At 36.3% G+C, this 137,295-nt stretch overlaps 6 protein-coding genes across 8 annotated transcripts; 3 read left to right on the top strand and 3 right to left on the bottom strand.

The window, feature by feature from the left end:
• Window positions 1–49,730: 49,730 nt before the first annotated feature.
• LOC128207309 (uncharacterized) lies at window positions 49,731–51,942 on the bottom strand. Its single transcript, XM_052910153.1, has 2 exons — window positions 51,269–51,942; window positions 49,731–50,471 (listed from the first exon to the last, which is right to left on the bottom strand). Exon 2 carries the CDS (start codon window positions 50,466–50,468, stop codon window positions 49,833–49,835), a length of 636 nt encoding a protein of 211 aa, XP_052766113.1. The 5' UTR covers window positions 50,469–50,471; window positions 51,269–51,942; the 3' UTR covers window positions 49,731–49,832.
• A 2,806-nt stretch (window positions 51,943–54,748) lies between these two features.
• LOC128208428 (serine/arginine repetitive matrix protein 2-like) lies at window positions 54,749–57,834 on the bottom strand. Its single transcript, XM_052911991.1, has 3 exons — window positions 56,972–57,834; window positions 55,651–56,379; window positions 54,749–55,553 (listed from the first exon to the last, which is right to left on the bottom strand). Exons 1-3 carry the CDS (start codon window positions 57,832–57,834, stop codon window positions 54,749–54,751), a joined length of 2,397 nt encoding a protein of 798 aa, XP_052767951.1.
• A 14,989-nt stretch (window positions 57,835–72,823) lies between these two features.
• On the top strand, window positions 72,824–95,670 carry LOC128209052 (protein turtle-like). Of its 2 annotated transcripts, XM_052912872.1 has the most exons (15): window positions 72,824–72,992; window positions 82,379–82,612; window positions 82,960–83,223; window positions 84,439–84,723; window positions 84,959–85,243; window positions 85,521–85,832; window positions 86,683–86,985; window positions 87,944–88,039; window positions 89,013–89,025; window positions 89,952–90,007; window positions 90,783–90,801; window positions 91,307–91,393; window positions 92,248–92,538; window positions 93,129–93,211; window positions 93,538–95,670. In XM_052912872.1, the coding sequence occupies exons 1-15, from the start codon at window positions 72,929–72,931 to the stop codon at window positions 93,630–93,632; spliced, it is 2,487 nt and encodes an 828-aa protein (XP_052768832.1). In that variant the 5' UTR covers window positions 72,824–72,928; the 3' UTR covers window positions 93,633–95,670. The 2 variants fall into 2 exon arrangements, with proteins under 2 accessions (XP_052768832.1, XP_052768833.1); XM_052912873.1 differs by lacking the exon at window positions 84,439–84,723 and having other exon boundaries at window positions 72,825–72,992; window positions 93,538–95,669.
• A 3,152-nt stretch (window positions 95,671–98,822) lies between these two features.
• On the bottom strand, window positions 98,823–105,161 carry LOC128209190 (EF-hand calcium-binding domain-containing protein 11-like). Of its 2 annotated transcripts, XM_052913110.1 has the most exons (6): window positions 105,005–105,161; window positions 103,252–103,347; window positions 101,735–101,792; window positions 100,838–100,939; window positions 100,071–100,161; window positions 98,823–99,668 (listed from the first exon to the last, which is right to left on the bottom strand). In XM_052913110.1, exons 1-6 carry the CDS (start codon window positions 105,095–105,097, stop codon window positions 99,584–99,586), a joined length of 525 nt encoding a protein of 174 aa, XP_052769070.1. In that variant the 5' UTR covers window positions 105,098–105,161; the 3' UTR covers window positions 98,823–99,583. The 2 variants fall into 2 exon arrangements, with proteins under 2 accessions (XP_052769070.1, XP_052769071.1); XM_052913111.1 differs by lacking the exon at window positions 103,252–103,347.
• Window positions 105,162–105,257: 96 nt separating this feature from the next.
• Window positions 105,258–125,337, top strand: LOC128208290 (F-box only protein 11-like). Its single transcript, XM_052911826.1, has 18 exons — window positions 105,258–105,414; window positions 106,545–106,709; window positions 107,689–107,836; window positions 108,358–108,487; window positions 108,878–108,958; window positions 111,624–111,759; window positions 112,315–112,421; window positions 112,914–113,025; window positions 113,181–113,284; window positions 114,088–114,225; window positions 114,398–114,701; window positions 115,268–115,362; window positions 116,136–116,258; window positions 117,180–117,265; window positions 117,724–117,944; window positions 118,225–118,443; window positions 119,213–119,321; window positions 119,738–125,337. Exons 1-18 carry the CDS (start codon window positions 105,318–105,320, stop codon window positions 119,964–119,966), a joined length of 2,604 nt encoding a protein of 867 aa, XP_052767786.1. The 5' UTR covers window positions 105,258–105,317; the 3' UTR covers window positions 119,967–125,337.
• A 1,044-nt stretch (window positions 125,338–126,381) lies between these two features.
• LOC128207296 (putative 28S ribosomal protein S5, mitochondrial) lies at window positions 126,382–137,076 on the top strand. Its single transcript, XM_052910137.1, has 10 exons — window positions 126,382–126,473; window positions 129,361–129,459; window positions 129,619–129,741; window positions 130,153–130,374; window positions 130,932–131,057; window positions 132,287–132,333; window positions 133,096–133,153; window positions 134,935–134,997; window positions 135,545–135,684; window positions 135,883–137,076. Exons 1-10 carry the CDS (start codon window positions 126,416–126,418, stop codon window positions 136,240–136,242), a joined length of 1,296 nt encoding a protein of 431 aa, XP_052766097.1. The 5' UTR covers window positions 126,382–126,415; the 3' UTR covers window positions 136,243–137,076.
• Window positions 137,077–137,295: the final 219 nt, after the last annotated feature.

Below are 137,295 nucleotides of genomic sequence, written 5' to 3'. Positions count from 1 at the left end.
CAGATGTACCGGCATACATCCGAGGTTGTTTTTGAAAAAAATGGCCGAGGAGCTCCGAATGCACTACATTACTACAAATTTTCATTCGGAACTCCTCGGCCATTTTACTGTATCGATAAAATTAAATCCGTAAATGTTTCGAACTGAAGTACATTGTTGTTAAACATAATTAATTCAATACTTTGAACTATCGAAATATTTTAAAATATATATCATACTGTAGACTCTTTTAGTAGAATCATCAAAATATGATGTGTTAATGGCATGACCCAAAATGACCCGGTTTATCCAAGATGGCGGATGAATCAACACATGTCCGTGGAATTTCCGATGTCAAATCGGATTTAAGGCATCACACTCGAGTTTTACAATGGATTGTTAGTGCTAAAAAGGAGAATTAAAAATAATTAATTGAATAAGCTGTGCGCTGGTGTAAGATCATTACACAGGACTAGCCAATTGCATGTAATTGCCCATATACCGTTGTATACAATCATGGACAGGTGCGATAGCGGTAACGATCGCCGTCACTTGTGCGAGCTAGAGCCGATGACAGTATCTCCATGTACAGAGGTCAAAGTCCCGGTCTCCTCACGATCACAGATCGATACATCGATTGCTGATACTCATCAAGAGACTACAAACCCCTTTCAGTGGTCCAATATCGCTCCACCCTTCGCAGACCCCGACAACACTTTGTATGACTCTTTGTTAGTTGGATGTGGAGCGGCAGAAGATCTCGCGGAAATCTCCCGTCTTCAGCAAATGCTGAGGGACTTTCCATCAGATATGTTTATAAATCAAGTGCTAATAGAATACTCTAACTCGGAGCCATACATAGAAACACTCCGCAAAATGCTCTATGAAATTGTAAAGGAACTCGATGGTTATCCTTTTGACCGAGAAAGTGACTTGAAAAGACGCGTTGCCACTAGAAATGGCGACACAGTTAATGTGAAGCTGGCGAGGGACATCAAAATTCTACTTTCTGTTATGGAAGGGGAGGATTTCTCGCCAGTTAAGGAACTAATAAGCACCACCCGTCGCTCTCAGCGGCGTAAATCAATACGGATCCTTCCTTCTACTCCCAACACAGCGGATCATTCCAAGTGCCAAGCCGAGTTCAACCAACTGAAGGCGTCCATCGCAGCACTACAGGCCGACGTCCTCCTGATGAAACAGAGCTTAGCGCTATCAGAATCGACTACAAAAAATGCTTTGAAAAGTGTCAATGACTCATTGGAGTGTATCGATAATAAAGTGAACGATGCTCAAATATCATCAAAGGGCATACTTTCACGCGTGACTGACGTGGAATCGAATGTAAAAAAGGACATACTAACATGTAAGTCATATTGCTGTCAAAATCAAGGATCACTTCAATACGTTCAAGAGTCTTTGATTGGTCTGTCATTTAAATGTGCTCATTTAGAATCATGTGTGAACCATAGCGGCATTATATCAAAGACGTGCCCTCCTGACACAGAGACTGATCCTACCATCATCCCCGCACCTGTCCATCCCATGCGGAAGGATACTGTCTCTGCCTCGGAAAGGGCCGCCTTATACCACTCGCCCGCCCCACCTCAACCAACAAATGTTTCCCCATCTCGCACTAGGAAAGACACCAAACAGCAACATAATCGCATCCCAATCATAATCACTACCCGCGATAAGCCAGTTTTAAAACGGCAAAAGCAGTGGAACTCTCGCCCGAACGAGATCGCCCCTCGGTTTGCTGCACAAAATATGAACTTCTATCATGATCATGTAGAGCACCCCTTTCAAAATGAATCTCATCATGATCCACTTGACGAAACTCATGATGATTTTAGTCAATATGTACGCAAGCGTACAAAACGCTTTTACGTCGGAGGATTTAGGCCCAATATTACCGAAAACAAAATTGCATCTTTCGTAAGAACGAAGGGCCCCAAACCCACAAAGGTTACAATATTCCGAAATAAACAAAGGCGAACCACTGTGGTTCGAGTTAACGTCGAGGACGACGGAAATGCCAATATGCTGATAGAGGATCCATATTTTTGGCCCCGCGGTATATCCTGCCGTCCATGGATGTCTAATGGTAGCTTTAGAAACCGTAAAGCAGACCATAATTTAAACTCACAGGACAAACCATCTGAAACGGACACACGTCCGATCAGACGGTTAAGGTCCGATCCTGGGTATAGTAATTATGGTAATCAAAGCGGTTACGATAATGACGAGGACTATAATCCGTTTACCGTCCTCGACTCCGAAGTTGACTAGGTCAACACGCTCATGAACAATCATTCACGGTCATTCCTAGAGTATTGAATTTAGCCACTTGGAATGCCAGTGGAATCATGTCAAGCGCAAGTTATTTAAGCCACTTGCTGGAAACGAATAACATTCAAGTGTGTGGCCTTTCAGAGCACTGGCTATACAGAGCAAATTTGTCATTTCTCGATTCTATAAATAACAAGTATATGAGTTATGCCTTTTCCGATCCCGACCTAGATATTATGTCCCGAAGGAAGGTGGGAAAAGGCGGTCTTGCTTTTCTCTGGAAAAAAGACATAAACCACATAATATCGCCTTTGGAACTTAATTCGGAAAGGATTATTGGTATACAAATTATGACAGCCCCAGATGCATATATCTTTGTCATACAGGTCTATGTACCATGTAAAAACCATCCAATGTCTGTGTATAATGGCTATCTTGAAGAGCTAGAAAACATTGCATGTAAATATAATGATAAGGGAACACTGATTATTTTAGGAGACTTTAACACTGAACTCCCTTCAGAGAGATGTATAAACACAATATTAGGATCAAGGGGAGCACAACTGTTAGATATAGCAAACCGACATAATCTTAAATCTTTAAATACAATGTCATTTTGTCAGGGTTCGAAGTTTAGCAATGTACCTTTTAATACTAACAGAGAAACGCTTATTGACCATATTTTTGTATCAAAAATGGCACTAGATTGTTTTACATATTGTGAAATTTTAGAGGATCATACAACAAATGTTTCTACCCATAGGCCAATAATTTGTAAACTTAGCATTCCAAGTAACGAGGGCTCTCTTCCTACTAAACTTGGGGGCGTTATCAACTGGCACAACGTCAAACCAAACAATATAGATAACAAGTACAAAAGTTGCTGCAAGATGCAGCAATTGGATGTTAGCGCGGGCAAACTATTTATTATGCATGTATATATGTAGGGTCGAACGAAATAAATAAAGTAAGGGCTAACATTGATTGTAGATGTCAGTGAAATGAAGCTACTTAAAACATGACAGTATCGGGCTGTTGTTTTGAAAAGAAAAAAAAAACAATTGTACAACTGATGGTATAACTATGACAGAATCCATAATTGTATCAAATAACTTTATTCATGTATTCAAAAAACACACATTTATAAAATACAACATGGCCACAGTGGTGGTTTTCTTTTGGAGTGGCTGATATGATAGCTGAAATGTTAAATATGCCAAAATGATCTGTGGCGCAGATGATTTATAGGCATGCATGATGGAACAAGAAAGCTGCTTTAAGAAATGTGCGAAGTGTACATGGTACACAGGTATAAAAATCTGTGATTTGATGTTTTGTCAGTAATCTTAAATCATTTGTTTGCGGATATTTACACAAAATTTGCGCTTTCCAAGACAAACAATAAAAACAGTTGTAAAAATGGTAAATCTGTGAGAGTGCAGCTTTAAGCAAAATAGGTAGTAAAGAAGGGTGACATGGCAAAATGACACAGTTATATAAATACAAGTATTTCTTGTAAATTAACATTTTGTAACTGTTTAAGTAAGATGTTGAATAACAGAACATTGTTAAATATATGTACATATAAGAAATTAATTTAAACATTATTTGGAATGTCAACATCAGTGTTCAGATGGACAAAACCTTGAGTGAGAAGTCTTATAATACTGTCAAATGTCTCTGATTTTAGGAACATGTTTTGGAAATAATTATTGAAATTGCAGAACATTAAAACAATAGGAAGATAAGTAATCATTATGATGAGGTTATTAAATAATGTAACGATTCTGTAAAGTCATATATGGTGACTGTAAAATATTGGCAAAACTGTAACTGAACATATTGACATAATGGTAAAACACAACAATGGCAAAAATGGAAGTACACTGTTTTATAAATATCAAATCCCCCGCCACAGAGTAGAGAGGGGATTATTGGCGGATTATAGAAACACTTGGTCAGTCTGTCTGTCTGTCTGGCTGTAACATTTCATGTCCGTGCTATAACTTACTTATGCATTGATGGATTACCATAATACTTGGTCCTCATACTCGTGTCCGCGCTATAAACTCTTCCTACATATTTCAAGTTTGGTCACAGTATGTCAGCCTTAACTGTTAGCCTTAACTGAAAGAGTAATATATTTTTAGTAACAGTGACCTCGACCCTAAAAAGCATCCATTAAAGCTCTGCATAAACTTGTCCCATAAACCAAGTTACCATGTCAACCCTTACTTGAGTTATTCAGTACTTACCATATTTCTATTTTGACCTTGACCATAACTCTCGGGGTCAAAAACACAATCTCAGGAAAGGTCTCTATAAACTCTTCCTATATACCAAATTTGGTATCAGTATGAAGAACCTTACCTAAGTTATTCAAAACCAACCCTTTTTCTATTAATAGCAACCTTGACCTTGATCATAGGGGCCTCAAACGCATTCCCCAAAAAAGGTCTCCTTAAACTCTTTGCATATATACCAAGTTTTGTCTCTTTATGTCAAACCTAGCTAAATTATTCGATACATAAGGTGACTTTGACACGCTGCCCTAACACCAGCCCGCCCGAACAATAACACAGGTCATTCAAATAACTTGTTTTCCCTTTATGAAAATGTGGTTAGGAATATAAGAATGTGCCTTTGAAAAGGGATTAAAAGAAGAGTTAAAAAGAAAAAAAACACATTCAAGGTCAATGATTTGTATTTAGGGCTAACATGAAGTTATGTTCCTTGTTGTAAGATGGTTGCCAATAATTCTGCGAAGTATTAAGTGCATTGAATGAAGATATAGAAGTGTTTATTAAAATCCCAACTTGCCCTTTAACTTGCCCTAAAACGTTGACCTAAGTCAATCAGGGGCCATAAGTTGTATTAAGGATAATATGGAGTTATGTAACCTCATTGTGTGATGGTCCTGAACAATTGTGTGAAGTATTAAGTTAATTCAATGAAGGGTATAGATGTTATCAATAAATATCCCAACCTGCCCTAAAACTTTAACCTAAGTTCCAAAGTCAAACAGGGGCCATTATTTGTATAAAATATGATATGGAAATATCTTACCTCATTATGTGATGGAACTGAACAACTGTGTAAAGTATTAAGTCAATTGAATGAAGGGTATTGAACTTATAAGTGAAAATCCCAACTTGTTCTAAAACTTTAACTTGAACTAAACCGTTAACCTAAGGCAATCAGGGGCTATCACTTGTATTAAAGATAATACAGAGTTATGTAACCTCATTGTGAGATGGGCCTGAACAAATGTGTTAAGTATTAAGTTAAATGAACGAATGGTATAGAAGTTATTAATAAATATCCCAACCTGCCCTAAAACGTTTACCTAAGTTTGATAGTCAATCAGGGGCCATAACTTGTATAAAAGAGTTATCTATTCCCATTATATGATTGCCCTGAACAACTGTGTGACGTATTAAGTCAATAGAATGAAGGGTATTGGACTGATAAGTGAAAATCCCAACTTGCCCTAAAACTTTAACCGGACGCCGATGCCAGGGCGAATAGTATAGCCCACCTCATTCTTCAAATAGTTGAGCTAAAAAAAACAAATGTGATAATAAATTTATAACATGTGTTTTCTCTTCAAAAACAGTAAAACAATGTTATGACATCACCACAAAATATATGTATCACTTTATCGCAAATACTTAAGGCTTGCTATTTCATCGATGTTATGAATCAAGAGTCATTTTCCTTCTTTTTTTTAGCCAAAATAACCTTGACATTGATCTCACCTACATACACTACACACAATATGAATAGCTTTAACAAATACCCTTTTATTATATGTTCAAATATTCAAGAATATTTTAGGTAACTGATCAAACAACTTGTATTTCTATATTCCCACTCTTGACCAGTGGTTGTGTACAATTTTGATCAGATTCAACATACCGGTCAGGTTGCGAGAAAAACAAATTGCCTTGTGTTGATTTGATGTAGTGTCAGCAAAAGCATTGAGGCAGGTTGTTTCGTTAAGAACCAATTGGTCTTTTCACGCTTGCAATGACAAGTTTTCCATTTTCAAACTTTCCTCTAGCGTTTACAGGGAGGAGCTCTGTGAGGTAGAAGTGAAGCGCAGGATCGTCACCGATTGTTTTCAGTTCAGGAATTGTGATGAGTAGTAACTCAACTGTTGAAGATCAAGTTGGAACAGTTTCCGCATTTCATACCTACAGCTGCGTTTGATAACAACCTCAGCTGTGCAATAGTAGGCCACTTGTGTAAGGGACTGGCTCTAACATAGAGGACAATTGTCAAGGTCCATTTACTTGTTGCCTCACTCTAAAAAGATATGAAAGGAATTTGTTATGATATCATGATAAGTGAATGTAGCACTGAAGACCTGATAACATGAAACATAAGAAATACAATAACTCTAAACATTAAACTGAGGTGAAGTTGTTAGGTTTCAAGGTTGATTTCATAAGGTTGATTTCATAAGCTTCATAAGCTTTATTCGAAATGTGAATTGACAGGTAATTTGCAATTTGATGTCAATTCTGAATCAGATTATACAAATCAAAGATTGATGCATGAATTGCAGAATAATAATAAAGATTAAGTATTTATATACAAGTAATGATTTTATTCATTTATTCAGCCAGCCATTGAGTTAAGCAATTTTGTTAGAAAAAGTGAAAAAAATGTTATTAATTTTTAGGAAGGCTTGTTTATAGGTCATGTTTTTTGTCAAAAAATATCAAAATGATGTCTAAAAAAAAAATTATATTGTGAAATAATGTAAGCCTGTAGAGTTAATTTATTTTAAACATTATATTAAATTGTGAATAATTGTAAATACATTCCATTATTTATTGAAATGCATCGAAACATCCATGTTTTCGTTTAATTAAAGGTTGAATGTTAATACCAAAAGCAATGCTATTTAAAGTTGCAGTTAAAAACTTAGCAAAAGATTTGCCTAGCTTTAGTTGTGTTACATAACAACACAAAATGCAGAATGTTTTGGATTTCATGTTCAATATGAATGCTGGCTATTGTTCGGAAACCATAAAGTTAACAGGAAACTAAGAAAGAGAACAAACCTGGTTTTGGGCAGCGGGGCAGCACCGATATTTGTGGGCTGAAGAATACTCATTTCTTGGAACTCCTCAGTCCTGGCCCATCATTGTTGGTGCTGTTTTTTGTCATCTTGAAGATGAAGCCCTATCTGTTCAATATATAACAACTCTTGTGGTAGAAACTTGAATGTAGGATGATAAATATAAATATACATTGTATTTAGACAGAATCCCGTAAAACATGTTTATTATTTTAAACTAATGCACCAGTCAATTGTAACCACGGCCCCCAAGGTCCGGGGGAATACCGGGGAAAGCCAGGGAAATGGACCATGTTTTTAACTTTCAGGTGGCCCTGCAGTGCCAGGTGAATGGGATGGTTATGTCTTCGATCTAAATATACCGGGGAATGGGCCTAACCTAGAGTCCCTGGGATGCGGGGGCATTTGGCGAGATTTAACCATCTGTTCATCCCCGCAGGACGGGATTTTAGCCAGGGTTGGCTGGACCTATGGTCAGGGTCCTCGCTAATCCCCGGACCGGGGGGTCGTGGTTTCAATTGACTGATGCATTAGTCTAAAATAATATCTGGTGCATAATTAAAACGATGCAAAAGTTTAATGACTACGAACAAATCACCTTAAACTCGTTACATACAGACTGACATGCAAACTTTGCGCATGCATTACAAAGAAGAGCTTGAAATATCATCCCTACCATTGTGACTCATTGAGTTAGACGCGTAATTTACGCCGTAAATGTCCAAATCGAACGTTTTTTGTTGCGGTATTTCACTTCAAATTACCCTCCCGCAATTTTGACCTTGACCGCACACTCGCCAATGTCTGAAATGCAAGAAGCGTTTTCATTGGACGGCTATCATCCCTGGGGTTTTAATGACGCAATCTGGAAAAGCCTTCAAATATTGTCCAAAATGAAAGTAGAAATACCGGAAAAAAACGTGCTACTGTTTAAATCGAAAGACACGAAACCTGCTTGTAAAATGATAATTATAAAAAACAATGGTTTTTCAGTTCACTATGAAAAAAAAGAAAATAATAATACCTTTCTCAAACCGCCAGCGTGTTGACCTCGATATCCTTAGTCTACTGGACGCTTGCATCTGACCCGTGTCATAACCGGGTAATCAGATAATAGACTGGTTCACCGATTTTCTAAGATTATTGTAAGATACATTCTGCCCATTCGTGGTTTGTTCTTTTATATAAAAATATTTTTAAAAAAAAGAGAAGTTTTCTCAACAACCGTGCATTTATGATATTTTTTCTCTAAAACAGTTATTTAAAAAATTCTCTGGTTTTAATTTCCATTTATTTTCAAAGCTTCACATATTAGAAGATTACCAATCTTTATCTTCTATTGCAAACTCGAACAGGAACTAGTCTAATGGCGAACTGCTTCGGAATTATCCGAGAGCGGACTGTAAGAAACGGCGCATGCGCGATCAAAACAATTAAAACGCCGCATGCGCAAGCCCATTGCACCAGAGACACTTCTAAAACCATCAATATATGCGCCGGGCGCCGATGCGCCCGCGCAATTATAGGAATTTTTTAGAAAACAGCGAGGTCCTACGTCTTGCGCTAGAACTACCCATCGTTTCCACATCAGATATTGACAATCTCTATTCGGGTATCGCTGTGATAATAAATCTAGCCACCGACTTGTTTATCCCTAGAGTAAAATTTAAACCGCATATAAAACCATATTGGAATGTAAGTCTAAAAACACTTCACAAAAAGATGGAAGTTGCGCGGGCAGCTTGGGTTACCGATGGACAGCCCCGCGACGTCACTTCCGGAAGCTACATACATTACAAACAATTAAAAGCAATATTTCGTCGAACTCACCGCCATGAAGTTCTCGCATTTATTGAAAAAGAAGAAAACCGGTTTGATAGTGCCGCTGATCTTGATAACAATGAATTCTGGAAATTAGTTAACAAACACAAAACAAAAAAGAACTTTACACCCGGCTTTGAAATGAATTTTGATGGCAATAAAGTCTCAGACCCCGAACGTATTAACCATGGCTGGAAAACATATTTTTCAAAGTTATACTCAGTGAACGGAGACAAATCTTTTGACACCGAATACAAAACGTATGTTGAAAGGGAACTGAACGACTTAACAAATAATACACGTCAAGGGTGCATACAGTTTCCAAGAATATCTATCGATATGGTTACAACAGCGCTAAAATCATGCAAAAAAAGAAAAGCTTGTGGATACGACAATTTGTTTTATGAAAACTACATCCACGGCGGAAATCACTTAATTAAATGCATAACGAAATTGTTTAATCATATGATACAATTATCGCACACTCCAACAGAGATGAAGAAGGGCGTGATTACAGTTCTGTTCAAGGGAGGCAACAAAATAAGATCTGACCCGTCAAGTTATAGAGCTATCTCCCTTTGTTCTACTATGTTAAAACTTTTCGAAAAGATAGTTTTAAACCTTCTTGAAAAAGACGGTTCTATAGAGTTAAACCCCTCTCAAGGTGGCTTTCAAAAGAACGTAAATTGTACTATGACGTCATTTATGTTACGTGAATGCATTTACTATGCCAAAGAAAATAACTCGAAACTATATACATGTTTTCTTGACGCCAAACAGGCCTTCGATCATACTTGGCTATCTTCGCTTCTTCTGAAGTTGTACAGAACCGGAGTTGATATTTCTCTATTTAGTATATTAAAATCGTTCTTTGAAAATAGTTTCAGTTGTGTCAAAACCAACGGATTTTCGTCTGAATTTTTCCCGATCCTACAAGGCACTCGCCAAGGCCAATGCTGTAGCCCGCAATTTTATATCCTCTTTATTGATGAATTACTACATAAGATTGACGCCTGCAACAGCAGCTTTAAGATACATAACATGGTCTGCGCATGTCCTACATCAGCAGACGATATGGTCATTATCTCTAATGTAAAAAGGGGTCTCGACGATCTCCTAGATGTCTGCTTTCACCATGCCGGAAAGGAAAGGTATTACTATAATCCATCAAAATGTAAAGTTTTAGTATTTAATGAAAATAAAAAGAGCCCTAGGATATGGAAACTTGGTGATTATTTAATTGATGAATCCGATTCATATAACCACCTTGGAATACTTTGTAATAAACAATTAAATATCAATGAAAACATATCAGAAAGCTGCCATAAGCTTCGAAAAACGTTTTTCAGTGTGACAAACTGTGGAATCGGTAAAAACGGGCTAAACCCAATCACTTCAATACGCATCTACGAAACGAAAGTTCTCTCAGCCGCTCTATACGGGAGCGAACTCTGGAGCGGTGTCACTTCGAACCAGTTGCTCCCCTTGGAAAGAATCCACCGGCAATGCATTAAGTGGATCCAAGGGGTCCCAAAAGAATCACGCACAGACATTGCACTCAGTTGTCTTGGAATCCAACCAATTCAAAATTTCATTGATTCGAAAAAATTAGCATTCTTATGTTAATTATGTCACGCTGATCCAAATATGAAAATTAAAAAAGTCTTTGTCAACAGACTTTTATCGTTTATATCACAACCTATAAAAGCTCAGGGATTTATCCCTGATATATATAGTATTCTAGGTAAATACGAACTCACATCATACTTAACAGAATTTTCTAAGTCTTCCGTGTTTCCAAACAAATTCGTTTGGAAAAGAATTTGCAAATCAGCCATTGATGAACATGTGACAAAATCGTGGAAAAGTAGAGTACACGATGACGAAAACCTCAAACTATTCTCCCTTTTTCACTCCAATTATGAATTTTGTCTGATATGGCGATTTCTAAAAAGCTTCCCAGTCTATAAAAAGCAATGTTTCTCAATGTTCGGTTTATTATGTAAATTTTTTGCACGGAAGTATTTCATTACATGCTATCATTGTAATGCAGTAACAAATGAAATTGTTCTGCATAAGGTGTTCTTTTGTCCATATTTTGAAAATGAACGATGCCGGCTATGGTCCAAACTTATAAACCTCTTAGGTGAAGAACAATTTAGACGCTTGATTTTATTAAATCTGAACCATCAACTTGTTGAGATGTTAAGAGGATTCACCAATCTTGACATTACTGATGAATGTCGAATCCAGTGCTTTATTGTAGTGTCAAATTTTGCAAAAAATATAAATTGACAATAAATGCCATTGTAACCACAACACAATTGTAAACGGACTTTATTTCAATCAAACGATAAGCGTCAGTTCCTGTCAAATGACATAGGCAATGTATTATTTGTATATATTGTAAATAACCTTATGCTTTATATGTGTCCATAACGTTTGTGTGTTTGTTTGTTTTTTGTTGTTATTTTTCTATGTCCATACTTTGTATTGTATTGTATATATTTGTGTATGTGTATATAAACTATACTTCTCTTCACATTTGGAGGATAAACAGAATAAACTAAACTAAACTAAACTAATCATCACCTTGTGGTCAAATTGGCTGAATTTAACGCAATACAATTAATGACTGAAATACATCTGGTGAAAGGTCACCCACCACTAAAAGTAAGTTGCAGTAAAACACGGAAATACAAACTAAGTGAAAATCCAAAAAACAATGACGTCGTTTTGCTTCGTGCCATTACTAGCATTAGTAGATGTTAATAATTGTTGCAAATATTGATGTGAAAAATAATGATTATATAAATAACTCGAAACAATTTGCATCTGCGTCACAGTTGTCATCTTTCTGCATAGTTCAGTAGGGTATTTCAGATTTTCTTTAAAATTGTGATATTAATGCACCAGTCAATTGTAACCACGGCCACCCCAGGTCCGGGGATATACGGGGAATAGCCGGTGAAATGGGTCGTGTTTATGCTTTTCAGGTGGCCCCACATTGCCGGGTAAATGCGGTGGTTTTGTCTGTTTTAAATACAGCGGGTAATTGGCCTTGCCTAGAGTCCCCGGGGTGCAGGGACTTTGGTGGGGATTTTACCAACTGTTCGTCTCCGCATGGTATGGAATTTAGCCGGTTTTGGCTGTACTGAAAGTCCAAGTCCCTGCTATTCCCAAGATCTGTGGGTGGGGGGGGGGGGCGTGGTTACAATTGACTGACCAGTGCATAATTTGGTTGCCTTTATGCCATGTTGATCTGATTCATACCATAGTAAAATATTTTCTTCAACTGTAACAACACTTCAATATTAAAGATTGCATTGCAAAACAGGAACATGAAAGTTTCACATAATTTATCTTGAGCCAATATCATTGTTTAATCACACAAGTGTGTATAATTACACAAGTGTTTCATTAAACATTTAAATTCCGATCAGCTTCTGTCAACATAGCATTGCCATTTTGGACCTATCTGGCTGATGCGTGTCATCTTGAAGCTCAATATGCATCAAGTCGAAAATTATAGATGTGTTCACTATGTGATGTGCCATATCAAAAATGGTAAAAAATCATTCAATGTACAATTATTTGAACTAAATAAACTTAGTGCTTGAAATGTCATTCTTGGCTAGGAGAAAAAGTTGGATGTGGACATGAAGACTCGCCAAAACAAAACTTGTCCAAGACTCTGAAGTTGCTGTTTATTTGGACTAGTCAAGTATTAAACTTTTCAACAAGATAAAGTTACTATAAATGATCCTGGCATTAGGACACGGAGCTAGCCTGTCTGTATTATCTGGATGGTGCTAAGCCCCTGGTGAGCCTTAAATGCCTTGATTTGAAATCTGCCACTTATTATTCTCTATCATTTACTACACTTTTTTCAGGTAAGTGTAAATTACAGTATTTTCTTGTATGTTAAAATTAACAATGGTAAAAGATAATGCATAACTTAATTGTGCATGCTGGGGATATCAATATTGTATACATGCATATAGCTTTACGGATATTTACAGTGTTTAAATAGCTCAAAAGGGTCTTACTCAATGAAAAAAATAAAATCAAAATACTAGAATGTAGACAGGATTTTGACATTTTTTGGCAATTAATTAAATTCAAGGGCGTAGCCAGGCTGTACTAAATGTGAGAGGCTATGGGATGGGGAATTCCTGTAACCGTAGGAGGTTAAGGGGGGGGGGGGGGGGCTGCTCCCCACGGAAAAAAATTAAGTGATTTTTAAGGCTGTGTTAGATATCTAGCACAGAGGAACAATGCTTTCTATAGCTGATCTTCCCTTTAAGGTTTTATTATGATGTCAAAACATAACCCTCGACTTTGATGCCATGTTTGGCCATTTTTTCGTTTTTCAAATTGATGTTACGCATGTGCGTAAGTGTGTAACGCTGGCTATGCCCTTGAAATTGTTCTGTTGCAATTTTGGGCAAATCATTCTCATTGGTATGCCTATCAAGCATCAAACATGTATGTCTAAAAAAGATCAATAAAAACAAGCCATATTACTGAAATGTTCAAGGCCAACAGATCCCTTCAGAAATCATGCATAACCCTTGTATATACATATACATGTATTCTTCCTCCAAACAGAGACCTGGTATGTTAATTTGCATATTTAATCCAGGACATCCACATACTATGAATGCACTTCCCCCTTTGGCAGAATGTTACATTACCCTTATTCGTTATTTCAATTTATTTCTGAAGACAGCATGAACTTTTATAGAAAAGGAGTGTCAGTTATTTAGTCTGACAGCCTGTGATTTTTTTTCAATCAGAAGGAAATTTTGCAATTTTAACATGGCCATGTTTTGACATGCTTGCACATTGTTTGAATTGTGATCAAAATTGTGCTTGGTTTATTTTGTGCTAATGCGTATATCTTGGACTTGACATATTTCTTAGTTACCACATGGCTTGTTCCAAAGGGTAAAGCATTTGGAAATATCAGTTCAAACCTGATAAATATGAAATTCTTTTCCTTAATTCAATTTTGATATTTTCAAAACACCCTCTTTTTTAAAAACTTGTTTTAATAGATGTTTATGGGTAAGAAGACTCTTAATTTGAACATCAACTTGTTTAGACTAAGAAATAATGAGCCCTTAAAGCTGCACTCCCACAGATTGACTATTTTAACAGCTTCTTTTATTTTTTGTTTTGGAAAGAGCAAATTATTGCGTAAATATATATGTGCAAACCAATAATAAGATATCTGACAAAATATCAGATCTTAGATTTTCATATATATGTTCAAAAATCGATGCTTAATGGCTTAAACTGATACTAACGGTTAAAGAAAAAATGCATAAAACATCAATTTTTGAACTTAAGTATAAGAATCTATGATCTGATTTTTGTCAGCAGTCTTATATTACTGGTTTCCATGGATTTTCGCAAAAAAATGGCTCGTTCGAAGACAAAAAATAAAGAAGTTGTCAATACTTTCAATCTGTGTGAGTGCAGCTTTAACAACAAAAATAGAATAAACCTACAATTAAGCAAATGAAATTTCAGATAGGCATAAATGAAGTGCTATCCTTAATCATTAACAATTTCATTCTTCAAGTTTGGTTTTTCCTCAGCCTACTGTCACTCACCTGATGCACAATCCCTGCATAAGATTTTACGTCGACAATGAATTAGACAATGAGGTTGTTTTCTAAGTCAATTGAATGACCTAAAGTAACTAGCTTAATGATTAAGAAGGGCTCATTATCATCGATCACTCCACCCATTCTGAATAATGTTTATTCATAAAGATTTTTTTTTCGTGTTTTTTTTATTTACTTTATCTATTTCAATTGGTCAAAAAAATATAACAACTCCAATATTTATGAAACACCGCTGTTGGTCAAGGACAGGTCACGCGGTGACACCACATTTTTCCATTTTCCAAATTTAAATTACACCAAAATGGCATCTTTATTCGGATTTGATGAATATTTCAATGAATAAATAAAACATTTAAACAGGGTAAGAGGTTGTCAACGTTATACTTACATTACAGGGTTAGTAGGTGACATAGTATTGGAAATATGGGGGGCAAGAATCCATATTTAGGTTCGAGCTTCACTCCACCGCAATATGGTTTCCTTTACATTGAATATCCCATATCGCGGGCTACCTACTGACCATGGAACTTATAGTATCCTTCCACATGTTTTTAAACAAATTCATAGACAAGAATGTTTTTTTCAAATGACAATTTGTCATTTTGTATTCATTGTGATGAAAAAATGTCAAATTAAATTTCCAATCAATTCTTAAGAGGAAAATGTGATATTTATCTTATCTCATGATAAAAACTTTCAATCACGTTGGGTACTGAATGGGGTACTATATTGGTTTAAATAGGAAATGACGTCATGAACACATAGTAATCTATGACTTCATCTTACCGGTGACCATTATGATGTCACAATTAAAAAAAGTTTAGTTTTTTGTTTTTATTCCTTTCTGCTGTACTTGATATCACCTTTATATGTATTCTTCTTACAAACAGTGTGAGAATGATCGCATGATTTTTTGGTTTGAAATTTTTACTAATACAAATTTTTGCAATGCATGCTTGTAGTGCAGAGAATAGCATCGCTTTAATGGTACATGTATCCTGTTTTTAGCTCGACTATTCGAAGAATATGGAGAGCTATACTACTCACCCAAGCGTCGACGTCACACCTTGGTTAAGGTTTTGCATGTAAGCACCTTTAATTATCATTGTCATTATCTCAGCAAATACATCATGTATTGCATTGAAACTTTAGATATGTATTCCCAACTATCTAACCTACTAAATTAATGAAGTTAGATAACACTTATTTGAATTTAATGCAAAAAATGGGCCTTTATTATTTGACTTTGAAATTCTGGTTAAGGTTTTGCATGTAAGCACACATAGGTTGATATCTCAGCAACTACTTGATGTAATGTATTAAGATTTTATACAATGGTACTCAACCATCCAACCTTCCTAATTAACCAAGTAAGATAACTCTAGTTTGCATTTAATGCAAATAATGACCCTTTCAAAAATTTAAGTGTTCCGACGGAATACCGGACTTCGAAGTTCAGGTGTCCCTCCTGAAAAATTGGTGTCCTCGGGATCCCGGGACCCCGTTAGTGTCGAACACTGCTTTATTATTCGACTTAAAAATTCTGGTTAAGGTTTTGCTTTATTATTTGACATATAAATTCAAATACATCATGTATTGCATTGAAACTTTATACACAGGGTCCCAACTATTCAACCTTCTTAAATAATCAGGAAAGATAACTCTATCTTTTATATTTTATCATTTTTGCCCCTTTATTATGCAACTTAGAAATACTGGTTAAAGTTTCAAGCATTGGACTTAAAATTTTCCATGTAACCACATTCATGTTAATATCTCAACAAATACATAATGTATTGCATTGAAATTTAATCTAATTTTACAGTGATCCATGTTTCGACAAAACTTTTTAATCCTTACACTGAACAGCGGCGTAATAGTCGAGCACGCAGTCTCTGTGACAGCTCTTGTTTACTAAAGAAGTAAAACAGGTAAGTTGTTTTTGCTGTTTTTACTTAAAGAATATTTTGATAAAAAGATACTAAGACTCGTCATCATATAATAGACTGTATTGTACAACTCGTCAAGGAAATATGTTAGTATGATCGACAAAGGCTAGGTTATTTACACATTTCCTGAAGTTGTTGAATATGTTTTTTAAAGCTTCATCAATGAAAACTTGACATTTGTACTGTTTTGAAAACAAACATATATTTATATATGTCGTTCTCGGATGACCCTGACTGGGACCTTTTTGACCTAATTATTTTTTAGAGCTATAGCATTTTAGACAGTTTTGAAAACAATATTTAATGTTGTCTTTTGATGACCTAGATTATGGCCTTTTGACACACATTAAAATTTGAAGCTTCAGCCATGAAATTAAGACCATTGATTCGAAATCAAAAATCAAAATTGTGCTTTGATAACGTTGTCCTTTCGACATACTTTCCTATTTTTAAGCTACTTCAATGAAAGTTTTTAGTACAGTTTTCAAAACAAAAAGCAATGTTGTGCTTTGATGACATAGAATATGATTTTTGACATACATTCTATTTTTGAAGCAACAGCAAAGAAATTTAGTCCATGTGTATAACTTTTAAAACAAATAGCAATATTATTGTACTTGGATAACCTTTATAATTACCGTTTGACCATCTTTTCTATTCTAAGGTACTGCAACGAAAGTTCAGTAAGTTTTGCAAAACAATTATCAATATTGTCCTCAGATCTTCTTTACTGTGACCTTTTGACCCTCTTTCATAAAATGTACTGCTTTAAGAATAATACCATGATTGTGACATTTTCACTTACTTTTTTATTTTTGTGGCCTCTGCAATAAAATGTTGCTATGTTTGGAAAACAATTCATCATTGTTGTTCTCGTGTTACTTTAAAGGGACTGTACACCAGATTGGCACCAATTTTTTTTTCCTGTAACGCAACTCAGGACAATTATTTAATAGAATGTGTTATGCTTTGAATCATAATTATAGAGAAAGGACCAAAATGTAAAAAAATAGCAGTCCAGTGTTGTATCCACTGTGCTACAAAGGCTTACTCCAAACTGGTGGTATATTTAAGCTATATACCTTCGTAGACATACTCAGAATTATTTTTAATGGAAAAATACAAAATCACTGCTTAGCTAAAATAAATTGTAAACTATGTGGTACTTCAGTTAGTAAGATTCAATGCATTCTACACATTAATACCAAGTTTATGTCAGTTTTCGACAATTGTTTTTCTTGCAAATTGATCATCTTGTGCACAGTTGCTTCAGCTAAGGCCTACGTTTTTAATTTTGAGTACAACATTGAACTTTGGACCATGTATACTGTTTTAAAAAACATGTTAATGTTATGCTTCAGTTATCTTGATTGTGTCCTTTTGGCGTATTTGTTATGCAACTGGAATGAAATTTTGACTATGAAGTAGTTCTGCAAACAAACATTAACGATGATATTGCCAGCTGACATTTTCATCAACTTTTCAAAGCTACAGCATTAAGATGAATAATTATGTTTGGAAAATAAATATCAAGCTCAGATATTTGGTTTGAAGCATTGTCTAATTGTCCTCACTTAAAAGTGTTCAAATTATGCTTCTTTATTCAAGATAAGGTTCCGATGATTTTCTGTGTTTATAAGAGGAAGGACTTAGTTCTGCAAACCGAACAATGTCACCGTCCATCAGCACTTTCAGTGCTTTGATTTGTTTTGTTTTTGTCTATGTTTCTTTTAAGAGTATGCGGTTAGTTTAAGATCTTATCTAAACATTCTGCAATGACTTCATTGCGTGATATATCGCTTATTCGCATTGAAGACTTTACTCATGTTCTTGTTTATGATCGTTCATTTACATCTCATTCTCGTTCACTAGAGTGATGCTGCTATGCGTAATACAGATTAGATTTATCGTTATAAAAACCTCCGAAGACTGAGAATGTTTCATTCTAAGGTACAGTCGAACCCCGTTCGCTCAAACTCCCAGGGACCGGTGAAAATACACGGAGTCCGGAAATTTCGAGCCAAGCTGGTATGCTTACCTTTAGTGTAAAGAAATTGGTCCTTTACATCCACTTCGAGCAAACGAGAAATTCGTCATATGTCTAAATTACAACCGCAAGGTCTGATTCAATAAAGGCCTTCGTCGTAAAGATCTTAGTTCTAAAGATCTGAGTCGTAAAGATCTTAATTGTAAAGATCTTAGTCGCAAAGATCTTTGTCATAAAGATCTTATTTGTAAATAATTTAGTCGTAAACATCTTACTTGTAAAGATTTTAGTTGTAAAGATCTTAGTTGTAAATAATTTAGTCGTAAACATCTTAGTTATAAAGATTTCAGTTGTAAAGATCTTAGTTGTAAATAATTTAGTCGTAAACATCTTAGTTGTAAATAATTTAGTCGTAAACATCTTAGTTGTAAAGATTTTAGTCGTTAAGATCTTAGTTGTAAATAATTTAGTCGTAAACATCTTAGTTGTAAAGATTTTAGTTGTAAAGATCTTAGTTGTAAATAATTTAGTCGTAAACATCTTAGTTGTAAATAATTTAGTCGTAAACATCTTAGTTGTAAATAATTTAGTCGTAAACATCTTAATTGTAAATAATTTAGTCGTAAACATCTTAGTTGTAAAGATTTTTGTCGTAAAGATCTTAGTTGTAAAGATTTTAGTCGTAAACATCTTATTTGTAAATAATTTAGTCGTAAACATCTTAGTTGTAAAGATTTTAGTCGTAAAGATCTTAGTTGTAAATAATTTAGTCGTAAACATCTTAGTTGTAAAGATTTTAGTCGTAAAGATCTTACTTGTAAATAATTTAGTCGTAAACATCTTAGTTGTAAATAATTTAGTCGTAAACATCTTAGTTGTAAAGATTTTAGTTGTAAAGATCTGAGTTGTAAATAATTTAGTCGTAAACATCTGAGTTGTAAAGATTTCAGTTGTTAAGATCTTAGTTGTAAATAATTTAGTCGTAAACATCTTAGTTGTAAAGATTTTAGTTGTAAAGATCTTAGTTGTAAATAATTTAGTCGTAAACATCTTAGTTGTAAAGATTTTAGTTGTAAAGATCTTACTTGTAAATAATTTAGTCGTAAACATCTTAGTTGTAAATAATTTAGTCGTAAACATCTTAGTTGTAAAGATTTTAGTTGTAAAGATCTTACTTGTAAATAATTTAGTCGTAAACATCTTAGTTGTAAATAATTTAGTCGTAAACATCTTAGTTGTAAAGATTTTAGTTGTAAAGATCTTAGTTGTAAATAATTTAGTCGTAAACATCTTAGTTGTAAATAATTTCGTCGTAAACATCTTAGTTGTAAAGATTTTAGTTGTAAAGATCTTACTTGTAAATAATTTAGTCGTAAACATCTTAGTTGTAAATAATTTAGTCGTAAACATCTTAGTTGTAAATAATTTAGTCGTAAACATCTTAGTTGTAAAGATTTTTGTCGTAAAGATCTTAGTTGTAAAGATTTTAGTCGTAAACATCTTATTTGTAAATAATTTAGTCGTAAACATCTTAGTTGTAAAGATTTTAGTCGTAAAGATCTTAGTTGTAAATAATTTAGTCGTAAACATCTTAGTTGTAAAGATTTTAGTCGTAAAGATCTTACTTGTAAATAATTTAGTCGTAAACATCTTAGTTGTAAATAATTTAGTCGTAAACATCTTAGTTGTAAAGATTTTAGTTGTAAAGATCTGAGTTGTAAATAATTTAGTCGTAAACATCTGAGTTGTAAAGATTTCAGTTGTAAAGATCTTAGTTGTAAATAATTTAGTCGTAAACATCTTAGTTGTAAAGATTTTAGTTGTAAAGATCTTAGTTGTAAATAATTTAGTCGTAAACATCTTAGTTGTAAAGATTTTAGTTGTAAAGATCTTACTTGTAAATAATTTAGTCGTAAACATCTTAGTTGTAAAGATTTTAGTTGTAAAGATCTTACTTGTAAATAATTTAGTCGTAAACATCTTAGTTGTAAATAATTTAGTCGTAAAGATCTTAGTTGTAAAGATTTTGGTTGTAAAGATCTGAGTTGTAAATAATTTAGTCGTAAACATCTGAGTTGTAAAGATTTCAGTTGTAAAGATCTTAGTTGTAAATAATTTAGTCGTAAACATCTTAGTTGTAAAGATTTTAGTTGTAAAGATCTTAGTTGTAAATAATTTAGTCGTAAACATCTTAGTTGTAAAGATTTTAGTTGTAAAGATCTTACTTGTAAATAATTTAGTAGTAAACATCTTAGTTGTAAATAATTTAGTCGTAAACATCTTAGTTGTAAAGATTTTAGTTGTAAAGATCTTACTTGTAAATAATTTAGTCGTAAACATCTTAGTTGTAAATAATTTAGTCGTAAAGATCTTAGTTGTAAAGATTTTAGTTGTAAAGATCTTAGTTGTAAATAATTTAGTCGTAAACATCTTAGTTGTAAAGATTTTAGTTGTAAAGATCTTAGTTGTAAATAATTTAGTCGTAAACATCTTAGTTGTAAAGATTTTAGTTGTAAAGATCTTAGTTGTAAATAATTTAGTCGTAAACTAAACATCTTAGTTGTAAATAATTTAGTCGTAAACATCTTAGTTGTAAAGATTTTAGTTGTAAAGATCTTAGTTGTAAATAATTTAGTCGTAAACATCTTAGTTCTAAATAATTTAGTCGTAAAGATCTTACTTGTAAATAATTTAGTCGTAAACATCTTAGTTCTAAATAATTTAGTCGTAAACATCTTAGTTCTAAATAATTTAGTCGTAAACATCTTAGTTCTAAATAATTTAGTCGTAAAGATTTTAGTTGTAAAGCAAAACTTTCGAAACAGGTTTCCAAACCGCGGAAACCCTTGAAACCAAAACTGAAACTAGTTTGGTATCAACAATAACGCCCTAAATTATGTATACAGTACAGGTAAACCGGCCATAATGTATTTTATTGTTTAAGAATACTCGCTGCATTGGGTGAAGCGTCTTATTATACTATCTAGTAGAAATTCGGTATGAATCAATTGTCAATAAAAGAAATAATAAGGAAAAAAATGTTCTGAAATTATGAGATTCAATGCATTAAAATGGATTTAAAGTTGTGCAGGGAAGATTGATTTACCTTATTGAAATGTTCAAAACTATATCAAGACTTGGTAAATATCGTTCAGTTCAGGAAATAAGAAAACTGCAACTTACATGAAGAATTTACGACAAAAAATAATTTTTGAAGGTGTATCAATATATGAAGAAATTTTACATATCTTTTAAATTACCTTTTAGCAGTGTTTTTCAACAACTGTTTATATAATGTTATATCATACATTAAAACATACCATAAATAGAAGCATTTACAATCAATTAGAAAAACACGATTATCTCGTGCAATTTCATCAAACGACAGATAACTTCAGCAGACGACTTAATCCTCATTTTTGAAACAGAAATAATTAAAAACATATGAAATGTAATGTCATAAAAACATTTTATCATGCAACCAGCAAAAACAGTTCTTTGCAGTCAGATATACCAATTGTCCCATGGCCTTATTTTCTGTCTTGGCTTTTTATTTTAAGCTTATGTCTCCGCCAATGCGATCGCCGGAGCGCTTTACAATTAATCATTTAGTTTAGTTTGTGAAGAAATTATGCTAACTAATACTAAGTCACTCTTGTTGGCAGGATTTTGCGCGAGGGTGTGGTCTTGTCTTGTGGGGAAAAACCGGAGTACCCGGAGAAAACCCACTTGTCCGGCTTGGCGACCACTAACCAAACGCACATACGCCCAGGCCGGGAATCGAACCCGGGTCCGCTTGGTGAGAAGCGAGTGCGTTAACCACTGCGCTAACCGGACAAATTTAATCATTAATAAAAGCTCTGAAAACCAGAAACCCATTAAGCACTTTACAACCGCCAAATATCCATTTAGTAACGAAAACAACCGCCAAATTTCTGTATAGTCATTAATTGGTATATTTAATAAATTACTTACAAGCTCGCGCGTTGGCATATAAAGAGGCTTCGTGATCACTTTAACATATTATATTTTGGTATTCCTAACGTGTACTTTGTTTTCAACATTTTTAAATCTTAACGATTGTATATCTTATAAAATCTAAAAAAATATTTTTGACTTTAAAAACAGCTTCTTCATTTTGGTAACACTTTCAGAAAGGAAGACAAAAGTAAATTATCACAACTATCATCATAAACGATACACTCGCAAATTGTTATAGTTAAAATATAAATAACAAAAAAATCTTACCTGTAAAGCTAACTAAACATGATATGACAATTACGGCCGACTTCATCGCTTTTCTGAATGCGTTTGACATGACAATTCCTGTTTATGTTTAAATCGTAACGATTTAGAAAACAATTTACCCGATACAGTTTCTGTTTTTACTGAATGCGCATAGACGAAGGGAATGACGTATTTAATCGGGTGTGTAAGTCACGTCATGTGACCGACGAGACTTAACGATAGTTTGCACTTCCGGAAAAAACAATGTTTTAGAAACTGTCAATATGGCACTGTCAATTATATTCTTGGCCGACTATGTCGATAAACTCACAGAACTAAATCGCAAAAGCAAAGCTAAAAATTCAGTGGAGTGGCAGGGTACTATGTTTTATGTTAGACGAACTGTGCAGGCACCAATGAAAGACACCTCGGGCACGTCCTTGTTCAGGTAAATTTCACATTTATATCCGTCATTTAGAATTTTATTGAAAAGAAAGTGGTTTATTTATCAAACATTCTATTTAATAATTCCCGTTACTGCAAGTCGTCACTTTATCATATAAACATGCTACTTGTAAAGTGTCACCGTTGTTTTCTTTAAAGATGTGTAGTCACAATTATTTCGGACAAGACTCATTTCGGACAAAACATGTGAAACCGTGATACTGAAATGTATTCAACACTGTTGGCAATTCATATATAAATAGTGTTGTGTATTTACTTTTTGCATAAATAAAATTAAAATAATGTCTGATGGAACTTATTTGATCGCAATATTACTTTAAAGAGTATCATATACACTAGTGTATGCAGCTTGAGAACTGAGTTAGAGATTTAGACAGTTAGCCATGCTTATTAGCTCTGTAACAGTAACATATGTCAATTGTTTTAAGTTTATTTCTTGAGGTATTCCTTAAGTTAGAAGACAATGATCAGGTGAAGTCTCTTTTTGTCAGTGTCATATGAGTTAATATAAATGTCACCATGTAGCAGCTTCATTGTTGTTTGGGTAATTTTGGAAACGTATATTTTTATTTAATAGTAGTAATTGACATCATTAAAATCCTCAGTCAAACAATACATTTAGCAATTTTTATGCACTTTGGTTGGCAGCATTTTGCAATACATCATGTGATAAAGACTTGAAGCAATAAAAATAAATCGACCATAGTTGGAACGTTCTCAATACTCATTTTGATTTGTTTTCTTTTATTATTTTTATTATACCGCTAGTGCTTATACAAAAACATTAAAAAATGTTATAAGTTCACAGTATAACAATCTTTAGTTTAATGACAAATATATGTATGAATTTGACAAGTAGTCTGTTATTAAGAAATATTTGGTTTGTATCAATTCAGGTACAAAAGAGCAAGAAACACTGATGTAAAGTATAGCTGGCTAAAACATCCTAAATCTGCACCACCAACGACCACAGTGACGGTGGGGGTAATTATATCCCCTAAACAACATGAATACTGGTTTGACTGCCAAAATGTGATTCAAGATCTTGAATTTATTAAAGCGGTTTGCAAATAGTAACTATATAGTTCTTTGTCTGAAGCTATTACACTTGGATTTTTTTTTCAACAAGAACCTTTTTAATAGCCATGTGCAAATAAAAGCACTAACATATTTTGCTAACAAATTAACTGATTTATTTATAACTTTTCACAAATCAATATCAAAAAGAGTTAGTTTTATTTTCTAGAAGATAAATTAGAGGCCAACCTTACATATTAACTTTCAAATAAAGTAAGTTTTCTATCTATCAAATTTACAAAGATCACAGGAGTAACAGTACAGAGTTCAGTGATTAAAAAGTGACTCTAAATTTTAAGAGCAAATATTTTTCAAATATTCAGCGTATGTGATTATATGACAAATTTAAATTATAATGCTGTAATCTAGCAGTGCTCAATTAACCCTAAACTTTTGATTAAATAAAATTTTGCACAGAAGTATTTCCTTCGTGTGTGTGTGTGTGCGTGCGTGCGTGCGTGCGTGCGTGTGTGTGTGTCAATATTTTATTTAAATAAAACATAAACACAAATCATCCATTAAAGTATAAAGGTAATGATACTGTTGTTATTTTTTCAGCAGTGTCTACAGACTGAAGGGATCACATGATTACTGGCACCAGGATCAGGGACATCTAGACCTTAAAGGAACTCAGTGTTTTGATCTAGTTGTTTGGTCAACACGAGACTTACAGGTTATTAGGATACTGAAAGATAACTTCAACTTCAAACCACAGTTTAACAATGCTTGATATTGACTTCACATAGTGTTTTACCACACTAAAGTGTAAGAATTGAAAACAGTGAAGTGACAACTATACAGAGCTCGGAAGCCAAATTTAACTTCAAAAACACTGGTCAAAATAGATTTATGAAATAAAATATAGAAGCCTGTCATTTCAATGGTTTTAATATTTAGGAATGCTAATCAAATCATAGCTACATGTATCCTCATATATTCACATGACAAGACACGTTCTACAGCATAATTGTAAACAATAACTGTATTATTATAAACAATACAAATACAATACTTCGTTTCTCTCAAATGATGATCGAACCATCACATCCACCTGTTTTATTGAATAATACACCGCTCAAGGAAGTTAACTAGCATACGTACTGTGGTGTCACAGTGTCACAGTTTCAAGTTCCTGCTTCTGAATACGTTCAGTCTGTCAAACAAAAGACCTGGAAGATAATACATATAATGAGGTCTCACAAATTCCTCTTCGATCAAACACCATTAGAAATATTCATACAACCTTTATCAGACCCTTAATCGAGTACGTTGATGACGCCTGGGACAATATCTCGAAGTGGAAGAAGAACTGGAGAAAATTCAACACGAGGCCGCTATAATTATTTCCGGTGTAACACGTCTTGTTTCCCTAAACAATAATTACATTGAAACTGCCCTAGAACCATTCAAAGACAAAAGACTCAAACACAAGCTCACCCTATTTTACAACACGTTTAATTAAATGACTGCCCCTTGATAGTTTATTACTTTCACGTGTTGCAGATACAACCACTTAGGTACCATCTTCGTAACTAGTGAACGCAATCTGAACAAAACCAACAAAACTCTTCATCAGTTTTATAACGATGGAGATCGGAAGTCGAATGTACACCACGCAAGGCTACGCATGCATTGCAGCTCTCTTAACGAACACTTGTATTCTAAAACATTGTAAATAGTCCATGTTGCCAATGCGGGAATATTAAAGACACATACCACTTTTTTTCTCTGCCCACTTGACCGAGATTCAAGAGCAAGCTTACTTGAAAAATAACATACCGCCAGGCCGATCACATCTCAACTCCTTCTCTTCGACTATAAAGAGGCTAATGACCAAACAAACTCGACTATCTTCAAATGATTCCAAAGATTTATCAAACAGACCAACAGATATCATCCAAATAATTTGAACAGACCTGACACATACCACCTTCTTCTTGGCATGCCATTTTTCTACATTCCCAATCACTCGTACTTTTCTAATATGCTTTATTTCACACCCTGTTACACGTTTTTTCTATGTTTTTTACTCATATCCATACCTCATACGATTCTTAATAATTTATCAAAAATTGTAACTACTAAACACTGCAATAAACGTAAATTACATCTATCATTTTTTTTTTAGAAGCAGCTTGTTAGAACTACAGAAACGAGACATTGTAAAAGCGTTAAGCTTTCTTCTCAATTCTGCCTCTACTTTTGACCAACGGTATGCATTCTTCATGTACGTTAGCGTATACTTAGTTTATTTTGCTTAACGTTTGTATAATTTGTCTTGTGTTGTTTATTTAGAAAATACTGTTTAAACCAAACAATGCAAATGTTCAAATGTTCCATACGCTTCTTAGCAGAACTTTGGTATTTTCATTATAAAACAAAGCAAAAAAACATGTTTATTTTGAACAAATTGCTATTTATTTGCAATTTCCTTTAACAATGGTGCCTGAGGATTGACAAAACAACAAGACAACTGATTTTTGTAGTCTGTACTGGGCTGGTATGTGATTTAGTAATCTCTTCTTTTCTTTTCCTCTCTCAACATGAATTCTGCTTCTTCCAAACATAAAATAAAGTTTTGCCTCCATTTTGTAAACTCTCTTTTGCTGGATAGCAAAGATTGTCAGTGTTTCAAATTTTATAGTTTCTAAAAAACTATATAAAGTCCGAAGGAACATCTTGAACAACGTCTGTAGCATTTGTAACAGAACTTAAGTGTAATTTTTTGGGGGCAAAAATGCCTTTTTGATGGCTAGGAATTCCAACAACTTTAAACACTCCTTCACACACAATTTCATGCAGCACAGACACAATGGTGTTCCATTACATTTGACATCTGCACGTATTGAATCTTACAGCTAAATTCAAGTTCTTGCGGTTTAAGCGTAGCTTCATACGAGTCATTAGCAGTTGATCCTCAGTGCTAAACAGGTGACTGTCCAACCAGAATATTAGTTATAGGGTGACATCCTCTGAAGCATGCTGGCAAGTATTTGTAATACATCTTCTGTCAATTATGTGTACAACAGCATCTGTAATAAAACATAATATATAAATGAGGGTTTCAGGAAATATGTTAGTTACTTTCAGGTTGAAAAAAAAGACTGAAATATGACAGGTTATGACATTTTAACGGAGATGATGTCAAGTCAAGGTATTGGGAATACATGGATTGTAACAAAGGCGTGTAATTTGGAACCGTGCTGTACTTTTTACAGATAATTTATTCTCCCACCTCAGATAAGTAGATCCATAAATTTAACCATGCTAGAAATTCTTATCTTGCCCACGGGCGAAGATAAAATGCCCGTATGGAACTTCTTTTAATGGTCACCACATTGTAATTACCTCCCTTGTTGAAGACTGTCGTCTGTCGCGCATCATGGAAACCTTGTCTGGTGGCAATATTTAGAAGGCTAGTTAATTATTTCTCGCTTCAAATGTCACCAGAAAACCTCGTTTCCGCAAAACACCCTACGCTCAGGTCGGAATGGACCTATCTTACACTTTCGGCCATGGAAGATACTTATATTCTTATCATTGACACTTGTGATGGACCTCAAATTCACCAGACATCCCCACAGACCCAAAGGAAAGGAAAGCATGTGTCAAAAGCTGCAGATATGCCGATAATCTGATATGAATAAATGTCAGAATGTCACCGTTTTTTCAAAGTTGCTCCACTTTCGGTCATCTTTCAACATTAGACACTGCAAGAATAACCATAATCCTATCAGATTACTTAATTATTAATATATAATTGTCGAAAATGGAATGTACGTGAAGTTAGCGGCCTATCGGCGTGAAGTTAGCGGCCTAGCGGCGTGAAGTTAGCGGCCTAGCGGCGTGAAGTTAGTGGCCTAGCGGCGTGAAGTTAGCGGCCTAGCGGCGTGAAGTAAGCGGCCTGGCGGCCTAGCGGCGTGATGTTGGCGGCCTAATTATTTTTTTTCTATTTCCAAGCAATTGTTAATGCGGTTTTTTTAAAACAATGATAAATCGAAGTTTTTTATTTTAAATAATCATTTAGTATATTAGCATATTCTTCAGCATATAAATCTTGTATCAAACCTTTGAATGTAAAAGCGTTAACGAAATTGTGGGTTACGATGCAATGTGTTATACTAAACATGCTGATTTTGTCTACAATTGTACGCATGTTCTCGGCAAATATGGCATTTATGTGCACGTTGTGCAGAAAAAATACCCTTATTTTGCTTACTTAACATTTAAATTGTAATTTATGTTAAGGCGGTCGCACAAAGAGCTAGTAGAGCCCTTAGTTTGCTTATTGCTAGATCATAAGTATCTTCCATGGGCGAGAGTGTAAGATAGGTTCATTCCGACCCTGCGCGAGGGTCGGGATGAACCTATCTTACACGAGCGGCTATGGTAGATGCTTTTTCTCCCACCTCAGTTGAACAAAATTAAGTAAAAATGTATTTTTTTGTTGGAACTCTTTTGTTCTTAGTGAAAATAATTGCGAATGGATATGCGACAATTCGTGGTTGTCAAGGATATGCGCGCAGTGATTCAGATTATGTTATTAGTCAAATCGGTCTTTAAATAGTTCTGAGGAGAGTGAAACATTATTTCTGCGTAGTTTTCTGGTGACAGTTGAAGCGAGAAATAATTAATAAGGGTTCTAAATATTGCCACAAGACAAGGTTTCCATGATGCTACACGACAGGCTTCAATAAGGGAGGTAATTACAATGTGGTGGCCATTCAAAAGGAGTTCCATACGGGAATTTATCTTCGCCCGTGGGCAAGATAAGAATTTATAGCACGGTTAAATTATTGGATCTACTTATCTGAGGTTGGAGAAAAAAGAGTATGAGTTGTATGTCCTTATCTGTGTTAAGTAAAATGTAACTCTACGGTGTGGCCACACATTTCTTGCGTCTGTCTGGGGCGTCAAGTCTTAAGCTTGTATACATGCAGTAGAGAGTAGAGATCTTCGCTTCTTTTAGGGTGTTAGAAAAGCTGCAAGACATATTGGAACTATCAGATTAATAATATATTATCAGTTTAAATATGAATATTGAAAAATGATTTTGCCACACAAACCGTCTTTTGCATAATTAAGATGTGGGGTTGCTCCTTTTAAAGTTGAAATTGGGTGGTACTCAATTTTGCCAGTTGAGAACCAAGTCTGTCCGTATTGGACCGACTGTGTTGAAACTGAAACTCATGACATTCTTTAGTGCTCATAGCAATAAGATGTCAGGTCCACACTACACGAAAAATGCCAAAGTATTTAGTATTTTTTACACAATGTCAGATGACCAGAAAATGGTTGTTTTGTTCTTTAACAGCTCGCTAGATAATAGTTCTACCAAACCCTGCTACAATATGTTGTTCAGTAGAAACGTTTGTATAAAAAAGATGAGGCAATGTACAGGTTCACAAGATCCGAAAAATGCACGAGATTCGAAATCGACATTCTAGATCAAAACACAGAATTAACTATTTTATTACATACATTATTGTCAATTCGCTCTTTGATCAACGTTAAAGTATTTATACTATGCATGTGGTTTTAAACAAAAGTAAATAGTATGAAGGATTGGTGGTAAACAAACGTCACGAAGTTTACAATCTGCCAGCATGCACATGATTTATAAATGTAATATATTTAAAAGTCATGAAATGCATTTGAAACATTTTAGCGTTTACAACCGTTCATTTATCTTTAAAGGTGCACTCTTACTCCCAAATAAGATTTACCACAATTACTAATATTGTTTTAATATTCCATAAAGGATGAATAAATGTCGATAACAATGGTTCTTATGAAGGATAAGTTTAATTTGAAAGAAATGAGCATAAAACACGGTATTTCTAACTTATGGGAATATACTAGACAACAGTAGATCTTTTAGCATTTACCAATCATTTAATAGTTTCGTGCTTTCTGCTTTTAAATACACGGTCTCTTTATCAGGATTTGATATTTTCCAAAAAATACATTATTTAGTAAGTAGTTAAAGTTTTATCAGTCAAAATTGATGTGTGTTATACATGTGTATGTATTGATTTTGAATAAGAGTGTCACTTTAAGGTTACCAGAATGTAAAAGTTTCGCTTCACGATCACGAACACCGAAGCACGGAGTTTGGCAAATCAATGTAGAGTCATTTATCTTCTATTCATAAATTTCTTGAACCGGCACTCCTTCACCCTTTAATAAATATTTACTACTTAACGCAATTTAGCAGGAGAAAATGTGTTGTTGTTTTTGGTAATAATAACGTGGTATTTTAAGCAGGCTAAACAAGCATAAACTTGCTTATATTTTCATCAGCAGTGTACGCATCAATAATTGTTGAATGACGTTGTTTTCATGTGAATCCGCATAAAAAAGTTTATGTTTACAAATTATAAAATGTCGAAAACTTATTTTATGTAATGATGTTCGATTTTTAAACAATTAGACAAATAAGACACCCTTTGTTGCTAAAATGACATGTACACGACCGATATTGAAGTTTCCCAAATACATGTATTTTGATCGTGTTGCGGACGACTATATTTTCGAAAATAGAATCATGGTACCTGCATGTCTATTGTAAACACGTGACGTCAACTGTATCATATACTATATTCAGACATCGGCCGAAATTCAACAGCAGCCATGTTGGATATAACGGACAAGCATTTAACAAAAAAATGACTACAAGCCCAGAAGAATAAATAAAAATTTAAATATAAATCGATTAAATAATGCAATATAACAACGGTCAATTAAGTGTTCAATTAAAAAATATGAACAGTAAGTGCAATAACCAAAGCTTTTAAAAATTGGGCCAAAACATGAAGTCTATACAAGTTCAAGAATGAAGTGAAGTTATTCAGCAATATCACTTACAAGAACAATCGGTCAAAAAACGCGGACACTGACATGGTATTGATAATTATTGTTCTACAAACGAGACCAAGCGGCCGAAATACGCGGACACTGATATGGTAGTGATAAGATATGTTCTGCCAACCAGACCAAGCGGTCACGATACGTGGACACTGACATGGTATTAATAATAAGTGTTCTACCAACGAGACCAAGCGGTCAAGATACGTGGACAGACATGATATTGATAATAAGTGTTCTACCAACGAGACCAAGCGGTCAAGATACGTGGCACAGACATGATATTGATAATAAGTGTTCTACCAACGAGACAAAGCGGTCAAGATACGTGGACACAAACATGATATTGATAATAAGTGTTCTACCAACGAGACCAAGCGGTCAAGTTACGTGGACACTGACATGGCAGTGATAAGAAGAGTTCTACCAACGAGACCAAGCGATCATGTTACGCGGACACTGACATTGCAGTGATAAGAAGATTTCTTTCAACGAGACCAAGCGGTCAAGATACGTGGACACTGACAAGGTAGTGATAAGCTTGAAGCCGTTTTGTAAATATTTACATCAATGCCATAATGTTTTAGTAATTGAACAACTGAGTTGCGACTCAATACCACGATTTAGACATTTACGCTCATAGCTTTGTCTTGGATTTTATTGATATATTCCGGGATATGTGTTCGCCCTTGGACGTGTGTGAGGTTCGACCTTGGACATGTGTGAGGTTCGCCCTCGGACATGTGTGAGGTTCGCCCTTGGACATGTGTGAGGTTCGCTCTCGGACATGTGTGAGGTTCGCCCTTGGACATGTGTGAGGTTCGCCCTCGGACATGTGTGAGGTTCACCCTTGGATGTGTGTGAGGTTCGCCCTTAGACATGTGTGAGGTTCGCCATTGGATATGTGTGAGGTTCGCCCTCGGACATGTGTGAGGTTCGCCCTTGGACGTGAGGTTCGCCCTCGGACATGTGTGAGGTTCGCCCTTGGACGTGTGTGAGGTTCGCCCTCGGACATGTGTGAGGTTCGCCCTTGGACATGTGTGAGGTTCGCCCTTGGACATGTGTGAGGTTCGCCCTTGGACATGTATGATGTTTGCCCTTGGACATGTGTGAGGTTCGCCCTTACACATGTATGAGGTTCGCCCTTGGACATGTGTGAGGTTCGCCCTTGGAGATTTGTGAGGATCGCTCTTGGACAAGTGTGAGGTTCGCCCTTGACCGTGTGGGAGTAATGCCCCCGGACGTGTGTGAGGTTCGTCCTCGGACATGTGTGAGGTTCGCCCCTTGGACTGTGTGAGGTTCGCCCATGGACATATGTGAGATTCAAGGGCAAACCTAGTTCATGTGTGAGGTTTTGAGGTTAGCCATTGGACATGTGTTAGGTTCGCTCTCGGACATGTGCTAGGTTCGCTTTCGACATGTGTGAGGTTCGCCCTTGGACAAGTATAAGGCTAGCTCTCGACATGTGTGAGGTTCGCCCTTGGGCACGTGCTAGGTTATTTCTCGACATGTGTAAGATTCGCCCTTGGACAAGTGTTAGGCTAGCTCTCGACATGTGTGAAGTTCCCCCTTGGACATGTGCTAGGTTATTTCTCGACACGTGTGAGGTTCGCCCTTGGACATGTATTAGGTTGGCTCTCGACATGTGTGAAGTTCCCCCTTCCGCAAGTGTGAGAATCGTCCTTGGAAAAGAGCGTCATTTAACGTTAAGATCTACGTCGCTGTTTGTCTTCTGACCTGTCCTGTCCTCGAAGTTTCTGTTGAACCATTTAAAAGTGAACTTTATATTGTGCATTACAAGCTTGTACATAAACGTTCCATGCGTCATCAATTTCACTTAAAAAATTGCATTATTATGCCCCCTTCGAAGAAGAGGGGTATATTGCTTTGCACAGGCATGTCGGTATGTCGGTCGGTCGGTCGGTCGGTCCGTCGGTAGACCAAAGCTTATCCGAGTGATAACTAAACAATTCCTGGACGTATGGTCATCAAACTTCACATGAAGGTTGGGCCTGATCAATAGATGACCCTTATTGATTTAAGGGCTCATCGGGTCAAAGGTCAAGGTCATAGTGACCTTGAACGAAAAAAGCTTGTCTGTGTGATAACTTGTCAATGCCTGCACCCATGGCCCTCAAACTTGACATTTAGATTTTTGGTGACCAGTTGATGATAAAATAATTTTAAAGCTTGTCCGAGTGATAACTCAACAATGCCTGCACCCATGGCCCTCAAACTTGACTTGGAGGTTGGGCCTGACCAGTAGATGACCCCTATTGATTTTAGGGGTCAAGGTCACAGTGACCTTGAAAGCAAACTTGACACTTCCTGGACCTATTGTCATCAAACTTGACATGAAGGGTTGGGCCTGACCAGTAGATGACCCCTCTTGACTTTGGGGGTCATAGGGTCAAGGTCACAGTAACCTTTAACACAAAAAAGTTAGCAAATCTTCTACTAGTAATATCTCAACAATGCCTGAACCTATGATCATCAACCTAGACATGGAAGTTGGGTCTGACCAGGAGATGACACTTAATGATTTTAGGAGTCATTGGGTCAAAGGTCAAGTTCACAGTGACCTTGAATGGGAAAATGTTTCAAGTGATAATTCGACAATGCCTGCACCCATGTCCCTCAAACTTGACTTGGTGATATGTCTGACCTGTAGATGACCCCTTATGATTTTAGTGGTCATCGGGTCAAAGGTCAAGGTTACAGTGACCTTGAACGAAAAAAGCTTGTCTGTGTGATAACTTGTCAATGCCTGCACCCATGGCCCTCAAACTTGACATTTAGATTTTTGGTGACCAGTTGATGACTCCTATGGATTTTGAGGTCATAGAGTCAAAGGTCATGGTCACAACACACTCTATCCTCAAACTTTGAATGGTCATAAACTTAAAACTGCCTCAACTGCATCCAATGTCAGTGACAAATCAGCTGTCATTTCGGTCCATGCATATTTCATTCAATTGTCTATATAATCCTGACATGGCACTCAGGGGGGGGGGGGGGGGGGGGGGGGGCAGGGGGCATTATGTTTGACAAACATCTCTTGTTCTCTTTTCTTTTTGAGACCTCACTGAAATACCTTTCATTTAAACACAAAACATTAATGATTGCATACATACACACTGACTTAGAGCGCACAATGATAATACTTCTAGCCACAGCAAGAAAAAAAGTTTAGGCATATTGCGATACATAGAGATAAGTTGAGAAAATTGGTATTATTTACCCTAATCAAAACAAATATCGCATTTATGGTACATGACCACGTTCCTCCGAAATATATGAATGTCGGCCGGTATGAATCGTCAATGACTGTATTTTAACGAGGTGTATTTTTTTTTTAATCCCGTTGTTTGATGATTTACAGCGCCACCTAGCGGACACGTGCTATTTGGCGCAAACGTTGATAAAGCCGTAAAAATATAATTTTACGGCTTTTTATAAAAAAAAATCGGAATATAGTTTATTGTATGCTGAATAAATAATCCTATGATTTTAGTACTAGTATTTATGACGAAAAGCCTTTTATAAGGAATCGCCAAAAACAGTTTCCCATCGGTGAATGTGACATAATTATTTCGAAAACGAACTTGGGTAGGGTATGTTTTTTATTATTTTATTACCCGGATGTACATTGAGCATGCATTTTGGTGCATTGAAATGTTGATATTGATACGATCCTGAACGTGATCCTTAGTTGTTGTGCATTGCATCAATTTTGCCTGTTTAACTTTTAAGATATAACGGAGTATCTTCGGGAAGGTTTCGAACTTAATGAAGAAATCTACAACTACCAGGAGTTCATGCCCAGATGCAAGACAGCTGATATTAAAAGGGATCACATCCTAGAACTCTTGGATAAATTACTGCTTAAGGACAATGTCGCCTTTGACATCGGATACATAATTTGATGAGGTTGCCCTCAGTGTTTAATCTGTTCCTTTTACAATTACAGTCTTTATACATTGTAAATGCAAGTCGCAGAATACAGTACACTGCTGTTAATTATTGTTTCTTTATAAATTATGTTCTATTGTAATTATCATGTTCTTTGCCTCCAATAAATGATGGCTGCCATCACAATAAAGTAATGGTCAATGTCACAAGTGTGGTCAGTGGTCTGGATTTCTTGTATTTCGGCTTGTCGGATTGGGATCATGTAATAAAAAACTTCTAATAAAGGATGTTGTTTAAAAAGCTCTAGATTTTTTTTATCAAAGATCATGAAGTGTGAACTTGACATTCACCCTAAATAGTGGGACATGGTTCCTTCACTCGAACGCCTACTTTTCTCATGTTGAACATTTGTTCCAGGTTATTTCAAAATAAAACAATACATCTGAATGAACAGACGCTTGGAAGCACATACACTGAACCGCTACTGATAAATATTGCAATCTGTTAATCACATACGAAGCTAGAGCAATTGTGTCTTTATATGGAACTTCTCACCGATAAAAAATATCTATATATATATGTGAAGTCAATACATCCAAGATTTTTGTAGTTTGCCAGGAACAAAAATAAGTAAGAAAATTAACAAATGGAATTAACTCTAAACAGTTCAACCAAAGTCTTAGTTCCTGTAGTTAGAAAAACTCATATACGCTTTTAACCTATATATGAAGATTAAGGTGTATTTTGGTGGAGTAACCGTTATGGTATAATAAGCAGTCTCTTGACATCGTTATACTAGAGCTATCACTGAATGTGATTGATATCCCCACCACAACACCGTCTTGTAATAAGAAGTATCGATGGGAGTGATAAACATGCATTTTTTTAAATGACTGCAGCGAACTATTTGAGCATTCAAATAAAGGTGTTTTATTTAACGGCAAGATAATAAGTCACCTATTTTATGCGGATGATTTAGTGTTAATTGCCGAAAATGAAAATGAACTTCAATATTTGCTAGACATACTATCGCGATGGTGTTGCACAAACGACGTGACCGTTAATATTGAGAAGAGGAAGGTTATGCACTTAATAAATCCGTCTAGACAGAAAACACAGTTTAAGTTCAATTGTAGTAATAATGAATTCGAATGCGTAGAAATATATCGTTACCTAGGACTATTACTAAACGACAGTCTCGATTATAACATCACTGCAAAATACGTTGCCCAGTCAGCAACACGAGCCCTTGGACTTATTATATCAAAATTTAAAGCCATGGGAGGCATGCCATTTAACGTATTTACGAAACTTTACGACACAGTAGTCTGGCCAACCATCAGCTTCGGTGCTGCGATATGGAGAACACGGGAATACGCCTGCATTAATGCCGTCCAGCACAGAGCCTGTCGCTTCTTCCTTGGAGTAGGAAAATATACACCAAACGCCGCTGTGAATGGTGACATTGGATGGACCCCACCTCTTGTTAAACAAGTTGTCATTTCCCATTGGGTCCGATTAGCTAATATGGACAGTAATCGACTGAATAACTTTGTATTTAAGCAATATCTGGTTATAAGAAGTGTTGGACTCGTACTGTAATGAATAAAGTGAAACATATAGCTGACTATAACTTGGATATACACGATAAAATTCGTAGATCTGAACACTTTAGATTAATAGATAAGTGCCATACAACTATGCTTGACCAAATTCACCATCAATGGCGTAATGTTATAAATGTAAATATAAGCATTCGACAGATTAATGGAGGCAACAAACTGCGGCTATACAGAACTTTTAAGCAAACATAAAAGAGAATACTATGTTCAGAGCCCATCTATTACCCGCCTTTACAGAAGTGCGTTAGCTAAATTTAGATGTGGAGTGGCGCCATTAAAACTCTTAACGGGCCGCTATGAATCACTCAATGTTGAACTAAGAACCTGTTTTAACTGTCTTAACATAGTAGAAGATGAATGTCATGTTTTCAGTCCCAAGTATTTGCCCCCAAAACTGCTCAATTTGATAAAGGCTATCCAGGGGTCAGTGTTTATCAACACCTCACTGATAATGATCTAAGGAAAGCCACAAAGTCATAAATACTGCTTCTCCGTATCAAATTCCCAACACTTGTTTCTGAGAACAGATTTTTAGCAACAAAATCAGGCTGTACTTGCATTTATTCTTGTCTTTACTGTTCACAGCATTTCATCTGATTTTGTATACTCTTGAAAATTCAAGTTGAATAATTAATTCCATTATATTTCAAAATAGTTTTATAAACTAAGTTAAGAATAAAATTCTTTTTGTGAGATTTATAAAATAATCATAATAACTAACAAAGTTTTGTGTATCTATAACATAAACATATCATTGTTTGCATTGGATTACAAAGAATATAAACATTAACAGAAGCTTTTGAACACTCATAGCGAATACAGATTCTTTAATTATGTTATGATACTGTCATATATATGTATATTCCATCCTTAGCCAAAAACAGAACAGAAACAAAACAGAACACAATTTATTTCGTTTTAAACAATTCATACACATATAGTCAATGAAATAGGTAAAAAATGAACAAGTATAACAAAACATTTGCTCTAACTGTGTATTTCTTTTTCTTAATTCAAAAGCCTTATACACAAAAATAGTTGTATTTTGTAACTGAAAACAAGAAAGAATATAAAAAAACATTGTGATTTCATACAATAAAATATCACAAATTATGCAATCATGCAGACCATAAGCAAATTATCACTTTATGAACAATAGTGTTGTGCAAATTTCGAGATACACAATTTAATTAAAATGAATAATAACAATATTTACAAGGAAAGATAAAGGGTTATTTTACACACTTAATCAATACGAATGGTTTTCAACAGAATGCGTACAAATACTGACACTATTTGTTTTTTTACACGAGATGGCTACTTTTGAATACATACAGTTTGAAGTTAAAATCCAAACCAAACTTCGTTATCTACGCATTCAATATGAAAGATTGTCTTGTCAGTGAGGACACTTGCTGCATCTTTTTAGGTCTTCTTAAATATGGACCTTCTGAAATAAGTGAAAGTTTCATTTCAGTACAAAATGGTTAAAATACAAAAATGTTTGATTCAAGAGCAAACATTTTATAGTCTTTTTGTTCTTGTAGCACATTATTTCGGGTTATTACCAAAAGCTAAACTTGCCGATTTCAATTTTTGATCAATATGACATTAGGTTTAAAAAATGTGTAAGATTTTTGTTCATACATAATAAAAGATTAAACATTTAATTTAATTATATTGACCGTACCGTGGTGATGACGTAGCTTTAGGTTTGAGCTTTCGCCGTGCACCCTTCTGTGGTGTCGTCTCAATTGCTTCCGTTTTCTAATTTGCCGAACTCTTTTGAGCAGCTCCTCATGGTTTATAGCGAAAGCATCCCTTATATCTGATACATATGGGTTTGGCCTAAGATCGTACTCTATATTTCCATCAGGTAATCTTTTCAAGCAGCCATTTGCTTGGAAATCTGGCAAGCGAGCCTCATGTTGCCCTGCTGTTGAATAGTAGTCAATCAGACATTGTACATTTTTACCACGTTGTTCGATGGCCGTTTCGGGTGGCATCCAGCTTTGAGGACTTCTGTATTCGTAAACAGAAGCGGCGCCATTTGGTAGAATGGAAAGTTGTCTGATTTCATCAAATTAAAACTTCCCTATATCAACATTCTTCGGTGTGTACAATGTCTTGATCATCTCCTTGTATATGCTCACATTGATTGTAACTGAAAGGTCAAATGTAAATAGGTTTTCTCTGAAATTTTTCTGGTTTAGGAATGTTTCAACTGTTTTCATGTGAGAGATACCATGGAATTTGGGTAAGAAGTCATTTCCACCCATTCTCAGGACCAGTGCTAACTTTTGTCCCATAAAGTGATCATGATAAGACATTTCAATAAATGACAAAACTTGATGCGTGATGGCAGTGCCATGAACAATCAACACAATGTACATGTTCAATGACAGATTTATCAAAGAATGAGTCGGCAATGTCTAGTTCTATGAAAAGTGAACTGTGTCTGCCCACCACACAAATCTGATCATCGAAACCTGCTACCTCTTTGCGTTTCAGTCTTTTTGTAATTTCAATTTTTGACTGCTTAAGAAGCTCGCAGGCAACAGTTTGGATTTGTTTCAAGTTTTCATAATATAATGCGTTTTTAGCAATTAAACTTTCGTACGCTTCTGTTCCCACATCTATATCATTTACACGCATGAAATGATGTTCACAAAAAACACACTTTTGCCCAGTCTTCCTCACTAAATTGTCCCTTATAATGTGTGTACAGCGTTTCCAAATCATTTTCATTAATTTCTAATGTTTTCATGTCATTCCTATCAAAAACGTTTTCAGATGCCACTTGCTTGTATATCTGAAACACAGATGTCACTCCACATTGAACTTTGCTTGTGATGCGTTGACTGTAGAGTTCCTTTGACAATTGTCTACATACTTCAGACTGTGTTGAATGGGCAAAGAAGAAATGCACAACATTTTGAGCTTTAAACACAGCTTTTCATGTATTTCTTTCACAATGTGTTCCTTTCCTTTCAGCCACCGAAAAACATTGCCCTTTACAAAATGAGTCTCGTTGGGAAGTTTTCTTCTTTTCAAAAAATCTATGAGTTGTTGGAAAGCAACATATTATATTCCAGTATCATCAGTTACAATGGAAAGTTCTTTCAACCCTAGGGTTTTAAATTCCACCATTTCGATGCAAAATTGTACCTGAAATAAATAGGTTTCAATGATTTTGATGATATAATTGCCTATTCTTTTCGAATGCTAAAGACAAAGGCAATTCATACTGATATTCATATTGATATTGTATATGTAAATCTTAGTAAAGAATTGTCCTTTAATTGCGAATAACATTTAAACCATCTCTTGTTATTTTAATAGTGCTCTACTTTTTAACAAAAGAAAACACAAAAACAGTAAATTAAAAATACTTAACGCAAACATATGTTTATGTATAAAACATAATTCAACATTATATGTCATAAATGTGAAATGGGCATCAAAGTATTAAAAGACAACATACCTTTTCTGTATTGGTAGATATTCATTTTTAACCTAAACACAAGACACACTCAATTCCAGAATATTTAGTTCACATACTGCAATAACGGTCAAGGAACATCTGTTGGATACACACAGTAAACAGCCAAACAGGGTGGCACGCTAAGTGGTGATTAACTGACTGGTTCAATTTCATGGTGATTTCATGGACTGATAAGCCCTTTTCTCAAATTGAGGAGTTTTGGAGGCAACTTCCCTACGACATTTACTGTTGTTAAAAGTTATTGATATTAATGATAATTTCAATTCATTATCGGATAACGAAAAACTTTCATTCCTTCTCTCAAATGAAACTATTGTTAAACACAGTGCCAAAACCTGTCATGATATCCTAAAACTCCGACGTCAGTATCTGTATAACAAGTAATTAGTGTTTATATGTTTTATTGCATGTTTTGTTCAATAATGATTATTCTCACCTTATCTTTATTACTGAATATTTTAAGTTATATTGCATATTTTAAAGTTGATATATTTTATTGTTTTTTATTGAGCAAATAGTCTCTCATAACGCCATAAGGAGTGGTTTTATACATTATTATTGCATGTCTTATCTGTCTTTTTCCCATGAATGTATAAAAGTAAGACTTGAATAAATTTTATGTCTGTCTGTCTGTCTGTCTGTCTGTCTGTATGTTCGTTCAATGTCGGGGAGAAGGCACCAATTATTAAGTTAATGATCTACTGCATGCACTACGCTTTCCGAATTGCTCATGTACGTTACAGCCTTTGGTCGGTTCTAAATCAGGTGAACAACACTTTTTTAAGTTGATTTCATTTATTGAAAAAAAACAATAGAACTGGATGCGTCAAAATTACTAATCTGTGAGAGTATGGTGTCAAGGTTAAACTCGTTTTAGTACCTTGTAAACCAAACGTAAAGCCTCTACCACAGCATAATGTATTGTAACATAAAGCAGAATTGTTGTACAACACCGAGCTACATTTTTAAACCACTGTATATTAAATATAAGCTCGACAGAAATAATTGTATCTTAAATATCTGATTTAATTATTATGAGAAGCATCAAGTCAATTCATAATACGTCAATCAAGAGCCAAAAATTGCACAATTACGTAGATTGATCAAAATTTCATGTTTAAAGGTTGCAGAAAATAAGAGTAATGAATATATTATTTTTTTCTAAACGTATATCAAGTGTTGTATCTTCATAACACTCAATCAAGAGCCAAAAGTTGTAATATACAATTTAAATACATAGATATATCAAAATGAACTGTGTGAGGTAACAAATAGTATTTTACAACAGTTAAAGTCCCAACTTGCCGTAAACAGTCTGTGTAAACCACGTGATAAATAACGTTCATATATGCTACGTCGAAAGGCATGATTTTGCATAAAATATAGACTTGAATCAAAGATAACTTTTCTTTTACTACACCAAATTAAATAAAACAAAGGGCAGTCTATGCCACTTAAAGAGCCCCGCCTTCGTTTTATTACCGAAGTTTGATTAGGTGATTAGTTTCCTCAAACACTTCAACAAACCTGTTTCAAATATAATGTTTTGACAGTGCTCCGTCAGACGGCCGTATTGTAAAAAGGGTTTTCGAAGTGTTTTAAGAAACTTAACTCTCAATCAAACTATGGTGAAAGACCAAAGGCGTAGACTGCGCTATGTTTCATTTAAAATGATGAAGAAAAAGTAAAGTTATCTTTGTTTAAAGTCTTCATTCGAAGTAAAATATTGCCTTCCGACGTAGCATTTATGACGCAATTAATCACGTGATACACACTCTGATTAGAGGAAAGATAACACATAGGAGAAAATATCACTTTGTTCTGGAATGAGGCCAATACTCTGAAATAGTTCGTATATACTAATATTCTTGACGTAAACCAAACATATGAAAGTGTTCCCAATTAATAACATCTGATAACGAAAATCAATTTAAATTTTTTAGTATAAATGTTTATAATGCAGATCAGTATGCGTCGTAGTTATTGCATGTGTAGTATGGTATATGCGTTTATCATGTAACGTTTGTATTGTAAATTTAGTTACGAATATAAAATTGACTTGTTTTACAAACATGTATGATGAACCTTTCACATAAAACTACTGTTACATAAGAATGTGTCCAGCTTTAATCATTATGTAAAACTAATTCGGAATGATAGTTTCTTAATAGTGTATGCAAATACTTCTGGTGTAGTAACTCTTACCTGAATCAAAACAAGTACGCTTTTAAAAGAATGGATGGTTGCTTAAATCTATAAGTAAGTATCAAATCTAACATTTCACTTCGACACATACATCCTGTCTGTATTGTTACCAGACTTAATATTTACACAAAGTTTTCATGTACAATGCTTTTCTGTAGTATGTTGCCTTAACAGGTTTAAACTTATCTTACCTTAATCAGATAAGTCGATAACAAAAGTATATTGTAAAGTTTTGGTGATTTCCCTAAGGGTCCCTGTAGTTCCGTTTTGTATAAGGCGTACGATATAGGGAGTTACAGATATTTGTATAAGGTGTACGATATAGGGAGTTACAGATATTTGCATACATAACTCTCATCATGTATGTGTTTATTCTTTATTACCACTCATCAGTGATTATACATAAAAAAAGTAATTGACATGTTAATTTAATTAATAGATTACATTATGAAATAGTTTAATTCACTAAACTTATGAAGTTGATGTATAAGCTTATTCCATATATAATTTTATTTTGAATTTTGAATCTATTTTGTCATTTCCATTTCAAATAGGTTTGCCATATTTAGTTTTTGCTTTAACATACTATTATGTAAACGGTTTATATAACTTAATGGAGACTTGTAGATTGGAAATTGGTTAAGTATGAGATGTTAACAAACTTGAGCTTTACTCCATTCGTGAGAGATTATAAGTTTTATTTCTAAGTGTGTATACTTGATGTTAACCTAAGACTTAAGATAAAGTGACTCCTTATTACACACTTAACATTTATTTTAATGTTGAAATCTCAACGTCTACAATACTCGAGACCAACCATTATTCACCAACGTATCAACGTCTACAATACTCGAGACCAACCATTATTCACCAACGTATCAACGTCTACAATACTCGAGACCAACCATTATTCACCAACGTATCAACGTCTACAATACTCGAGACCAACCATTATTCACCAACGTATCAACGTCTACAATACTCGAGACCAACCATTATTCACCAACGTATCAACGTCTACAATACTCGAGACCAACCATTATTCACCAACGTATCAACGTCTACAATACTCGAGACCAACCATTATTCACCAACGTATCAACGTCTACAATACTCGAGACCAACCATTATTCACCAACGTATCAACGTCTACAATACTCGAGACCAACCATTATTCACCAACGTATCAACGTCTACACTACTCGAGACCAACCATTATTCACCAACGTATCAACGTCTACAATACTCGAGACCAACCATTATTCACCAACTTATCAACGTCTACACTACTCGAGACCAACCATTATTCACCAACGTATCAACGTCTACAATACTCGAGACCAACCATTATTCACCAACGTATCAACGTTGAAGAATGGCTATCAACCTTCAGCCTGCTGGATCATTTATAAAATTATTAATATCGACCCGGTTGGCTCAGTTTCTTACACAGTCAAAAATGGAGCTATTATCGAAATTTTGAACTCCTGGTGTGGCCATTTGATCCAATGCCATGCAATAGGTATCAAGATTTTTTTGTTTCAAGACAATTTTTTATTTTATTAATTTTCGCCCACAAACCATCGATATAATCAAGGCATTGAAGCCTTCAGCACTCTCAGTGCATATCTGCTCTCAAACCACAAAGCCAAGGCTTTTTAATATTGGTAAGTAGCTTCATGTAGTACTTCGTAGCTTACTACATCCATAGCAACCAATGACTTTCTAAGCAACCAGTGACTTCCTTAGTGATTGATGATTTCCTTATCAATCACTTACTTAAAAAACATCATATGGTTTATTTAGTAAACAATGATTTCCCTAGAAACCACTTGTTTCTTCAGAAACCAGCGACAATCCTTAGGCATAGAAGTCTTCAGCACTCTCAGTGCTTTGAATGATATTGTTGGTTAAAAAAGACTCGAATATTTTAATAATTTATGTAACAAAATCTTGAGGTGTCTTTAAAAACTATCCATAATATACACACACGCGATTCAATTTCCAAGAGAACACACAAAAAATACACATAAACAAAACCAAGATAATAACAAACTGCAAAAGTTGACGTTGAGCGGATTGAATCGAACACAATCAAGGGTAAAACTGAGATCCAACTTTAAATTATTTATTCACAAACCCGTCTAAAAGTACTCGCACGTCTTTGTTATCAATAGTTTGAATGTCGTCTTCCGTGATCCACGAAAAGTCATGCCAGTCAAAGCCAGGCCCCATGGCCTCCCCTAGGAGACTGTAGTCACAAGTATCACTAGTCAGCATTTGTCCACACTTCCACCAGCCCCCTGGACAAACCACTTGTAGCCTCTGTCCAGCGCCGAAATCCGGACCCAATGTTTCACGACGAAGGGTGTGCGTGGTTGGGTCGTAAAGGTTAAACTGAAAGGCATTTCCGCAATGGTAATAGCTGACATTATCTGACAGGTTCTTTGCCAATTTCATATATCGGTGACTGTCGGTTTGCATCCAAATGATCGAAGTTATGCAGTTCCGTCGAGCGTCGCCATCAGGATGGCGCTCCTGGCGGCCTGGTACTATCGTCAACGACTCATACGACTCACTTCCGGTTGTGTTGAGATCGACCCTTCCTGTGACCGGCAGTTTTAACGACGACTGCACATTGACGTCTGTGTATCCGGATGTCTCAGCTGAACTGCCAGAACGGTGAGTCTCCAGGATGAAACCACCCTCGGGATGTTCCCGTAGACCTAGTTCCCTTATGATAGATTCTGCACTTGACATTTTCCATACAACAAATATCAGTTTGAGTAAAACAGCCAAGTTTACTTCAGTTGCTAGAACTTATGAAAGCAATTACAGCTATTGATCCTTTCTTTAAATAATAAAATTAACCATCATGCTTGAGCAGTTTTTGTGCGTAGGATTATCTAAGCACAACTGACGCAGAATAAAATACTCACTTCCACGATGCACGATAAGATAGTTTTTATGTAATGAATCATGAATAGTTCAAATTCTTAGCTGCTACTAAATTAACAGCAATTGCTTAAATGGACTTGCTAATCGTTTGTAAACTGCACTTTTAAATTACAAAATAAAAGTATGGCAAATCATAGAAGTGTTTAAACAAAGCTGTAACTTCAGCAAATGTTTATATTTACTCTAATATCGTCTTTGAAGACCACGATGTTCATTACCGTTAGTAATTAATTACTGATGTATAGTTGCGTGATTTGTTGATTGACATTATCACGAGCTGTTATCAATGTATCCTTAACAGGTCAACATGTCCATCACTTTTGTTAAAATCCCAGTGGCCGCGGGGACTAACCGGTTCTTTTCTAATTTTTTCTTGACTTTATCGACGGGGGTTCGAACACCACCAAAACAAAAATTCTTTTTGATGCTTGAACTGTATTTCTTTCTGCAATTTCTATATCATAGAGTAAAATAATGATAAATAAGATGCATTACCGGGAAAAATAAATTTTGGTCTAAAAACATGAGCGAGTCACTTTATCCGATACTATCAAAGTTAGTTTGCGTCTCTAAAGCATCGTTAACAAACTATTTAATGTAAAATTTGAATGAAAACTCGTTAAAAACTGTCGTGTTATGGGTTTAACCTGTATTTTATAAGTTCAGGCTGTTTCAATAAAGACCTTAGTATATATTAGTCGTAGATAAAAAATAAATTTGTCATATTTCTTCATTTTTGTAATTATTGTTCTTTATAATTATGTATTTAAATTGAACTTCGAACAGTAAATTGTTGAAATGAGAAAAGTAAATAATTAATGGTTGGGTTACTGATTTACTTAAAGTAGATGAAAAGTTTTCTGATATGCATGAGCCAAGTAAATGAAAATTGTACTGAAATATAGTAGTCTGATATTAATGAGCTTTGGAAATCTTATCAAACTCCTTACATGATTTCATGGAATAACAATGTTTTGGTATCGGGACTAGTCACTGTTAATTTTAAAATATTGCAATAATTTTAAAAAGAAATATTTGTAAAATAGTCAATGACAACCGTTGATAAACAAAAATTGAGGATTTGTCGAAATTTATTTTTGCGGATAAGGGTTGTAACAATCAGTTTCAAACGTTTTGCACGTAAATTGCCGTTATTTCAAAATTCATATTTGCGGGAAAATGGTTAAAACTGATTTTTTCAGTGACTACCTTAGGAACCAGATACTTCCCTAGCATCCACTAACTTCCGTTGTAACCAACGACTTCGTTGACCACGCAAGACTTCCTTAACAACCTAAGACGTCGTTAGCAACAAATGATTAACTTAGCACCAATGACTTAGCATCCCCTTACTTTCTTTGTAATCAATGACTTCCTTAGCAAGTAATGAATTTCTTGAAAATCAATGATCTATACGCATCCAATAACTTCTTATCAACAAAATACGTTCATAGCAACCAAATACTTCCTTAGCAACATGTTTCTTCCTCAGTGACCAAAAGTTTTTTCAGCAACCAGTAACCTATTTAGCAACCATGAACTTCCTTGGCAACCAATGACTTTATTGCTAACTACCGTCATGCATAGCAACCAATGGCAACCTAAGTAACTATTTCATCTACATCAACCAATGACTTCCTTTTCTTCTTAAGCAACCAATTTCGTTTTTAGCAACTACCTACATCAGGTCTTGACTTCCCTCGAAATACCAATACCAACCATGAAGTTTTCGGCAACCACTTACTTGCTAGGCAAGCAAGCAAGCAACACCCTTAAACACCAATGACTAGTTGGTCATGTTAATTAGATGTGTGATATAGGGCCATTTTGTCGCTCTTGTTATTTTTAGTATGAAAGTTGAGGTGGCACGACAGACAACATTTCAAAATTAAAATCGAGTTTTGTAGCGATATCGAACGTTGAAACAACGTTGAAAATACTATATTTAAATACAGTTTATGTATTAATGACAAAACTGAATCAACGTGACATCACGTCTTTGTATATTTTGTATACATAGGGGATATTTTGATAGGACGCTTTTCTGGTGACCTGTATCACGTTGAATTCGGATACAAGTTTACTCAACGAACGAGACATGATGCAGGTCACCAGAAAAGCGTTTTTTCGTAATATTCCATTTATCATATACCTGCTTATTTAATTATTTCTTTTCATTTTTCGGTTTCAACTTGATTTGAATTTACCGCCATCTGTCAAATGCGCGTAAACATTTGAATGTGTTACGTAGTTTTGTGTAATGAAGTTAAGGGAGGCTACTACAGCCAAACGATGTCAGAAGTTACAGATTACACTTTATTGGGCAAAATAAGAACAAAATATTTTATTTTTTAGCAAAATTAACAATTTGCTAATACGCAAACACGCGGCCATTTTTAACAAAGTAAATATTCGTTGAATTTTTTGACGATCATAATATGCAGAATTGAGGGAAGTTCGTGAGTCAATCGTTATTTCTATCGATGACGCGAATTCGCCTTCTTCTTTGTATTGGCGAGCTGCTCATATTCAAGATAACACACATGGAAAACGCAACAATTTATGAACCTCGAAATGGCAAACAACTAGTTCACTGAAGTAGCTGTCTAGATAGTTTGGAAGTTTTTCTCTGCTTAGTGCTTATACTCATGGTTCTTTGAAGAACATGAGAACCATGTCCCTGAATATTAACATGCTTCTAAAGCGTGAGTAGATAATAGTAGTTAATTTTATTTTTTTTAAAGTTGACAGGTTTTACCAGTTTTTTTTTGTTCGTTCTAGTTTAAGCAACGCGAAAGTAGTTCCGAGATTACACGCGGTACTCGCATGATACGGAGTCATGAAACGACAGTATCATGATACGGATTTTTTAATACGGCGTGCTATGTTTTCACTGTTGGATATGGGAAAGGAATCTGAAACGCATATAATAAAACGTGATATAGCGAAGTTGTATATTTTGTATCAAACGTGACATCGCGACGTTGTACGCACATTTTGTTTTTTTCCCTTTAGATAAGTTAACAATATTCGACAAAATTTACTTAAAGCTGCACTCACACAGAACAATATTTGACAAAATTACCTCAAAGCTGCACCATCACAGATTTTTACAACTTTTTTTATTTATTGTCTTGGAATGAACAAATTTTGCGTAAATATCTGCAAACCAGTGGTAAAAGACTGCTGACAAAATATTAGATCGCAGATTTTCATATTTCAGTTAGAAAACTAATGATTTATGGCTTAAAGTGTTACTAACGGTTTAAGAAAAATAACATAAAACATCAATTGTTGGACTTATATAGAAATATCTATGACTATTTTTGTCAGCTGTCTTATATGAATGATTTTCATGCATTTTTCGCATAATTTGGATCGTTCCAAGACAAAAAATAAAAAAAGTTGTCAAAACGTTCAATCTGTGAGAGTGCAGCTTTAACAAATTTGTTTTATATTTTGACATATTCATTTCAAATGAGTTTGCAATAGTTTGTTTTTGTTTTTAACATTCTATAATAAAAAGTTAATGTAAATATATTCATAGCACTACATAATGGTTTAGTATGAGATGTTCTAAACCTTGAACTTTACTCAATTTGTGAGAGTTTATAAGTCTTATTTGCAAGTTTTCATACTTGATGTAAGCCTAAGACTAAGCCCGGTTAGGAAACTTTGAATTGCTCACTTTACAGTTGTTTTAACATTGATATCTTTACATCTACAACACTTTAGAGACCAACCATTATTCATCAAGGTTTCAGCGTTGAAAGCCATTCTTGTTGTACCTGCTGAATCATTTACAAACGTATAAAAATCGACTCAGGCTCAGTTTCCTTTCCAGTCAAAATTTCACTTTTATCGCAAATTTGAAATTCTGATGTTGCCATTTGTACTAAGGGTATTCAGGTTTAAAGCTTCAAGACAATATTATTTTTCGCTTTAAGTTAAAAAAACAACATCGAAATAATCAAGGCAATTCCACTTTTGAGCACTCTCTGCGCTTTGATGTATATTGCTGTTAATAAAATATTCGCAAATATTTTCAATCTTTTATTTTACAAAGCAAAGCTAAAAATGACCAGTGTTTTAAAATTGTCAATTAAGTACATACATGCGTTGTAATATCCAAGGGAACACGAAAATATACACACAAAGGATTCCAAGATAATAATAATAAACTACATTTGTTAGTTGAGCGGATTTACAATCAAGGGTTAAACTGAGATCCAACTGTAAAATTATATATTCACAAACCCGTCTAAAAGTACTCGCACGTCTTTGTTATCAATAGTTTGAATGTCGTCTTCCGTGATCCACGAAAAGTCATGCCAGTCAAAGCCAGGCCCCATGGCCTCCACTAGGAGACTGTAGTCACAAGTATCACTAGTCAGCATTTGTCCACACTTCCACCACCCCCTTGGACAAACCACTTGTAGCCTCTGTCCAGCGTCGAAATCCGGACCCAATGTTTCACGATGAAGGGTGTGCGTGGTTGGGTCGTAAAGGTTAAACTGAAAGGCATTTCCGCAATGATAATAGCTGACATTATCTGACAGGTTCTTTGCCAATTTCATATATCGGTGTCTGTCGGTTTGCATCCAAATGATCGAAGTAATGCAGTTCCGTCGAGCGTCGCCATCAGGATGGCGCTCCTGGCGGCCTGGTACTATCGTCAACGACTCATATGACTCACTTCCGGTTGTGTTGAGATCGATCCATCCTGTGACCAGCAGTTTTAACGACGACTGCACATTGACGTCTGTGTATCCAGATGTCACAGCTGAACTGCCAGAACGGTGAGTCTCCAGGATATAACCACCCTCGGGGTGATCCCGTAGACCTAGCTTTCTTATGATAGAGTCTGCAGTTGACATTTTCTAGACAAAAGATCAATTTGAATTAGCATAAGTAAAACGTCCAAGTCTATTTGAGTTGCTGGAATGATGACAGCGGTTTCAGCTATATATATATATATATACCACGTGATAAATTACGTCGTATATGCTACGTCAGAAGGCAAGATTTTGCTTATATTGAAGACTTAAAACAAAGATAACTTTTCTTTTACTTCACCATTTTAAATGAAACAAAGGGCAGTCTAAACCGCTTAAAGAGCCCCGCCTTCGTGTCTTTCCCGGGGTTTGATTAGTTAATCAGTTTCTTCAAACACTTCGACAAACCTATTTCAAAAATAATGTTTTGACAGTGCTCCGTGGTTTTGTGAAAAGGTTGGTCGAAGAGTTTAAAGAAACTAAACTCCCAATCAAACTTTGGTAAAAGACTGAAGGCGAGGCTCTGTAAGCGGTGTAGATTGTGCTAAGTTTCAACAGATAGTAATCTTTTTGAAAGTTTTCATTCGAAGCAAAATATTGCCATCCGCCATATCATTTATGACGTAATTTATCACGTTTTGTACACACACTGTAAAAAGTTATGTCGAAGACACTAGTTGAGTTGATTCCATGAAGACGTAAATCAACGGATCATTATAATTTCTTTATATAGGTTAGGAAAACTATTGTTCTTTAAGATAATGTTTTTGTTATGATTCTGTGTATATTCACATTTTGATATTTTTCAGTTATTTTGTTTGTCACTCAAATTTCAATGCAACAAGAAGGAGCTAAAATAGTATTTGCTTTTTTTAGTTATGTGAAAACTTCTGATCACTTACCTTCCATCAGTTCTGGATACACGACTGCTCCTTCTGCCTTGGAACCGGCAGGGATTCATTAGTGTTCTGCCTTTAAACATGCAGGGAATCAATAGTGTGCCGCCTTGGAACAGACAAGGATTCATTAGTGTGCCGCCATGGAACATAAAGGTTTCATTAGTGTGCCGCCTTGGAACAGAAAGGTTTCATTAGTGTGCAACCTTGGAACAGAAAGGTTTCATTAGTGTGCCGCCATGGAACAGAAAGGTTTCATTAGTGTGCCGCCTTGGAACAGACAGGGATTCATTAGTGTACCGCCTTAGAACAGGCAGGGAATCATTAGTGTACCGTCTTGGAACAGGCAGGGATTAATTAGAGTGCCTCCTTGGAACAGGCAGGGATTCATTAGTGTGCCTCCTTGGAACAGACAGGGATTCATTAGAGTGCCTCCTTGGAACAGACAGGGATTCATTAGTGTGCCGCCTTGGAACAGACAGGGATTCATTAGTGTGCCACCTTGGAACAGACAGGGATTCGTTAGTGTTCTGCCTTTAAACATGCAGGTAATCAGTAGTGTACCGCCTTGGAACAGACAAGAATTCATTAGTGTGCCACCTTGGAACAGACAGGGATTCGTTAGTGTTCTGCCTTTAAACATGCAGGTAATCAATAGTGTACCGCCTTGGAACAGACAAGGATTCATTAGTGTGCCACCTTGGAACAGACAGGGATTCGTTAGTGTGCCGCCTTGGAACAGGTAAGGGATTCGTGAGTGTTCTGCCTTTAAACATGCAGGTAATCAGTAGTGTACCGCCTTGGAACAGACAAGGATTCATTAGTGTGCCGCCTTGGAACAGGCAGGGATCCATTAGGGTACCGCCTTGGAACAGGCAGGGATCCATTAGTGTTCAGCCTTTAAACATGCAGGGAATCAATAGTGTACCGCCTTGGAACAGACAATGATTCATTAGTGTGCCGCCTTGGATTAGAACAGGGATTCATTAGTGTATTGCCTTTAAACATGCAGGGAATCAATAGTGTGCCGGCTTGGAACAAAAAGGATTCATTAGTGTGCCGCCTTGGAATAGACAGGGATTCATTAGTGTGCCGCCTTGGAACAGGCAGGGATTCATTAGTGTACTGCCTTTCAACATACAGGGAATCAATAGTGTACCGCCTTGGAACAGGCAAGGATCCATTAGTGTACCGCCTTGGAACAGGCAAGGATTCATTAGTGGACCGCCTTGAACAGGCAGCGATTAATTAGTGTACCGCCTTCGAACAGGCAGAGATTTATTAGTGTGACGCATTGGAACAGGTAGGGAATCATAAGTGTACAGTCTGGAACAGGCAGGGATTTATTAGTGTGACGCATTGGAACAGGTACGGAATCATTAGTGTACCGCCTTGGAACAGGCAGTGAATCATTAGTGTGACGCATTGGAACAGGTTGGGAATCATAATGTACCGTCTGGAACAGGCAGAGATTCATTAGTGTACCGCCTTGGAACAGGCAGAGATTCATTAGTGTACCGCCTTGGAAGAGGCAGAGTTTCATTAGTGTGACGCCTTAGAACAGGTAGGGAATCATACTTGTACCGTCTGACACAGGCAGGGATTTATTTGTATGACGCATTGGAAAAGGCAGGGATTTATTAGTGTGACGCATTGGAACAGGTAGGGAATCATTAGTGTACCGCCTTGGAACAGGCAGGGATTTATTAGTGTGACACATTGGAACAGGTAGGGAATCATTAGTGTACCGCCTTGGAACAGGCAGGGATTCATTAGTGTGACGCGTTGGAACAGGTAGGGAATCATAAGTGTACCGTCTGGAACAGACAGGGATTCATTAGTGTGACGCATTGGAACAGGCAGGGATTCATTAGTGTGACGCATTGAACCAGGTAGGGAATCATAAGTGTACCGTCTGGAACAGGTAGGGATTCATTAGTGTGACGCATTGGAACAGAGAAGGAATCATAAGTGTACCGCCTTGAAACAGGCAGGGAATCATTAGTGTGACACGTTGGAAAAGGTAGGGAATCATAAGTGTACCGCCTTGGAACAGGCAGGGATTCATTAGTGTGACTCATTGGAACAGGTAGGGAATCATAAGTATACCGTCTAGAACAGGCAGGGATTCATTAGTGTGACGCATTGGAACAGGCAGGGATTCATTAGTGTGACTCATTGGAACAGGTAGCGAATCATAAGTGTACCGTCTGGAACTGGCAGGGATTCATTAATGTGACGCAATGGAACAGGTAGGGAATCATTAGTGTACCGCCTTAGAACAGGCAGGGATTCATTAGTGTACCACATTGGAACATGCAGGGATTCAGAAGTGTACCGCCTTTAAACATGTAGGGAATCATAAGTGTACCGCCTTGGAACAGGCAGGGATTCATTAGTGTGACTCATTGGAACAGGTAGGGAATCATAAGTATACCGTCTAGAACAGGCAGGGATTCATTAGTGTGACGCATTGGAACAGGCAGGGATTCATTAGTGTGACTCATTGGAACAGGTAGCGAATCATAAGTGTACCGTCTGGAACTGGCAGGGATTCATTAATGTGACGCAATGGAACAGGTAGGGAATCATTAGTGTACCGCCTTAGAACAGGCAGGGATTCATTAGTGTACCACATTGGAACATGCAGGGATTCAGAAGTGTACCGCCTTTAAAAATGCAGGGATTCATTAGTGTGACGCATTGGGACAGGCAGGGATTCATTAGTGAACCGCCTTGGAACAGGCAGGGATTCATTAGTGTACCGCCATTGAACATACAGGGGCTAATTAGTGTACCGCCGTTGGAACAGGCAGGGATTTATAAGTGTGACGCATTTGAACAGGTAGGGATTCATTAGAGTGCCTCATTGGAACAGGCAGGGATTCATTAGTGTACCGCCTTGGAACAGGCAGAGATTCATTAGTGTACCGCCTTGGAACAGGCAGGGAATTATTAGTGTGATGCATTTAAACAGGCAGGGAATCATTAGTGTGACGCCTTGAAACAGACAGGGATTCATTAGTGTACTGCCTTGAAACAGGCAGGGTATCAATAGTGTACCGCCTTGGAACAGCAGGGAATCATTGGTATGACGCCTTGAAACAGGCAGGGTATCAATAATGTTCCGTCTTTGAACAGGCAGGGAATCATTAGTGTGATGCCTTGAAAGAGGCAGGCAGAGTATCATTAGTGTACCGCCTTGAAACAGGCAGGGTATCAATAGTGTACCGCCTTGGAACAGGCAGGGAATCATTGGTGTGACGCCTTGAAACAGGCAGAGTATCATTAGTGTATCGCCTTGAAACAGGCAGGGAATCATTGGTGTGACGCCATGGAACATGCAGGGATTCATTAGTGAACCCCCTTGGAACAGGCAGTGATTCATTAGTGTACTGCCTTGAAACAGGCAGGGTATCAATAGTGTACCGCCTTGAAAAAGGCAAGGAATCAACGGTGTGACGCCTTGAAACAGGCAGGGAATCATTATGTGTACTGCCTTGAAACAGGCAGGAAAGCATTGGTGTGACGCCTTGAAACAGGCAGGGAATCATTAGTGTACCGCCTTGGAACAGGCAAGGAATCATTGGTGTGACGCCTTGAAACAGGCAGGGATTCATTAGTGTACCGCCTTGAAACAGGCAGGGTATCAATAGTGAACCGCCTTGAAGCAGGCAAGGAATCATCGGTGCGACGCCTTGAAACAGGCAGAGTATCATTAGTGTACTGCCTTGAAACAGGCAAGGAATCATCGGTGTGACGCCTTGAAACGGGCAGAGTATCATTAGTGTACTGCCTTGAAACAGTCAGGGTATCAATAGTGTACCGCCTTGGAACAGGCAGGGAATCATTGGTGTGACGCCTTGAAACAGGCAGGGTATCAATAGTGTTCCGCCTTGGAAATGGCATGGAATCATTGGTGTGAAGCCTTGAAACAGGCAGAGTATCATTAGTGTACTGCCTTGAAACAGTCAAGGTATCAATAGTGTACCGCCTTGGAACAGGCAGGGAATCATTGGTGTGACGCCTTGGAACAGGCAGGATATCAATAGTGTTCCGCCTTGGAACAGGCAGGGAATCATTGATGTGACGCCTTGAAACAGGCAGAGTATCATTAGTGTACCGCCTTGAAACAGGCAGTGAATCATTGGTGTGACGCCATGGAACATGCAGGGATTCATTAGTGAACCCCCTTGGAACAGGCAGGGATTCATTAGTGTACTGCCTTGAAACAGGCAGGGTATCAATAGTGTACCGCCTTGAAACAGGCAAGGAATCATCGGTGTGACGCCTTGAAACAGGCAGGGAATCATTATGTGTACTGCCTTGAAACAGGCAGGAAAGCATTGGTGTGACGCCTTGAAACAGGTAGGGAATCATTAGTGTACCGCCTTGAAACAGGCAGGGTATCAATAGTGAACCGCCTTGAAGCAGGCAAGGAATCATCGGTGTGACGCCTTGAAACAGGCAGAGTATCATTAGTGTACTGCCTTGAAACAGGCAGGGTATCAATAGTGTACCGCCTTGAAACAGGCAAGGAATCATCGGTGTGACGCCTTGAAACAGGCAGAGTATCATTAGTGTACTGCCTTGAAACAGTCAGGGTATCAACAGTGTACCGCCTTGGAACAGGCAGTGAATCATTGGTGTGACGCCTTGAAACAGGCAGAGTATCATTAGTGTACTGCCTTGAAACAGGCAGGGTATCAATAGTGTTCCGCCTTGGAACAGGCAGGGAATCATTGGTGTGACGCCTTGAAACAGGCAGGGAATCAATAGTGTTCCTCCTTGGAACAGGCAGGGAATCATTGGTGTGACGCCTTGAAACAGGCAGAGTATCATTAGTGAACCGCCTTGAAACAGACAGGGTATCAATAGTGTACCGCCTTGGAACAGGCAGGGAATCATTGGTGTGACGCCTTGAAACAGGCAGAGTATCATTAGTGTACCGCCTTGAGACAGGCAGGGAATCATTGAAGTGACGCCATGGAACATGCAGGGATTCATTAGTGAACCGCCTTGGAACAGGCAGGGATTCATTAGTGTACCGCCTTGAAACTGGCAGGGTATCATTGGTGTGACGCATTGGAACAGGTAGGGAATCATTAGTGTACCGCCTTGGAACAGGCAGGGATTTATTAGTGTGACACATTGGAACAGGTAGGGAATCATTAGTGTACCGCCTTGGAACAGGCAGGGATTCATTAGTGTGACGCGTTGGAACAGGTAGGGAATCATTAGTGTACAGCCTTGGAACAGGCAGGGATTCATTAGTGTGACGCATTGGAACATACAAGGATTCATAATTGAACCGCCTTGGAACAGGCAGTCAATCATTAGTGAACCGCCTTGGAACAGGCAGGGATTCATTAGTGAACCGCCTTGGAACAAGCAGGGATTCATTCGTGAACCGCCTTGGAACAGGCATGGCATTCATTAGTATACCGCCTTGAAACAGACAGGGAATCTTTAGTGTGACGCCTTGAAACAGGCAGGGAATCATTAGTGTGACGCCTTGAAACAGGCAGGGATTCATTAGTGTACTGCCTTGAAACAGGCAGGGTATCAATAGTGTACCGCCTTGGAACAGGCAGGGAATCATTGGTGTGACGCCTTGAAACAGGCAGGGTATCAATAATGTTCCGCCTTGGAACAGGCAGGTAATCATTGGTGTGACGCCTTTAAACAGGCAGAGTATCATTAGTGTACCGCCTTGAAACAGGCAGGGTATCAATAGTGTACCGCCTTGAAACAGGCAAGGAATCATCGGTGTGACGCCTTGAAACAGGCAGGGTATCAATAGTGTTCCGCCTTGAAACAGGCAAGGAATTATCGATGTGACGCCTTGAAACAGGCAGAGTATCATTAGTGTACTGCCTTGAAACAGGCAGAGTATCAATAGTGTACCGCCTTGAAACAGGCAAGGAATCATCGGTGTGACGCCTTGAAACAGGCAGGGTATCAATAGTGTTCCGTCTTGGAACAGGCAGGGAATCATTGGTGTGATGCCTTGAAACAGGCAGAGTATCATTAGAGTACTGCCTTGAAACAGGCAGGGTATCAATAGTGTTCCGCCTTGGAACAGGCAGGGAATCATTGGTGTGACGCCTTGAAACAGGCAGGGTATCAATAGTGTTCCGCCTTTGAACAGGCAGGGAATCATTGGTGTGACGCCTTGAAACAGGCAGAGTATCATTAGTGTACCGCCTTGAAACAGGCAGGGTATCAATAGTGTTCCGCCTTGAAACAGGCAGGGAATCATTGGTGTGACGCCTTGAAACAGGCAGAGTATCATTTGTGTACCGCCTTGAGACAGGCAGGGAATCATTGATGTGACGCCATGGAACATGCAGGGATTCATTAGTGAACCGCCTTGGAACAGGCAGGGATTCATTAGTGTACCGCCTTGAAACAGGCAGGGTATCATTGGTGTGACGCATTGGAACAGGCAGGGAATCATTGGTGTGACGCATTGAAACAGACAGGGTATCATTAGTGTACCGCCTTGAAACAGGCAGGGAATCATTGGTGTGACGCTTTTGAAAAGGCAGGGAATCATTAGTGTATCGCATGATAAGTTTAGTCTTGAAACAAGCAGTGAATATATTGGGATACCGCCTTGAAATTGGCAGTGAAAACATATGTTAAACTCATCTTTTATTACTTATTATTTATTTCGCGACCTCATCATTTTATGTTAGTACCAATCAATTATTTTGAGTACTGATCATTTTCTTCGAGTTATTATGATTTATTTCGAGTACTCCTGATTACTTTGTTCAGCACTTATCTTTATGAATAATTTTTTATTTTCGAACACTCATCATTTATTTGGAATGCTCATAATTTATTTTGACATCTGCAAATAAAGGCATACATCAACTGATAAGCCTGATCGATTGAGTGGAGTGTACATCAGGCTTCGATCATTCTGCGTTTAAACGGAACTTTCACTGCTCGGCTCGCTCCTCTATTTTCAATGGATTATTTATAAATATTTTTTTTGTTTAAACTCAATTTCCTTAACTGAAAAAATGAATCAATCTAAAGCTGCACTCTCACAGACTTACCGTTTTTACAACTTGATTAGTTTTTGTCTTGGAATGAGCACTTTATTACGTAAATATCTGCAAATCAGTGATAAAAGACTGCTGACAAAATATAAGATCGCAGATTTTCATATTTCAGTTCGATGGCTTAAAGCGTTACTAACGGTTTAAAGCTGCACTCTCACATATTTACCGATGTTCATATTTCAATTTCAAATATAATGTTTTATGTCTTAAACCGTTACTTACGGTTTAAGAAAAAATGCATAAAACATCAATTTTGGGACGGAAATATGTAAAGCTGCGATCTGATATTTTGTCAGCAGTCTTTTATCACTTGTTTGCAGATATTTACGCAAAACATTTGCTCGTTCCAAGACAAATAAAAAAGTTGTCAAAACGTTCAATCTGTGAGAGTGCAGCTTTAAGAAAAATGCATAAAACATCAATTTTTGAACTTAACTGGAAAAATATGTTGTTGTTTTCCGTCAGCAGTCCTATATGAATGGTTTATATGCAATATCGCACAAATTGGCTTGTTCCAAGACAAAAAATAAAAACAGTTGTCAAAACGTTCAATCTAAGAGAGTGCAGATTTAAAGCCAACGGCTATTGTATGTCTCAAGCACGTTTGCAAACAAGTAAGGGGATGTCAACATCCAAATAAAAAAGAGTATTAAAACGCGTAAAGAAATATATTGCTTTTAACTCCATACTTGTAGTACACTCCAAATTCAGCCAGTTTCGTTGTTTGCATGCCATAAATCTCTGTTGTCAATAGTTTTGGTAAATCAGAAGTACCTTTCGATGATGTCACTTTGACTCATTTACTCTCTTTTTTTCTTTTATTAACAATGGAACAGGAATATTGTGACCGAAAGCGAAACACCAAATGTGCAAAATATTTGGGAATGTCCATAAAGTATCTCAAAATAGACTCATGTTTTATGGATTCAAGGCCGAACGACAAGGCGTTTTCAGTATGCAAATTACTATACAAATACGAGGCAATTATATTTTGTGGTTTCAATCTCAAGTCAGTCTTCAAACTACCTCCATGGTATGTAGCTTTACTTTAGAGTAAACACGCCTTTTATACACTGCTGTCATCAACCAACAAACGTACGACAGCTTTTCGAAAGACCTTAATATGGTAAAGTAAGGGTCACAAATGAAATTGAACATTAAAATTTAATAAACAATGATCAAAAGGAAGAACTGCATTTTCGATATAAATATAATCACTGCTCGGAAAAAGTCATTCAAATATAATTTATACATCGAACGCTATGTGCTTTCCAAAGACGGCCACAATTTAGTGTTGTAACAGCATAGGCAGGTGCCTTGAGGTACTTCATTCCATCTAATAATTGAAATTACATTGTTTTTAAATAAATCATGATAACCACTGTGGTATGCGCATTTATATGACACTGAACTTTGTGTCATGAAAGAATAAATTGACAAGTTACGTCACTTTCATTATGTGGGTAACCACACTGCTAGGTGAATGCTAGGTGGACATGTAACGCCATTTTCATTATGTATGGGTAACCACACTGCTAGGATGACATGTAACGCCACTTTCATTATGTACGGATACCACACTGCTAGGTGAACATGTTACGCCACTTTCATTATGTATGGGTAACCACACTGCTAGGTAGACATGTAACGCCACTTTCATTATGTATAGGTAACCAAACCGCTAGGTGGTTGCTAGGTGGACATGTTACGTCACTTTTATTATGTATTGGTAACCACACTGCAAGGTGGATGCTAGGTGGACATGTTACGTCACTTTTATTATGTATTGGTTACCACACTGCTAGGTGGATGCTAGGTGGACATGTTACGTTACTTTTATTATGTATTGGTTACCACACTGCAAGGTGGATGCTAGGTGGACATGTTACGTCACTTTTATTATGTATTGGTTACCACACTGCAAGGTGGATGCTAGGTGGACATGTTACGTCACTTTTATTATGTATTGGTTACCACACTGCAAGGTGGATGCTAGGTGGACATGTTACGTCACTTTTATTATGTATTGGTTACCACACTGCAAGGTGGATGCTAGGTGGACATGTTACGTCACTTTTATTATGTATGGGTAACCACACTGCTAGGTGGACATGATACGCCACTTTCATTATGTATGGGTAACCACACTGCTAGGTGGACATGATACGCCACTTTCATTATGTATGGGTAACCACACTGCTAGGTGGACATGATACGCCACTTTCATTATGTATAGGTAACCACACAGCTAGGAGGACATGATAAGCCACTTTCATTATGTATGGGTAACCACACTGCCAGGAGGACATGATATGTCACTTTCATTATGTATGGGTAACCACACTGCCAGGAGGACATGATACGCCACTTTCATTATGTTTGGGTAACCACACAGCTAGGAGGACATGATACGCCACTTTCATTATGTATGGGTAACCACACTGCTAGGAGGACATGATACGCCACTTTCATTATGTATGGGTAACCACACTGCTAGGAGGACATGATACGCCACTTTCATTATGTATGGGTAACCACACAGCTAAGAGGACATGATACGCCACTTTCATTATGTATGGGTAACCACACAGCTAGGAGGACATGATACGCCACTTTCATTATGTATGGGTAACCACACTGCTAGGAGGACATGATACGCCACTTTCATTAAGTATGGGTAACCACACTGCCAGGAGGACATGATATGTCACTTTCATTATTAATGGGTAACCACACTGCTCGGAGGACATGATAAATCACTTTCATTATGTATGGGTAACAGTACTGCTATGAGGACATGATACGCCACTTTCATTAAGTAATGGTACCACACAGGTAATTGGGCATGATACGTCACTTTCAGTATGTATAGGTAACCACACTGGTATGAGGACATGATACGCCACTTTCATTAAGTATGGGTAACCACACTGCTATGAGGATATGATACGCCACTTTCATTATGTATGGGTAACCACACTGCTAGGAGGACATGATACGCCACTTTCATTATGTATGGGTGACCATACTGCTATGAGGACATGATACGTCACTTTCATTAAGTATGGGTAACCACACTGCTATGATGACATGATACGCCACTTTCATTAAGTAATGGTACCCCACAGGTAGGAGGACATGATACGCCACTTTCATTAAGTAATGGTACCACACAGGTAGGAGGACATGATACGTCACTTTCATTATGTATTGGTAACCACACTGCTAGGAGGACATGATATGTCACTTTCATTATGTATGGGTGACCATACTGCTATGAGGACATGATACGTCACTTTTATTAAGTATGGGTAACCACACTGCTATGATGACATGATACGCCACTTTCATTAAGTAATGGTACCCCACAGGTAGGAGGACATGATACGCCACTTTCATTAGGTAATGTTACCACACAGGTAGGAGGACATGATACGCCACTTTCATTAAGTAATGGTACCACACAGGTAGGAGGACATGATACGTCACTTTCATTATGTATTGGTAACCACACTGCTAGGAGGACATGATACGTCACTTTCATTATGTATGGGTGACCATACTGCTATGAGGACATGATACGTCACTTTCATTAAGTATGGGTAACCACACTGCTATGATGACATGATACGCCACTTTCATTAAGTAATGGTACCCCACAGGTAGGAGGACATGATACGCCACTTTCATTAAGTAATGGTACCCCACAGGTAGGAGGACATGATACGCCACTTTCATTAAGTAATGGTACCACACAGGAAGGAGGACATGATACGTCACTTTCAGTATGTATAGGTAACCACACTGCTAGGAGGACATGATACGTCACTTTCATTATGTATGGGTGACCATACTGCTATGAGGACATGATACGTCACTTTCATTAAGTATGGGTAACCACACTGCTATGATGACATGATACGCCACTTTCATTAAGTAATGGTACCCCACAGGTAGGAGGACATGATACGCCACTTTCATTAAGTAATGGTACCCCACAGGTAGGAGGACATGATACGCCACTTTCATTAAGTAATGGTACCACACAGGTAGGAGGACATGTTACGTCACTTTCAGTATGTATGGGTAACCACACTGCTAGGAGGACATGATACGTCACTTTCATTATGTATGGGTAACCACACTGCTATGATGACATGATGAGCCACTTTCATTAAGTAATGGTACCACACAGGTAGGAGGACATGTTACGTCACTTTCATTATGTATGGGTAACCACACTGCTATGATGACATGATGCGCCACTTTCATTAAGTAATGGTACCCCACAGGTAGGAGGACATGATACGCCACTTTCATTAAGTAATGGTACCACACAGGTAGGAGGACATGATACGTCACTTTCATTATGTATTGGTAACCACACTGCTAGGAGGACATGATATGTCACTTTCATTATGTATGGGTGACCATACTGCTATGAGGACATGATACGTCACTTTCATTAAGTATGGGTAACCACACTGCTATGATGACATGATACGCCACTTTCATTAAGTAATGGTACCCCACAGGTAGGAGGACATGATACGCCACTTTCATTAAGTAATGGTACCCCACAGGTAGGAGGACATGATACGCCACTTTCATTAAGTAATGGTACCACACAGGTAGGAGGACATGATACGTCACTTTCAGTATGTATAGGTAACCACACTGCTAGGAGGACATGATACGTCACTTTCATTATGTATGGGTGACCATACTGCTATGAGGACATGATACGTCACTTTCATTAAGTATGGGTAACCACACTGCTATGATGACATGATACGCCACTTTCATTAAGTAATGGTACCCCACAGGTAGGAGGACATGATACGCCACTTTCATTAAGTAATGGTACCCCACAGGTAGGAGGACATGATACGCCACTTTCATTAAGTAATGGTACCACACAGGTAGGAGGACATGATACGTCACTTTCAGTATGTATAGGTAACCACACTGCTAGGAGGACATGATACGTCACTTTCATTATGTATGGGTGACCATACTGCTATGAGGACATGATACGTCACTTCCATTAAGTATGGGTAACCACACTGCTATGATGACATGATACGCCACTTTCATTAAGTAATGGTACCCCACAGGTAGGAGGACATGATACGCCACTTTCATTAAGTAATGGTACCCCACAGGTAGGAGGACATGATACGCCACTTTCATTAAGTAATGGTACCACACAGGTAGGAGGACATGTTACGTCACTTTCATTATGCATGGGTAACCACACTGCTAGGAGGACATGATACGTCACTTTCATTATGTATGGGTAACCACACTGCTATGATGACATGATGGGCCACTTTCATTAAGTAATGGGACCACACAGGTAGGAGGACATGTTACGTCACTTTCATTATGTATGGGTAACCACACTGCTATGATGACATGATGCGCCACTTTCATTAAGTAATGGTAACACACAGGTAGGAGGACATGATACGTCACGTTCATTATGTATGGGTAACCACACTGCTATGATGACATGATGGGCCACTTTCATTAAGTAATGGTACCACACAGGTAGGAGGACATGTTACGTCACTTTCATTATGTATGGGTAACCACACTGCTAGGAGGACATGGTACGCCACTTTCATTAAGTATGGGTAACCACACTGCTATGAGGACATGATACGCCACTTTCATTAAGTAATGGTACCACACATCTAGGAGGACAAGATACGTCACTTTCAATATGCATGTGCAACCACACTGGTAGGAGGACATGATACGTCACTTTCATTAAGTATGGGTAACCACACTGCTATGAGGACATGATACGCCCCTTTCTTTAAGTAATGGTACCACACAGGTAGGAGGACATGTTACGTCACTTTCATTATGTATGGTTAACCACACTGCTAGGAGGACATGATACGCCACTTTCATTTTGTATGGGTAACCACACTGCTAGGAGGACATGATACGCTACTTTCATTATGTATGGGTAACCACACTGCTAGGAGGACATGATACGCCACTTTCATTAAGTAATGGTACCACACAGGTAGGAGGACATGTTACGTCACTTTCATTATGTATGGTTAACCACACTGCTAGGAGGACATGATACGCCACTTTCATTTTGTATGGGTAACCACACTGCTAGGAGGACATGATACGCCACTTTCATTATGTATGGGTAACCACACTGCTAGGAGGACATGATACGCCACTTTCATTATGTATGGGTAACCACACTGCTAGGAGAACATGATACGCCACTTTCATTATGTATGGGTAACCACACTGCTAGGATGACATGATACGCCACTTTCATTATGTATGGGTAACCACACTGCTAGGAGGACATGATACGCCACTTTCATTATGTATGGGTAACCACACTGCTAAGAGGACATGATACGCCACTTTCATTATGTTTGGGTAACCACACTGCTAGGAGGACATGACACGCCACTTTCATTATGTATGGGTAACCACACTGCTAGGAGGACATGATACGCTACTTTCATTATGTATGGGTAACCACACTGCTAGGAGGACATGATACGCCACTTTCATTATGTATGGGTAACCACACAGCTAAGAGGACATGATACGCCACTTTCATTATGTATGGGTAACCACACTGCTAAGAGGACATGATACGCTACTTTCATTATGTATGGGTAACCACACAGCTAAGAGGACATGATACGCCACTTTCATTATGTATGGGTAACCACACAGCTAAGAGGACATGATACGCTACTTTCATTATGTATGGGTAACCACACAGCTAAGAGGACATGATACGCCACTTTCATTATGTATGGGTAACCACACAGCTAAGAGGACATGATACGCCACTTTCATTAAGTATGGGTAACCACACTGCTAGGAGGACATGATATGTCACTTTCATTAAGTATGGGTAACCACACTGCCAGGAGGACATGATACGCCACTTTCATTAAGTATGGGTAACCACACTGCTAGGAGGACATGATACGCCACTTTCATTAAGTATGGGTAACCACACTGCTAAGAGGACATGATACGCCACTTTCATTAAGTATGGGTAACCACACTGCTAGGAGGACATGCTATGTCACTTTCATTAAGTATGGGTAACCACACTGCCAGGAGGACATGATACGCCACTTTCATTAAGTATGGGTAACCACACTGCCAGGAGGACATGATACGCCACTTTCATTATGTATGGGTAACCACACTGCTAGGAGGACATGATACGCCACTTTCATTATGTATGGGTAACCACACTGCTAAGAGGACATGATACGCCACTTTCATTATGTATGGGTAACCACACTGCTAAGAGGACATGATACACCACTTTCATTATGTAAGGGTAACCACACTGCTAGGAGGACATGATACGTCACTTTCATTATGTATGGGTAACCACACAGCTAAGAGGACATGATACGCTACTTTCATTATGTATGGGTAACCACACTGCTAGGAGGACATGATACGCCACTTTCATTATGTATGGGTAACCACACAGCTAGGAGGACATGATACGCCACTTTCATTATGTATGGGTAACCACACTGCTAGGAGGACATGATACGCCACTTTCATTAAGTATGGGTAACCACACTGCCAGGAGGACATGATATGTCACTTTCATTATTAATGGGTAACCACACTGCTCGGAGGACATGATAAATCACTTTCATTATGTATGGGTAACAGTACTGCTATGAGGACATGATACGCCACTTTCATTAAGTAATGGTACCACACAGGTAATTGGGCATGATACGTCACTTTCAGTATGTATAGGTAACCACACTGCTATGAGGACATGATACGCCACTTTCATTAAGTATGGGTAACCACACTGCTATGAGGATATGATACGCCACTTTCATTAAGTATGGGTAACCACACTGCTAGGAGGACATGATACGCCACTTTCATTATGTATGGGTGACCATACTGCTATGAGGACATGATACGTCACTTTCATTAAGTATGGGTAACCACACTGCTATGATGACATGATACGCCACTTTCATTAAGTAATGGTACCCCACAGGTAGGAGGACATGATACGCCACTTTCATTAAGTAATGGTACCACACAGGTAGGAGGACATGATACGTCACTTTCATTATGTATTGGTAACCACACTGCTAGGAGGACATGATATGTCACTTTCATTATGTATGGGTGACCATACTGCTATGAGGACATGATACGTCACTTTTATTAAGTATGGGTAACCACACTGCTATGATGACATGATACGCCACTTTCATTAAGTAATGGTACCCCACAGGTAGGAGGACATGATACGCCACTTTCATTAGGTAATGGTACCACACAGGTAGGAGGACATGATACGCCACTTTCATTAAGTAATGGTACCACACAGGTAGGAGGACATGATACGTCACTTTCAGTATGTATAGGTAACCACACTGCTAGGAGGACATGATACGTCACTTTCATTATGTATGGGTGACCATACTGCTATGAGGACATGATACGTCACTTTCATTAAGTATGGGTAACCACACTGCTATGATGACATGATACGCCACTTTCATTAAGTAATGGTACCCCACAGGTAGGAGGACATGATACGCCACTTTCATTAAGTAATGGTACCCCACAGGTAGGAGGACATGATACGCCACTTTCATTAAGTAATGGTACCACACAGGAAGGAGGACATGATACGTCACTTTCAGTATGTATAGGTAACCACACTGCTAGGAGGACATGATACGTCACTTTCATTATGTATGGGTGACCATACTGCTATGAGGACATGATACGTCACTTTCATTAAGTATGGGTAACCACACTGCTATGATGACATGATACGCCACTTTCATTAAGTAATGGTACCCCACAGGTAGGAGGACATGATACGCCACTTTCATTAAGTAATGGTACCCCACAGGTAGGAGGACATGATACGCCACTTTCATTAAGTAATGGTACCACACAGGTAGGAGGACATGTTACGTCACTTTCAGTATGTATGGGTAACCACACTGCTAGGAGGACATGATACGTCACTTTCATTATGTATGGGTAACCACACTGCTATGATGACATGAGTGGCCACTTTCATTAAGTAATGGTACCACACAGGTAGGAGGACATGTTACGTCACTTTCATTATGTATGGGTAACCACACTGCTATGATGACATGATGCGCCACTTTCATTAAGTAATGGTACCCCACAGGTAGGAGGACATGATACGCCACTTTCATTAAGTAATGGTACCACACAGGTAGGAGGACATGATACGTCACTTTCATTATGTATTGGTAACCACACTGCTAGGAGGACATGATATGTCACTTTCATTATGTATGGGTGACCATACTGCTATGAGGACATGATACGTCACTTTCATTAAGTATGGGTAACCACACTGCTATGATGACATGATACGCCACTTTCATTAAGTAATGGTACCCCACAGGTAGGAGGACATGATACGCCACTTTCATTAAGTAATGGTACCCCACAGGTAGGAGGACATGATACGCCACTTTCATTAAGTAATGGTACCACACAGGTAGGAGGACATGATACGTCACTTTCAGTATGTATAGGTAACCACACTGCTAGGAGGACATGATACGTCACTTTCATTATGTATGGGTGACCATACTGCTATGAGGACATGATACGTCACTTTCATTAAGTATGGGTAACCACACTGCTATGATGACATGATACGCCACTTTCATTAAGTAATGGTACCCCACAGGTAGGAGGACATGATACGCCACTTTCATTAAGTAATGGTACCCCACAGGTAGGAGGATATGATACGCCACTTTCATTAAGTAATGGTACCACAGGTAGGAGGACATGTTACGTCACTTTCAGTATGTATGGGTAACCACACTGCTAGGAGGACATGATACGTCATTTTCATTATGTATGGGTGACCATACTGCTATGAGGACATGATACGTCACTTCCATTAAGTATGGGTAACCACACTGCTATGATGACATGATACGCCACTTTCATTAAGTAATGGTACCCCACAGGTAGGAGGACATGATACGCCACTTTCATTAAATAATGGTACCCCACAGGTAGGAGGACATGATACGCCACTTTCATTAAGTAATGGTACCACACAGGTAGGAGGACATGATACGCTACTTTCATTATGTATGGGTAACCACACTGCTAGGAGGACATGATACGTCACTTTCATTATGTATGGGTAACCACACTGCTATGATGACATGATGGGCCACTTTCATTAAGTAATGGTACCACACAGGTAGGAGGACATGTTACGTCACTTTCATTATGTATGGGTAACCACACTGCTATGATGACATGATGCGCCACTTTCATTAAGTAATGGTAACACACAGGTAGGAGGACATGATACGTCACGTTCATTATGTATGGGTAACCACACTGCTATGATGACATGATGGGCCACTTTCATTAAGTAATGGTACCACACAGGTAGGAGGACATGTTACGTCACTTTCATTATGTATGGGTAACCACACTGCTAGGAGGACATGATACGCCACTTTCATTAAGTATGGGTAACCACACTGCTATGAGGACATGATACGCCACTTTCATTAAGTAATGGTACCACACATCTAGGAGGACAAGATACGTCACTTTCAATATGCATGTGCAACCACACTGCTAGGAGGACATGATACGTCACTTTCATTAAGTATGGGTAACCACACTGCTATGAGGACATGATACGCCCCTTTCTTTAAGTAATGGTACCACACAGGTAGGAGGACATGTTACGTCATTTTCATTATGTATGGTTAACCACACTGCTAGGAGGACATGATACGCCACTTTCATTATGTATGGGTAACCACACTGCTAGGAGGACATGATACGCTACTTTCATTATGTATGGGTAACCACACTGCTAGGAGGACATGATACGCCACTTTCATTAAGTAATGGTACCACACAGGTAGGAGGACATGTTACGTCACTTTCATTATGTATGGTTAACCACACTGCTAGGAGGACATGATACGCCACTTTCATTTTGTATGGGTAACCACACTGCTAGGAGGACATGATACGTCACTTTCATTATGTATGGGTAACCACACTGCTAGGAGGACATGATACGCCACTTTCATTATGTATGGGTAACCACACTGCTAGGAGAACATGATACGCCACTTTCATTATGTATGGGTAACCACACTGCTAGGATGACATGATACGCAACTTTCATTATGTATGGGTAACCACACTGCTAGGAGGACATGATACGCCACTTTCATTATGTATGGGTAACCACACTGCTAAGAGGACATGATACGCCACTTTCATTATGTTTGGGTAACCACACTGCTAGGAGGACATGACACGCCACTTTCATTATGTATGGGTAACCACACTGCTAGGAGGACATGATACGCCACTTTCATTATGTATGGGTAACCACACTGCTAGGAGGACATGATACGCCACTTTCATTATGTATGGGTAACCACACAGCTAAGAGGACATGATACGCCACTTTCATTATGTATGGGTAACCACACTGCTAAGAGGACATGATACGCTACTTTCATTATGTATGGGTAACCACACAGCTAAGAGGACATGATACGCCACTTTCATTATGTATGGGTAACCACACAGCTAAGAGGACATGATACGCTACTTTCATTATGTATGGGTAACCACACTGCTAAGAGGACATGATACGCCACTTTCATTATGTATGGGTAACCACACAGCTAAGAGGACATGATACGCCACTTTCATTAAGTATGGTAACCACACTGCTAGGAGGACATGATATGTCACTTTCATTAAGTATGGGTAACCACACTGCCAGGAGGACATGATACGCCACTTTCATTAAGTATGGGTAACCACACTGCTAGGAGGACATGATATGTCACGTTCATTAAGTATGGGTAACCACACTGCCAGGAGGACAAGATACGCCACTTTCATTAAGTATGGGTAACCACACTGCTAAGAGGACATGATACGCCACTTTCATTAAGTATGGGTAACCACACTGCTAGGAGGACATGCTATGTCACTTTCATTAAGTATGGGTAACCACACTGCCAGGAGGACATGATACGCCACTTTCATTAAGTATGGGTAACCACACTGCCAGGAGGACATGATACGCCACTTTCATTATGTATGGGTAACCACACTGCTAGGAGGACATGATACGCCACTTTCATTATGTATGGGTAACCACACTGCTAAGAGGACATGATACGCCACTTTCATTATGTATGGGTAACCACACTGCTAAGAGGACATGATACGCCACTTTCATTATGTAAGGGTAACCACACTGCTAGGACGACATGATACGTCACTTTCATTATGTATGGGTAACCACACAGCTAAGAGGACATGATACGCTACTTTCATTATGTATGGGTAACCACACTGCTAGGAGGACATGATACGTCACTTTCATTATGTATGGGTAACCACACAGCTAAGAGGACATGATACGCTACTTTCATTATGTATGGGTAACCACACTGCTAGGAGGACATGATACGCTACTTTCATTATGTATGGGTAACCACACTGCTAGGAGGACATGATACGTCACTTTCATTATGTATGGGTAACCACACAGCTAAGAGGACATGATACGTCACTTTCATTATGTATGGGTAACCACACTGCTAGGAGGACATGATACGCCACTTTCATTATGTATGGGTAACCACACTGCTAGGAGGACATGATACGCCACTTTCATTATGTATGGGTAACCACACTGCTAAGAGGACATGATACGCCACTTTCATTATGTATGGGTAACCACACTGCTAGGAGCACATGATACGCCACTTTCATTATGTATGGGTAACCACACTGTTATGAGGACATGATACGCCACTTTCATTATGTATGGGTAACCACACTGCTAGGAGGACATGATACGCCACTTTCATTATGTATGGGTGACCACACTGCTAGGAGGACATGATACGCCACTTTCATTATGTATGGGTAACCACACTGCTAGGAGGACATGATGCACCACTTTAATTATGTATGGGTAACCACACTTCTAGGAGGACACTCTCATTAACGTTCTTTTTTTTCAAAATGTCAACTTCCTGCGACTACATGTAGATAATTATGAAGAAGAATAGAAGCATACAGTTTATTTGACGTAAAAATAAAAATCATAATTCATCAACATGATTTCAAATTGAAATATTTTCAATAGTCAATATCAAATTTAATCTGAAATGACGGAATACTTCTTCTGCAAACCGAGTATGTACATCCGGAGTAATCAGGGAAAAATACTCGAAAATATCGCATTTGATCAACAATTAATTGAAGTCAATACATCAATTTCCGTACATTGTTTGTTGCTGACGATGTAATTAAGAAGTGGGGCACTTGTTTTAAAGCAATCAGTCTAGGATTGGTAATGACAGGTCGACATGTGAGGTAACAATTCATATGGTAAATACTTTGTATATGAATGCATGTAAACAAACAACATTCAATATGTCTATATCAAGACATGTCAATGTAAACTACATGGCCCAGCAGCCAAACATTTAACGACGGCCCTGTTTAAAGGAACAATGACAATTACGTGTATGGCGCAGGCGTGGTATTCATTTAAACATACTCAAAAAATATAAACAGCTCTTGAATGAAGTCTCAAACGATTGATACGGTCAAACGTCAAAATATGTTTATGATAAAATTGTCATCAGACTTTCAAAAAGAACACGTTTAAAATTCGCAGGATTTCAAAGGGATTATTTCACATGAAATAGGGTCAGTAGTCGAAATTATCAATTACGTCTGAAATGTGACCGAATTGCTTGTAACAATTATAAAACGCCGTCACAAGTTCAAATGCGAGCTCTAGTGTTATGGAATATTGTTAGTAATATTAACCCTATTAGAAACGGAATGACTTTAGGCTAGAAATTACAAAACTTTGTGCAGCTGAGAATCTGCCAGGTGCTCTTTATTGTTTGTTCATAAAAAGAATGTAAAAAAAATCAATTATAACATGGTTAAAATGCAAATAATTAAAGTGAAAGTTCTTGATTAATGTTTAATTAAATAAACCAATTAACCAATCTGATCATAAATTGAACAAAAAGAAATAATATCGCGATTAAGATACATGTTATGGTGTCCCTTTAAGTGGAGCTTTAACTGTGGTTTGAGAATAATGGGTCATTAGAGCCAGATATCTATCTCTAACTTAATTCGTAAGACTGGGTGTTGCCGGGAGATACAAACATGTGCGTAACGGTCCAGGAGTACTACTTTCATTTATGACTTCCTTATGACCCTTGTTATAACTTCTAGAGCAACCTTCAGAGATCCGGCTACAGCCCATTGAAATAGTCACTTAAGTCACAGGACTTGTTTACATCATGTACATCTGACTTTTAACTTAGGTAAAGTGTTTACTCTTATGATCGCGAAGACACTGCTGTAGTCATCGAAATAAGAGGCCACTGAAAACACGAGTAGTGTACATTCATGCTACTTCCCGTTTGTAAACCAAGCTTTAATCATTTCAAAATCGATCCCATTCAATGGGTATCATTTAAAAATGTTCCTACAAATTCAACTTGGATTATATATTATTGTTTCGTTTTATTGTAAAGAGACATCAGGTAAAATCATTAATTAATTAGAATTTTATTTGAGTATTGGTTATGCTATATTTATATGTCGCTAATTCACTGTTTATTTTGTAAAATATATTAGTTTTGCTACGGTTAAATGCACTTACTGAATATAGCATTGCATTGAATAGAGCAGGTTATGCTTTGGTTTCAGTCGTTGTGTTTAACCAAAATTGCACGCCTCTGCCTACTCATATTGTAGGTGAATTAAATGACGATTTAAAGCAGCACTCTCACAGATTGAACGTTTTAACAACCTTTTTGTCTTGGAAGGAGCCAATTTATGCGAAAATGCATGGAAACTCAGACTGCTGGCAAAAAAATAGATCGCAGATTTTACAAAAAATGTTTTATGCATTTTTCTTAAACCGCTAGTATCGCTTTTAGCGATAAAACATTAATTTTCGAACAGACATATGAACATCTGCGATCTGAATTTTTGTCAGCAAAAATTTGCCCATTCCAAGACAAAACAAAATAAAGTTGTAAAAACGGTAAATCTGTGAGAGTGCAGCTATAATACTTAATAACCTGTAACATAATGATCATTTTGATTTTGAAGATAAAACATTTCAGTTAAATTGAAAGCTACACGGAAACTAAGTATAGAAGCTAGATTAACAACAAAATCTGCATTTGCTTCAAACCTTACGACTCACAACTGTGTCGAATGCATGTCATATGAACCGTGGCCGATTCTTTTCCTGGGTAACGATTGATGACACCCCCAACGAACCAATACAATTATACACTGCCAACACGTCTTCAGTCACTTTAATAACTCGACCGAGAAGTCATTAAACACTTTTATAAGCTATTTCTCTAGACTGATTCGTGGAACAATTGGTTTCGAAGTATGTACCATTTCTACCAAGAATGATAGGTTCAAAAATGGTTTGTTGGAGGTTCCCTGTTCCTGGTTTTGAGTATATAAATTACAATGGAAACTACCGAGACACGTCCAGTGTTAAACCTTAACCAACATCCTGTTTACAGACACAGTGATTGAGGCGTACCCCGTAAACCTTGAAGGTTTAATAAAATGACAAAAAGATAACATCTGTAGATATTAAGATATATTAGGCACACTTCAAAATGACATGTGAATTATATTGTACGTATATGTTAATTAACGTATTTTGAAGGGAACAGTCTGATAAGCTTTAGATGTACTGATGTAGTCCGTTACTATAAGCTCTGTGGTTGTGAAAATGATAATAATTCGTTACGTTAGAGCAATGACTCAATATCTTTATATAAAAATAGAAGCAGATATTGTATAATAGCATTAAAGGTGGCGAAGTAATGAATTGGAACGTTCAAGGACAATCCCAGTTGCCTAACTTTTATTGGATATTGTGTTATAGCACACAGATCAAACGACAGAGTCAAACAGGACATATATTTACATCAAAAGAATATCAAAAGAATGCGCCTGGCCTATTGAAACTTGCAAAAATAGTTATGTCACTTTTGCAATCGATTTAAACAGAAAAAAATCATAGCTCATTTGATCGTTTTTAAGCTCTCTGCTTATATTTTATAAATGCAGACTGCAGAATTTCAAAATACATCCGTGTAATCGTTCAAAGTAATATCTTTTCGCATAACCTTCTTATAAATCAAGACGGCTAGTGTTCAGATATACTACAGATATACTGTTGAAGGCCGCACAATATCGGAGGATTGTACGATTATTTTGCGAAGTGGCTGGTCTATCATTGTTGTTAGGCTGTTTGGCATGGACAATAAAGGGACTGGTCAGAAAGGGACTTGTCTATCAGTCTTGTTACTAGCCTTTATGGCATCAGGGCACAATAAAGGGACTGGTCAGAAAGGGACTTGTCTATCAGTCGTGTTACTAGCCTTTATGGCATCAGGACACAATAAAGGGACTGGTCAGAAAGGGACTTGTCTATCAGTCTTGTTACTAGCCTTTAGGGCATCAGGACACAATAAAGGGACTGGTCAGAAAGGGACTTGTCTATCAGTCTTGTTACTAGCCTTTATGGCATCAGGACACAATAAAGGGACTGGTCAGAAAGGGACTTGTCTATCAGTCTTGTTACTAGCCTTTATGGCATCAGGACACAATAAAGGGACTGGTCAGAAAGGGACTTGTCTATCAGTCTTGTTACTAGCCTTTATGGCATCAGGACACAATAAAGGGACTGGTCAGAAAGGGACTTGTCTATCAGTCTTGTTACTAGCCTTTATGGCATCAGGACACAATAAAGGGACTGGTCAGAAAGGGACTTGTCTATCAGTCTTGTAACTAGCCTTTATGGCATCAGGACACAATAAAGGGACTGGTCAGAAAGGGACTTGTCTATCAGTCTTGTTACTAGCCTTTAGGGCATCAGGACACAATAAAGGGACTGGTCAGAAAGGGACTTGTCTATTAGTCTTGTTACTAGCCTTTAGGGCATCAGGACACAATAAAGGGACTGGTCAGAAAGGGACTTGTCTATCAGTCTTGTTAGTAGCCTTTAGGGCATCAGGACACAATAAAGGGACTGGTCAGAAAGGGACTTGTCTATCAGTCTTGTTACTAGCCTTTATGGCATCAGGACACAATAAAGGGACTGGTCAGAAAGGGACTTGTCTATCAGTCTTGTTACTAGCCTTTATGGCATCAGGACACAATAAAGGGACTGGTCAGAAAGGGACTTGTCTATCAGTCTTGTTACTAGCCTTTATGGCATCAGGACACAATAAAGGGACTGGTCAGAAAGAGACTTGTCTATCAGTCTTGTTACTAGCCTTTATGGCATCAGGACACAATAACGGGGCTGGTCAGAAAGGGACTTGTCTATTAGTCTTGTTACTAGCCTTTATGGCATCAGGACACAATAACGGGGCTGGTCAGAAAGGGACTTGTCTATCAGTCTTGTTACTAGCCTTTAGGGCATCAGGACACAGTAAAGGGACTGGTCAGAAAGGGACTTGTCTATTAGTAGTGTTAGGCTGTGGGGCTTGGAAACAATAAGAAATAATGTCATCAGGTACAGCAACCCTGGTTCTTTAAAGCGCACCAAGGTACAACACTAACAAACGGGACCCCCGATATGACGAAAACTTATACTCACGCTATAATCGACATAATTGCACGTTGACACGGAATGGCAGGAATGATAACGAAGCCTTATAGCATTACCAATCCTTTTAGTTCACTTTCCGACCTTCTTCCATTTAAGAATCCGCTACTTGTTACTTTTGTTGGGGTCGTAGAACCATATTCACTGTGCTTTATCATGGTGATTCACGAGCATATTTTTCATCGATCATGCTTTCTTCAAAGTTGGATGGTGGGAAGGAAGTTAATGTCGTTGCAAATTATAGCATCAAGTTCTTCAGTATAAACTATCTCATAAAGATATTCTCTGGGTCGCTTCTTAACTGGCAATTTCACAATCTAAATGATCGACAGCAGATTTTGTTCCTGAAATTATATTTTTTCAGACGATCCAGTATTTTATTCAATCGATAATTTCCCTTTGTAAACATGGCTTGATACGATATGATCTGTATTAGGCTATTCTGATTGGCCAATTATGTCGTTTTAACGAGATTCGTAAGTCGTTTTACTAAGTAATAGTTTGATGGCATGAAGTCCTAAACGTTAAATTGGGCGGAGTGACCTTAGCTAACGAGCCCTTCTTTATCATTAAGAGTTTACTTCAACTCATCTTACTATGGCTAAGTAACTCGTTAAAACAAATTTAACACCCGTGCTTTTAAAAATACGCGCAACTTATTTATTAAATTAGATCATTGACAGATATTAGACTATTTTGATATATTTTGTACAATATTAATATTTGTGTAGCATTTCGGAAGTAGCATGTCAAATCTCTAGATTTTAAGTTTTATATTGCATTATTTTGTATTTTCCGGTTTGATGTATAGCTTGTGTTTAATTAACACGCTATATACTACTTGCACTCGAAATATTCCAATTTTAACAATGCACATGTGTACAAAGCAAATCGGAAACAGCCAGATTCAAATAATTGATACAATCATAAGTCTTTTTATATCATTACACGGTTTCGAATGACATTAATTTAACATAATTGGCTTCAAATTGTAAATCAATCAGTCAAGCCATTTTAGAATCACTCAAAATTAGGTGATAAAATCGCGTGTTCCGTTGTCGCCCGAAATGGTTATTCTTCAATTTACGGTGTTTTGCAGGTTCTTTGAACACGTAATGGGTATTCTCTTCGGCATTGAATCACATGCATTGGCAACAAAACGCTATTTCATTGTCTTTGTGTGTATACGGAAACCAAACCAGTATTTATATGCATGCAACAGACACAGAATGGTGTAAAAAGACCACTTATCAAAAACAATAACGCAGAAATTAAAAACAAATAAGATTCAATTATAAAAATGTATTTCTCCGTAACGTTATTTCTCCTAAACGATATCCATGTCACCGGCAGGGCATTGGTATAGATATGATAAACTGTACTCTTTTGAAAAAGTATTGCTGATTTTGGATGAAATTTCACATTTATGTGAAAAAATATCGGCTGACACGTATTCTACGTGTAATATCCAAGATCTTATGGACAATCAAAAGAAAAATATGCAAAGAATGAGTATATAAAGGTAAACATGTTATTCATGAGTTTTCGTAATACGGACAATGACAATCGTTTGTATTGATAGGTAATTAAGGATGAGAGAACTTAAAGCGTCTTCTTCTGTAACACTTATTCCTTTGTAACAGTTATAAAATTGCATATTTAGACAAAGGCAAAACTATTGATTCCAGACTAGGTGGTTTCAAACTGTTAATTACAGTAAATTACAATATGTAAAGCCACTGGCACATTGATTGAACTTTGAATGACTAAATAACTAAATTAAAGGGCCACACGTATTTATTCTACAATTTAAATAATTATGAAAATGCGATGTTGATATGTTTTGTTTAAAGAAATGAAGTACCGTCAGGTAATTTAATCAATTAATGTCACTATTCGCATAGCTTCCAGTGACTATCTAACATTATTCAAAGCTTATTCGTAGCGACCGAGGATGATAATATATTAAGCTGTATTCCAGTTTTACGTGCACATACATAGCACTTGTGTAAATTATTCGGTGGTGGTATACTTGAGTGTGAATATTCCTATGGTTTAGTTAAGTCAATGAACATTTTTGGCTCAATATTAAATTCACAATTTAATAATCGGAAATAACTATTATAAAGTAATAGTTATAATTTCATTTTAATTCACATACATCCTTTCCAAATGGCCGTATGAATTCAATAGCAGTATGATCATAGCATATTGTTTTTCATGGCAATAATATTCAGTCAATCATAGCTTGAGTATGGACTGTACTTGGACATTGCACGGTGATTGTGAATTGTAACATTTTGACCAGTATCCGTTGCCTTAAATACACCCAATGAATGTTTACATGCTACTATTTAAATATACCCAATTAATGTTTACATGCGCCTCCCTAAATACACCCAATGAATGTTTACCTGCTACTATTTAAATACACCCAATGAATGTTTACATGCTACTCTTTAAATACACCCAATGAATGTTTACATGCTACTCTTTAAATACACCCAATGAATGTTTACATGCTACTCTTTAAATACACCCAATGAATGTTTACATGCTACTCTTTAAATACACCCAATGAATGTTTACATGCTACTCTTTAAATACACCCAATGAATGTTTACATGCTACTATTTAAATACACCCAATGAATGTTTACCTGCTACTCTTTAAATACACCCAATGAATGTTTACCTGCTACTCTTTAAATACACCCAATGAATGTTTACCTGCTACTATTTAAATATACCCAATGAATGTTTACATGCTACTCTTTAAATACACCCAATGAATGTTTACATGCTACTATTTAAATATACCCAATGAATGTTTACATGCTACTCTTTAAATACACCCAATGAATGTTTACATTCTACTCTTTAAATACACCCAATGAATGTTTACATTCTACTCTTTAAATACACCCAATGAATGTTTACATGCTACTCTTTAAATACACCCAATGAATGTTTACCTGCTACTCTTTAAATACACCCAATGAATGTTTACCTGCTACTCTTTAAATACACCCAATGAATGTTTACCTGCTACTCTTTAAATACACCCAATGAATGTTTACCTGCTACTCTTTAAATACACCCAATGAATGTTTACCTGCTACTCTTTAAATACACCCAATGAATGTTTACCTGCTACTCTTTAAATACACCCAATGAATGTTTACCTGCTACTCTTTAAATACACCCAATGAATGTTTACCTGCTACTCTTTAAATACACCCAATTAATGTTTACATGCTACTCTTTAAATACACCCAATGAATGTTTACATGCTACTCTTTAAATACACCCAATGAATGTTTACCTGCTACTCTTTAAATACACCCAATGAATGTTTACATGCTACTCTTTAAATACACCCAATGAATGTTTACCTGCTACTCTTTAAATACACCCAATGAATGTTTACCTGCTACTCTTTAAATACACCCAATGAATGTTTACCTGCTACTCTTTAAATACACCCAATGAATGTTTACCTGCTACTCTTTAAATACACCCAATGAATGGTACTCTTTAATTTTGATAACGTTTGTCGGTCTTTTGAACAAAGTTATACAAATATATGATAAACATGTTGTTATGCTGATTATGTTTCTTTCAGGTTTTCTTCTTTTTTCAATTGTCTACAAAATTTGGCCTACGCGTATTGTGTATGTTTTGAGTATTGCCGTAGTTAAGCTGTCATACATAACGGATACATTTTTGCCCCCTATTAAAACCCGGAAGTCACTAGATGGAAGTTGTACTTATAATAAATAATCAACAACTAATTTTTGCCAAATAAAGAAACTTAAGGAGATCAATTCCGTGATGATAATCAGCCATGCAGTTGAATGAATCAGAGGCCCTTTTCAATAACGGACTTTGAACGCAACTACAATAATCTTAGAACTTTATAAATGGCAGAAATGGCAAAATATTTCTGTTCCTTTCCACAACTGTTTTTATTTTTAATACTGGCTTAACTTTAACCTAAAATTCAATTAACAAAAATATGAAGCAAAATCGTGAAACTTTGACACTCGGATATTTTCAATTTATGACTAAACTTGACCAGTTTCTTTATTGAAACGGCACAGCTGTACCACAATAAGTTAGATGGCGAATTGCCCATGCAAGTTTGAGAAAGCTTGATAGTAGACTCATGATGTATTGATTCTTAACCTGACATGTATCTGTGGGTTTGAGACTAAATATTAGCCAACAATTGTTCGTTACTAAAAAAAAGAAGCTGTTAAGGGAGTATGACAGTTTACGAAAAATGGGCGATGAACCAAAGCCTATTTAATCATGTTAATTGGCGGTCTTCTAAAAGATAAAGCGGACAGGTCGTGTGCATCCTGGCGCTCACTAGTCGTTTAGAAGAACAAAAATATATTCTAACTTTCTGAGTGTTCAGTGCGAAATGCCGCGCAAATGTCTTTATTTTTCCCAGTGCGCATGCGTGAGCTTCGCAATAACTCACTCAGTTAAACTAATTAATGAATTAGTGGAAATGTGTTGGGGTTTTTAGTTACAAATTTGTTTGTAATCTGCTATTGGATTTTCGGTTGTCTGAGCTCTTCGTCATGATTAAACATGTTTATCCGTCCGGCGGTCCCATTTGCGGAGGCATGAGCTTGAATATTAAGCGATTTAAGCGCATGATCAAGAACAAGGAAGAGCAAAAAAGCCAATCAAAAGAAAGCTTTACATCCAAACGTTTAATAAAACTAACCATTAATCGATTACGAAGAAGAAGGAATAAATAAGCTACATTCGGCTTCTGAATATTTGTATATATTTAAACAGAATCAATGATTTTATGATAACATAATTATAAGATGCGCTGTTGGAAACACATTTTTCTTAATTACAATAGAATATAATGTGTCGAAAATGAAGGGTTGAGCAACCAACGTTGAATATAATTGTACTTATTCAAACTGAAGAAAACAAGCGGAATGCACCAGTATTTTAAAGCATGTGATGGGTTTTAAAGATCTCTTACTTCCTCATCAACAGGCAAAAGCGTCTATCGTGATAAAGAACACGGATCAACGCTCCGCATCTCAAGCGTTTGAAATAAATTGTGTGCGATTATCGTGCTTTATAAACCGAGTGAATAGTATATCAATACAAAAATAAACACAAGCCAGGAAGTCGAAAAATCCAAAATAAACCCTATATCGAGTCACAAGGTTAAAACGACATTGAAATAGAGATACACACGTACATGTATCAATACCATACAGATATAAATGGACACCACAAACAGACCACACACATATCATATAATTCAGTATTGTGATAAAATGTAAAAAGTACTATAGAATAAAAGTCTACATATACTTGTCAATATTCAAATTTTATCAATAAAGTACTCATCATAATAACAAGTGCTTTAATAATACTAAATTACAAAAATAAAGAATAATAAATGCAAATTTCCATATTTCGAAAACAACAACATTAAAGATGCCCTCTCACAGATATACCGTTTTTACAACTTGTTTATTTTTTGTCTTGGAAAGAGCCAATCTTTGCGTAAATATCTGTAAACCAGTGATAAAAGATTGGTGACAAAAGATCAGATCGCATCTTTTCATATTTCCGCTCGAAAATTATTGTTTTATGGCTTAAACCGTTACTAACGGTTTAAGAAAAAAAGCATCAATGATAGTACTTAAATATAAAAATCGGCAATCTAATTTTTTGTCAGCAGTCTTATATAACTGATTTCCATGCATATTTACAAAAACTTGCTCGTTCCAAGATAAAAAATAAAAAGTTGTCAAAACGTTCAATCTGTGAGAGTGTAGCTTTAAGATAAAAAAAAGAAATACGATAAACACAAAAATGTCATCTTATCCACAGGTGCCCTGTACGTTAAATTTTTCGAATTATTTATTCTTGGTCATAATGAGGTACATGTATATGCAAACTGAAAATATATGAGAATGTTTATTTGAGGTAACAAGTCAAACTCTTGATTTGATTTGTGACACTCTCTCCGTATAAATCCGTACACCAAAGTGACTTCAAGTACTCATGCACTTCAAAATGTAAACATAAATCAGCTTGAAAAGGCGGGAAATAAATCATACATAGAGTGATAGATATGACCTTTAACACTGTAAGATATAACATAATGATGTATTTGCAAAACATATCAAACTGACTTGAATAATAATGAGGAATATAATAAACTTTGAATTTACAGCTTGTGTATGTAGGAACCAATTACTTTATAATAAGCTATAATTACTTTCAGGCACGCCTACAATCACCCAAAGTCCCGATCCAGTCATAGAAGGAGTGACTGTCGTGCTTCAATATGTTCATCCACTATGCCAGGCGCCAACCACTTGTACTTATAGTTGGAGCGATGGCAAGACCGGAAAAGCAATATCAGTTGCTGCGGATAGAAATATAGGGTCGTTCTCATGTACAGTGACGGTAAATGGGACAACAACGAGTTCAACAACAAGAGATATAAACGTTTGGTGTGAGTGTATTTTTTTCAAAAATCCAAACCGGAAATAGCATAACTACAAGCTCGTATTGCTCGTACTGAGTACATGTATATTGGTTACGACAGCCAATTGGTATATGTTCTCATACAGCTTTGTTGCTGGATTCTACTACAAATATGTAATTGCCATACATTGATAAATTGCATGTATCTCATGTGCAGAGATTTCACATAATAAATTATCACACAGTGTTATTGTGCAGAGTGTGACTCTATACAATGTACAGTACTATGAGTTTGTACATGAGGAAATTTTAACGCACTTCCGAATCTGTAGACCCTTACACATATATATTTTACATGTTTACATTGCTTTACAGATGGACCAAACACGAAACCGACGGTTTCGATGCCAGCTTTGGTTCAAACGGAGAATAAAGCCCTTACTTCTGGTATTAATTGCACGGCACCTTCGTGCAAGCCAAATTGCACCATCAAATGGACTAAAGGTAGCACGATCAAGAACAGTCCAGTCCTTTTTGCCAATGGAGCCCTTTTGAACCGCAGTGACGCAGGAACGTACACGTGCAATGTATCCAATTCAGTTGGTTACAACGTAGCATCCACCGTCGTTACTGTTTTGTGTAAGTGTTTCGAAACAATTATGTTACAGATTGGTTTCCTGAGTTTAAAGTAAACGCATTTTTGTAATTTACAGTTAGCTGTTTCATATCATGATGGTCTTTACTGTATTATATTGGTGATTAAGTGTTTAAAACTTCTCGGCAGTGATGTTTGATTGGTAGAACACAACTAACGTTAGTGTATGCACTTATTTGTGGACCAATGAGAATCGAGTATTATTTATATTTTCGTATGTTTTTATTCTATAGACGTCTAGGTTGATAACTATATTTTTCGATTTCGATAAGTTTCGATTTAATGATTTTGTTTTTAAATTCAAGTTTTTTTTAAAGAAGCACTAGGCTCTGGTGTGAGTCGGGCCTACAGCGCTGTGTTTTATATGATTTAAATTCTGACGCGCTAAGAATGCACACTCGCGGACTATACAATCCCCTGTGAAATGTTTTCTGCTGTACAGAATATTTTGAATAACATCTAGATTTGGTTCCACTTAACATGTGATGTATGATTTTAACGATCTACAGAAAACAAGAGACTTCATTCCCACTCTCTTTTTCAGTAATACGTAAAAATATACTCTTTTATATACGTATAAAACAAAGAAGCCTAAATACCAAATTTAAAATTATTAAATACTAGTTTTATCCAAATCAGGGTTATTCCGCTGATAAGCAGTTCTAAATTAGCAGTAGTAGCAACAGCAGCAGTAGCAGTAGAACAGTAGCAGTAGTAGGTTTAGCAGAAGTAGCAGCAGTTACAAGGGCAGTAATAGCAGTAGTAGTAACAGAAGTAGTACCAACAGACATCGTAGCAGAGCAGCCATAGCAACAGCTGTAACGTCAGTAACATCAGTGGCAGTAGTAGCAGTTGTAGTATCAGCAGCAGTAACATTAGCAGTAGTGAACGCAGCAGTTGCACGGTAGTATTGTCATGTTACCTATATGCATATATTGTGTCATGCTTTTTGTAAAAGTTCTCGTGAATATTGTCATTACATGATAATTTTCTTTATAGCAGTGTCTTGCTACATTACCATTAGCACCTAACGTATGGAACGCGAGCGGTTGAATGCATGTGTCTCTAGTATAAACACTATTTATTCAAATATAGATCGGCAATTGAGATATTCATAATATGAAAAGCGTAATGTAATATTGTCAACATGACAAATACATACCCTTCAATTATTCACGACATTGTATCTTTCCAAAAAGATGGTCCAGACAAGGTCACGATTTCTAGCACCACTGAATCAATTAAAGTAATCGAAGGTAAAGCAAATCAACTGACTTGTTCTCGGGCTGCATGCGTACAAAATTGTACACTTACGTGGAAAAAGGGTGGCAAAGAATTAAAATCCAGTCAATCCAGTACGTTGAATCTATTTGGCGCCTCAGAGAAGCTTTACAGAAACCACACTGGAAATTATGTTTGTGAAGGCACAAATGCTCGCGCTGGAATTCCTTCAGCAACGGACGCAATTCAAGTACAAATCCAATGTAAGATTCATGATGCATTGTACTAAAAACATACCTACCATAAATGTACAACAGAGCATGACTGTATTATATATTTTCTTACCTGCGAATGCGAATATAGCTGATATATCTACAGTTGGTTTTGTAGTTTCATGTTAGTTATATTAAATTGTAAGTATTTATCCATATCCGATCAGAGATCTTTTGTTAAGGCTATGATAACTGACAATATATTACACCCAATATATTTATTTAGTTGCACCTGATGACGTTGCGTTGAGTTTCAACAATAGCACAGGTGTGTTGAAATGCTCAGCAACTGGAGTTCCGAACTTCACATTCTACGCTATCACCCAAACCGTTTCTAATACCTTCGTTAGACATTTGCCACTTAATGTTTCGGACAAAACCGCAACTGTCTATGTTGGAACTCTGGACTATCAACGGACTGGCAATTACAGTTGTACAGTTCAAAATGGAATTACCAGCTACAGTAAAAACAAGATAAACCAGACAGCGGCTTTAGATGTTTCCATAAAAGGTCAGTACTGTCATGACGTCTTTGCTAGTGTTTCATTTATTTTTTAGAAAGAAATAAGTCACAAAGTGCGCAAAGTAACAAGTGGTGCATCTTATTTTTGTAAGAAAGCTTAATGGCGGTATACACTTAATATTATAATTATAAGTAGTAGTAGTAGAAGTAGTAGTAGTAGTAGTGGTATTATTATTATTATTATTATTATTATTATTATTATTATTATTATTATTATTATTCGGTACAGTTGAAGTTATTATAAAATGTATGATTTGCTTTTCAGATAAACCCATTTTTCCACAATATGAGAAAACGTACAACTTTTCAAAAGGTGATCCCATTCATATAAACCTTCCAGTATATTCCATCCCGATTTTCGACAATTTCTCTGTAGAGCCGAACAATCGATTTGATGCCACTATTTCGAACAAAATGGTTTACGGCATCATGTTCTTCGACAAAAGTATCAGTATAGCTGGACAATCACTCAGATTGGAAATAAACGAGACGCTTGAAGAATATTTTGGCAGTTACACAGTAACTTTTAGAAACAGCGCAAACTTTTCTGAACTGACATTCGAGCTTAGGCCTAAAGGTAGGTTTGTCATTGTCAGTAATAAAACACACAAATGAATAATGGATATGGTAGCTATTAAAACCGGAGCATCAAAACAAAAACACCTACTGGTGGTCACCAAGCCGGACAAGCGGGTTTTCTCCGGGTGCTCTAGACCGAACTTAGGCGCTACATAGTGCCAAGCATAACTTTCTACGAGATCGTTATAAAATGATTAATGCTTAAACAAGGCACCAGAATGAATATATGCGTATGTAAAGGAGTAAAAATACCACTGCATATAACTATTTGACATTTTATCAACACAAACACAACTTATTTCAGGAGGTTGATCTAGTACCTATTAAAAATATGTAACGGTATTAACCTTGTTGAAAACACTACTATCAGTGTGTGTATACCACGTGCTGAAATATGTCATAAATAATACGTCGGAAAATATTTTGCTTCAAATGAAGACTTTAAACAGAGTTAACTTCTTTTTATTCAACATTTTAAATGAAACATGACGCAGTCAACGCCGCTTACGGAGCCCTGCATTCGGTCTTTTACAGAGTTTGATTGAGAGTTTAGTTTCTTAAAACACATCGACAAACCTTTTCACAAAACGGTCGTCTGACGAAGCACTGTCAAAAGTGTTTTATAAAACTAGTCACCTAATCAAACTCCGGAAATAAAACGAAATCAGGGCTCTTTAAGCGACATAGACTGTTTCATTTAAAATAGTGTAGTCATCGAAAAGTTATCTTCGTTTTAAGTTTTCGTTTTAAGCAAAATGTTGCCTTCCGATGTAGCATGTTTGACGTAATTTATCACGTGGTATATACACACACTGACTATTATGATATACCTTTACCCATCTCTTTAGGTCCACCTGACGTTCCATTGAAATTCGAAGCAATATCGACATCATACGACACAGTCACGTTCAAGGTCCAATCTGGATTTTTCAACGGAGCAAGCCAAACCATCTTTTTAGAGAAAAAGGAAACCAGTCAGACCGAGTGGGAAATATCTTTGGAAAAAGATTTCGGAATTGAAAAGAACCAAGAATATGACATGCCTTCTGAAGGACTTTCACAGAACACTGAATATCAATTCAGGGTTTATTCTTCTAATGCATTCAACCGAAGTGATTATTCCGCAGTTGTAGAAATAAAAACATCCATAAGTAAGTCCACCATTATGAATTGTATCTGATTGTTTTAATCAATGATCCCCCATACTTCATAACTATACCTCACTGTATAGAAATTATGTATATTTTGGTGCTTTTCCGCTTGAATAATACTAACGGACAATCGAGGACATGGACATTAACGTTTAGTAATTTCTTTTAAAGTTGGTTAGTCATGGTATCGAAAAAAATAGAAGAAATGATATGTGATTTTCGAGGTCACAATATTTCTTTAATGAAAACTCCGATATACATATATATATGCATATTACACCAAACGTATATGCTTACATTCATGTTTAGAACTAAAGATATATATTTTCAGCATATTTTTTAGTGGTTCAATTTTTAAAATATTAAACAATTTGGTAAATTGGTATGCATTCAAAATCTCATTTTTAAATAATTTCCTAGGTAAGGTCCCCAATATCAATATATTCATTCTACTATATTTATTGTGGTTTGGTCCTGTCACGTGATATTCAAGTACATAAAAACCGGATATATTAATTTTCTGATATTGACAAATTAAAGGAACCGACAGGAAAAAAATCTTTTCGACTATCATGATGAAATGACATCATTCACAGCACAAAACGTTCACCGTTTTAAAGGTTTTAAAATGTGCATTCCATGCAAAAGTATACTCGTTAATAAAATTAAACAATACATATTTAAAAATACAGTCGAACCCCGTTGGCTCGAACTCCCAGGGACCGGAAATATACCTCGAGCCTCGGAAAATTCGAGCCAAGCGGAAGTGCTTACATTGAGTACAAAGAATTCGGTCCTTTAAATCAACTTCGAGTCAACAAGGAAATCGAGCCAAGCGAGTTCGAGCCAACGGGGTTCGACTGTACATTCTTATCTTTTCGAATTTGAACGCACATGCTCCATTATACGCGTGTATATTACGGCTCGGTTCCTCATCGTGACCTATTATACATTTTAGATGCCGGGATGGTTGCCGGTATAGTTATTGGAGGACTTGCTGCCATCATTATCGCCATCATTATCATCGTTGTTGTTGTCAAAAAGATGCGAAAAGGTAGGTTTAGAAGATTTTACCGCATATTGAACTTAGACATGTACACTCATCGGAAACCTACGATTGACACATTCCGTTACACTGCCGCGATGAATGGAGATACGAAATAGTTCGCACGTCCACACGTGCTCGGGAATCCGGCAATATTTTTTTTTCAGATTGTACTTGATCCCAGTTTGAATTACATATGATTGTATTAATGCAAATTTGTACTTATTGTTCCAATTAGGGGCGTATCGTATTTTTCAGTGAACGCCAGTATGTATAAGATAATTGTAATAAATTTGAAATTGTTGAACATCTTGATACTGTGTATCAGATACATGCACATTAAATGCTATATATTACAGTCCTTAGAACCTTTTGAAGTCTTTGTATTTAAGCTTACTGCACAAAAGTATAACATTATGACCTGTCCATAAAATTAGTTTGAATTAGTTATATGCTTTCCGTTGGTTAATAAAAAAAAAATATCAATAAAATAAAAAATATATTTTTCAAACATTCATGAACACTATAAGAAAAAAATCATACGTGTCTACAGCACTCGTGACACTTAATTACTGGTGCCCAATCGGTGAAATATATTGCGATCTTACACTGAAACTAACAATCCTTCATGTTATAACGGCCATGCGGTAGTGCGGATGGATATGGTTGTTTGAGATCGTATAAAATCGAGCTTCTACCAGTAAAGGCAATTTAGGCCGCGGCTTTTACTATGTCCCGATGTTGTTGTTTTTTATAAAAAGCCAGACATACAAACGGAAGTTCTAAAGTAAAACGTACGGAAATCGGTGATATTGTAAATATAATAATCGGAAGGAAATACACCCTAAAATACACCTTTAACATTCCAGCTAAAAACTCCACGTGGAATGCCTCCGAACCCAAATTAATATCGGCCTACACATCATTACAGCTATTATCTATATTCATCCTTACATAATATATGTTTATGTTTTTCTTTCAGATGACAAGCCACCGTAAGTTATTAGCTATATTATTGTTTAAAAGTTTAAGCCAAAACTGCCACATTTACTATTAAATACCAGCAGAATCAAACTACATGTAAATAATACGGCTTCTCAATCACTAGTCGTTGAGAATATCGCTTACATCAATGTCATATAGTGTTTTTGACCCCGATCATTTAAATGACAAGGGACTGTGTATGTCACACTTAATAATAATTTGGAAAGAATATGTATGTAAATGTTGCTGCTTGTTCGTATTTGTAAACATACTGGGGCAATATATTCAACGGGCGTGTCGTACCATTGTTTATATTTTAACCCCTTCTACTTGGATATAGCGCGATATATATTTTGAAACAAATAGGTCGGCTGTAAATGTTGCATTATGTAATTTGCAACTTAATAAATGAATTTGGTATCTGAATCTCGCCTAGTATTCAGACGAATTTCTCGGACTTAGGATATTTCACCGTCAGCTCGTTGACAAGATGGCGCCACTAAGCATTCACTGCTTCGGTCTCATTCGGAACTCCTCGTCCATTTTCTATCGAAAACAACCTCGGATGTATGCCGGTACATCAGAAGAAGTAGTTTGTAAAATTTCCAATGATATGATCAATAAAATGTAGTTTTTTAACGTGTATGTGTATATCTCAGTTTAAATTATTGCAAGTGAAGCGTATTATTGCAAATACATTAAGATTCCATAGAGTTAAGTCATTAGGTTTAACTGCTAAATTGAAAATACTACTCTATCTACTTGCAGCGTAGTTGAAGTGTACAGATTTCTGACATTGCAAACTGTCCATATACATCCGAGGTTGTTTTCGATAAAAAAAAATGGACGAGGAGTTCCAAATGCTTCGGTGTGAGAAGGATATGGATAACTGTTATGTTTGAAGAACACGGATAACATTCATTTTTAATTGTTTCAGGCCCCCAATTGTGCCTTTTACGGATATATTCAGTGCAGATAACTTAGAGAACTATGGTAGGTGAATTTCGCTTTTATCTTTTCTTCATTTAGGAGAATTACTCGCATGGTTTCTGAATCTTAAACATACCGATAATTCCGAAATTTGGGTAACCATAACGAACTGGAAAAATGTATAGGTCAGGTCCAGTATTCAATATTGATATTATCCTTATCCTTAGACATGCTATTCTCCCACCTCAGATAAGTAGATCCATTAATTTAACCATGCTAGAAATTCTTATCTTGCCCACGGGCGAAGATAAAATGCCCGTATGGAACTTCTTTTAATGGTCACCACATTGTAATTACCTCCCTTGTTGAAGACTGTCGTCTGTAGCGCATCATGGAAACCTTGTCTTGTGGCAAAATTTAGAACGCGAGTTAATTATTTCTCGCTTCACCAGAAAACAGTTTTCACGCACCTTTCAAGAAATAATGCTTCACTCTTCTTAGAACTATTAAAAGACCGATCAGACCATTTACATACTCTGAATCACTGCGCGAATATCCATGACAACCACGAATTATTGCATATCCGTACGCAATTATTTTCATTAAGTACAAAAGAGTTCCGGCAAAAAAATACATTTTTACTTAATTTTGTTTAACTGAGGTGGGAGAAATAGCATCTACCATAGCCGCTCGTGTAAGATGGGTTCATCCCGACCCTCGCGCAGGAATGAACCTATCTTACACTCTCGGCCATGGAAGATACTTATAATCTAAGTTGCTTAATGAATACGCCCCCTGGCCATATTTCAAGATAAAATCTGTTTTCGTTTTCTTTCAGAAAACACTGCTATTAGAGGGTGAGTCTTTCGCACTTGCATTAATTTTGACCACTGGGCTTGTCACTGTAGTTTTCGTTTTATTATTGAAAATATCAAAGGCCGAAAGAAGACGATGGAGAAGAGTCTTACAAGACACCAGACCCGGTTTATAAAAATGTAAAATAAAGGCTTATAAATCGTGTTGGGGGTAACCGCCATAGGGCGGTCAGCGAAAACAGGAATGATCTAGCTATTATAAATAATTACACCAGTCTTCAAGAGCTCAGCCTCACACGTATCCCGAAATTTATCAATACATGTATAAAGAAAATCAATTCAAGTTTATAACAGTATTATATATTTATTTACGTGTGATGTGTTTTTTAACATATAGCCCGACGTGTGAGTGTTTGTGTATATTTCCTGGGACTTGCCTCCTATCCATTTGACTGCGATACATGTATTAGCAACTTGAAAATTAAAAGTGAAAGTGTTCCACATGCTACAAGTACGGACATGGCATGATTGGTTGTTCTCTTTTCAGGACTCCCAATGAATACGCAGATTCGCCCACATTTACTTCAGGGAAAACTTACGAAAATGTAGAAAACATGGGAAAGCCATTCGAGGGGTAATAACAAATAAATTGTATTCAAATTCTAGTATTATTTATCGAAAATGGTTTGAAACTAGAATGAATGGCAATTATGTTCTTGCACAAGTCTGTTTGACCTTCGACAATTTAAGTGAATCTATGCAGAATTATTTATATAAATGTAATGACCTTACAGTTTGCGAAAAAAATACAGAAATAGTACTTATTTCAATATTCTGCACTAGTCTTTTACGACCATCAAACTGTGTAGTGGCTCAACCAAGGCCTTTGTCAGTGTGCATGTTCAGTGTGTGTATACCACGCGATAAATTACGTATATGCTACGTCGGAAGGCAATATTTTGCTTAAAATGAAGACTTAAAACAAAGATTACTTTTCTTTTACTACACCATTTTAAAATATACAAAGGGCAGTCTATGCCGCTTACAGAGCCCCGCCTTCGCTTTATCACGGAGTTCGATAAGGTGATTAGTTTTATCAAACACTTCGACAAACCTGTTTCGAAAATAATGTTTTGACGGCCGTTTTGAGAAAAGATTTGTCGAAGTGTTTAAAGAAACTATCAATCAACCTCTGGTGAAATACCGAAGGCGGGGCTCCGTAAGCGGGGAAGAAAAAGTGAAATTATCTTTGTTTAAAGTCTTCACTCGAAGCAAAATGTTGCCTTCCGACGTAGCATTTATGACGCAATTTGTCACGTGGTATACACACACTGTGATTGGTTATCACTTACAGGCCACATTAGTTTGCTTACTCACAAGGGGCAAATTTCAACCGCGTAATTTTCGATGAGAAGGTCGGTGAACTAAAAACAACCAATATTCATGAATTGCCTAATAATATGAAACTTAACTCTGTTTTTTTTCAAGAGCACTTTCACAAGACAGTAAAGGTTACATAACGCTAGAAAATGCTGGGGTGCAACAAGCAGCACCTAACGACTATTACAACACCTCATTCGATAAGGGTTTATACGCTAACACTAACCTTGTGCAAGATGTTGCAACCGCGGGCAACTTTACGCCAGCTGCTGAAAAGAAAATGAAAGGTGAAGAGGGTTATTTGACTGCTGATAAACTAAAACAGGATGCGGAGATAAAGAAGGAGCCTGCAGCATACATGAACTTCAGTAGTCAGATACAGGCACGACTAGCAAAAGAGTAAGACATAGCTGTACTTCGGTATTTGTTCCCAATATTTATTTAAATACGTTTCAGTTAATGACACAAACTTTAAGACAACGCTTAAAGCTGCACTCTCACAGATTTAACGATTTGACAACTTATTTTTTTGTCTTGGAATTAGCCAGTATTTGCGTAAATATATGCAAGCCAGTGATATAAGACTGGTGACAAAAAGTCAGATCGCAAATTTTCATATTTCCGCCCAAAAATTAATGTTTATGGCAAAAAGAGTTAATTACGGTGTAAGAAAAACGCATAAAACATCGATTTTCGAGCTAAAGTATACAAACCTGCGATCTATTTTTGGCCAGAAGTCTTATATGACTGGTTTACATGCAGAGTTGCATAATTAGCTCGTTCCAAGACAAAAATATAAAATTTGTCAAAACGTTTTATCTGTGAGAGTGTAGCATTAATGCTTTAAACTTTTACCAATGAAGAAAGAGTTGGATATGACATTTTCTGAGGAATTCTTACATAACAGGCTAGTATAAAAAAAACTTGCCTATGAAAGGTTACACCTGAATCTGACAACCAACCATTACCCATGCATGCTGTTATTCTAGGAAAGAAGCGAGAGAAGCAGACAAGGACGATTACATGGAAATGAATTTGAATTTGAAACCTCCAAAAAAAGCCAGAGAAAGTAGTAAGTTACTTTTTAGAAGTCAAAATTGCTTGTAGCCAACGTTTAAATACATTTTTTTTTTGTTCACCAAGCGATTTTATATACAAAAAAGATTAATCACACTATTTAATGATAATGAGAGGTAAAGATGAAAAGCGTTCCTTTTATATCATGTAAATTGTGCTGTTATTTTGTAGACTATACCTCTTGTTGGTTGCTTTGCTTAATATGCCTTTACACAATGTCATAGTTGTATGTCGGCTGCTTTCCTGTAGTTTCCATGGTACTCTTATATATAACTCTGTTTACTGACCAAATATGAATGTACTAATATTTACCGTTCCAAGTGCCTGGCTTTGTGGCGCCTCTGCCTCCGAACACTAACCACGATCAAGAGGAAGACTATATGAATTCGCCATTTCCGAAAGTACGAAAGAGTTAGGCACGCCATTTCCGCCAATACGAAAGAGTTAGTCACTGAGAGGGCAAAGCGAGCAAACTGGAGAGAGCCGCAAAACAAGAATGATTGCAAACGAACAAAACGGGTTCATGTGACAATGGTTTTCATAGACAGAAAATATGAAAGCATAAAAACTTATTTATTTCGTCCGTTAATTTGAAAGCTAACAAGACATCGCCAGTGTAGTGATGAACTTGATTTCATGAGTGCTCTTACGTAAAATGCTGGGTTTAATTTTAAAATCCACTATGCAGCGTACTACGAGAAGGTATGTTAGAGCACTCTAATGCAAGATGTTCTGCTAAGTCTAGTTCGACTTCAAGATCAGAGGGTTTATGTGGTACTTCAAGGCATTGTGTACATAAATAATCACATAAATACGGTTTACTGAAACAAACAGTCTAAAAAAAGATTCGAATGTTCATCGTATGAAGAGTTTCAGGACTTGAAAGAGGTGTATTTATTATTTGTTCGATATACAATTTAATGTGTTTTACATTTTTTTTTTTAATAGCGGGGTCTGTTTTATTTAAGAAAAATCTTCTAGGATATATTTTATAACAACGCAGTGCGTATTATTTCTCCCTATCAATGTATTGCTATAATCCTTTGTGAAAAACGTATGTTTATATGTGACATTAGCTTCATTGGGTTTTATGTCATCAGAATCAACCTGTCAGTTTTATTGCAATATATGGACCTTTTACTCAATCATAAAACACGTTTAAAAACAGCAGCCAATTGTATGAAACTTGGAAAAATTGTCCACACATAATCCTTTGGTTAGTTTGCACATTTAAGTATTTAGACATAAATACGATAATTATTAAGCGCTCTCTGACGTCACTCTTTTCCCATAATTTTCTGATAGGTGGCGCGGTGTTTTAGCACTGAAATCATTGTTAAGCGCAACTCCAGCCGAGCGGTCATAGTTAAGAAATTAAATTTGAAAACCACTTTTGTACAATCGGCAGTGCCGTAGCCAGACTTTTAAAAACACCGAGGCAAAACGATCTATGGGGGTCCGGGGGCATGCCCCCCCCCCCGGAATTATTTTTTTGCAAGAAGCGATTTTCTGCATTCTGGAGTATGTTTGTTCGATGGTTTGTGTACATTGAGGCAAATGAAGTGAGTCGAAAAGAGTTATTTTTAGAGCTATAGAAATTATTAAATGCTCAAAAAAACACCGAGGCAACTGCCTCGGTGTGCCTCAGTGTAGCTACGGCACTGATCGGATGCTGAATTCAAGTGTTTACTTGTTGATTGAAGCGTTTTAACGTTTTATTTATTTTACATCGATGAATCTCTCACATATCTATCATTATAAATTGTCAATGTAATAATACTCATGTACATGTTTACTTTTATTTAATGAAATAAAAGACATCCGCACGATGTAAAAAATGGTGTACATTGTATAATCACCAAATGAGTACTGGGCCCATGATTACGGATGGTCTCAAGACCAAGTCTCTTTCAGATGAGAGACATAGTATAAGCCAGATGAGAGACATAGTATAAGCCAGGTATAAGCCAGATGAGAGACATAGTATAAGCCAGATGAGAGACCTAGTATAAGCCAGATGAGAGACCTAGTATAAGCCAGATGAGAGACATAGTATAAGCCAGAAGAGAGACATAGTATAAGCCAGATGAGAGACCTAGTATAAGCCAGATGAGAGACATAGCATAAGCCAGATGAGAGACATAGCATAAGCCAGATGAGAGACATAGTATAAGCCAGATGAGAGACATAGTATAAGCCAGATGAGAGACATAGTATAAGCCAGATGAGAGACATAGTATAAGCCAGATGAGAGACATAGCATAAGCCAGATGAGAGACATAGTATAAGCCAGATGAGAGACATATTATAAGCCAGATGAGAGACATAGTATAAGCCAGATGAGAGACATAGTATAAGCCAGATGAGAGACATAGTATAAGCCTCAAGGCTTTCTTCTCAATATTGTGTACACTATTGTTTTGTGCATAATTTACATGTTTTTCTGTTTCAATGCATTACGTATTTGGTCTTTATTAATTTGGATTATGCTCAAATTTGTAGAACTAAACTAATTGTAAATATTATATCGAAATAAATATTGTTTAAACCAAGACCAAGTCTAGACACACACCCAGAAAATCACTTTTATGAAATTTCAAACAATCATTTTTTCCATTCAAATACAAAAATAAATGTGAAGAACTATACAATTTCAAATATCAATACTTCAGGAAATTACATCATCAATATTCAACTAGAATGGACGTTAAGAAGATTTGCAGTTTTGCCACTTGAGTCTGAACTCAGACTTGAACCTGTTCGTAATCAAGGCCTCAGGCGTTAACATACCTGAACTATCATGATATAAAACCGGAAACCGCTATGAACACTGTTATTTGGTTAAATAGTAAATGAAGGGGACTCGTTAAGCTTCATTCCCCCTACAATCCTTTTTGCAGAACAACTTTTTCGTTAATTCCCTGATTGTCGCATTCGAATATTGAATGCAAAATATTTATACCTTATGAAAACCGTTTTCAGTTCATTCATTTATTGCATTTACCTGAAGTATATACACCACGATCCTTCAGCGTTATAATTACCTGAAGTATATGCATCATAAACCTTATGTGTTATATTTGCCTGAAGTGTTTACACCATGACCTCAGCGTTATATTTACCTGAAGTATGTATAACATGACCTTTCAGCGTTATATTTACCTGAAGTATATACACCATGACCATTCAGCGTTATATTTACCTGAAGTATTTACACCATGACCCTTTAGCGTTATATTTACCTGAAGTATGTACACCATGACCCTTCATCGTGATATTTCACCATGACCCTTTAGCGTTATATTTACCTCAAGTATGTACACCATGACCCTTCAGCGTTATATTTACCTGAAGTATATACACCATGACCCTTCAGCGTTATATTTACCTGAAGTATATACACCATGATCCTTAAGCGTTATATTTCACCATGACCCTTTAGCGTTATATTTACCTGAAGCATATACACCATGATCCTTAAGCGTTACAATACACCATGACCCTTCAGCGTTATATTTACCTGAAGTATATACACCATGATCCTTAAGCGTTATATTTCACCATGACCCTTTAGCGTTATATTTACCTGAAGTATATACACCATGATCCTTAAGCGTTATATTACACCATGACCCTTCAGCGTTATATTTACCTGAAGTATATACACCATGACCCTTTAGCGTTATATTTACCTGCAGTATATACACCATGACCCTTTAGCGTTATATTTACCGGAAGTATTTACACCATTACCCTTCAGCGTTATATTTACCTGAAGTATATACACCATGACACTTTAGCGTTATATTTACCTGAAGTATATACACCATGATCCTTAAGCGTTATATTACACCATGACCCTTTAGCGTTATATTTACCTGAAGTATGTACACCATGACCCTTTAGCGTTATATTTACCTGAAGTATATACTCCATGACCCTTTAGCGTTATATTTACCTTAAGTATATACACCATGACCCTTCAGCGTTATATTTACCTGAAGTATATACACTATGATCCTTTAGCGTTATATTTCACCATGACCTTTTAGCGTTATATTTACCTGAAGTATGTACACCATGACCCTTTAGCGTTATATTTACCTGAAGTATATACTCCATGACCCTTCAGCGTTACATTTACCTGAAGTATTTACACCATGACCCTTAAGCGTTACATTTACCTGAAGTATATACACCATGACCCTTCAGCGTTATATTTACCTAAAGTATATACACCATGACTCTTCAGCGTTATATTTACCTGAAGTATATACACCATGACCCTTCAGCGTTATATTTACCTGAAGTATATACACCATGACTCTTCAGCGTTATATTTACCTGAAGTATATACACCATGACCCTTCAGCGTTATATTTACCTGAAGTATATACACCATGACCCTTCAGCGTTATATTTACCTGAAGTATATACACCATGACTCTTCAGCGTTATATTTACCTGAAGTATATACACCATGACCCTTCAGCGTTATGTTTACCTGAAGTATATACACCATGACATAACCATTCAGCGTTATAATTTCCTGAAGCATAACACCATAAACCTTCAGCGTTATATTTACCTGAAGTTTATGCACCATAAACCTTCAAGTGACACTCGTATTTTAAATCATCAAAAGTTTTGAGTGATAAAACCTTTAACTACTTACTAAATAAATTATTTAAAATAATGCATTTATGGAAAATATTAATTACTGACAACAAGATTACAACCGTGTATTTAATAGCTGAATACGCACAAATATTAATTTACTGGTGAATGCTAAAAGATCTACGGTGATCAACTATCGTCTCATAAGGCTACATCTTTCTTTCAAATTCAACACGACATCCTTCATACGAACCATTATTTTAGTTATTTATTCATCTTTTTTGGTAAATTAAAAAAAAACATTGTATCAATTGTGGTATAACTTATTTTGGACTAAGGGTGTTTCTTTCAGAATTTTTTGTATCATCTAAATTAAAAATCATGCATGTGCAGGCCTGGGCCTAAAATGCCTACGTGGAGCTACGCACGATTTCACTAATCGAAGCAAAATACTACAAATTCTATATTACTTTGTAGTTGCGAGTAGATTCGTCATCAGAGGCATGTCGAATACAAATTATGCATTTAGTCAGCCCAAGGTTGAAATAATTATCTCGCGGAAACACTTGAAATAAAATATCTTCTCGCCCTTTCAAGAGATAAAGGAATGCGTGGCAATTGAACAGTCCCCCTACACATGACCCAGTTGTTGACCTGATTTGAGCAATGGCAAAAAAGACAAATATTCCATAAAAAACACACTTCTGGCCAAAGTGGATAATGATATTAGAGAAATGAACGCCACCAACGCGTATATATATTATGCCAGTTGACAACACCACAACTTCCCTTCTTCGTAAAACAAACTAGATTAGACGACATAGATTATACTAAATAAACTTCCAGACCGAATTGGAAGGCGACATGAAAGAGCGATACAGAACGGGACATGACAATAGCTCACCATGATGGATTTATCTTTAGGTGAACTCAACGAACAAAAACTAAATGAAAGAAAAAGTCACATTTATGTATTATATTATATTTTATTCGCTAATTACATGTTTATTAAAAAAATGTCATAATCGTCTTAAATGAACAAGACCATTTTATCACAGAACTTAAATAAATCACTATTAATACATACATGTATAACATAAAAAGTACTGACAGTACTGCACTTCTCTAGTCGGAAAAAAGATCGTCCGTCGCAATACAAACTGGCCTTGAAAACACACATCACAATTTAAACTTTCTCAGGCCAGAATGAAGCAAGGGTGTGCAGCTGGATATGAATTGGCAAAGGTGGATTCCATTGAACTATGTAAACTAATACTTGATCAATGATCAAACACGTGTAATTAGATCCCCTAACACTGATTAGTTGGTAACAACAAAATATTGTATTCTGTATGAAATAAAAGCATGCAACACAACAACACACACCACTATAAGAAATGCGTAGCATGCAACACAACAACACACACCACTATAAGAAATGCGTAGCATGCAACACAACAACACACACCACTATAAGAAATGCGTATGTGTTTGAGAGACAGTATGTAGATCGAATGTTGTTGTTTTTCTTTTAACTTCTCATGTATAACATACTTTCTACTGACATATAAAACAACGTAATGGAATGCAGAACATTTAAAAAACCGGAGTCTCTGATACTTTATTCAGATCAAATTATATCCAAGGACATCTGCGAAATCCCCATCCGTTGGAAATCGCCAGCTATTTGATGTCCCTTATGAATATGCTATTGGCACTAATTGTTCCTGGTGCACAACTACACATGCGGTTAGATGTGGTCATCGAGGCTGTACTTCATGAGAAACTGGAAGTCGCGGAAACTGACACGCCCGTCGCCATCCTGGTCAACTTCTCTGAAGAAAAATAGAATAAGAGTACCTTAGTCCGGATTTTTAACATTTTATAAAAATAAAAACAAAACTGATGTCTCCCTGCTCTGCACAATCGTCTCAATATGGTGAACAGTTACGGGAAGTTATTTCAAAATCCTTCGAGCGGTTCAAGAAGTTTGGAGCGGACACGAGTTGTGACGGACAGTCGGAGATCCAACATTTCTTCTTTATATGTGGTTTTCCTTCTTTAAAAATAGCCCATAAAACGTGTGTGTTTTTCTCAATAGGAAACATAACTAAATTAACTCCTTACCCTAAAGTAAACATCCCCTTAAACCCCCTATGTTGGCAGAGACACACGAACAGACAACTCGAGCAAAAACAATATGTCTCCTCACTTATGGGGGATCATATACACTCTACCTGAACGCCGAGTGTATAGTTGGTACAGGAACATGGGGAGCGTGGCTCGCAAACACTTTCTTCACATCATCCAAAGTCAGGAAGCCTCGACCTACAACAAGTACATACCATTATCTATTCCAACGATGATGAGATAGTGAAGAAGTATTTTTTTGAGAACTGCATTTTTTGAAGCAGTACGCATAGTATCCTTGTCGGTAAAACATAACTAAAACATAATCACTTTTTAAATAATAGAATACATGTTTTCATCTTTATTGTCATACCTTTAACTTAAGAAGTCATTAACCGTTTAATGGGAACCGTCCATAAATTTCTTTAAAAGGAGCCCCTTGTCTTAATAAAATTATCATTAAGTTTTTATCAACATGAGAAAAGGAATGAAACAGTACTATAAAAGTTAAAGTTCTGGGGTGTCCACGCCAAAGACACATGGGCTATCACAAGACCTCGATTTGTTTTTGTTTGAAAAAAGACGAGCTAAATATCTTGGCCGGTATTCATAAATCATCTTAAGTCATTTCTTGACTTAAGTATCGCCCTTATCATGTGATAAAATAACTTAGTAATATCTGATATTTTCAATGATATTATCAAACACTTTTATACTTTTTTATCTAATAAACACTTACACTTTTTATTAATTTGACTATGAAAGTTTAAGGAAAATGACTTCAGTTAAGAAAAGACTTCAGAACTCACGAAAACCGCCCTTTGTTCTCACGTTTTAGATTATATTTACTACCAAAACGTCTTATTTGACCTACAATGCATGTCGAATGCCATGAAGGTGTGTCTGATCTCGTCATCCTCATCCAGTCCAGCCATCTTCTCACTCATGCAGGCCACGAACTGCTCTTCCCTCAGACCTAGAGAATTTGTATAAATGATACAATACACATTTGACGTTTGTCAGTGAGTTTTCTAGACAAGGGGAACACACTCTTGCTGGTGTTCCAAAGCACACCAGTACTGGCTTCTACTCTAAAAACATATGATTATAATAGCTACTAGTGTTTGCAACAATAAATTAGTATAGAATTTACATACAGTGAAGTGGACTTGCACAATAAAAGTGTTATTAAAGTTTAGAGCAACAGGCTGCAAAATGCCTGGGAAAATAGTTCAAGAAAAGTGAACAAAATGTATGTAAAGAGTAATCCTTAATGGTGTCAGTGGCGCATTTTGGCGCACAAATATCTAAGATTTAATGTGATGAACATGGTCAAATCAAAACTTCGAAAGCAATATGTTCCCATTTCTTTTCGGCATGTTAGCCGGAGAGGATAACATACTACATGTAATTTTAAGGTTCATTATTTATTAATGGCAATGTTTAATCGTGCTACCTCGCAGAGTTTCACTGACATTATCCCCATAGATTATAAATCACAATGGTCTAGTATTCTTACCTCGCAGAGTTACACTGACATTATCCCCATAGATTATAAATCACAATGGCCTAGTATTCTTACCTCGCAGAGTTACACTGACATTATCCCCATAGATTATAAATCACAATGGTCTAGTATTCTTACCTCGCAGAGTTACACTGACATTATCCCCATAGATTATAAATCACAATGGCCTAGTATTCTTACCTCGCAGAGTTACACTGACATTATCCCCATAGATTATAAATCACAATGGTCTAGTATTCTTACCTCGCAGAGTTTCACTGACATTATCCCCATAGTCTCGTAACATCTGGTCTGCCTCATACTGAAAAAAATACAATTGTAGATCAACTTGCTGTCTCCATTTAAATCATCGTTAGAACTATAATGTGTAATCCTAACAAAAAACATGGTTTTCGAATTAGAACCAAGTTTTAAAGTTATGGCATGACGACCCCGACGAGAACGACGCCAAGGCGTTGACAATAAATCGACTTTCCTTCATCCAAATTAGACGAGATGACCACAAACAAGAGGGACAAGATGGCCCTATATCGCTCACCTCAGTGAAACTTTGTGCTATAGACTTGTTGATAATTAAAGGGCAATAACAGGGATTTGGCTTCTCTGATGTATGAAATTGTTATCTCGAGAGTGTTAACAAGGTATTTCCATATTTGGGCTCTGTGACCTAGTTTTTGACCCCAGATGACCCATATTCGAACTTGAGTTAGAAATCTTCAAAACAACCTTTCTGACAAATATCCAGGATATTTGGGATGAATATGTTGTCTCGAGAGTGTTAACAAGGTATTTCCATATTTGGGCTCTGTGACCTAGTTTTTGACCCCAGATGGCCCATATTCAAACTTGAGCTAGAAATCATCAAAACAACCTTTCCGACAAATTTCCAGGATATTTGAGCTGAAAATGTTACCTCTAGAGTGTTAACAATGTATTTCCATATTTGGGCTCTGTGACCTAGTTATTGACCCCAGATGACCCATATTCGAACTTGAGCTAGAAATCATCAAAACAACCTTTCTGGCATATTTCCAGGATATTTGGGCTGAAAATGTTACCTCTAGAGTGTTAACAAGGTATTTCCATATTTGGGCTCTGTGACCTAGTTTCTGACCCCAGATGAATCATATTCGAATTTGAGCTAGAAATCATCGAAACAACCTTTCTGACAACTTTCCAGGATATTTGGGCTGGAAATGTTACCTCTAGAGTGTTAACAAGGTATTTCCATATTTGGGCTCTGTGACCTAGTTTTTGACCCCAGATGACCCATATTCGAACTTGAGCTAGAAATCATTTAAACAACCTGATAAATTTCCAGGATATTTGGGCTGAAAATGTTACCTCTAGAGTGTTAACAAGGTTTTTCCATATTTGGGCGCTGTGACTTAGTTTTTGACCCCAGATGACCCATATTCGAACTCGTCAGAGTAATTACTGTAACAAACATCCTGACCAAGTTTCGTGACAATTGAGACAAAAATGTGACCCCTAGAGTGTTAACAAACTAAGTGTGGACGGACGACAGACGACGGACAATCATCGATCCTAAAAGCTCACCCTCGGCCTACGGCTTAGGTGAGCTAAAAAGGACTTCACCATCGTAGTATTACCGGAAATAGTTGTACTTTGTTGCACGTGAACATGTTGAACAGAGTTCGAGTTATGATTCGTGTTTTTGCACCACGACGCCGCCACATTGACAACGGGCTCTATAAAACACCACCTCTACATTTTCATAAACAACAGTACAATAGTACCTTCGTTGGTTTATAACCAAGCAGCTCTACAACTGCCACTTTGAGGTCTGCTCTTGACAAGAAGCCCTTGTTATCTGTGTCATTGGTCATGAATACCTAAAAGAAATGCATAGTTTACAACTCGCTGTTGCGCTTTCTCGCATACGTTTAACATAGCGCCTTCATCAAAACAACTGCACAGAATAAATTACTTAGAAACGCCTCGACTGGCGCTCGTACCTACGACTTCTACGGCGGGCGCACGTAGTACCGGTATTATTATTGATGATGATGATGATGATGATGATGATGATGATGATGATGATGCCTTGTCGATCATTAAATTCACTAAGAAATGTGATTGTTGTGTTCTTACAGAGCGTTACTATGGAATTCGTAATAAATCGCCAGTTACGTCGAACCACGACAATCAACGATTACCTATGAGTACGATTTCCAAAATCGTGAGCAAGTGTGTTCGAAATCGTGACGTTGAGTGCCAGGTTTAAAGACATTTGTATAGAATCACCATGACGGCCGCATGATAAGCCAAAACATCCGTGTCCCTACGCCATCTACTAGAGCAAAGGACGCCGTCACTTGTGTGCTCGCGATTTCCTACGTTCCACCATGATTGTATTATTCGAAGCTACTTCTTGGCCTTTCGTTGATACTCGTTGATAATCGTGTTTGATCGTGATTTAAGTTTAATCGATTCCGTACAAATGAACAGGACTTAACCACTTGTTACGCAATTGAGAACTGTTACAGATAGTTGAGCTATCGTGAGAAATCTTCCTTAATAATATACCCCTGTCTAATACGTCGTACAACAAGTCTTCGACAGAAATCGTAGAATAGTCTTTTTCTTGTGGCCAATTCACACCATCAAATTCCGAAGAATATCGTAGAAAATGTTGGTGTTTAGCGACGTATGCTGAAATGTTGTCGTATACCTTTGTTGTAGATTTTGAACAAGTGCAAAGAAAATTCAGCCCGTACGTAGTTCTCGACGGCAGGTAAATCATAGGCCTGCCCTACGACAGTGTTACGTTAGACCTACGATTATTTACGATTTTTTAGTTATCTGAGACCCTCATAAACGTAGGAATTTAGGATGCGAGGGTTTATCCTGTGACTATAATTGTATATTACAATTTGACTTCGACGGCCTTGCCTCATTTTTTCCACGAAAATTGCTGAATTGGTTGTTGCAACAGAAAGATGATTATGGCATTGGCGGGCGAAGAGTCTCCGAAAGATTTCCGGGCGCTCGTGATTTTTTTTTGTAGTAGACGACGCTCATAGTTGCAAAATTAATTATGTTGATGCGTGAAAACGTGATTTCTAAGACAGTTGTGTATAACGAACACCGTTATTAATTGTAATGTTTGTACTAGCACGAATTCAACCGTGACAGTACTAGCACTAAGTATTTCCTTTTGTGTAGGGGCTCCAGTGCAATAAAGTTATTGAACTTTGTGCTGGCTGCATTAGAATACATGACTTGAAAACAAAGGTTTTACATGACTGTGTATTGATTGCGTACGTAAAATCCCTTAAAAGTACCTCAGAAAAAAATTAAGTTGTTAAGCTAGATATATATATTAATTAAATAACTAACGTAGGAAGTCCCGACCCCTATTCTGTGCAAAAAGGGTCCCCTCCACGCCAGCTTAGTCTAGGAACAGGACCTTCGTTCTTATCTTAAACTGTTGACTGCTCCCTTCCATACTGAGAACAGATCAAATAAATATAATAGAAAATAAAATACCCTGGATATCAGAACAGCATCTTCTTTCTTCACTTCTCTTCTTATCACTGGATATCCTATCGGTGTAAGGTTAAAGCCTGACCGGACACTCATCGCATTGTTTGGAAATCACTTCGATTTATTTTTGACACATAATGCTTGTCTGGTCAAGACAGGATATCCCTTTTCCGCTTCATTGATTGGATGAAGGCTACCACGTGACGCTGACAGTTGCCCATTCACATAATTGTAAATTTCAATATGGCCGCTGGAGAGCAACATTTGTGATTAAGTTACATTAATTCCATCATTTCACTGCAATTGAAATAAAAATATGCCGTCGCAAGGGAGTAGAACTACTCGCGTAAGTTCGAGGACTAGAAGGGGACGGCCATCTGTTAAGAAAAGATGCTATGCTGCCTCAAATCAAGGTAAAAGTCTTTTGTTTAGAATGTACCAAATCCAAGAACAATCGATATTTTAGCATTTTATTTATCATAAAGCAAAACACCGCCTAGTATTTGTCGAAATTTAAGATATTTGCTGGTAATGTATATCAGTAAAGAGGGTAAAGTACGATTAGAAAGCGATTTATATTGCTGTTTTGTGTGTTTATAATAGATTTAATAAAGTAAATACATTGTATTGACAAGGACAATCATTTTTTTGGTATTTTTCTAAAGCAAGACTTTTTGTTCATTTTGCCCATTTACCAGTTTGTCTAGTTACTAATAAGCTCTCTTAACATTTTGACATACTTTTGGGGTTCTACTCATCCCTTTTACGAAATGGATTGATTGCGTTATCTTAAATGATTTCTTATGATGATGGCTTATCATCCTCGGTCATGTAAAAATGTAAACATTCATTGTTTTCTACATAAAATTCTGCCAAGGTTTAATGTATTTTATCCATTTTTATTTAGTATGCAGTGATGATTGTTTTATTAAATTAAACAAAAGACATAACAGGTATCTTCTTATTATTATATACTTCTTTTTCTTATTTCTACTGTTAATGAGCAAAGAAAAATGTATTAAACATTCTAAAGGATGCATAGTGGTTTGTACATGTATCTTAGTATGGTTGTATTGCCAACATATAGTGTTCATATATCTTAATCATGATGATAATAAATTTATTCAGGGCAAATTTGTTCATATTTTGTGGTCTTAAGAGTAGTTTCATATGACCATTTACAACTTTGAAAACAGACTTATTTTCAACAACAGAAGCATAGCAGCAACAACAGCAGGAAAAATTAGTGGGCTAAGTTTGAGAAATGGTATTTGGGCGGAGTTTACTGGATACTTGATTAAAATAAGTGTATATATATGCTGAATTTAGAAATTAGAAATGAGGTATTACTAGTGGTATTTTTGCACTTACCTCTTAAAGTTGGTGTATATACTGTAGGTAGTAACTTGTCTTAATTTTGATTGGGATCTATCAAGTTATCATGTTACATTTTTATAGTCAACAGTTGCTGTCTGTGAAACATATCAAGGATGAAATTGTAAAGCATTTTTCTTTTCTTGAGCATTGTTTTATTTTATTTCAGATGAGGCAGAAGAAAATGATGGTGAAGAATTGGCTTCAACCTCGTGTGAAGTAATTCAGAGAATCACACAATACAATCTTAGACGAAGGCCGGGAGATGCAAGTAACACAGTTGTTCCAGTCAAAAAAAAGAAACGAACCAAATCCAATGCACCAGAAATAAAAGGTAATAATTTACTGGTATGTGTCCAGTCAAAAAAAAGAAACGAACCAAATCCAATGCACCAGAAATAAAAGGTAATAATTTACTGGTATGTGATTAATACAAGTAACCCATTTTATGATTCAGACATGAGTAGTTGAGGAAAACTATAATTGATCACTTGCACATTAAATTTTCTTTTTGAATTTCAAATGCTAGTTTTTATAAGTAAACAGAACATCCAGTGTGCATAATATGGTGCAAATTAAAGAAATTTAAACGAAAAAACTGAGTTAAGAAATGCTCTTATGTATCTCGAATCTTTGTCAAAATAAATTACATAAAAGGTTCGATATAAAAAATTCACATGTATTTGTTATAATGAAACAAGTACATTTGTTGATAGTGGTCGCTTCTCCTACCCTAAGGTCAAGAGTTTGATAAGAAGTCCATGCCTATCGTGGTTGTTCATTGTGGAATGAGTTACCACAAGATGTAAGGAATTTGAAGCCCATAAATAATTTTAAGTTCTCAGTTAAGGCATACTTGTTAGACTAAGGCTATTCCCATCTTATTTTATTTCATTGTTTTAATTTGGTTTCCTGTCATAGATAAATTTATTATTAATTCATTAATCGTGATGAATTTGTAACACTACGTCTGTGATATAACTTTGTAAAGTTTTTATTTTTAGGTTCACTGCAAATTTTGACTCCTGAGCGTTTTTATTATGTCATTTAGCGTTTGTACCTATATATTATAATTTTGATTTTAAAATCTAAATGTGTCTTCTTATGTCAAGTTTTTTTTTACCACAAGGACCGCAATGGAAATAAGGGATTTATAATTCCTTTTTTGTGATATACTTTGTGTAATATGTAGTAGACATGGACTATTTTACTTATGCTTGATGTTTTAATCATGAATAATAATTTACCATATTTTTATACATTTTATGCAGAAATAGATTATTTAAATCTATCTATCTATCTTTGTCTTGCAGGAGAAGCTGTTGGGGGTCGATATCTTCAAGAAGACTTGCCTGATGAAGTTCTCCTCAAAATCTTCAGTTATCTTTTAGAGTTTGACCTGTGTAGGGTGGCCAAGGTCTGCAAGAGGTTCAAAACCATTGCAGATGATGCTGAGCTATGGTAGGAAAACTCACATACAATTAATATTAGTGATCAAACAATTATTGGGTGTTGTCCAAAATTTATTGTCATTTACTATTATTTGTGAATATCTGTTAGCAACGCTTTTTGGGAAATGCTCCATCTTTAAATTTTGATTGTGAAATTGATTCAATTATGGTTTGGGTGCATTTTTCCATTCCCATGGGATAATAACACATATTTTCTGATATATAAATTGTTTGATAATTTGATTTGAGTATGATTAATCAAGCATGCCTTTAATTTGGCATTCATGTTTTAATAAGTGCTCGATTGTTACACCAAACATGCATAAGGTGTTGACATAACATGTTTGTAACCATATGACCATAAAAAACCAGAAAGCAATTTTATTAATGCATTAAATGATGTAAAACTTGAAAAATATACTAAAATGTTGTTGTTTTTGTATATATTTCTGGATATAGTGTTGTTTTGACTGTCAATATACTTTAAAAGAATATCTACTGAGTTGATTTTACTCTATTGTTCTTCTCCAGGAGGAAGTTGTATCAACAAATATTTGAATATGATCTGCCACTGATTCGTCCAGAACCCAAAGTGTTCACCTTCCTGGAAAAAGACTGCAAAGACTATGCCAATCCATGGAAGGAAAGCTTTAAGCAACTGGTAATGCTAAGGGTTGTTGCTAAGACTGACAATTGTTACATATCATTCAAATGAAATAAGTATTTCTTGAGTTATGGTGTTGGAATACCTCAGGCATTGGGTCTTTATATTCAAGTGAAGCCATTTAAATAAATTCTAAACATTGATGAAAATATGTGAAATTGAAAAGTAAAAGTATAATCCTTAGCTAGGAAAAAATGCTATTATATTGAAAGAAAAATAATCTGAAGTTGCATAAATCAAGATTTTAGGTTTATTTAGGATACAGTTTGTTAAACTTAAAGACATTGCATGAATTTGTTCTGTAAATGGTATGAAAAAGGTCAAACCACACAGCGACTGACCGAAGTGTATGTTTTTAACCAGGATAGTACTCCTTTTTTATTTCAGTTCCATGGAGTACATGTGCGGCCAGGCTGTGGTCACATGTATGGTAATCGCGGTCGGCGGTGGAAAAGCAGGTCAATGTTTGTAAGTACATTGCGGTTGATTATTTTTCTAGGCTTCTGACATGATGTATACATATAGATACCATTGTAAATTTTCCAAGATGTTACTCCAATGTAGGGCAAAAGATTTGGTTTGTTTTTTTTCAAAAACATGTAGGGTAGGTAGGCTTTTTTTCATTGCTCTTTATGTAAGTGTATTTTTTGTCAACATTTAATGTTGTAACAGTAATCTTCTGTATAAAGCTCTAAAGCTTGTTAAACTACGAACATGTTTTATTGGGGTTTTTACCAACAGACTATTAAATCGGTAGGGTTGGAAACTTCATCCTAGAATGAGTCTGGTAATTCTAATCAGGAGTTTGTTTTTTTAGGCCTAGGGGAATTTGTCAATCAGAACCTCACATGTATGTCCTATCAATAGGTTAGCCAATTGGCCAAATTAAGAAAAAAACATAATTGTAGAACAGTTTAATGCCGTTTCCTTTACATTGGATAAAAAAAAAATTGTGTGTTTCAGTCAAATTTAGAGGATAATTGTTTAGAAAATCATGATATAGCACATATTATTACACTATCAAATTTCACTTTTCACATGATTATATAAAAATGTTAATTTACTGTTTTAAAATAGTGATATTATAATTATACCCCCACAAACGAAGTTTGAGGGGGTATATAGGAGTGAGCTTGTCAGTCGGTCGGTCTGTCTGTCTGTCTGTCTGTCTGTCTGTCTGTCGGTCGGTCTGTCGGTTTTCATGGTTTCCGGAAGATAACTCATGAAAGGCTAGACAGATTTGAAAAATTTTTGGTACACAGGTGTAACATCAGAAGATACAGGTCAAGTTCGATGTTGGGGCTGGTGGGGCCAAGGTCAAGGTCACTGTTACTAAAAATAGAAAAACGGTTTCCGGACGATAACTCATGAAAGGCTTGACAGATTTAAAAAAAATTTGGTACACAGGTGTAACATCAGAAGATACAGGTCAGTTTCGATATTGGGGCTGGTGGGGTCAAGGTCACTGTTACTAAAAATAGAAAAACAGTTTCCGGACGATAACTCATGAAAGGCTTGACAGATTTGAAAATTTTTGGTACGCAGGTGTAGCATCAGAAGATACAGGTCAAGTTCGATATTGGGGCTGGTGGGGTCAAGGTCAAGGTCACTGTTACTAAAAATAGAAAAACGGTTTCCGGACGATAACTCATGAAAGGCTTGACAGATTTGAAATTTTTTTGGTACACAGGTGTAACATCAGAAGATGCAGGTCAAGTTATATATTGGGCCTGGTGGGGCCAAGGTCAAGGTCACTGTTACTAAAAAAGAAAAACGGTTTCCGGACGATAACTCATGAAAGGCTAAACGGATTTGAACAATTTTTGGTACACCGGTGTAACATCAGAAGATACAGATCAAGTTTGATATTGGTGCTGGTGGGGTCAAGGTCACTGTTACTAAAAATAGAAAAACGGTTTCCGGACGATAACTCATGAAAGGCTTGACAGATTTGAAATTTTTTTGGTACACAGGTGTAACATCAGAAGATGCAGGTCAAGTTCGATATTGGGCCTGGTGGGGCCAAGGTCAAGGTCACTGTTACTAAAAAAAGAAAAACGGTTTCCGGACGATAACTCATGAAAGGCTAAACGGATTTGAACAATTTTTGGTACACAGGTGTAACATCAGAAGATACAGATCAAGTTTGATATTGGTGCTGGTGGGGTCAAGGTCACTGTTACTAAAAATAGAAAAATGGTTTCCGGACGATAACTCATGAAAGGCTTGACAGATTTGAACAGTTTTTGGTACACAGGTGTAACATCAGAAGATACAGGTCAAGTTCGATAGATCCTTCAAAAACTAAATGAGCAAATATTTACCTTACAAGTAATTGACACTTGGAAAGATGAACAAACAAAACAAATCCAGCATGCTTCATTTGAACCAGATGCCAGTGGAATACCAGCAGAACTTCAGTATGGCATATTTGCCACAGTAGTGCTTACTACAAATATTGACCTGTCAGATGGACTTGTTAATTCAGCTACAGGAACAGTCCCGGGATTTATTCCCAGGTGGATAAGGATGCATTCAAGCCCAAATATGTACTTGTAAAATTTGATGATGATCGTGTTGGAAGAAAAGCTCGTGAATGCTCTAGATGTCTTATTCCAGAAGAGATCAGCTAGTTTTTCTTTTCAGCAGTGTAACTTCTAAATTACTCAACAGATTTAAATAAAACAATACATGCATGATAAAAGAAGATGCAGTGTGCAGTAACCTTGGAGTTATGGCCTCTTTTCAAAGGAATGGTTAGCCATTCCTTTGTAATAGTCAGCCTTCATCATGTATATTGTTTCAGTATTTTGACATTTTTTTCTTTACGCATAAAATATTGCTACTTTACTGAACTTGGACAAAATATCCAATTGAGTTACAAACATTGCAGCGTAAAATTATGAAAATAATTTTATCTTTTTTTTTGCATTATTTCAACTGCCTCATGCTCAACATATTCAATTGTCCTTGTGCAAAAGGGTTTCTATAAAAACTTGTTATGGTATAGACAACCAATACATGTAACATTTATCTCCAAGGGTTGGGCAACAGTGTCCGGTGTTAATATATATATATCTATTATTATTAATAGTGAGATAAGTATTCAAAGGTGATTTTCATATTATTTCAGTGTTTTGATTCAATAGAGCAGGCCTATTCCTGGATTGACAATGAAAGGTATGAAGACGGGATCATTTTTGTCCACACGGGGATATATGTTGGAGAATTCCTGCTCATTGACCTCAATATTGCCGTTATTGGGGCAGGTGCGTATTCTGTTTTTTATGTTTGGTTTTTAGAATGTGAAAAGAAAAAAATTCTGCTTGTTATCATCATTGCCGCCAAATGCGACTAGGTGTTAGACAATTGTTTGTATAATGTACTGTATTTAAATCAAGGATGCATTCATTTTACTTTACTATTCCTTTCAAAGACACTACAGTTCATATATTGCAACATTGAATTACCCTGTTAAAGTGTTAAAAGTGTTTCTTATCATATGCAGCTAAGGAAACCTGGAATTGTTTGTTGGTTTTTCAGCTGGGGGTCCTGTGACCTTCATGGTTGACAAGTTGGGGATTATGGTAATTAGTATGGGATCCCAGTAGGTAGTTATTAATAACACTAAATGAATGTTTATTTTGGGGGTCCCAGGGATGCACAGTTAGTTTAAAATGAGGGTCCCCAGCTTGAACATTGAGTTAGGGTCTCTTGTTTTCTGGTTTAGGGCATTATGTGGCTGAATTTCGTTGAATGGCTATAATGCATTAAGCATTGTAATGTATGTACTTAACAAATTGACAAATTGTGTTTATTTTTAGCCCAAGGAAATGTGATGGACCAGGTCATCATTGAGCGTGAGAGCGAATCTACAATCGTGTTTGTGGACAACTGTAAGGACGCATACCTGGGATATGTGACATTGAAGGTAGGTGGAGATGGATGTGTGTTAACATAACGATGGTGATGACACAACTGAGCACACAAGTCTGAAAAGTTTCTTTGAAATTAATACTTAAAATTTGAATATTTTTGTTTGAAAATTAGAAAATAGTAGAAACTTCAGACTTAGAACGGTACTATGTTGTTTTTTTTATTTGGTTTATTTAACATTGGTGAAGAACAATAAGATGATACATTTGAAACAATGGGAATTTAAATTTGAACTTGAGCCAGTCAAAGAGAATATTTAAAAGAGCCTTTTGCTGGGTGAAGAAAAGAAGGTTTTTGTTTAACAAATTTGTCAAAATTGCGTGTGTTTTTTTTTAAATGGCTTCCTGCCTCCCACTTTGTTCTAGTTGGTTACTCATGTGCCAGTCAGTAAAATGGAGAAGTTTTAATGTACTTAACTTTTGTAGATATTTACTGACATGAGTGATATTGATCATGTGTACACTGTTCTCCCTTGTTCCATCCACAGTTCACACCAGACATCGCAACATCCGTTCCCCACCACAAGCATTATGCCCTTGAAGTGACAGAAAACTGCTCACCAACCATAGACCACTGCCGCATTAAGAGTACTTCTGTTGGTAAGAGATAATTATATATGATTGACAGAGTTTACAATAAATCTTGTTTTTAAGCGCCTTTGGTTATTAATTATGAGTGAGTCTGAAAAAATTCAGCCTCCCCTTAATAGAGGTAATAAATTACCTACCTCATGCACCTAAATTTTTATTTGTAGGTGCTGCAGTGTGCGTGACTGGGTCAGGAGCGGACCCTTACATCCACCACTGCCTTATCAAAGACTGTGAGAACGTCGGCCTTTATGTAACCGACTATGCACAGGTACATCGGCTTGTATATGTATTCAAAATTCCATATAACAGTTTTCTCCCACCTCAGATAAGTAGATCCATTAATTTAACCATGCTAGAAATTCTTATCTTGCCCACGGGCGAAGATAAAATGCCCGTATGGAACTTCTTTTAATGGTCAGCACATTGTAATTACCTCCCTTGTTGAAGACTGTCGTCTGTAGCGAATCATGGAAACCTTGTCTTGTGGCATTATTTAGAACGCTAGTTAATTATTTCTCGCTTCAAATGTAACCAGTTTCCACGCACCTTTCAAGAAATAATGCTTCACTCTTCTTAGAACTATTTAAAGACCGATCAGACGATTTACATACCCTGAATTACTGCGCGAATATCCATGACAACCACGAATTATCGCCTATCCGTACGCAGTTATTTTCACTAAGCACAAAAGAGTTCCAGCAAAAAATACATTTTTACTTAATTTTGTTTAACTGAGGTGGGAGAAAAAGCATCTACCATAGCCGCTCGTGTAAGATAGGTTCATCCCGACCCTCGCGCAGGGTGTTTTGCGAAAACTCAGTAAACCTCGTTTCCGCAAAACACCCTATGCTCGGGTCGGAATACACTCTCGGCCATGGAAGATACTTATAATCTTTGCCAATTATTTACACTGGCTGCATTTGATTTAAAGTACATTTCAAATGGTATGACTATGAGTACCATTAAAGGGTCATAAGACTAATATAAACAACATATTTTTTCCCAGTCACCAATTATGGTGTGTTCCAAATACTGATAATAGCATTTTTTTAAACTTGTGTCACACTCCAGGGGACATATGAGGACAACGAGATCAGCGGGAATGCTCTGGCTGGAATCTGGGTGAAGAACTACGCAAACCCCATCATGCGTCGCAACCACATACACCATGGGAGAGACGTCGGTATCTTCACGTTTGATTATGGCCAGGTATGGTTCTTGGTGTGTGTGTGTGAAGAAACCTGCAAGTCTAATTTAGTTCTCACTCAAATAATCGTTCAAATGCTCTTAAGTTTACAATTATCTCATTTTGTTTTACTAGGACATATGTCTTGCATTTTAAAAGATGATTAACAGTCTGAATGTTTCCTTTTACTTTCAGGGTTACTTTGAGAACTGTGATATTCATAACAATCGTATTGCTGGCTTTGAAGTGAAGGCTGGAGCTAACCCCACAGTGATACAATGTGAGATACATCATGGCCAGACTGGCGGCATTTACGTGCATGAAAACGGACGAGGCCAGTTTATTGAAAACAAAATTCACTCTAATAACTTTGCTGGTGTGTGGATAACATCAAATAGTGATCCAACAATTCGCAAGAATGAGATCTATAATGGCCACCAGGGAGGCGTGTATATATTTGGAGAGGGGAGGGGACTCATAGAACACAATAACATCTACGGTAAGCTATGGGGATTAATCAAATGGATTTGATCTCTCTTTTTTAGCTTGTCTGATTTTTCAGAGAATAATATTGAGGTAACGTCATGGTCTTGGTGTTGTCAGCATGCAAAAACTTTAACTTTGTCATTACTCAAAAACGCTTACAAGATATTCATGTGAAACTTTATATGAATACATGTTTCCATTGACAATATGCACCTGTGTATCAAGGCAAATAACTCTTGTTAAAAAGAGTCATTTAAGTTACATTTATCAATTGAAAAAATAAATAAGCATTGAAATGCACATACGATGCTTTTGTTTTCACCTGAACTGTATAAGACTTAATTCTCTTCTTGTAAAAACCACATTTTGTAGGTCAACATTTACCTGTGTTCATTTCACTTTGTTCGCTTTTTTGGCAATTATATAAACAGTATTCAAGCTAATTGTTTGTTAATTGAAATTGGCAGTGGTAGTATGCTCATACTGTTAACGGTTTATGCATACTACTTGTATTGAAATAGGCAGAAAAAAATGCCATGTTTGATCAAGAACACCAATAGAGTTTCATGTTGTTTTCAGGGAATGCCCTGGCTGGCATTCAGATCCGTACTAACAGCAACCCCATTGTACGACACAACAAAATTCACCATGGCCAGCATGGTGGGATATATGTGGTAGGTTTCATTTATATAAATAGCAGTAGGGCAAAATTTCAAAGCCGATAAAATATAAAAAAAATTGTTCGTAGAATTACTGTGTATAAAAATAAATCACAAGACATAATAAAGTAAACTTTATTCTGTCTTGTGATTTAAATTTCTTTAATGTGCATTACTTACACCTCAAAATATGATTGCATGTGTGTGTGACACTCGTAATGTTTAACTAAACATAAAAAATAAAAATAGATAAATATCATCTTTTAATAGCAAAAGGTTGTGATTATGATATGACTGGGAAATAAATTTTTCAGATGCAAAAATGCCTCATCGAGAAAATCTATGGGATTTTACAAAATCTTTTGAGATTTTGTCAAATTTGAGATATAAGTAAAGGATTGATTTGGAAAGAAAAAAAAATAGTCTTACCTCAGTATTTTTTTTAATTCAAATAGATAATAATATTGCCCATTATATCAATTCATTTAAACATGATTATGATAGTAAAAACATAATGTTCTCATCGGATGTAATTTTCATGTTATACTTTATGCATCAAATAGGTAAATATCTCCAAAAACACTGGTTTCCCAGTGACTGAAATGATGTATGTGAACATAGCACCTCCATTTGTAATATCCCCACTTATCACAATAATAATATTTTGTAAGAAAACTAATTCATTTGAAGAAAATGCAAAGTGCTGAAAGAGGGATTATTTGATTTATTATAGTATGTTGTAAATTAGAAAAGATACTTAGTAAGTATTGGTGTATTGCTTTTCCCAGCACGAGAAAGGCCAGGGGCTGATTGAGGAGAATGAAGTATACTCCAATACTCTGGCAGGTGTTTGGATCACCACTGGCTCCACTCCTGTCCTCCGACGTAACCGGATACACAGTGGAAAACAGGTACATGATTGCTTCTGAATAAATTTAGGTACTGTAACAGTCAAGGTGTCTTTATATGGTTCTGTCAGTGTCCTCTTGGTTTTCTTTCAATCTTTGTTGTCATAGTCTTGCAAAAACTGTATTGCTATTAATTTTTAAATCTGTTGAATGCTATTAACATGACTGTCAAAAAAGTCATCATGTTCACAATAACTATATGAATTATGTAACACGTGCCATTACCAAAACTACTTAAGTGATGGTAATCAGCCTGGATTTTCAATATTGATTATTGGCTTGATGCCCATTATTGATTATAATTGGGTAATTTGCTGTCAATGTTATTTATAATGGATAAATAACATTGATCTTGCTGATTTTTTTTTCACATATTAATTTATTAAATTTAATTTGATTATATGTAAAGCCACTTCTGTTGAGGCATGTGCTTTTGTGAACAGATAAACACAAGAGTTGGTGTCCACTTGTGGTGACCTTGTTACTTAAGTTTTTATAAGAACAAAATTAGTTGCTTAGGCTAACTTTAATGTTTCAAAAATGATGCAGTTGTTAGAGGCAAAATTTATGAAATCATGAAATGCTATGTGGCAAATACTTATATATTTGCCAACTAGTTATAATACAATCTATGTATGACAAACGCAACTTGCTGTAAATTTCAACTAATCTTAGATACCTGTATTTTGAGTGTTATGTTTTAATAGCTGGGTAAAAAATACATACACCGTCATCAAAATTAGACTTTTGGATGAGCAAGCCCGAATTCTTATAATATTGCTTGACATCAAATTTTTCAACAAGCCCTGCTATGTAAAATTGAGGATTTAAGCAAGCCCGGAAGACGTTTTACCAGTGCAGGGCTTGTGGGCTTGTGCTCATTTAGACCACTGCATACATGTATACATGCACACTCTTATTCAGGTTGGAGTGTATTTCTACGACAATGGGCATGGAGTGTTAGAAGACAACGATATCTTCAACCACTTATATTCGGGTGTTCAGATTAGGTAAGGTATTCTCTTACCCCCATGTTCCAAATCTTGTTTACACTGACACTAATTTGAGCTTGGTTAAAATGGACTTACTTGGTTGAGTTTCTTCTAGAAGAAAGCTGATTGTTTGATGATTGATCTGTCCATTATAAGTGGTAAAATTACTCACTTTGCTGATTCTTCTTGAAACTGAACTTTGAACCCAATTCAAAACTAGTCATGTTTATAAAATTATAAAAATAGTCCTTATATGCTTTAAATCCTTCAAGGAAAAGAAAGGCAAAGGTTAATTGCATTTGTAATGTGGAATATGGGTATTACTCATTTTCTAACTATGATGGATAATATGTTTCATTGCAAAAAATATTTTTTCTCCCTATTAAAAATCATACTCCAAGAATGTCATAGTGTGCAATATAAACTAAAATACACTATCAATAAAAATAAAATTGTAATAATATGATTTTTTTTAGGACGGGAAGCAACCCACTTATTCGTAGAAACAAGATTTGGGGAGGTCAGAATGGTGGTATCCTTGTGTACAATAGTGGACTGGGTATGATTGAGAATAATGAGATATTCGACAATGCAATGGCTGGCGTATGGATTAAGACAGACAGCAACCCGGTGTTGCGGCATAATAAGATACACGATGGACGGGATGGCGGGATTTGTATCTTCAATGGGGGAAAAGGTGTGTATGTGTGAAGGGTGTTGAATTGTTGAATGTAATACTTTGAGTCTTTAGGGGATAGGATGTATCTCTTTATTTGATAATTGATTTTAGCTCATGATCATTCATTTTTGCAAAGGAAATCTGCACCAAGAATAAAATGCATTTGCCTAGCAAGATCAAAGTCAAGGTTGTAAAAATAGGACACCTAGGTTTGTGGAATTTATTTTTGCTTCTTATAGATGTTCTAGTTGGTGAACACTAAATCAAATGTATAAAGACTTAGTTTCTTCCTCCACAGGGATCTTGGAAGAGAATGATATTTTCCGCAATGCCCAAGCTGGCCTGCTTATCAGCACCCAAAGTCATCCAACGTTACGGCGAAACCGAATCTTTGATGGTCAAGCTGCGGGTGTGGAAATCACAAATAACGCTACAGCTAACCTGGATGGAAATAAAGTGTTCAACAATAAGTTTGGCGGACTGTGTCTTGCCAGTGGGGTCAACCCAGTTATGAAAGGTAATACATGGGGAAAAAGGCAATGTGTTCCTGGTATTCATAAATGTGAAGCCAATTTATAAGGCTAGATGTGGTTTTCAGTGTAAGAAGGTGAAGAAATTTGCCTTAGAATAAATGTCTGGGTGCTAGTTTGTAATTGGATGGCACACTTTTTGTTAATTTTACCATGTTTACCAATGAAAATTCATAATAAAATCTGGGGCAATTTTTCATTAAAATCCCCTTTATTGGAGGGAAATAGGGAAATGGTCATTAAGTAGCAATTTCACAGGTGTTGTATGCTGTTGAACCAAAGCCTGAATGAACAATAACTGCATGTCCAGGACTTATGTGATAAAATGAAGTTTAATCCTGCATTTACATGTACATGGGTCATTTATCTAAATCAAACCGTTTGCAGTAATTCTTTTAACCATATAATGCATCGGACTAGGGCACATTATCTAAGTTCTATTTCATTTAAACCCCTGAGGGAAATGCAATTTCCAAATGACCCCCCCCCCCCCCCCACCATATTGAAACAACATTACTCTATTGGGGTCTAAATTAGTGAACAAAGACACCCACCCATATACTATAATACTAATTGCTTTCCCCCTGTGGGTTAGATGTGTTACTGGAATAGCCCTAATCCTATTCCTATTGAAAGGACACAGTGCTGCCTTCTACCCAAGAAAAGGAGTTTAAAGCGATTCACACCAAGTTAAAATTTATAAGAATCCACTTATGTGTAACTTCAATGACTGAGTTGTTCACTGATCCTTTGCAGATAACCATATCTATGGTAACCACAATATGGTTGAGAAGGCGGTTGGCTCGGGGCAGTGTCTCTACAAGATCTCCAGCTACACCAGCTTCCCCATGCATGACTTCTACAGGTACACACAGCATGTCATTTCAAATTGCTAGGGCTCATATTTTCAAGTCTATTTAAGAAGTATCTCAGATAGGTGTATATTCTGATGAGTGCAAATACTGAATATATATTTGACAGATGTTTCTTATAAAAAAAAGTTTATTAACTATTTAAAGATTTAAAGAAAATGGCTGCAGTTATCATTTCTATTTATTTTACAGTATGTATTTACCTAAATAATTTTTATTTGTGAAAAGTTTCTGTTCTATGATTTATCACGATTGCCATAATGATCAGCATTTACTGTCTCTCTACGAACAAGTTCAAACATTCAGTTATGCTTTCGGAAATAAATCAGATATCATTTGGGAATTGCTGTGTTCTAAGTGAAATGTTTCATGCTTAAGTTTTATCCCATTTACTACATGTTTTTTTCAGGTGTAAAACATGTAACACTACAGAAAGGAATGCAATTTGTGTGAACTGTATAAAAACTTGCCATGGGGGTCATGATGTCGAGTTTATCCGACATGACCGATTCTTCTGTGACTGTGGAGCGGGCACATTAAACAACGCATGTCGACTACAGGGCGAACCAACACAGGATACAGACACTCTCTATGATTCTGCTGCCCCTATGGAATCTCACACAGTGCGACTGAACTGATCCCAGCGTGGCCTTGTTCAAGGCTTCATACCAAAAATTAGCCATAGAAAAAATATTTTCCAAGTTAGTCCATTCTTCAATGGATCAGATCTTTTCTATTTGGCAAAAAGTGTGCCAGATTAGCTCCATAACTTGATCTGCAATGGTTGGTCAATGGAGAAATTTGTTATTTACTGAACAGATGAAATAACAGATGATGCACACTGTCATGTATACATGTGGCATTAAGGCAGAATGTTCCTGTCTGTTTCTATAGAGCAATAACTGTTAACATCCACACAGGAATGTGACTAGCATTTAAAACTGAAGATGTACATGTACATGCTCATGTGAAACTGTAGATGTTGTGAAAGCTTACACTGTTTTGAAATTCACCGCATTTACATTTGTTTAGTTGTTTACAGCCTCATTTGTATAGTTGTTCACAACCTCATTTGTTCACTTGTATGATGGTGCTGAAAAATTCTCACACAAGTGGCACAGTTTATTGCTATACCAGTCTGCATTTCGAGCTTTCTCAAAATTGCAATGATTATCTTTATTTCTTATCTTAATTAATTCTATTTGGAGAACAGTTTATAAGATTGCTGTCATGAAATTAGAGGCGTAGGTAGGCAAGTTTGATGCTTCGCACTAGCTACAGAGTAAAGGGTGCCCTCCAGTTGTTCACAAGTTTTGCTATTTCTAGCAATGACTCTTTGCCTATTGGAACTTCAATTACGCTACTGATATGCCCGTCAGAATGTTTAATGCACTTTGGCCAGTACTGTAATGTTGTAACTGAACATCATAAGAATAATGGGAGAACATAATGAAGAAAAGTGGTTCTATTATCATGAAGAAAATTGAAGTGTTCCTTGGGAGTGCCAGGTTTTATCAAAGAGTGGACTTCACTCCTGTAAAGTGGCTCTAGAATTGTTCTATGGTGACTGATCTTGATGATAAAAAGGGGAATGTTTGAACCTAAGTTTAGAAAAACATTTCAAATGTATTAATCACTGCTGACACTTGGGGCAAGATTCTTTTCAAAAACTTATTCAAAAAGAAAAAAAAGTTGACTGGCCATCATTGAACCGCTGCTATCATTCTTGTTATTTTATTTATAGAAACAATCTATTTAAGCTGTTGGTAAATGGGTTTGTCTTATTAAATAAATTAACACCATCGCTGCATTCAGTTACATCATATTTTTATTTGAACACAGTATGAACAGTATTTCTTTACTAACCAGTCTACATTAATCTGTTGTATGTAATAAGTTTGCATTCAGTTATTCAACAATAAAAAGTGTATGGCTCTATTATCCATCACTTTAATAAGTCAAAAGACTAATTGATCTTCACAATCGCGCAGGATACTGGTACCTCTTTCTTTCATGAATGTTAGTTTAACTGAGACAAAACCAAACAAACTGAACATAAATCTGTCTCACATTATATTGATCTTACACTTGTAAACTGAATCCAAATAGTATTGTAAAAACACATTGTTGTATATTCAAGTAAAATACACACCGTATATTCTTTCATGGGTCTAGTGCCAATACCTTGCAATTTTTACTCGTACACATTTGGTGTTGGTGTTACTGTTAACTTTTATATCTCTCATATGTTCAAATCCGTATTTAGCTCCCTTGATTTTCAAAGAAAGTCAGTATTTTGTCATTCTTGTCATGAGCGCTTTCATGCAAACACTGGAACCTAAGCCATATCTAAAAAAATTGTTGCAGCTACTATCATGGAACTTGGTACACATGTTTACTTTGAGAAAACAGCACATGCGTACCAAGTCCCTTAAGTCTGTATTAAATGTTGAGATATGTCTCTTGTTTGAATGATGAAAACAGAGAAGTGCTGACATTTGCTTGTGGTGCTCCTGCTCTTATCGTAGTGGTAATAAGCTTTCATAACTTCCTTTCTTTATTATGATTTTAATGTAAATGAAGCAAAAGCCAAAGTGTTCCATGTATAATACAGCATTCAAAAGTTTTCCATCTAGTAAAAGATGCTTAAATTTATGCTGCAGTATGCTTAAGATACAAGTACCATATGCTTTCGTTGTAGTTTTCATATAAACTGGCTAGTCTTCTGTGAAGCAACAGCTTGAGTTAGTTTTCATAATGCAAAAGTACATGCATACCTAACCTCACTGTAAGAGGGTTGTATAGGAATAAATGTATCCCTTAGGCCTTCTGTTTTCCATCATTTTTATATGCCAAATATCAAAGCATTATTATCGGTTTAAGCTTATGCAGTTTTATTCCTTTTAAGGTCTTTTTTATGTATTTTACCACGCAATTGCTGAAATGTTTGAAACTAGTTGTAAATATTTTCTTTGCATCTGGTATGCTGGAAAATAGTGATTTTTTAAAATATATCACTCTCTGTTTTTATGCAATTTAATATATTTAAAAATAATTCCTCATTCTGATTAGAGCTATTTCATTACAACATTCAACCCAACTCAGGAAGACCAAATAAAGAAATTATATTGGGGATGTTCTTTGTTTTTGGTTAATAAAAATTGGAAACAAATTTCTTAAGGGTGGTATTCCGGTTTGAAAGTGTCTTCCTGTGGTGGGGTGTATGTTTCAATGGAAAAGCCAATACTTAAATACCGGTACATCATTTTAAACAAATTTCTGCACATTTTAGTATGATTATCAAGCTCTGTTTACTTTGGTGCTATTTTATAAGTATAGAGAAAGCTCCACAATGTCTTACTTTTATTCTTTCAAAATTATTTTTTTGGCAAAACTATGTTGTTGTTTTTCTATTTCATAATCATCATTGAACATTTGGAACACATTTACCAACTCATTGACATTCACTGTAATTTGACACAAAGTTATTAATAGGAAATTGCAAACATGTTGCCATAGCAACATAATACATGTGTCTGCATTGTTGTAAGTTCTTTCATTTTATTTTTATTGTTGTGCTTATAAATGGGGAAGATTAATGTAGAACTAGGATGATTTTTACTATTGTACATGTGGTGGGTGGGGGGAGAGGATTGTTTTCTGTGTGGTAGTAGAAATAGCTCACCTGTTAAATGGTAAATTTCATTGGAAAAATGTTCTCCCCTGTGAGATATGTGTACAAATTTGTCTAATAACACTTCACAGCTGTGTCACATAGTGCCATGCTTGATGTATTACGGTACATTGTATCCATACAAATTAGCGGAACTAAGCATGGGGGTCTTAAACCATAAGATCAGTAATTGTGATTGGCTTATGGTTGGCAGTCAACATTTACAATTATATTATTGTGTCTTGGCATCTTTTAAACTGTTAGACCAATGCTCCTCAAACAGTCCCTGAAATGTTCTTGTTTTCATTTGTCTCAAGTGATGGTGTAAATTGAATAATGTTAGAGCTATGGTAGTCGGACCTTTTGCAATATCTTTGCATGTCTTTAAATATTGGATTTTTTGCATTAAATCTTGAATGTAAAGACATTTTCTTTATGAAATTTACCATTTATCACATCTCTGTTCTTACTGTTACTCTTTGTTAAAGTTATTTCTTTTTATTGTTCTCATAATTATTATAAATAGTACATTTGGTTGTCAGAGATGTTTTAGTATAAATAGATGTTATGTGTTATAGAAGGCCATAGATTTTAAAAAATGTTTTATTGTGTATCATAATAGAATATGCTTGTGTTCAGTATTTGTTGATCGTTTATAAGTGAGATAACATATTATTATGCAGTTTTACGAAGAGCATTAAAGCTACCATTAAAATTAGTTTGCAATGTGTGTTAAATAAATTAATGTATAACTATGTTATACATGATGCAAGTCAGAATAATACATGTAGTTGTATATTCGAACCTTGGAAAAAAGTTCTTTAACCATCTATGAATTTAATGAATATAACTGATGAATTTAAATTTCTTCAGAACATAATGCTACTATATCGGCACTAGCTGTGCTAAAAATGGGGTTGTCATGCTCAACAATGGCTCTAACAGCAGTTAAAGTCTTAAAGACTTTGTATGCTCATCTGTATTTTAAAAGAAGTAGAGCAATAGAAATTACACTAAAAATCTTTTTTTTTATTTTGTTTCATAAGCATACATTTTATGTTCCTAGTTAGAGTTGTTGTGTTTTAGGCTATCTTACCAGGACACAGTACTATTTGGCACTTAAATCTAACTGAATACTCTACATATATGTACAATGTCCTCTCATTATATTCTTGCAAAGTGTGATATTGTGTCTCCCATTTTATTACCTCGTCTGTTTTTAAAAGAAAAAAATCAGTATTGTGATGGCCTTGACATCATGGTAGGCTTTATGCAATATACTTCAACCATGTCCACAATTCAAAAGCTGACTAGGATATTGATTAACAAACTACTTCATACCCTCATTGCAAGAGAAAATATGAACATGTCTGGCAAGGCCAATAGCTCTGGCTTCCATAATCATTGAGTTATGTCCCTTGTTTGACTGGATAAAAACCAACAGATGAGTAGTCACCCTAGTGCATAAAGGAAATAAATGTGTATTAAAGTGCAAGCAGTTATTCTTTCATTAAGCCATGTAATAATGTGACGAAGTGTTTGCATTTGTTCTGTGGCTCTTTAGTGTTAGAGCTATTTTAGATCTCTTGTTTTCAGATTCAACAATTAGATTTCATTTTTATCATTAAAAACTGTGCCACAATTGTTCAAAACAAACAACTTTTTTTTAAAAGAAAATAAGAATAAAAAAATGTGACATACAGATGAAAATCCTTTTTTTAGGAATGATAAAGTTTGAAAAAAGCATTGAGAGCTTTTAATTTCAGACCATAACACTGTTGTAAAGTAAGGTTGTTACTGGCCATTTGGATTTCAAGTATAGTAAGGTGCACATTGTAATGGATTAGAAATGTCTCTGGATATAATCTCCCCCTCCCCCCAATTAATTTAAAAGTTGTCAGCCGTTGCAAAAAATTGGTGGGGGGTCTCAGTTTCCTGCACACATGCACAACATTGCCAGTTACACTTTCTCTTAAATTGCTTTACACTTTCTCTTAAATTGCTTTATTCTGCAAGCATACATGTACAAATGTTTAAAGAGGTCTCTTTTTGGTATTCAAGTATTCTATAGTTAAATTTTATTTTGAGGTTTATCTCTACATAGGCTTGATCTGCTGGATTAGTATATAGGATTTTTGTTCTGCTTCCCTTTCTATAGTTATGTTGTTTGTTATTTCTATGTTTGTATGTTCTTAGTACTTACAAGTTTTATATATATTTTTTCAAACAGCATGAAGCTAAATGAGTTTATTTATACTTTCACTATTGATGATGAACATTATTCATGTTATTTTTTTTTCCAATTGTCATAAATACTATAAAAAATATAATGAGCATTATGTTGTTTTATTCTTTTCCCATTCTTTGTGAACCATTAATATGTATAACAAGGTCACTGATATTCTGTCCTGGCCTAAACAATAACCTTATGGAAAATATACTGTACAAAGGGCACAATAGCCACATTGATTTGTGATGTCGCAAGCACAGGTCTGCTACTGATAATCTAACCATTATACTGGTTGGCAAAAATAACCATTTTTACCAAACATTTATGACAGGAGAAATTTTGATTTTAAATAACCTTTTTACTTGTGGACCAATACTTTCAACCAATACTTTCAAATTAAGAAAAGCTGCAAGGCTCTTGAAAATCATATTTTGAAAATGAAAAACAGACTCAAACTTGAAGCATAGACAAAAACAACAACAATTGAAATAGTAATTTTTTCACTAATATATTGTTCATTCCTTCACTGACAATGATAATTGCTTCAATGATAAATTTAAAAACCTTTGCAATGTTACAAGCATGGACTTATATTTCAAATAAATAATATATTAATTTTCAAAATAAATATGACTAAATGGTTTTGAAATCATAATTGCTTTGTGTTGCGCTTGATTAACCACTGTATTTCGTGCCATCCACCGATAAAATGTTAATATGTGGCTATTTATTATACCCCAAAGCAGTAACATGCAGCATACCTTCATAACTTTGCCATAAGTGCATGTTTAATTTCCAAATATTCATTTTTATTATTTCTAACACATTGTTAATTTGTTTCTGGATCCAATTAACCACGTTTGTTTATAATTATAGTTACATAGCAAGAACTGAATATACCCATTATCGAATCCTTTAAGTTTGAATGAATTTGAAACCGTTTTATTTTTGATAAGATTTTTGTCATTCCATTATTTCTTTCCATTGCTTGGGTAAGCAATAAGTATATTTACATAATTTGGTATTAAGCTGTAGTCGCTAACACCGCGCAAGGGTTACTTCCCTTCCATAAAAAATGGTATTATTTAGCCTTGCGTTAAAAGGCGAATGTGCATTGGTTAACGTGAATTATTTTGTACCAATGATATTTGAGATAAGGGAATGCTGTAGGCTGCTGTGTTAAAATGGCTGCGTCCATGTTGCGGATTGTTCCAAACTTTTGTAAACGGGTAACAAGCCTAGGTAAGGAAATGACAAAGTATATCCTGTCGACAGATAATGCTTAAGAAAGGCAAATGACAAATTCAATGCATTTTAGTGATCCTATTCCAATTTCATTTTCTTTTAAAAAGCAAGGTCATTTCGGTATTAGATTTTGACATTTGTGTAAAATGTCAGTTAATGGAAAGTTATACATTTTTAACACTTATATATAATTATTTAAATGTACAAATATTATATTGTATTCGGGACTTGATTCTATAAGCCACGTAAACATCTCATATATACTTATGCTACGTTTACACTATGTTCACGGTGGCCACAGCAGCCCCGTTTCGGACAACTGTGGAGAAAACGGGATAAATGTGAGACAGCGTGGGGGAACAGGATATGCAAAAACGTGACAGACCGTTATTGCCGTGCATGCCGGGCCAGAATTTTAAACTGTCAAAAAATTTGCCACGGCAGCCATGGTGTGGATGAGAAACGTAGCAGGTCGTAGTAAAACAGAGTAAACGCAATAACACGCGACAGTACGTAATAGGCCGTTACACAACTTATAAATCGTCCGTATTGGGGTGGGAATAATATGTAATCCCCGGCATCTGAAGTTCCTTTCTAGTTTTGTCATGTTGTGCTTCGTTTTGTCACGGTTTTCACGGCAGGCTAGGGTGGACGATAGCCATTTTGTTACGTTTCATTTGCGGCGAAAACACAAAATCTTCTTCATCTTGGGAATTTATGTTTACTTGTCGAAGTATTCTGATACAGTGATTGCTGTTGCCTGGGGGATTTTCTTTATACCCTGGATACAAACGTAATCCAAAGCTCAGCGGTGTTCGCGTTCGATGCGTAGGAGGCCTTGACAAAACGTGGAAAACGCATCAGACCTGGATGAAGACGTGAACAATGTGAGGGATCCTATCAGACCATATGGGACCGGGACGCAACTTACATGCATCCCTTGTAGACCGCACCAAGACCTTAGTGCGCCTTGGACGAACCACTTTTTTGCCCCTACGGCTTGTCACGGTTACCTTGATAAAACGTGAGGAAACTTAGCACAACCAAACGAAACTTGTTTATGGAGACAAAAATGGCCAAAATCCCACGGCGCAATACATTCCGGGCAACATAGTGTAATCGTAGCATTACTGTTCATCATGTGTCCCATTGAATAAACAGACATTTAATGTAAACTACTTAAATCAGATGCAATGTGATTACAGCAGGAAGACTAGTGTGCCCAGTTTGTGGCTCCACCTCTTGACTGCTTGAACAATCTACCAAATAAACTAATGTTTGTTTATTTGAGTTTATCAAGGTCTGCCCGCACCCATAAGCTGCATTATGGCTTGACCCCGCCGTATCGGGAATGTGTTTTAAATGCCATAAGTGATATGAGATAGAAGTGACAGCAATTGGCAGTCAAATCAAGACATTGGAAGACTTGAAGAAACAGAGTGAGATACAAGAGATCCGGGTGCGATACCCTAGCTCTTTGCGAAGAGACCTCTTGGTTCTTTAACATGCTCCGTGTAAAGCACCGATACACTTTCCTGGGTTGAACCAGTACTGAGTACACCACTTTTCCAAGCACTACCCTTTAAATGGCGAGCGCTAGGCAAGTGAGCTACTTGTACCAACTTTTAATGTCTTTCGGTATGAAGCGGCCCGCTATTGAACCCACGACCTCCCGCTCCGTAGGCGGACGCCGTAACCACAAGGCCACGGAGACGGTGTTACCAAATGAACTAATCAGGCTGCTTATTCTTATATACCCTTGTACATTGTAAAAGGTGAAAATTCAATAAAAATCCTCAGAGTTATATGTTTATTTAATAGTTGAGCCAGTTTAATGAAAACTTATTAAAAAATAATACTATTATTGATTATCATTTAGGTATTTATTACAAATACAAATGAATGACTAGTCATACATGTATATTGATAAAATATGCATATGCATATCAGGCTATGAAATAATATCATCAATAATGTCTTATTACTATCAATGAAAGAACAGCTGGTGAAAGTGTTGGAATACACGCAAGTACAGGTGCAATACCTTAGTCCTTTGCGAAGAGATTCTATGGGGGGTTTTATGTGTTCAGTTGTCATGTACCAATACACAAGAGTACAACTTTCCTGGGTTAAACCATTACTGAGTACACCACTTTTCCAAGCACTACCTTTTGCTAGGCAAAGGAGCTACTTGTACCAACTTTGAATGTCTTTTAATATGACATGGCTAGGAATTAAACCCACGGCAATCACCAGCTAAGACCATAGAGACAGTAACGGAGACACATGTAAAGCATGATCATTAACTCTAAACTTGTTTAAATATTGCTGAGTTATGGCCCTTCAATTATGTGAGAGAGAAAACAGTGGTGTAGATTGTATTTATTCAGAGGGAATACTCCAATACAGGTCCTTCAAAATATCTCGGCTTATTGATTTCTAAATAATAGTTCTATGTAATTTCAAAATCTTTCAACATCAACTGCATTTTTTTATGCTTCGGGGACCTTTACTGATAATCTAATTAAAAAATTATGTCATTTCAAAATTCAAATTTACTGAATCTGTAAATATGATTTATAGACATCTATATCTGTGATTAAGAAAAAAAAGTGAACAATAATCAATTGACCTCCAGACAAACAAGTACTGGTTAAGGGTTGTAATCAAATTGTTTTTGAAATAAACAGTTATTCTGAAAAGATAAAAACTATGTCTTTGGCCATATCCTATCAATTGCAGTGTATAAATGCTTCTACAGTACTTGAACTTCACCACTATATCAGATCTATCGGATTGACATGGAAAGGTTCATACCAATCCTGTGCACACAAGACAAGGGAGTTCTGAAACATGTACTTAAGTTATTTATTATCTATTTCAGATCATGTAGGAACCTCTGTTTCTCTTCATTTGAATAGTGCTGGAGGTGACATCTTTAACCAAGCCATATCTGTCAGATATGGCTCATTCTTTAACAGAAGTAAGTAAAACCATTAGTGATTATATTTATTTATAAAGGATAAATGTTTTTTAATGAAAAAATATATTAGGAAATTTAAATCATTAAAATGTTTATTTCTTAATAGAACTTATTATTGTTAATATCAATAAATTTCATTAAATTGTTGATCACTTTCAGAAAGTGCACAGCAGCTATGGGACAGTGTGACGTCGGTGAGCAGTCAGGGTCGCAAGAGGGGTCGTGCTAGCAGAGGCAAGCTGATGGAGCGAGACGTCTACAGCAAACCGAGGCATGCCATTGGTTGGTGCATTATCCACTTGATATATCTGTCTTCCTAGTTGGCAAGTCACTGTGGACACGGTCATATTCAGTCCTAGTCTGTTACGGTAAAATTGACTCTCTTGTGGAACTAATATCAGTAAAGCATTGATAATAAAAATTTTGCTGTATTTCTTATACATGTATTATCTAATGACGTTTTTGTCAAGAGGAATATAATAAATAAATTTCTGTTAAATACAAAACATTACATTTTGAGTCCCCAACTCAGACTCCAGGCTTAAGTGATTTTGAATTTGTTAATTGATACTGCTGTTGGCAAATAATTTCAATAAAATGTGCTTCTTAATCTTTATTTTGATTATTGCGTACCAATGTATAGAATGTATTTTAACGTATATCATTATATCATTGAAATGCTTTACCGTACAGGTCAGGCAAAGATAGTGTTCCCTGGATTGACAGAGCGAATCATGCCTACCAAAGATAAGAATTTTGCGATGCCAAAAATGCACAAAGTTGCTGAAATTCCTGAGACAGACGACAGGAAGAAGAAGTTCCGAGTTTTCCCGAAGCGAACTGCGGAAGAACGAGGCTACAGTGGCCGACATTTACCTGGAACAAAAAAGGGGCCTCCTGACCCTATAGATGGATGTGAGTTCTTTAGTGAATACATGTTGGTCATTGGCTGAGTTTGAAAACTAGCAACAAGCCTTCAATATTTAAAAATAAAAAATGTTTTGCCATAAGTCAGAAAAAAAAATTCCGAAATTTTTTTAAAAGAGATGGACAAAGAAACTGTAAAAAGCATTAATAGTTAATGGCTTAATGATTATTTAATAGAATGATAAGATGATTTAGACGGTTAAGCAATAAAATAGAAATAATAAATAATAAAGTGTTGTTTTTTCAAAACCATACATAAAAAACAACAATTCTTTATTAATTTATACTAACAACTTAATATGTTCCTTAAGAAAAAAAAAAAGACATGTGACTGTCTGAAACTTCTCAGTCTCCATTAGGAACAAGTGCTGACTAATAAACAAAATGATGAACTACATGAGATTTAAAACTAAGTAAATTAGCCATTTTATGTGTCAGAGAAGCTTTGTTTATATATACGATACTGGAATATAACACTTAAGCAATGAAAGACTCGCTATCTGATCAAGTGTCTCTTTAAATTACTTTCCTGCCTCTTATTTCAGATGAGTTTGATGGCTTTCAGAGTATTATTCTCTCAGACAAGTTTGCAGCCAGAAAGTCAGCTACACAGGGAAATGTATCTAAACGGCATATACTTATGGCCGTAGGCAACCAAAAGGGACTTATTGGTATGTTTTTCCGTACTTTACTTCTTAAACAATAGTTTTGGAGATCTAAATACTTCTAGGAAAGGCTAAAAATATGATTATTACACACTCACTGCTCGGTATATTGTTTGTTGGATGGAGAATGAGCTGAATAGGTTTGTGTTTTGTGCAATTTATTGTGATTTGTTTTTTACTTGGTCAGACACACAAAGAAAAAACATACTCCTAAAATTATTTAGGGAGAAAAACATATGACTAGACTGCTATTTAAACAAATAGCTTTGCTCTTAGCTGGGTTATACCATATAAAAACATTTATCATTACACATTGAGCAATATGTTTTTGAGTTGGGTTGGTTGTTGAAGGAAAAAATACCTTATTTTAGGTCTTAGACTTATAAACATCGCATTTTAGCTGTTTGTTTTTCGATGAAAATAAATCTTGGTATTGTTATAACCTTAGTTTTGTTGTTGTCATGCAAACTTTGTCATTGTCAATAACTAAAAAAACATTCAAGATATTAAAATTAAACTTGGTTCACTGTTTGAAAGAGACGATACAAATCTGTTTAACAAGGCCCATAACTCTGGTTTTAATACTTGTTGAGTTATGACCCCTGTTCATAAGAACCTAGACATTTGCTCTGTGTTGCTCTTGTTAACGCATCCCTTTACATATAAATTTAGTTAAGATATAACTTTTACATAGAGTATAAGTAAATTAAAGATGCACTCTTACTCCCAAATAAGATGTACCTTAATTAGTTCAATTGTTTTAATTGACCAAAAGGATGAATAAATATCGAAAACAATGGTTCTTATGAACGATATCATGTTTGATTTGAAAGAATGGTGCAGAAAACACGGTATTTCTACCTTATGAGACAAAAGTTGATCACTGTAAATCTTTTAGGACCCATCAGTCTATATAATTTTTGTGTTTTCAGCTATTACCGGTAATACTTTCCATATTAGATATTTCGATAAATGCATTATTTAGTAAGTAGTTAAAGGTTGATCAATCAAAATTTATGTTTGTTAGACATGTGTATGTATTGATTTTAAATACGAGTATCACTTTAAACTTGAAAATCATTACATACAAAGTAGACAATGAAAGTACATGTACATACCAGCACCAATGTCATTTGTGAATAGGGTGGTACACTTCCAAGTAAGAATGTGCCTATTTTGGGGTAGTTAAGATTTCAAAGGTCAGCATTTGAAATTTGTTTTTTTTTAATTTGAAGGTCTGCAGTATGCGAAGTCTCCGCTTTTTACTACTGCACTAGTAAATGTAAGTACTGTTTTTTGTCTTCTAATTTTTTTAGCTCTGTCATCTGTTTGTCAAAGAAACAATGTTGAGGTATTGTTTTAGCCTTGGTTTTGTCATTGGTATCTTTAAAACAACGCCCACTTATTTAGGGCATTTTAGGTCTTGCTCAAGCACTGTCTTTATTAAACTTGGTACACAATATTAATATGAGTAAGTTTAGGAAGTTGAATAGCTCTGTGAGAAAATATTTGTCAAGCTAAGATCCTTTATCAACTTTCATAGCAGGTCATGCATGCATAGGACTAGCACAGTCTAGTGGTAATGGTGTTAGTCATGAACGTGGTTCCCACAAGGCATACTTTCTCTTGGCCTCTGACACCAGTATTAGTTTCCACCCAGGAAACTGACGTACGAGTGTTTCATAACAGCTTATAGCTCTCTTCACAATCGAGCTAAAATAGTATAATGCAAACAAATTTCATTTCCATTCATCAAAGGTTTGAGAATGATAAATCTATCCTGAGTAAGGTACACATACCATCATTACTCTGGTGTACAAGAATGACAAATTTAAGCATGACAATAATCATACATTCTTTTAACCAGATGTACAATAGCATCAACATTTCATTGGCCTAAAGATTCTTTGGGATGAATTCACTCAGCTTATTCATGACAAATACTTGTTTTTGTGAAAATAAATATAGAGATTGGTCACATTTGTTTGCAGAATCAAAAATACATGAAACAAGATCACTAATCTTTAAATTAATCTTGTTTCAGGCCAAGAACAAAGCTGGAAACCATCTTATCCATATTGACCTGTTTGAAAATCACACAAGTAAGTAAAACATAAAGGTGCAATCTGATCAGCGCACATATTATCGTAAGATCACTTTTTCAAATGAATTTTTTTTTGAGAAGTAATAATACCTTTTTTAAATGAGCTTTATAGGTAAGTTTTTGCAGAATATGTTTAATTTTGCAAGCAAACCTTCAATAAGATTTATATAGCTCGTTAAATATAAATGTGAAATTCTAGAGCTTACCAAGTTTCATGCTTATTGATAAGATGACCCCACTATGTGCAACGTGTTTCATCAAGGAACAATATGCAGTTTGCGACAAAATAATTTCCACAAAATTAGTTTTTCCCAATGATTTCCATATATTTCTGCATTAAGATATATGTAGGCCAAATCTTCCAAAATAGGTTTACGAAGTACATGTATCTTTTATGTTACCGGTAAATTATGACCTTGTGACTCTGTATGATTATTTGATTAAAAATATGATTTGAAAGTCTTTTTATGCCTCCGAAGGTGGGCATATTAAAATCGCACCGTCCGTCCGTCCGCTTTTCAGTCTCCTGCGAATGAGGAAATTATGAATATTGTTTCTTTCCATTTCAAAAGACCTGAAACAGCTAAAATATCAATCGTTGGGGTATAAATATCTATTGTAATAAATCATGACAGATAATATTTCATACAATCATACTGATCTCTGAATGTGATGAAAATGAGCCATTTTTGAAATCAGTTATCCCCAAAACTTTACTTCACATAATTGAAAAGGATGTTGAACAGAGTACAGGTAAAGACTTTCATAAAAAAGATTAATATTTTTACTTTTCAATCAATTGGGATTTTTTTCCCCTTTGGGAATGGGTTTGATAGTCAGACCCATGGTCCGATAGTCGGACCCGTGGGTACTTAAGAGAAGGCCCTGTAGAGTATTCTATTTAAGTTATAGCTGGTGACCCCATGTTATTTTGGTACCATTTGAAAGGTTGTACTAGTATGTAAATAAATGAGGGAAAATATATCAAAGATCAAGCTATGACAGCGTATAATTATATATTCGTTCTTTATTATGCCCCCACAAAGTGGCGGCATATAGGGTTGCCCTTGTCCGTACGTACGTCTGTCTGTCTGTACGTACGTACGTCCCGAAGATTGTTTCCGATCTAATTCTTGAAAACCGTTTGTCCAATCCTCACCAAACTTTAAACACATGTTTGTGACCATAATATCTTGATCAAGTTCGATAGTCATGGAAATCGCTTTAGTCATTTAGGAGTTACGGCCCTTTTTTGCCAAAAATACTTCAAAAATATATGTTTCCAATCTAATTCTTGAAAACTGTTTGTCCAATCCTCACCAAACTTTAAACACATGTTTGTGACCATAATATCTTGATCAAGTTCGATAGTCATGGAAATCGCTTTAGTCATTTAGGAGTTACGGCCCTTTTTTGCCAAAAATACTTCAAAAATATATGTTTCCAATCTAATTCTTGAAAAGTATGTGTCCAATGTGGATCCAACAAGTTTTTTCCTGCCTGAATGGCGCCATATAACCTATACAGTCTTGCGATGCCGTAAAACCCAACTCAACTCAACTTATCCTATATGTGCAGATTATCCTGAATAATCATTATGGCTTATTTTCTGTGACAAAAAATCGAAGTGGGGGCATCCGTGTCCTATGGACACATTTCTAGTTTTAACTGAAATCAGAAATGAAATAATTGATGTTCAAAGTTTCAAGTTTTTTTTCAAAGTATTCAACAGCAGTAGACTAGACTATACATGAACATATTTATTTTTCTTTGTTTCAGTATTGCACAACTTTTCAGAAACCTACCATTCTACTACAGTGACGGCCTTCCCAAAATTTAAAGGTATTGACATTGTTCCCAAAAAGTTCAATATACAAAATGTACATGAATTCACATATTGTTTTAGTACACATTCCACCAGTGACAGTATCTTTTATGCAAAGTAAAGCATGGCAAATGATTTTAAATCTATAATTGTCGAGATATGGTCTTTGATTGCTGGAAATGCAGATGAGCATTGGTACTTGTGTTGGATGCTTTTAGATCATTAGCTCACCTGAGCATGGAGTGCCATGGGTCTTTATATTTATTTTATACTTATACATGAAGTTAAACCATGACATATTTATGCATAAACCTTGACATATCAATACATGAACCATGGCAAGCAGGGACATGTTTTATAGTTCCGGTAACTATGACATAATCATAAGGGATGATGTCATAGTTTCCTGGCACTGAAAATAGAATGTCTGCACCGATGTTATGATATGTTTATAAGATCCATAGCATGTTTAAGGTAGTTTATGCTTCTTTTTTTGTAAGAACAACATACCTGTAGTTGATTATGCCCAAAACATTCCATTCAGCTAATATCTTCTGCTTCCAGGTTATGGCCTAGTGTGTCATCGAGTGATCAAGTCTCTCTGTGAGCTGATAGGGATCAAGAACATATACGTAAAGGTCGAGGGAAACAAGAAAAACAAACTTGCCATGTGTAGGGCTTTTATTAACGGCCTTACTAAACAGGTGATTAAATTTTAACTTCGTTAAGCAAACATTTAGTTAAACATAACATACTCAATATAATTTAGACAATGTTGTTCATCTTTTTAAACAATGAGTTTAAAAGTGATTGATATAAAGTTTGTAAACTTAATATGTATACTAGTCTTAAAAGCGCCTTTTGCATGTGCCTTGATGGATATATTGTTTTTGTTTCCCCAGAAATCCCACCAGGATATTGCCAACGAGACGGGCTACCATGTAGTGGAGTATCGTCCAAAAAGCTACAAAGACTTTCCACAAGTAGTTGCCTCCCCTGAAGAAGACTCCAAGACAGAGTCTACATTCACCAAAGACCATGGCTTTAGTTATTCATCCTTCCATTTTGGTGGCAGAGTTCCGAGTAATAAACGGAACTTGAAGCATATGTTTTACCTGAACTTTCCATCACACAAGAAGCGAATGTTCCTGGATTACAAGTTCCGTAATCAGAAGGGCATAAAATTGAAGCGTCGAGCAATTGGTATAGACGGGGATGATTTTGGGCCTGATTGGCAAAAGGGGGGAAAACAGGCAGCGTAACCTAGGGGTCGTGGGCTGGATGGAAGCTTGGTCTGTGCGTATTTATTCTGTCAAATCTATTTTTGTAGTGAAAATATCAGGATTTTTATGAATAGCATGTCAAATGTTTTTTTCTAGATATTACAACATGTCATTAAAGCTGTTTAAGGGTTAACAGACCGGTCATTGCAAAAGAGACCTACTTACAATTTTGTTGTTAAAAGAATGCGGGAGGCGGGGCATTCTTTGATATTTCTGGTATTATACATGTAATACGCTAGGTAAGCGTTAGAGATCTAATTAAAAGTTACAATGTAAGATAAACCCATAAGCATGGGCTACTTGTAATGTTTAAAAAAATTCATCATGCCACACATAAGAATGAACAGATAATTGTATGATATGCTCTGTGATGCGATGGCTCCTACGTGCACAGACGTTAAGGAATGGACACAGATTATTTATCAGGTCACTAGTGGGTATAACTTGCTCTATGGCTTGATGGAAATAATGGTTTTCAGATGCGGATAATGTCACAGAATATAGCATAGTTGTGGATCACGTCTAATACATATGTACGAGGCGTTTGTATGTTTTTAAATAAGTTCAACATGGGAATCAAATATTATTTTAAAGTCTCCGGTTCAACTGAAGTCATGTCCAATCTGTTTTTTGTCTAATTATTTCTTGACAAGTTTCTTTGCTGTTTGCTTATGTTATAGTCAAAACCGCAGATGGTTGCCAGTGGCAGTGACGATGTTAAATTTTAGATTGATCATTATGTATGTTACTAAGAGATGTGTTTTGTTTCATATAGTAATTGTTTTCAGAAAGAAATAAACTTGAGAAAACTGATGAGGATTGATATGAGTTATTTATATTTGATATGGCATTGTATACCTGATTTCTTGCGAACGACTGATAAGTCATAGCTGATAACATGTCGCGAGAAGAATGGCCCAATTAATGTTATAATACTGTTACATCACTGCGCCCATAATCCAGATATTGTAATGTATTGCCAAGATTACAGGCGCGTAGGAGAAAACATGAGACTAAATTTAATATAAAATA

This window comes from Mya arenaria, chromosome 11 (assembly GCF_026914265.1).
Source record: "Mya arenaria isolate MELC-2E11 chromosome 11, ASM2691426v1".
In the NCBI taxonomy this organism is placed as follows: Eukaryota; Metazoa; Mollusca; class Bivalvia; order Myida; family Myidae; genus Mya; species Mya arenaria.
The sequence above is the reverse complement of the archived record's forward strand: the minus strand, read 5'-3'. Positions and strand labels throughout refer to the sequence as shown.

Coding starts and splice junctions, on each gene's coding strand:
- LOC128207296 (XM_052910137.1), top strand. CDS start 126,416: ATGGCTGCGTCCATGTTGCGGATTGTTCCAAACTTTTGTAAACGGGTA. Junction 126,474..129,360: donor TAAACGGGTAACAAGCCTAG/GTAAGGAAATGA, acceptor TATCTATTTCAG/ATCATGTAGGAACCTCTGTT. Junction 131,058..132,286: donor CAACCAAAAGGGACTTATTG/GTATGTTTTTCC, acceptor TTTAATTTGAAG/GTCTGCAGTATGCGAAGTCT.
- LOC128209052 (XM_052912872.1), top strand. CDS start 72,929: ATGTTCCTACAAATTCAACTTGGATTATATATTATTGTTTCGTTTTAT. Junction 83,224..84,438: donor CACCGTCGTTACTGTTTTGT/GTAAGTGTTTCG, acceptor CTTTCCAAAAAG/ATGGTCCAGACAAGGTCACG. Junction 85,833..86,682: donor ATTCGAGCTTAGGCCTAAAG/GTAGGTTTGTCA, acceptor CCATCTCTTTAG/GTCCACCTGACGTTCCATTG.
- LOC128207309 (XM_052910153.1), bottom strand. CDS start 50,468: ATGTCAACTGCAGACTCTATCATAAGAAAGCTAGGTCTACGGGATCAC.
- LOC128208290 (XM_052911826.1), top strand. CDS start 105,318: ATGCCGTCGCAAGGGAGTAGAACTACTCGCGTAAGTTCGAGGACTAGA. Junction 113,026..113,180: donor CATTAAGAGTACTTCTGTTG/GTAAGAGATAAT, acceptor TTTTATTTGTAG/GTGCTGCAGTGTGCGTGACT. Junction 115,363..116,135: donor AGCATGGTGGGATATATGTG/GTAGGTTTCATT, acceptor TGCTTTTCCCAG/CACGAGAAAGGCCAGGGGCT.
- LOC128208428 (XM_052911991.1), bottom strand. CDS start 57,834: ATGCGATACACTAATGATTCCCTGCCTTTTCAAAAGCGTCACACCAAT. Junction 56,380..56,971: donor ACCCTGCCTGTTTCAAGGCG/GTACACTAATGA, acceptor GCCTGTTCCAAG/GCGGTACACTAATGATTCCC. Junction 55,554..55,650: donor ACCCTGCCTGTTTCAAGGCG/GTACACTAATGA, acceptor GCCTGTTTCAAG/GCGTCACACCGATGATTCCT.
- LOC128209190 (XM_052913110.1), bottom strand. CDS start 105,097: ATGAGTGTCCGGTCAGGCTTTAACCTTACACCGATAGGATATCCAGTG. Junction 103,348..105,004: donor ATGCTGTTCTGATATCCAGG/GTATTTTATTTT, acceptor CATTTCTTTTAG/GTATTCATGACCAATGACAC. Junction 101,793..103,251: donor TTGGTTATAAACCAACGAAG/GTACTATTGTAC, acceptor TATTTTTTTCAG/TATGAGGCAGACCAGATGTT.